Source organism: Paramisgurnus dabryanus, chromosome 18 (assembly GCF_030506205.2).
Source record: "Paramisgurnus dabryanus chromosome 18, PD_genome_1.1, whole genome shotgun sequence".
NCBI lineage: Eukaryota > Metazoa > Chordata > Actinopteri > Cypriniformes > Cobitidae > Paramisgurnus > Paramisgurnus dabryanus.
Window position 1 is genome coordinate 28,185,101 of NC_133354.1, and position 144,179 is coordinate 28,329,279.

General features: G+C 37.9%; 7 protein-coding genes and 1 long non-coding RNA gene across 11 annotated transcripts in view; 5 read left to right on the top strand and 3 right to left on the bottom strand.

The window, feature by feature from the left end:
• Positions 1-32,018: 32,018 nt before the first annotated feature.
• On the bottom strand, positions 32,019-34,062 carry LOC135776972 (uncharacterized). Its single transcript, XR_010544256.2, has 4 exons — positions 33,557-34,062; positions 33,143-33,290; positions 32,404-32,967; positions 32,019-32,189 (listed from the first exon to the last, which is right to left on the bottom strand). It is a non-coding gene; the product is annotated as an uncharacterized lncRNA (long non-coding RNA).
• A 10,954-nt stretch (positions 34,063-45,016) lies between these two features.
• Positions 45,017-53,181, top strand: irs4a (insulin receptor substrate 4a). The gene is made up of 2 exons (XM_065287544.2): positions 45,017-48,828; positions 51,014-53,181. Exons 1-2 carry the CDS (start codon positions 45,663-45,665, stop codon positions 51,016-51,018), a joined length of 3,171 nt encoding a protein of 1,056 aa, XP_065143616.1. The 5' UTR covers positions 45,017-45,662; the 3' UTR covers positions 51,019-53,181.
• Positions 53,182-54,224: 1,043 nt separating this feature from the next.
• atg4a (autophagy related 4A, cysteine peptidase) lies at positions 54,225-64,796 on the bottom strand. Its single transcript, XM_065287545.1, has 13 exons — positions 64,736-64,796; positions 63,897-64,001; positions 63,381-63,452; positions 63,150-63,248; positions 62,876-62,977; positions 62,143-62,215; positions 60,974-61,053; positions 60,660-60,871; positions 60,410-60,488; positions 58,690-58,835; positions 58,002-58,058; positions 56,173-56,284; positions 54,225-55,172 (listed from the first exon to the last, which is right to left on the bottom strand). The coding sequence occupies exons 1-13, from the start codon at positions 64,743-64,745 to the stop codon at positions 55,108-55,110; spliced, it is 1,212 nt and encodes a 403-aa protein (XP_065143617.1). The 5' UTR covers positions 64,746-64,796; the 3' UTR covers positions 54,225-55,107.
• A 94-nt stretch (positions 64,797-64,890) lies between these two features.
• ankrd46a (ankyrin repeat domain 46a) lies at positions 64,891-67,655 on the top strand. 2 transcript variants are annotated; one of them, XM_065287546.2, is made up of 5 exons: positions 64,906-65,032; positions 65,409-65,468; positions 66,125-66,449; positions 66,642-66,800; positions 67,061-67,655. In XM_065287546.2, exons 2-5 carry the CDS (start codon positions 65,429-65,431, stop codon positions 67,275-67,277), a joined length of 741 nt encoding a protein of 246 aa, XP_065143618.1. In that variant the 5' UTR covers positions 64,906-65,032; positions 65,409-65,428; the 3' UTR covers positions 67,278-67,655. The 2 variants fall into 2 exon arrangements, with proteins under 2 accessions (XP_065143619.1, XP_065143618.1); XM_065287547.1 differs by lacking the exon at positions 65,409-65,468 and having other exon boundaries at positions 64,891-65,032.
• Positions 67,656-68,192: 537 nt separating this feature from the next.
• On the top strand, positions 68,193-73,599 carry tmem185 (transmembrane protein 185). Its single transcript, XM_065287548.2, has 7 exons — positions 68,193-68,329; positions 68,754-68,930; positions 69,987-70,194; positions 70,282-70,365; positions 70,461-70,637; positions 71,784-71,907; positions 72,041-73,599. Exons 1-7 carry the CDS (start codon positions 68,292-68,294, stop codon positions 72,283-72,285), a joined length of 1,053 nt encoding a protein of 350 aa, XP_065143620.1. The 5' UTR covers positions 68,193-68,291; the 3' UTR covers positions 72,286-73,599.
• Positions 73,600-75,587: 1,988 nt separating this feature from the next.
• On the top strand, positions 75,588-104,332 carry stk26 (serine/threonine protein kinase 26). The gene is made up of 11 exons (XM_065287550.1): positions 75,588-76,017; positions 86,606-86,836; positions 88,842-88,898; positions 90,543-90,651; positions 91,362-91,519; positions 93,538-93,723; positions 93,842-93,987; positions 97,291-97,381; positions 97,477-97,539; positions 98,024-98,163; positions 102,614-104,332. The coding sequence occupies exons 1-11, from the start codon at positions 75,976-75,978 to the stop codon at positions 102,627-102,629; spliced, it is 1,239 nt and encodes a 412-aa protein (XP_065143622.1). The 5' UTR covers positions 75,588-75,975; the 3' UTR covers positions 102,630-104,332.
• A 3,624-nt stretch (positions 104,333-107,956) lies between these two features.
• On the top strand, positions 107,957-120,889 carry ccni2 (cyclin I family, member 2). 2 transcript variants are annotated; one of them, XM_065287553.1, is made up of 9 exons: positions 107,957-108,071; positions 108,215-108,287; positions 109,048-109,126; positions 109,320-109,470; positions 113,540-113,674; positions 113,770-113,844; positions 114,405-114,545; positions 119,566-119,796; positions 119,943-120,889. In XM_065287553.1, exons 3-9 carry the CDS (start codon positions 109,089-109,091, stop codon positions 120,276-120,278), a joined length of 1,107 nt encoding a protein of 368 aa, XP_065143625.1. In that variant the 5' UTR covers positions 107,957-108,071; positions 108,215-108,287; positions 109,048-109,088; the 3' UTR covers positions 120,279-120,889. The 2 variants fall into 2 exon arrangements, with proteins under 2 accessions (XP_065143625.1, XP_065143626.1); XM_065287554.1 differs by lacking the exon at positions 109,048-109,126.
• Positions 120,890-123,169: 2,280 nt separating this feature from the next.
• septin8a (septin 8a) overlaps positions 123,170-144,179 on the bottom strand; it is a 29,505-nt gene continuing 8,495 nt past the window's right edge. The window contains exons 2-11 of one of the 2 annotated variants that reach the window (XM_065287552.1): positions 141,400-141,514; positions 141,104-141,299; positions 139,868-140,054; positions 135,563-135,724; positions 133,890-133,986; positions 128,717-128,885; positions 126,124-126,256; positions 125,349-125,518; positions 124,195-124,224; positions 123,170-123,955 (exon numbers count right to left, since the gene is read on the bottom strand). In XM_065287552.1, coding sequence (XP_065143624.1) covers positions 124,221-124,224; positions 125,349-125,518; positions 126,124-126,256; positions 128,717-128,885; positions 133,890-133,986; positions 135,563-135,724; positions 139,868-140,054; positions 141,104-141,299; positions 141,400-141,514 — 1,233 coding nt within the window. In that variant the 3' untranslated portion in view covers positions 123,170-123,955; positions 124,195-124,220. The remainder of the gene's footprint in view (positions 123,956-124,194; positions 124,225-125,348; positions 125,519-126,123; positions 126,257-128,716; positions 128,886-133,889; positions 133,987-135,562; positions 135,725-139,867; positions 140,055-141,103; positions 141,300-141,399; positions 141,515-144,179) is intronic. The other variant, XM_065287551.1, reaches the window with a different exon arrangement.

A 144,179-nucleotide genomic window follows, 5' to 3' on the forward strand; every position in this document is an offset into this window, starting at 1 on the left:
CGCAGTCCGACGTATGACATCAGTAACATTACCATGCGTGATTAAAAAACAAACAGATAATTCCGCGCGACCGCACAACAGAAACCCGCCGATCGCCAGCCCGCCGATCCCGTGAAGCCAGCCACAACTCACATCACTGAGGCACTATGGTTTAAAAGGATGTCGTGATTTTCGGAAATACAGTCAGTCAGGTGCAAAATGTACAGCGCCGTCAAAAGTTCAATGGATTATCATCTCATATTTAAACATCAAATGTCAAGAGATACCAGAGAGCCATATGAGCATTACCATTACATCTTGACTGAGGTAAGAGGACGACACGACAGAGCTAAACACGCATGATAGCAAAACACTTAAAGCTGCTTAATGTTATGAAGCTTGAACTTTGACTGGACGTGTTTAAAAGTGCGCTGTTTTTGATGCACATCCACAAAGGGAGTTAAACTTTCTTTTTTTTTAGATAACTTAGTTGAAGTCTTGCATTTTATGCAGATAGATGCACGTTGTATATTTATGTTGTATAAAGGCTTAATATTATGCAGAGTGCGTCAAATAGAAAGGGCTTCGGTTTGTGTTTATTAACCCTTTAGTTTCACTTCATCACGCAGCTTTTCCTGTTAGAGGTTTCTGTTAAAAACATTTAATTCATTAATAATCTAGTATGTTTTCATTGTTCTGTCGTAGTTTCTTCAAAATTAAGTTTTATTTGAGTTTTTTAATCAAAATATTTTCATTTTCACCATGACGTGTACGCCCCGCCCCTTTGATTGCCCCGCCCCCAGTTAATCGAGTACTCATTCTTCAGACCTATGGATTAATCGAAATGAAAAAATGACATAAATGCACATCCCTACTATAAACCGCATTGGAGTATAAGCCGGATCATTCAAAAATGCATCTTAAGATGAAATAACATATATAAGTTACAGTAAACTATACGTCACGTTTATTTAGAAAAATTATTTCACAAAATCTAAGCTGAAGAACAGACATTTTATCTGGAAAGGCAAGTTATTCAAGTAAACAATAGCAGACAGAACAGCAGGCTGAATAGATGTCTGTACATTAAAAGTAATATTATCAGTTATTTAAACGATAAACCATAGCATACAGAACTTACCTGGAAGGTTGAATAGCCTAAATTAACCGAACAACCCAACTAGTGGGAAGTTCGCATTCTCGTTATTCCACATTACAGAATCCATTGAATTACAGAAGCAGCATATGGCGGACTCTTGCGGCTGTAGATGTCTCTTGCCTCATAAATGTCAAAATTAATTAATACTGACTTACAAAGGCGCACATGACTGTAAGACGAAGCACCAGTCAAGATATGAAAAAAAAAACGTGGCTTATAGACCGAAAAATACGGTATGCTTATAGGGCTGGCTGGGGATGGCAGGGGTCGGTTGCAATGTAAGTATCTGGATATTTGCCACGGAGCAAGGGCTTCGATTACCTCTCTCTTTTTTGACCATACATGTGTTTGCATCCCTGAACAAGACAGATTAAACTCCTTTTGCAAAAAAGCGAAAACTTTTTACATTAAAGGTAGGCCTTATAAGACACACATTTAAACAAACATTATCAATTTCTGTGATTAGCCTATTGATAAGCAATTGTATAAACCATTTTAGTAAGGATAAGGCCAGAGGTTTTAAGTCTTAAAGTTTGATGGAAATGGAATTATAGGCCTAACTCCCCAGGGTTTCCCGCAGCACTAAGCTGGGATACCCTACCACCTTATCTAGGTCGTCCAAAAAAAATCCACCAAACGCCACATGGCAATTTCCAATGCCAAGCCAATAGATCCTCTTTAAAACGGGACAGACCACAAGCCTATTGTGGTATGTATAATTTTCTGTTTTTCTCTCTCCATCTCTCTCACTAACACACACATGTTGGAATATGTGTAGACTAATAGACAATTTCGTAGATGCAATGTATTTTATACAGTACAAACTGTATATTCTCTTCCCCTAACCTACCCCAGTCCCTAACCCCAACCATCACAAAAACCGGTTGCCAGTCTTTAATCTATGAAAAACTAGCATTTTGTATGTTTTTTAGCTGTTCAGTTTATGGGGGTAAATTCCATTATACATTATTCTTGTCTCTTTAAACCACATATATTAATCACCCCCCCCCCCCCCCCCCCAACACTCTTAATATATTTTACTACATATTAGGTGACATCATATAATGTCTTATCTGATTTGTTTTAAATTTACTCTAGGTTAAACAGCCATTTGAGCTGTTATGAATGGACCTCATTGGGAAACTGACCTTAACTAATGACGGAAACAATACATTTGTGTCATCATCGATTACCTCACAAACTGGCCCCAAGCCTATCCTTTAAAAACAAAGTCTGCCAAAGAAGTTACAGACTGTTTAATCAAATTTCTGCAGCAGTTTGAAGCATTCAAAAGAATACTAACTGACCAGGGAAAAGAGTTTGTAAATAAGGCAAGTTTTAAATGTGAACATGACATGGCCATACAATAGTTAGCTGAACTGAAATGTATGCAAACTCCTCAACATGAAGCGTTCTTTATGTGCACTCTATCACCCACAAACAAATGGGCTTATGGAAGGGATGAATTCTACCATACAGAGGTATCACTGAAGGTTTAATTCATTTATTTATTTATGCCTGATGACTACTAAACAAGTAGTACTGCATACATATAAGGGCCCAAAAGGAGACTTCGCTAGACCACCATAGTCTTCAACACCAAGTCGCGCTTACAACACCTGCGCCATTGAATCAGACCACAAGATGTTAAGCGCCAAATTCAAAGAACAGCTCTGAGAACAGCAAGAAGCTCATCCATCACCAGGTGTACCTTTCAGAATGACAAGCTGAAAGACGCGAACATATAAGCAAATTTCAACCTGGAACTTCACAATCAATTCGCCGCTCTTCTTGACGAGTCGAGTCAAACCGAAAACACCCATGACCTAATACAGCAAAGAGCGGACACACTCAACACTGCGCTGGAAGCAGCGAGTGAAAAGGTCCTGGGCAAAAGACCGAAGTTAAAAAAATTGTCGCCAAATTTAAGTATCTTGGATCCTACATCATATTGACATAGAAAGACGTCAAAAATCATATCTCTCTTACATTGGTGGCCTTTACCAAGTTAAAGAAGCTTCTCACCGCTCCACCACCTAAGCCAATGATGGAATTCAGGACTCTGCTCTTTAATAATAATTATAATTAATAATAATTCATTACATTTATATAGCGCTTTTCTCAGTACTCAAAGCGCTTTACATATGAACGGGGGAATCTCCTCAACCACCACCAATGTGCAGCATCCACCTGGATGATGCGACGGCAGCCATATTGCGCCAGAACGCCCACCACACACCAGCTTATTAGTGGAGAGGAGATAGAGTGATTTACCCAATTAATATGAGGGATGATTAGTAGACCTGGCCAGTTTGGCCAGGATGCCGGGGCACACCCCTACTCTTTTTTGAAGGACATCCTGGGATTTTTAATGACAACAGAGAGTCAGGACCTCTGTTTCATCCGAAGGACGGTAATGCAACTTGTTTATCTGTGTTGCTTTATGGCTGTGAGACATGGTTTCTAATATTGATTCTACTATGGAAAAGGCATACGCGATCAGGTCAGTAAGAGTAAAATGAGCCCACACACATAATTAATATTTCACAAACAGCTAATAAGTTTAGTGTTTTACAGCCTTGTGCTAATGTTTTTGTGTCGTATTCTTGTGCACCTGTTGTCTGCGGTCTTAAATTTAATTGGCTGAAACCTCCAAGAACCCTGCAATAATATTGTGCACCACTATTAAATATCAGTGTTTCTGCTAGGATTTTGTGAAACTGTGGCGCTGGTTGATGTCACATGCTAATTAACGTGAACCCTGTCATAAGATAATATTTGTGCATGAATCTGCTTGTTTCTACATTAGAATGATAAATGAGACCCCCTATGTTTACAATTTCTATGTATTCTTATCCACAGGGAAAGAAGTCTAAATGGAATCAGACATGGTATGTTGGTGATTCTTTCATCATTTGAGGTTGTTGTGAGGGTGGTGATTAAAAATGTCTTCAAAACCAAAAACACAACACACTCTGGAAAAGAGTGAAAAGAGATCAGCAGAAATCAGATTTGTCTCAGATGAATCTCCTTTAGGAGATGAATTTCAGGTCAAACATAATGCAGTTGGTGGCCTTCTTAAATTCTTGGTGAGGAAAACCCAGAGCTCCCAAGAACCGCAAGAACATTGCTCGGTACTTGTGAAACTGTGAACTTTGACATAAAATCTGGGATGCAATACTTCTACTTTGGATGCAAAGAACAGCTGTCTAGGTATATGTACCCTGGAAGTGTTGTCACACACTTAGACTGTCTGGACATTTCTTTGACACTTCCATTATTGAAAAGTAGCAATCAGTCACTGTGGCCAGATTTGTGCAAAATCAATTTGGCTCCTTCCACAGTCTTTCCTCTTGCTCTTTGTTATGGTGTGTCTAAACCTACAAACCTTGGCTTTTTGACAGATGTAGTGCATGACCTCAAGGACATTTTACTAAATGGATTCGAATCTGACAATGGTCCTTTACGAGTTCATCTGCACTGCATTAGTTTTGATGCGCCTGCAAAAACACTTGTTAAATACACAAAAAAATATTAAGGCTACTTTGGTTGTGACAAGTGCACACAGAAAGGCTTTTGGGATGGCGGGCGTGTTATATACCCAGAGGTGACTAATCTTACTCTGAGAACAGACGTGAATTTCCGTGAGCAGTTTTTGCATGCTCCAAATAGACATGATTCAGCAGTTCCCTGCAGACTACATGCCTCAGTGCTGTCTTTGAGTAATGAGAAAACTCATTGTTTTTTGTTGCGTGGACAGCTTAGAACCAGGTTATCATCAGGCCAAGTGAGGGAGATCAGTGCCAGGCTTCTTAGTTTAAGACCATTCATGCAAGACCCTTTTGCTAGGAAGCCACACGGCCTACAAGAAATTGACCGGTGGAAAGCTACTGAACTGAGACAGTTTGCCCTGTTTTCAAATTTGTGTTAAAAGGTGTTCTTTCTGATGGACCCTATGAACATTTTATGCTGTTCAGAATGGCATTGGCTATTCTAGTATGCCCTCATCTTTACAGTATGTTTCTTTTGCAGCAGATCTTCTGGTTCGCTTTGTAGAGGAAGGTAGAAAGGTGTATGCATGGGGATGAGTACAATACATACAATGTGCCCTCTATGGTTCACCTTGCTTCTGATGCGCATGCGTACGGTGGTCTAGGTGAGTGTAGTGCTTTTTATTACCTGTCCTGCACCAGCTGAAGAGATTAGTACGCTCCGGTAGAAACCCTCTGTTGCAAATTGTAAAAAGTCTTGGTGCACTTGACAAGCATAGGGAGGAACTGCAGAACAAACCCACAGTTGTGGTGAAAGCATGATTAGCATAACGATAGAACATCCTTGAGTAGCATTTCATGCTGCCTTGTGACTCCAGGCTAATTTTAGTGTTTACAAGGCTCATGTGACGCACACCAGAATCAAAAAAAGGCCTCAGAAGCTATTGGTAAGAATTATGTAAAATGATGTACAGATTGTCCTTACAGTGCTCCATTCATTTTAAGTGGTTATCTCTGTAACACTTTACAATAAGGTTCATTAGTTTATGTATAACTAACATGAACAAACCATGAGCAATACATTTGTTACAGTCTTTACTAATCTTTGTTAATGTTAGTTAATACAAATAAAGCTTTTAATTGTTTGTTCATGTTAGTTCACAGTGCATTAAGTAACATTAACAAGATTTTAATAAAGTTGTATTCATTGTTGAAATTAAGTTAGATAAGCCCATACATACCTTTCTCATCTCCGTGCGTGCTGTAACTCTGTCTGACGCAACCACCGCTAGCTTAGCTTAGCACAAAGGCTAGAAGTGAATGGCTCCAGCTAGCAAACTGCTCCCAATAAGGGACAAAATAATGCAAACATTTTCCTATTTATGTGTTGTGATTTGTATAGTCACACCATGTACAACTAACAAGGTGATATGAGACACAGCCATCTTTTAACAGTATGAATACTGGGAACTATATTCTCAGAAGGCAAAGCACTGCTACTTGGGCAGAGTGATTTGCTTGCAGCACCCGAGAAGCCCCCTGGTGAGGAGCAGAGAGTTCGCTCAGAGTTGTGCAACTGTCAAGTCAGGATATTCGTTAAACAATAAATAATGTAACCAAACGGTGTCATATAGACCCAGAACATTTGGAATGTACATCATGTGTACCATAGGACCACTATGTGATAATTTTGTATTTTTTTACAAGTGCTGCTCACCATACACTGCAATTATGTGCACAAGAACATGCAGGACTTTTTTGAATCTCATGTTGTGGTCTGGAAAAGGAAGAAAGATATACGGCATTAAAGCAACACAGCAACAGGATTTAGTTTTGATTTGGGGTAAATTATCTCTTAAAGCTGTAGTCTACGATGTTGAAAATCGGTTGAGAAAGCCTGAGACGGTTAGTAAGTTTTAAAAAACTCATCCCGCCCCTCTGTGCTACCTGCTCCCTCCCACCGGGAAACGAACTGAACAACGTCACTCATTCAAGCTTTGATCACTGGTAGTAAACATCAGAACGTCTCGGTTACGTATGTAACCCTCGTTCCCTGAAGGAAGGGAACGGAGACGTCACGTCGTGACCGACGAATTGGGAACCGCTCCGCGGGTGACCTATCTACTTCGAGAAACTATAAAAACGCCAATGAACTTGGCATGCAGGTATTTGCATAATGCCGGCGCCGCCCCGCCAGGTGCGTATATAAGCCGCAGGTGCACAATACCAAATTAGCTATATTATTGCTGAGAAGCCGAGCAGCAGTGCCCGGCCTGAAAACAGCAATGGAACAGCAAACTGTGGCGACGGGACGTGACGTCTCCGTTCCCTTCCTTCAGGGAACGAGGGTTACATACGTAACCGAGACGTTCCCTTTCAGTCGGTCACTACGACGTCACGTCGTGACCGACGAATTGGGAATCCCTACCAAAACGCCACTGCAGCTGAACCCTTCCAGTGTCTGTAAAAGCCCTCCGCCCTCCACATAGGGGGCGGAACCTAAGGCGAAATGCAGAAGGCCGGTCACTACCTGTTCCTTAACCCACGATAGTGAAGCAGCGAACTGGGGAAGCGTCTAAACTGAGCGGAGCTAGAACACTGCGGAAGCCATCCCCTAAGAAGGTTGAATGGATGACATAAAAATATGAAACAACCGATAGGTTGCTCATAAAAGTCTCTGAACAAAACATAGTATGCAGAGAGATGCAGAGCAGGCTCTGCTAAGGAAAACGTGGAGGATTAGTACCCCACGGAGTATACACACAAATGAACCCCACGTAGGGGACAAATGTGGACGCCTAGCCTACACAGGTTTACAGAAAATACATCAGTGATAGGTTGACAGCGGATGCTCCGCAACACCAGCTATCAGGGCGGTGGAGGAGAGGCAAAAACAGTTTTTTAGACGTTTTTGCCCCGATGGCCTTCCATATTGGTGCAGATGTGCAGCACCAAAATAGAGGCTCCAAGCCGACACACGAGCCGACCCCCGGCATTCTTAACTAGTTAGTAGAAAGAACCCGAGTGGAAACCGGTTCGACACGAACACTATAGAATCTTGTGAACGTATTAGGTGTCGCCCAGCCTGCAGCTCTACAAATATCTGTTAGCGAGGAACCGCGAGCCAGTGCCCAAGATGATGCCACACTGCGTGTAGAGTGAGCACGTAAATTAAATGGACAAGGCACATTCTGCTTTTGATATGCAAGGGCTATAGTATCCACAATCCAATGGGACATCCTCTGCTTGGTGACAGCTTTTCCTTTCTGCTGACCACCGTAACAAACAAAGAGCTGATCTGAGGTCCTAAAACTTTGCGTCCTGTCTATATACACACGTAGTGCACGAACAGGGCATAACAAAGCCATGGCTGGGTCTGCCTCCTCCAAAGGCAGCGCTTGGAGGTTCACCACTTGATCTCTGAAAGGAGTGGTGGGAACTTTGGGCACAAAGCCGGGCCGGGGTCTCAGTGTTACGCTGGATGCAGCCGGCCCGAACTGAAGGCACGATTCGTCGACCGAAAATGCATGAATATCCCCTATCCTCTTAACAGAAGCCAAAGCAAGGAGAGTTAATGTTTTCATAGTAAGAAATTTAACACTCACACTATGCAGAGGCTCAAATGGAGCTTCCTGGAGTGATTTCAGCACCAAGGACAGGTCCCAAGGAGGAATAGAGGGAGGACGCGAAGGATTCAGTCTTCGAGCGCCTCTGAGAAATCTAATGACCAGGTCGTGCTGACCCACTGTTCTACCGTTTACGGGTGAATGGTGAGCTGATATCGCAGCGATATCGACTTTAATAGTGGATGGTGACAGCCTATTCTCCAAACGGCGCTGGAGATATAAAAGCACAACACTAATCGGGCATTCTCGGGGGTTTTCACTTTGGGAAGAACACCAGTCGACAAACAGGTTCCATTTAAGCGCGTAAGCCTGTCTCGTAGACGGCGCTCGCGCTGCAGCAATAGTGTTAGATACCTCTTGCGGTAAATCACTCAAATCCTCCGTGCCCCGTCCAGAGACCACACATGGAGGTTCCACAGGTCGGGGCGCGGGTGCCATAATGTGCCCTCTTGTTGAGAAAGAAGGTCCTTCCTCAGGGGAATCTTCCAAGGAGGGGCTGTCGCGAGGAGAGAGAGTTCTGGAAACCAACTCCTGGTTGTCCAATACGGTGCCACCAACAGCACGCTCTCCTCGTCCTCCCGGATTTTGCATAGGGTTTGCGCAATGAGGCTCACCGGAGGGAACGCGTATTTGCGCATGTTTCGCGGCCAGCTGTGTGCCAATGCATCCACGCCGAGCGAGTCGTCGGCTAGTGAATAGAACAGGCGACAATGGGTCGTCTCTGGGGAAGCAAACAGATCTATCTGCGCTTTGCCGAAACGTCTCCAAATCTGCTGAACCGCAATGGGGTGGAGTCGCCATTCGCCGGGACGCGCAGCCCGAGAGAGCGCATCCGCCTCTACATTGAGCGTGCCCGGGATGTAAATGGCACGAAGAGACCTCAAATTCTTCTGACTCCAAGTGAGGAGATGACGGGCGAGATGCGACAGGTGACGCGAGCGTAAACCGCCTTGACGATTGATGTACGCCACGGTCGCAGTGTTGTCTGTGCGAACTAATACATCTTTGCCCTGTAACTCGTTGCTGAAACGGACGAGCGCAAGATATACAGCCCACATTTCTCGGCAATTTATGTGCCAATGCAGCTGGGGTGCCGTCCAGACCCCCGAAGCCGCAAGCCCATCGTACGTGGCCCCCCACCCCGTGTCCGAAGCATCTGTGCATACTATTGCATGCCTGGAGACCTGTCTCAGAGGCACACCGGCTCGGAGAAACACACGGTCTGACCACGGAGTGAAAGTGCGACGACACGCAGGTGTAATGATAACACGGTGAATGCCGCGCAGCCACGCTCTCCTCGGGACTCGATCGTGAAGCCAATGCTGAAGCGGTCGCATATGGAGCAGTCCGAGCGGAGTTACAGCTGCGGCTGCTGCCATATGCCCCAAAAGCTTCTGAAATTGTTTCAGCGGGACCGCGCTCTTGCTCTTGAATGTATTCAGGCAAGTCAGAATCGACTGTACACGCGCTTCTGTTAGACGAGCTGTCAAATCGATCGAGTCCAGTTCCATACCGAGAAAAGAGATTCTCTGCACGGGGCAAAGCTTGCTCTTTTCCCAGTTGACCCGAAGACCCAAACGAGCGAGGTGTTTTAAAGTTAAATCTCTGTGATCGCACAGCGTCTGACGTGTTTGAGCTATTATTTGCCAATCGTCCAGATACGCGAGAATGCGCACACCTCTCTCTCTCAGGGGTTTTAAAGCCCCCTCCACTACTTTGGTGAATACACGGGGCGACAGAGAGAGCCCGAATGGGAGGACTTTGTACTGGTATGCTCGCCCCTCGAACGCAAAGCGGAGAAACGGCCTGTGCCGGGGGAGAATCGATACGTGGAAGTACGCGTCCTTCAGGTCGATAGATGCGAACCAATCGTTTGGACGAATGCATGGAAATATGCGTTTGGGCGTCAGCATCTTGAACGGCATTCTGTGAAGTGCACGGTTCAGCGAACGCAGGTCCAGGATCGGTCGCAAGCCGCCGCTTTTCTTGGGTACAATAAAGTAAGGGCTGTAAAACCCCGACCTCATCTCGGCTGGAGGGACCGGCTGGATCGCGTCTTTCGCCAATAAGACAGCGATCTCCGCACGGAGGACGTGCGCATCGGCAGCTCTCACCGTAGTGAAACGAACGCCGGAGAATTTGGGGGGACGCCGGGCAAATTGGATCGCATAGCCGAGACGAATCGTGCGTAAAAGCCAACGCGACGGGCTGGGAAGCTGTTTCCACGCCCCCAGACACCGTGCGAGGGGGACTAAAGGCACGATCGGTGTACCCGCGGCGGGCGCAACGGAGGTGATCGCCGGTGTGTGCGTAACGGCCGCACCGACAGCAGTGTTGTGTGTGATAACACTCACCTGAGTCCGTTGCTGGGTGGTTGAGTAAGGGAGGCTCTGCTGAAGACACCTCTCGCCACTCGATGCACCCTCTGGCGAAGGAGGAGGGAGACGATGGGTTATGAGCCCGTAGCTGTCTCCTACCGCCTGAGAAGTTGGAGAGCGCGGAGGGGTTATGAGCCCGCTCGTATCTCCGGCGCTCATCTGAAGACCTAGAGATGGAAGTGGAATTCGCTCTTTTTGTGAATTTGTGGGTGCCGACTGAAAAGTCGGCGGAACAGAAAAATGAAACAAAAGATTCCCCAACCGGCCCTCCTCCGGTGGGGGGAGTGGTGCCTTCACCATCTCCCGAAGAGCGATCCCCTCCATCTCTAGGTCGCCCGTCTCAGGGCCGCTTCGATCTCCTCTTTCCACCCTTCGGAGCGGGCGGGGCGGGCTGCTGACGACCGGTTCCTCGCTTCTTAGAAGAGCCCCGGGGAGGAACGGAGGCGGCCGCCGCAGGACGCCCTCGGCGAGGAGCAGGCTGAGGCGCCGACGTGGATGGGGCAGGCGCAGGACGCTTCCGACGTGGCATGATTTGAGCTATGGCCTCAGTCTGCTTCTTGGCCGCGGAGAATTGCTGCGCAAACTCCTCGACCGTCTCGCCGAACAGGCCGGTCTGGGAAACCGGAGCATTCAGGAGCCGGGTTTTATCAGCATCCTTCATGTCCGCCAGACACAGCCAGAGATGGCGTTCCTGGACTACCAGGGTAGACATCGCACGCCCGACGGCGCGTGCGGTGACCTTGGTCGCACGAAGCGCCAGATCAGTGGCCGCACGCAGTTCAGAGAACTCCGCCGAGTCGTGACCTCCCGCGTGCAGGTCCCTCAGAGCCTTAGCCTGATGAACCTGCAGCAATGCCATGGCATGCAGGGCAGAGGCTGCCTCCCCACAAGCTTTGTAAGCAGCACCGGTCAGCGCCGAAGACTGCTTACAAGCCCGTGAGGGGAGAGTAGGCTGGTCCCGCCAGGAGGAAGCGACACCGGCCGGACACAACTGCATCGCGACTGGCCGCTCCACTGACGGGATACCAGTATACCCCCTGGCATCTCCACCCTCGAGAGAGGTGAGGGGTGAAGGCTGAAACGGCCGGTTCCGGGCGGAAAACGGGGTTTTCCACGACCGCGTCAGCTCTTCATGTACCTCGGGGAAGAAGGGCACCGGGGGCGAGGACTGAGAAGCCCTGGCACCCCCGAAGTACCAATCATCGAGGCGGGACGGTTCAGGTGGGGGAGGTTCAGTCCACTCCAAGCCGACCGCCGCCGCCGCCCGAGCGAGCATGGCTGCCATCTCGGGGTCGAACGCAGGACCCGCAACCCGACCCGAAGGCGGGAGCGGATCTGGATCGACGTCCGAGGCTGACAACCCCCCCTCCGACGTTACGGTGGACATCGCGTCCGGTGGAGGCTCGACAGAGCGCGAGGACACCGTAGAACACGGGCCGCTCGTCTCCATCGGGACCTCCGCTGGCAACGGATCAGGGCGCTGGGAGCTGCTGGACGAACCAGCAGACCGACCCAGCACCGTTATACGGAGGTCATCCTTCGCAAGTTTGGTAGCTGCGCCCTTAGCAGCACCAGACTTGGAAGGCGGGTGCCGTTCCCGGAGAAACGACACCCGTCTCCGCAAATCCGCCATAGTCATGCCCTCACAAGTGGAGCATGAACTATCACGCAACGCTGCCTCTGCGTGCTGGAGCCCCAGACACGAAACACAGCGCTCGTGGCCATCCCGGGGAGCGATGAACACACCGCATCCAGAAACGGAACACGGGCGGAATGCCATCTTTAAAAAGACGCACCCGACCGTGACACGAATGAGTGACTGTCTTTAAAAAGACACAAAGCTCAAACGTGCTGCTCTTTTAGGGAAATCACTCTTTTTGTGCGAGCTGGTGAAACACACAGGGAGAGGCAAACGCACTCACTCAACTCAAGTCCTAAAAGAGACAGAGAGAGAGAGAGAGAGAGAAAAGGGTGGAGAAAACACTGCGAGCCTCCGCTGAGGTGTCTTTGCCCAACCAACTTCAGCAAGCTGAGATCTTTTTCCTCCAAGAACAGGGATCTACGAAGATCAGTATACGCTTCTCGAGAGCAGATGTCTGCCGGCTTCGAAGCAAAAAGCTAATTTGGTATTGTGCACCTGCGGCTTATATACGCACCTGGCGGGGCGGCGCCGGCATTATGCAAATACCTGCATGCCAAGTTCATTGGCGTTTTTATAGTTTCTCGAAGTAGATAGGTCACCCGCGGAGCGGTTCCCAATTCGTCGGTCACGACGTGACGTCGTAGTGACCGACTGAAAGGGAACAGAGATTTACCGAGCAGTAAACACATAAAGCCTTGAAGGAATGAACAATTACAATTATGATTCCATTTGACGTTATTTACATTCACAACAACGTTTGGCATACGTTTCCCCTCCTGAGCTTCAAGAAATGACTTTGTAAATATAATTACTTTGACCCGTGATACGCGATGCTAAACGGCTAACATTCCAATGCCGACCGGCAGCATGAGCATGTTGTTGCCAGACTGATAAAAAGATTTATGTAACACCACACACAATCTTTGTAAATATAATTACTTTGACCAGAGGTGTAAAAAGTACTCAAAAATTTTACTCAAGTGAAAGTACAAGTACTGAGTGTAAATTTTACTCAATTAAAAGTAAAAGTATCTGGCCAGAATTATACTTGAGTAAAAGTAAAAAGTACCACATTAAAATTGTACTTGAGTATTAAAAAAGTAAAAGTAACCGGAAGAAGGAAAACGAGAGATTCATGTTTAAGCTTTCTCTAAAAACATGTTGTGAATGAACCACATACAAGGTTTTATCCTTTACAACTGTTTGTATTTAATTATATTTCATTATCAAACTATAAGACTACATAATTTCCAACATGATCTCACAAAGTTCAGTGGTATGGTCACAGAAATTTTTTGCTAATTTATCTGTGTCATTGTCATGGATCTCCGCATTGTTCCGTGTTTGTACCACGGACTTTCTTTTTCGTGTCAGTTTCATGTATTGATTACTCAATTGTTTTTCCTATTTTTAAACCATTTCATTTTCGCGTGGGTCTGGGGTTAGATTTGGGCTTTGGGTTAGGATGTCACTTTAACTATTGGTTTATACTATTTTTTCCATACTTTTAAAACAATTGTCGCCTGACGTTAGGGTTAGAAGTTGGGTTTGGATGTCATTTTATGTTACAGAAAGTCGTTCTAACCCCAAACCAACGGGAAAATGGTAAGAAAATAGGAAAAACAATTGAGTAACCAATACGTGAAACTGACACGGAAAAGAAAGTCTGTGGTACAGACACAGAAAAATGCGTAGATCCGTGACAATGAATTTTAGTATGCAACATGCTACTCAAAATTGTAAAACCTCGAACTTAACTTAAATTTCAAGCTCTATCCAGCCTCTCACAGGAAGCCGATGCAGGATAAGGTGTATTAGACCTTTTTCACACTGTAAGTCCAAATCCCATTTTGGTGCATATCCCATAGGAATACAATCACATTTAGATGTCATGCCAGCGTGACGTCATTGCCATAGAAACAGTGCAGATAATCCGGAAAACGGCTACAGGATGCACAGATCGGATCTGAACAGTTGTGAAACACAATGTGGACAGTGAGTCAGTCAAATTAGATATGCACCAAAATTTGGACTGACAGTGTGGACAAGGTATAAGTCTTGATAGAGAGGCTGCAAACAGCAGGGAACGTGTCACACTTTGTGTTGTCGGTTTCAAAGAAGCAAAAAATCTTCATCATTAGATGAACTGTTGGCCAATTCCTCAGTGTGGTCCAAAGGCTCCAGAATAAATAACATTTCAATTAAACTGACCATCAGCGCAATTCAATTGGTTTGACAGAGCAAGCAAAAATAGATCTCTAAAAAATAAGTACTTTTTAACTGTAAATAAAATTGTAAGGAGTAAAAAGTACTTTTTTTCTTTAAAAAATGTAATTAAGTAAAAGTAAAAGTACTGATTTTTAATTGTACTCAAGTAAAGTAAAAATACCCAAAATTAATACTTAAGTACAGTAATCAAGTAAAATTACTCAAGTACTTTACACCTCTGACTTTGACCCGTGATACGTGATGCTAAACGGCTAACATTCCAATGCCGACCGGCAGCATGTTGTCAGACTGATAAAAATATATTTATGTAACCTCACACAATAAAAGTATAAATAGATGCGTACCTGTTCAACAAAAAGTCCGCCGTGTCCGCGTCGGTTTTCAGCCCCAAATCTCCCTGAAGCTTCCTCCAACGGTCAATTGCGGACCCTTTATTGATTCTACTTAGAGTCCAGCATTTTTCACACTTTTTTTACCTCTGCTCTTTCCTCTACAGACTTCCCTTTTCTTCTAACCTTTACTGTAGGGACAAGAAGCTTGCTGCTGTCGGTTAGTTTTTTTCCATTAGTGAGATGTTGCTGCTTCTCTAGCAAAAAAACACTGACACAAATTTCATGTCGCAGGCACGTGAGGGGCGGGGTGGTGTGCGATGGGCTGGAGACGCGATCGCGAGGTGGATTTTCAAGTGTACGGGGATTTGATGAGAGCGGTTAACCAATGTAAGCTGTCCGGCCGGACAGTTTACATTGGTCAATTTATCTGCCGCAGTACACCCAATAGACTGAATGGATTTTTTTAATTCTTTTTTCTCTTCATATTGTTAGGATTTTACTGTAGAACCATAACCAGCATCTAAACGAGTTTATTAATAATGAACAATCTTTGAAATCGTAGACCATAGCTTTAAATTAAGAATTGACTTGGTACCGATACCTGTATTTTGACATCATTAAACTGCATTACTTTGTGTGTGTATATATAGTGTAAATATATACTTGTATATATGTATCTCACCTGATCAAGGTTTGGAGCTGCCAACGGGGTTAGTCACTTTTGTGACAAGTGCAAATCACTTGTTTTCCTTAACTCCAAATCCTCAGCTGTTTTTACCTTTTGTTTGATTAAAGGTAGGGTAACCCATTTGATCCTGAAACATTTTTAGTTATGCTGGTTAAAAGTCTCCTCACATCCTGATAGCAATCACTGTGTTAAGTTGTTAAATTTATTTGTATAAATTTATGTCATCTGTGAAAGGCGTAGGACCGAAAAATGTTCAACCAATCATAGATTTCGGTCCGAACGGACGTTGCTTTTTTGTTTCATACGTAAGCGTAATTGGAATGCCCACCGCGCATCTAGTCCAAGCAGACACCATACGTCATCGGCGCGTTCACATGCGCTCATCTCCTGTCTGTAAACAGCAGGAATGGCAAACTTTTCTGCTGAATTGACAACCTGCACAGGAGCCACAAAACGAAATACATCTTTTATAACAACAACAGCAAAAACTGCCTGGATCAGCAAAGAACAAAAACCCAAATTAACATCGGCAACTTTACTGCTTTACCACGAGATGCAAACAGCTGCAGAAGACAAAGGGTCTGAAAGGGTCGTTGCACTGTTTATTTTGGTAAGGTAGGGACGCCATATGTTTGTATCAAGATGGATTCAGATATTATACTTTGATGAAACATTGTGATGCTTATGAAACTTCGTTCCTTTACGGATTAGCGTAACAATATAGTTACTACGTCTACATAACTGAAAGTGTGCTTTAACTAATTCTGATGTAAACCAGTTGTTTATTTGGTTATTCAGTTGGTTATTTTGGAAATGTTATTCACTTTGTACTGCAAAGTTTTCTCACTGGGGAATGAAACATGAGATGTGACTAGGGCTGGGCGGTATGACGGTATATTCCGTTACCGCGGAATAAAATGTCAGACGTAACAGATTTTTCTATTCCGTCTATTCCGCAGAATGCAAATATGTGGGCTTGGCTAACTCTGCCCTCCAGCATGTTAGACTGAGTGTGACGGAGAAACATGTAAAATAGTTCACTTATAAAAAATGAACGAGTTATTTGTGTAATTTTTATAATAAGTGCCAGTGAATCCACCGCGGGTCACGCAGCGAGACTCTTGTCTTGCTCGCTCTCGTGCTCTCTCTCTCTCTCTCGCGCTCTCTCTCTCTCGCGCGCTCTCTCTCTCGCGCTCTCTCTCTCTCCACATGCAGCAGCCGCCCGGCCTCTCGCGTGCAGAGGTCTCTCTAGGCAAGCGCAAGGAGCTGTGACGCGAAATAAAGAGTTCTTCTCGCACATAATGCTAATAGTTGTAAAGTTTTCTGAACTTTAAGCAAGCTAAGACAAAACTTGCGTTTATATCAGTGATGTGCGCTGCTGAAGCGACGTAGTTTGACACGCCATTTGCTTATACAAACATATTTGATCGGAAAGACAAGAGATGCAAGAAAGTAAAGGGCGTCAAGATCTTAAAACAAACTTTATGATCATCACATCATAGCACCTGTCACATTTATAGAGCTTCGTCTCTCATATAGGCTATACTGTAGGTTTTTGCATATATTTATATACCTGTTCATTTTACATATTGCATATGTTTAATGTAATGTATGCATAAATACAAAATACAATGAAGCATACTATAGCTTCAATAGTCTATGAAATTAATAACTCAATTAAAAACTAATCAAGACTTGTCTGTTGTTATCTTCTGGGCATTTTCACTTTAACATTATTAACTTTAAATTGCTCATATTTTAAAACTGTGGTGAGCATTTAGTTAAAAGCTATAGTGAGTGGTGTATTTCTGTAAATTTTTATTATCAAAAAACAATATAAACTGAAAAACATGTATACCGTCAAATATTCCGTTCCGTGAAATAAAATGACTCATTCCGTGGAATAGATTTTTGGTCATTCCGCCCACCCCTAGATGTGACCGTCTGATCTGTGCGTGTTCATGTGTTTTGAAAGAGGCATGACTTTGGATGGCGATTTGACTGAAGGGTGGGATCATGATTTCATTGCTAGGTGGCTACCGTTAGCATTTTTTAAAATGTGATACCCTACCTTTAAGTGATTAAGTTCCCCCAAGACAATACAGTTGATGTTGTTCCTTCCAACTGGCTTGAAACAACAAACAAGGTATTTTTTATAATTTTGTATAGAAAATTTGGTGATCAGCACATATTTATTGATGTCTGATTCAAATTACTTGATCAATTCATTTCTGATTGCAAATGTGAATAGTGTTTGTGTGAACAATTTTAACTAAATCCACATTCAGCTAATGCCTGTTGACATGAAGATCTTTGTTTAACAGGGTATATATTGCTATTGGCCTCGAAAAAACTACAGCCAAAGTAAAGTGCGGAGTCATTCCAGATCCTGCCATGTGTTCAAAGCATTTGGCACCTCTTGTTTATGCAGGTATTTATGATTAGAATTTTCTTACATTATCACTTACATGTTTAATACTAGAAATGCACCGATCGACCGTCCAAAGACTGAAAATTGGTAGACACCAGGGATGTAACGATACTTCGTTGTACGATATTTTGCGATACAAACAAAACAAAATGGCACGATTTGCATCGTAGCATGATGGGGATATTTTTACGATGTGACATTTTTATTTTATTTTATTCCTTGATCGGCCAACATGTGACCTACTCTGCCGAAGCGTCACGAGTGCTTCACTGCAGCCTCACAGCCATCGTGCGAAACACCTGCATCTGGAACCTAAGGTCAGCAACATGGCTTCGCAAGAACCAGAAATTGAAATAGAGGATGCCCCGTCATCTTTCAAATCCGACGTCTGGCAACATTTTGGCTTTCCTGTCTCTCGGGACGAGGACGGTAAAAAAAATCATAGACAAAACACAAACAGTTTGTAAACACTGCAAAAAAAGAATGGCATACACAACGTCAAACACTACGAATATGATGTGTCATTTAAAACAGCATCACAACAACAAGCTCCTGCAAACCCCAGCGAGAAAAAAAGCAAAAGAATGTCAAACATCTATTGAATGTAGTTTTGCTGCTACGTGGTCTCAGTCAAGTGCAAAAGCTACAGAAATAACCAGGTGTATCGGAGTTTTTATCGCGAAAGACCTGAGACCATTTTCTGTTGTCGAAAATGTTGGATTTCGCGAATTGGTAAGAGTTCTGGAACCCAGGTATAATATTCCGTCACGCCCGCACTTCAGTCAAACGGTAATTCCAGCCATGTACTGTGAAACAAAGCAAAATGTAATTGATCATTTGAAAAAGGCAGATAGTGTGGCAATAACAACTGACGGGTGGACTTCGAGGGCAGTTCAGAGCTACATTACAGTTACGGCTCATGTTATAACCACTGAATGGGAACTGAAAAGTTTTGTGCTTCAGACTCGGCCGCTTTTTGAATCACACACGGGAACAAACATAGCCAAAGTTTTAAAAGCGGCTATACAAGAGTGGGGGCTTGAAAGGGCTGATCGCGGAATTGCTGTTGTTACTGACAACGCGCGCAATATGGATGTGGCAGTGAGAGAAGCTAACATGAAAAGAGCTATCCTGCTAAACTTGACAAACAGATACACAGATGTACAGGATTATCTGATGGAGAGTACTGCACTAGGCCCCGGATTTCGGTCGCTGCCCCACCTACTCCCTGAACAACTTGAAGAGGTTTTCCACCGGCTGAAAAACAAAGCAAACCAATTACAGCAGGTATTTCAGCAAACTGAAGAGAGAGAGGGAGATGCTAGTGATGGAAATCCTACTGATGCAGAAGATCAAAGAAACACCACTGAGCAAGATCAACCACCTAGTAAAAAGACAGCACTGGAAGATCTGCTTGGTGCAACTTTTGCTAAACCAGCAATTGGACAATCAAAAAGTAGCATAGAAGTAGAGGTTGAGATGTACAAAAAAGACACTTCTATTCCCTCACTAGTTGTCCACTGAAATGGTGGAAAGAAAACGCTCAAATGTACCAACATCTTTTCCCTCTGGCCAAGGCTTACCTTACAGTTCCAGCCACTTCTGTTCCAAGCGAACATGTTTTTTTCTACAGCAGGGGATATTGTTAATGCTCAAAGATCCCAACTTCTCCCTGAAAATGTAGATATGCTGGTGTTTCTGCAAAAAACCTGCAAATAACCTGAACAAACCCTGAAACTGTCTATGTTTAACCTACAATACTTTAACAGAACAGATTTTTTTCTGCACTTTTATTAGTATAAGACATACTGTCTTAGGTTTATCTTATTTCTGTGCCTGAAGGGAATTAAAAAATCTTAATCTCAGTCCCTTAATTCTAATTTGTTAAATTTCACTTTTTCAGTGACAGACCTGCAGAAGGTTCAGTTAAGCCTTTGTTACAATTCTTTATTGTTGTATGTACAACAAAAAGTTACTAAAATTGTTCATATTTTTTATGAAAATAAACGTGTTATTTGAATTTCAGTTTAATTGTTTAAATGTGTCCAAAGTATCGAGATATGCATCGTATCGTGAGCCCAGCATCGAGATACAAATTGAACAGCGAGCTGAATGTATCGTTACACCCCTAGCAGACACCGTTCTCACGACATTCCGAATTCTAGGCGGTCCTTTTGTTGCCAGTTGCAATAACGCCACATCCACACTCGCAATGGAAGCAGCTCTTGACTCGTTATCCATCAGCTGCATTAAGTTGAGGACTCTGCTGGGGATGCGTTTCCAGAACAACGACATAACTACTATAGTACAATGTACGGTTGGGAGAAACTAACTAGCTTGTCACGACTGTTTCACAAAAACATAGACACTTTGCTGCACATCTGTCGTTTGAACCATGTTGATTCTACAATATACACTAGTCAACATTCGAAGTGGATCAAAACCATTCAAAAAAGTTTACATAAAACCAATCCCTAATACCCATTCTTGACTTGGGACAACTTTGATAAACTTTTTTGATCCACTTCAAATGTTGACTAGTATAGTTGATGATGTCAAGACAAGTAGGAGGTGGAGACTAATTGATCTGTTCAGATGGATTTAATTTTAGATTATTGCTGTAAACAATGTACATTTGCATCTAAATACTGCTTTTGTTTTAATTCTCTGTTGTTTAATTTTAAGTTATTTCATTCGTTAGCAAGTTTCCTTCTACGTCACTCATCCCAGGGATTCCCCAGGATCAAAAACATTGCTTTAATTCTATTTACAAATACTAACTAGGAACTATGCTTTTAACCACAGCTGACCAACTGATATTTGGACATCTAATATAATGCCAGTGACCCTGAGTTTGAGAGCACTTTACTGTAAGATTTTTTTTAAATAAAAGAAGACCATGTAAAGAAAAGTGGGTTTTTATTTATAGCCTATATGCTGTCAATTGTAGTACTTATGGCAAAAAATCAGTATCGGCAGGCCACACCTACAGAAAAATCAATGTGAACTTTTGAAATGCCATTGCGACCCTAATTTTTAATGGGTCGCAAATGTATCACTGATTCTTTTTGTACCTACTTTGTTTTAGGCAACATGCTATGATTTAGTATGAGCATTTATTAAAACAGAAATGTGTATTTTAAGAATACGTTTTATAACGTGATCTGAGCCTTCAATACATCCATCTCAAACAAGAGACCGGTGCCAGAATTTCTTTGACCCAGTACTTGTCATTCATGATAGACGGCAATACAGACGTCTCCACGAAAGAGTGTGAAATAGTTTATGCTCGAGTCATTGAAAAGGGAAGACCTTCCAACGTCCTCATTGGCCATTCTGAGGTTCAACATGCTCATGCAAAAGGTAATATTCATTACTTTCCTACTATCTATATCTTAGGTATTTATGCTGCAACCAAGGCAGCCTTTACTAGTCTATGGCCAGAATGTGTGGACTGGCTTGACAAGACAGTATCTATAGGGGCAGATGGTGCTGCTGTTAACCTGGGCCACAAAGGGGGTGTGATAGCCCTCTTACAAGCAGATGCTAGAGACTTTATCATCTCCTTTCACTGTATGCCTCACAGGTAGGCTCTAGTACAATTGTGTTGTACAAAATGATTATTAAATAATTTCCTTTGCGTTATTTTAGGTCTAACAACACCACATCTTTTTTGTTATTTTGACCAGTTGTCATTTTGTGCAAATAAATGCTCTGAATGTTATTTATTTTGACTTTGAGAAATGTTGTCAGAAGTTTATGGAACAAAACAAGATCGTTCATATTACCGAAACACATACCTATCAACAGTAAAAAAGAAAAACATTGCTTTTGCAGTGGTCTTTTAATTTTTTCAATAGCTGTATATATATTTTTGGTGCTGTTAATTACATATTTTCTTTTTTTTTATTAGGGTTAATCTTGTAATATTGCTTGTTTTTATATTATTATATCTATTAATTTATTATTTTATCATAAATTGTATTGCGAGGGTATAGCATATCACTGTAATATGTACAGATGGTGTAACTGGCATAGCGAAAGTACATTAAAACTTATTCTGACATTATATGCTATTCTGTCTACAGATTGGAGCTGGGGTTGCTAGCAGTACAGTGGGTGATCCCAATGATAGGTCAGGTGTATGGCCTGCTAAACTTGGTCTGGAAAACATACCATTTTAGCCCCAAATCTATGAGGGAACTCAGGGAGCTGGGAACAGACATCGGGGTCAATGTGAATACTCCAAGTGGAGTGAAGCGGACTTAGGTGGCTGCCCCATGTGTCCAGGGGCCTCATTTATAAAGCATGCGTACGCACAAAACGGGGCTGAAAACATGTGTACGCCACTTCCCATGCAAAGGTTGTGATCTATAAAGAAAAACTTGACGGCAGAATGTGCGCACCTGTAAGCAAACTCTGACCCATGCGTACGTACATTCTGTAGACAATTAATGGGAATTGGCGACACAGATGGAGAGAAAGTAAACTGAAATCAGATTGAAAAAAGAAAAAAGTATTGTTGCCACACATTTAATTTCACTCTATTTCATACATTACATCCACCTAATGACAATAAAATCTAGCAGTGTTATCTGCGCTTATACAGAGTGATAATTGTTTCATATACATCTTGTAAAATTCAATCTTAAATCAAAAATCATTTTAAATATTTTTTTTGGCGCTGTCTCACGGTCACAGAGTGCGTTTACATGCACAGAATAAGCGGATAACTATCAAAAATCTGCTTATTACAGAAAACGGTTTTCATCATGCGTTTACATGCCAATTAAAAAAAAAGCTTGGGCTGCTGTTTCTGTTTTCGTGTCTGCATTATCTTCGCATTCAACAAGATGTTCTTATTTTAACGGTACTACAGCATCTGCGTGAGTCGCGAACGCAGCATTTTGCGTTATTACATCAAGAACAAATCCAAAGGGTATGACATTCTGCCGTCCCCTTTAACGCGAACCCCTCGCTCATGCTGGATGCGCGTACTGGACATCTTACGCGTACGCAGTAAGGACTGGTGGGAGCGTGTGGTCTTGCTGGAGTTTACAGAAAATGAGTGGAGAGAAAATTTCCGCATGTCTCGCCAAGCGTTTGTCAAACTATGTGAAATAATGCAAGATGTCATGAACCCCGACGATGTCCAAATGCGTGCTCCTATACCTTTGCAGATGCGGGTAGCTATAGCTCTCTACAGACTTGCCAGTTGCGGAGAGTATAGGCTGGTAGGCAACCAGTTTGGTGTGCACAAGTCCACAGTAAAAAAAATTGTCTACATGTTCTGCAAGGGTTTGGTTCTTCATAAAATTGCTGAATTTATCAAAGCTCCAACATTGCAAGAAGCAGAGATAATTGCTCGGAGATTTGAGGAGAAATATCACATCCCTCATTGGATGCATCCATGGGACCCACATCCCTGTCTTGGCATCGAGTGACGGCTATCGTGATTTTGTAAATCGAAAGGGCTGGACTTCCTATGTTCTTCAGGGAGATGTCGATGACAATTGTTGGTAGGTGCACTTTAGTTTCACAATGACATCTATGGTACTACTACATGTATGTTTTGCTAGTTGTTAATATATTATCAGTGTTTCACAGTTGTGTAGTAAACAGTAAACAATTTGCTGCCCTAGGCAAGATTTCACCTGGTGCCCTTTAGAATAATAGAATCACAATTGTGTTCCAATCATTTTGTTCATAAACTTACACAGAAACAAACTGCATAGCTTTGTCTTGTATTTCTTCACTTTGAAATTATTTTGGAAACACACACAAAAACGCACACACACACACACACACACACACACACACACACACACACACACACACACACACACACACACACACACACAAAATCTATATATTATTATACCCGTTTTTGTGTGTGTTTTTATAACTTCCTACATCTGATGACCCAGATCATGCTGGTACTGCCTATGTCTGCTGCTGTCTGTGAGAGAGGTTGCTGTACTCAGAAACAGGGCTCAAGTGTGACCAATTTGGCACATGCACCCTAATTTCTCAATGGTGCGCCTTAAAAAAATATTAGTTGCTGTTCGACAGATTAAAAGTCTCTACAACCCTCTACAACACATTTGGTCCATGTCGTGGTATAACCCAATCAGAGATGGTGAAGGGCGAACCCCTCCCTTTGATTGGCCGTGGTCCAGATATTCCTGTACGTGTGTGTGTGTTTATAAATACACGTGACCAGCTGCAGTCAGAGAGAAGCGATTGGCCCGTCCGATAAACAGAGTGGATGTAGCCGCAGATGTCAAGCCCCGGTCCCGGACTTAGGTTATGAACCACATACAAGGAGTCCAAGCCAGAGCATAATTCTTATAAAGAAAAATGTCTTGAAACCAGCACCAGCTAAACCAGCGTTAGCACCAGCATCCCATGCTGGTCATACCAGCAAGACCAGCATGTGTTTTGGTGCTGGTATGCTGTTGACCACCAGCTATACCAGCATAGACCAGCAAAACACCCATGCTGGTCCATACTGGTTTGATGCTGGTTTTTGCAGCAGGGCATGCGAGACGACAGAACGTTATTATAATTATCTCTTTGTTAATCATCATATTTTCGGAAGTGAGTTTTTTCCCATACAGACATAAAACAAGAACATTTAGGGCAGTGGTTTTCAAACCCTGGAAATTAAAAACTGGGTCGCCAGAAAGATTTCAGAAAAATTTTACTAAAATAATTTATTCCATTTTATTATAAAAACAACAATAATAACAACATACTTGAATAAAAGCACAGTAAAAAATATCTTTTAAATAGACGAAACAAAAAAATACTCCACCACTGTGTCACATGACCCATGTGCGTGCGCAGCTTACTGTATTAAATTGCGCGCGGGGTCACAGCCATTTTCCCCCTTGAAATGATGCAAGGGGAAATAAAAACTGCTAAAAATAAATAAAAATGTGTTTGGTCTGATTTTAACAAATATATTTTTTTAAATGTATTTGATTGGTTTGTCGATAGTGAGCGCGCCACCGCTTGGTTGAGTTTGACGTGAGACTGACACGTTGTGGTTCTGCTGTTATCTTTGAACTATTTTCGCTGCTAAAACAACAAAAACAGTCAACATTTCGTCTAAAATGTAAGTGACTAAATATGAATTACTTGTTTAGTGAACTGTCATATGAAATCTGTAAATTTTCAACCGTGATGTGATGCTGCTTAACTGTATCATGTTATTAAAAACTCCACATTTTCACCGCAGTATGTTAAACCCACTTTGTTAACACAGTGTAAACTCACTTTGTGTTTGCTGTGCTTATTTGCTTAACTTAACGTTATTACATTATGCACTTTCGGTCGCTATTGATACTAAAGGATGCAGAATCATTATCGTGTTTTGGTGATTGTTATTGGCGTTTTAATCTTACTTGTCCCTGATAAGCGGACAAGTGTTGATGTAGAGCCCTGCAACGTGTTTTTAGACTGCTTTGGTAGGTACAGGCTAGGTCCAATCTTTACGACCCCTCCGTTGTATTGCGTGTGTCAGTTCCTCTTCGTTTTTTGTCCATTATCATAATTAATGATATTATGCATTGCAGTGAGGTTGATCTCATTTGTGCCCCTCTGAAAAAATGAAATGCCCGTCCGTGAATTTGTGTCTGGCGTCGGGTCTGCTCATTAGGTAAGTTATATGTACATACAGACGCGCGCGTGCACGTTTCACCGGTCTCACTCCATTCTGACGGCTTTCGGCCCCGCCCTGCTTCATGCTACTGTGAGAGTGTGTGGGGGGGGGGTAGAGTGTGGGTCGCATAATCTTTATTTTTTTTAATTAGGGTCGCTCCTAAAAAAGTTTGAAAACCACTGATTTAGGGGATTCACTCACGCATTTAATGCGATTGTCACTCCTGAAAGTGCCGTGTATACGAGGCTGATGAGACAAGTCTGACAATGTTCTGCTCTTATATTTCACATATAAAGAAAACATCTTAAAGGTGTTTTTTAACTTAATCTGCCATACTCATTTAATGAAATGTATATCAGTTCATGGTTTGTGTGTTTATAACAGAGAAAGACTAATGTCATTGAGACTTGAGATTAAATATACTGCTAAAGTATTGTAGATCTTGTAGTATTAATTTTCACATGCAGTTACACATTGTCGGTTAAAAAAAAGAAAGTGGCTGGTAAAAACATTGAGTGGATGGTAGATTTTAAAATCCACCAGTGGCCGGTGGACAAAAAAGTTAATTTCCATCCCTGACGCGCACACACACATTTAAGTTCTCATTGATTGTATGTTTCTTTTAAGCAACTTACATTTTGCTGTCAATTTATAATAATTTTCCACAAGTATTAACCTACATATTAAACTTTGTTACATTTTATATAATCTGTTAATGAGTTAAGTAAGAATGTTATTATTAATAAACAATGTTGAAAAAGAATATTGCATCACTGCTAAGGTCAAAATAAAATTGTATTGATCTAAACTAAACTTTGCAACGTTTTAAATAAATGTTCTCAGAAAGAACGTTGTGGGAACGTTATGCTATGCATAAAGTAACGTCCCAGCAACGTTAAGCAATTTTTACGGACATTTTTACGTTCTTAGAACATTATATTTTTAATGAAATTTAGGTGGCAAGAACGTTGTAGGAACGTTAAAATAACGTTCTAGCAAGTTAAGCAAACTGGATGTTTTCACATTTTTGAAATGTTCCAAATAACGTTCCCACAACCAAATATAGGGAATGTGGAGTTGACGTCACGCCGTGGGGCATTATGAGTAATCTGCCATATTTGCAGGATCGCCTCCTAGCCCGCTGTATTTGAGTTGGTGTGTTGGAGGTTGTTTTTGTATTTTCTGTCGAGATTTTAATAAACTTCGATATGTTTGGTCAGTACTGCTCGATGAAGAACTGCCACAGCAGGTCACACGATCGTTCAGGGAGGAAACTGAACAACGGAATATGGTTTTTCAGCTTTTATTGGGGGAAGCCGGTGGAGGAGCTGACGAAAAGACGCCGGATCGCGTGGTTTACCTGCCGCAATCAGGAGAAAAACTTTTACTTTTCAAAAAAAATCCCTGCATCAGGGAGAGTGTGTTCGCTGCATTTTCAGTCATTCAGTAATTTGTGATTAATTAAAGCAGAACCACTTAAATTGTCTTGTTTTTATGCTAACACTGTCAAACTAACTTGTAAATGTAAATTATGTAACGTTATTTATTCATTTCTGATCAACCTCACCACATGAGTTATAAAAATAAATCTTTAGACAATTTTGACGATTATAACAAATATTTTTTATTAAATGCAACTGCTCAAACCCACTGCTTGTGACTCTTTAAAATGACATAACGTTAGCTAAATATTTAGCATTTTGTTTGTTTTAATAACTTGGCCAAGAACAGAAATGCCATCTTATGAACATGTGTTGATTCATTGCATAGAATACAACGGATATTTTTTAATAGAATCATTAAGATACTTGGGTATTAATACATTGTAAGTAAATGGCATATTTCTTTTAGCTGGTTTGCCAACCGTCATAAAACTCCGAAAGAAGAATGTCATCTTACTATGAGCTTGAAGGGATTTATAGCTCTTAAACTCCTGCAAAGTGTATGCACTCAATCCAAAAACAAGGCAATAATAACAGATATGTGAGCGGAGGTTTCTTTCAAACTGCTCAATTTCTTCGGTTCTTCTTCAAGTTTAGCTACCTAGTTTTAGCTTAACACACCCACAATTAAATGGCATTGCGGTCGGCGGTGCCTCTAAACATGGCGCCCACGTCCCATAATGCAACACTGCGGTGACGTACATTAACATTCCCTATTAACATTAGGAAAACGATCTCGGAACATAAATTTGTTAGCTGTGTACGCAGCCACGTGCTTCTGGCCTACCTACTCATAGCATATAGAGCTATCGCTTAAATATACTTAAACTTTACTGAAGTATACCTAATAAAATAAACTATGTACAACGAATGCTTTATTAATAAAACATGTGTACAGAAATCATTTTTGAAGGATCACTGCCTTAATTAAACCCACAAGCCAACGTTGCATCTACTAGGGTAATAGGTTATCTAGAATCAATGCCAAAATATTGCATCAGATGACAATTAAAACTGTGATCAAATAAAATCTGAATCACTAACTATAACGTGAGATAAGATTAACGTTAAATGAGAAAAATAAACACTTCTTAACTCACCGTAAAGTACGTAATATGCTCTTCTTTTGATGACAAATCTGTCACCCTTTGTTGCTGATGCTGGATATTCATTTCTCAAATTGAAATCAACAATTTCTTTGGTCTATTTTCAAAGATTCTAACTAATCACGCACGTGCTTACCAAATAATGAGCATTAACTATAGACCCTTTGCAAACACGTGACCTAGACCACGTGACGACGCCATGCTGGACGGCAAAATCACTGACGCACTAGGTTGATTAGTAATAGACGAGCGGGATTTTTGATTAGTTTTAAACAGTTTAAATATATATTACACTAAAATACATGGCTTCTTATATTAAGGAAGTTGTTGTGCCGTTATCGGTCGAGGTAGGGCATTTCGTAGGTCCTCACAAAAAGCGTTATTTAGAGAAGTTAGAGATAGCGGGACTGGATACCGACCCTTACCTTCTTCCTCCTTCAATTTTCATGGACCTCATTAAATCGCCGAGTCTGCCCGACTTCAGCCCGCATGATTTGTACCACTATGAGGTAAACGGGATATCCCCATACACTGGTGCTGATCTTAAGGCTTTTAAAAGTCTGCAGAGCTGCCAACTTCTGAGTTCAGCTTGGAGTGAGATTTTTTTTTGGGGGGGGTGGGGGTTTGTGGTAATAATTTTTTATATAAGTCCTAACCATTTGCCAATTGATAATAGTGTGGATTTTAGCTATTTCTGTGTTAAATAGTTGGAAAAGACTGCGTTAAAATGGTTCACAATACAAATCGAATCATATTTTAGAAATTAAATTGAAATAAAAGCTTTTACTGAGTTTAAATGACTGAGATTAGTCTTTACTATTATTTTATACACTTCTATTATGCTTTCCTTCTGATAAAAGTGCCAAAAAAGTTCTTAAAATCTAATGAATAGGCTACTGGTCTCTGTAAAATGTATAACTGCAGATAACAGCAGCTTTGATTCAGTTTATCCACTGAGAAAGAAAAGCATAAAGTGATGATTTGTGATTGGTGATAGAGGGACTGTCACAATCAAATAAACCAAATGAGTAGTTTATATTAAACTAAAGCAACAGATAATGTGTAACGTTATATGTCAAGACCATATAATTATATTTCGTATATATTATTGTTTATAGATGTCAAATATCAATTGACTTTTTTCTCTTTTATTAAAACCTGTCACCGCAAACATCACGCAGGCTTGTACTGCTTGCAAACATGCACACGCGAGTGATGGTTGATTAAAATTGCTGTTTTCTGAGGGTATCTGCGTGCGTGGAATCCGGGCAGGTCTCTGCTTTATATCCAGACCTTGACGCTTTGTGTATTCGACTGGTGCGGCGCTGACTGATCGGCGTATGACATCAGAGTAACGCGAGAGCAAAGGTAAAGGCGGACCCTTTTGTAACATTTCGACTTGCTCTCGCGGTACTCTGATGTCCTCGCTGCCGAACTTCCTGCGCAGCGCCACATAAAGTGAAATGCTCTTTGACTCTTTGCAGCAAAGTACCAGCAACATGAGAAGTGGTGGCACGCAAAAGACAGTGAAGGTACGCTAAAATATAAAAGTGTCAGTACTGCGAGCACTGGTTTAGCTACTTACATCGTGAAAATGGATGTGTGGCGTGAGAGCGTGAGAATGGGGTCAATTGCGATGCGTGGGAGTTAGCAGCTATGATTAATGGTGTCACTGCAGCATTAAACAATAACATTCATGTAAAAATAACGTATTTATCCCACTTTTCTCTAATGGTAGGTGCATCATAGCAACACGAAATAACCATTTTATGACCCTAACGAACACAAACACGTACTTGTTCGGCTTGCCGTCCGTCTACAACATAGCACTTCCGCGGCCGTCATGGCGTCCATAATTCGCGCGAGTAGAGCGTGACGTCACGTTAATTATGGATGTGCTCCCTAGAGGCTGCCTTGGCATCTATATTAAGAAATATTAATGTGACGGCTGGTCAATAGAGGGCGATAGGGTGCTGCCCTCCCTTGGCCACACAAACACACACAATTAAAACATAAAAAATAAATTTCTCATAAATTATTAGGTTGTTAGCTGTTGTTACTGTCTGTCAGATTGTGTGACCTGCTGTATGTGTGCTACTGTTAACATTAGGTCAAAATGCATTTGTTGATATAACATGAGATAGACATCACCAGGGTGAATTTGGGTAACATTATTGTAATTCCCTGCTGATAAAAACAGCATCAAACCAGCATGGGAATTATGCTGGTTTAGCTGGTGCTCACCAGCATACCAGCACCAAAACACAACATATGCTGGTCTTGCTGGTATGCTGTTTTTTTCAGCAGGGTTCTGAATGAATTATTTCTCCAAGTAAGGTACTTAAAATATCAGATTTTTTGCTATCTTTATTATTGTTACATGTGTACTTAGTCTATATGTTTTTAATAGCCTATCATTTTATAAAAAGTACTATAAATGTTTTACAAAACCATCTATTTCTGTGAACTTTTATATTTGTATAATTTTTGACATATTATGTATCATATGCAAATGTTTTCATGAAACAAAATGCTTTTGCAGAATGCCCACATGCCAATTAAAGTATCTTTACCTCCATCTAATCGTTTGTCTCTTTTTCTATTATATTTACGCTATTTCATACAACTTAAGTAAGTTAAGTAAGTTATAAGTAGAAGTTAAAGAGCAACTTGTAAGTTAAACCACCCATTCACTCAAAGTACAGAAAAATACTGTAGGAAATAGATTTAAAAAAAAATATTTTTCAAAATGCACTAATTAGGCTTCTGGGGTCATTTTTGTAAGAAAATTTTAGACCCGCCTCTAAAAACCGCCAAACCGGAAGTGACATTACGAGAGGCGCACGATGGATCGCAATGACAGTTCTTCGGACGCCGAGGAACGAGTAAATGTTTATTCATACTCGTATGGCGAACTACAGCCATACAATTATGAGTTTGCTATGCAGCCAAGAGTGCAGGGACTGGTCAGGATTAAACAGAACGATCAGAGGAGACAAATTGAAGTGTTATGTGAGGAGAAAAGGACAGATGTCTGGGTGAGATCAGTGATCTGGCGAGATGTAATACTGTGCTCAGATCACAAGATTGTACAGATTATTATCATATATCATGCAATAGCAAAGATAGTATTGATACTTTACGTCTTTTTAATGCTTATAAGTTATGTTAATAACTTATATGACTAAATGTAAATGTTAATATCCATCCACACTTACGTTACGTGATACAGATGTTGCTCATCACCGCAGGAGAGGTGAGCTGTCTGAACCCATATGTGCTACAGGCCAGGCCAGTAGAAATGAGTATGTTTATGGCAGAGATTATTTATTAGTAATTTATTTAATATGCATGTATAAATGAACAGTAAACTAAAGATTTGAATGTTAAAACAATCTTAATAAATTTGTTTTAAAACAATCTTAATGAATTTGTTTTCATTACAAGTTGCCTATAGGTCATGAGTAAGTCACAATTTTTGCTGGCACTAGTCAATATTCAAATTAACAATATTAATAGTTTTCCCATCTCCAGACAATACCCCTAAATACAGCATAGGCAAGTTATCCGCTGGGCGTCTAAGGAACTCTGTGCAGGCGCCCTTACCTCCATTCGAGGACAGGTTCCAAAGGAAGGAGGACTTTATAAATGGTTTGAATAGCCCCATTTTGTGACAATCAATAAACAATAATCACAAATTGTCTTACCGTATAAAAACTGGTTTATGAAGTTTAGATCAGATATATACCAAGCAGATCTGCATTTGTAATTCGATTTAGTTTTATTTATGTAGCACCGAAAGAAAGATATACAATCTGACCCATTTAAAAACATTTAACAATTTTTCAGTATCTTTCCCATCATATGTGCGGGTATTATAATAATGTGTTAAATTGTGAATGCTGTGATTAATAGATCCCAACAGCCTCATCCTTGTTGATTCTCTGGATGAAACTGGAGAGGGGAGCAGGTGTAGTGGAAGACAGGACAGTGCTGCATTCTCGTAGAGCCTGTGGTGACCTGGAGTATTCCAGAACAGAATATTTAAATAGATTAAATTTATTTGTCCCTGTTAACAGTGTACACTAAAGTAATACAGTTCTGATAAAAAAATTATAGTCAAAGTGGTTTTGATGGTTTTGGTGATGAGTCAGTTTTATATTATTTTTTGAAAGCGACATACAATGCTATTGTTCAAACATTTACAATCTTTTAACAAAAAACAACCGCTTACCGCAAATCTCTCATTCTGCCACGCCTTCACGATGGTAGAAATTGTGTACATGGTGGAAGAAGGTGCTGACAAGATGCTCTGAAGCCCAAACAGCTTTAACATCTTGATGATCTGGGTCAGTGTCGGCCGGTGACTTTTTTCGAGGGCACACGTTGCGAAGCTGGTCACATGCATTGAGCTCGTCATGTGTGTTGCTTGTCATTTCAAAATATGTGTTCAGCGCGTCATGTAAACTTATGTGCATCACACGTGATGTCAAAATCTGCTGCACACGCATGTAAAGGGTTTATGATAAAAGATACGCTCACGTTTGCCTGATACTCACTTAATCTCCTGTGTAATCACAGTTTAGTGTCAAGTTAGTGTCTTGCGAGTATTTTGTGAACATGAGTGCTTCTTTTATCATAAACCTTTTCAACGCGTGTGCAGCAGGCACGTATTGTGACAAGAGGCATGATGCACATGGTTCACACACGTCACAACAAACACATATTTGGAATTCACGCCCCTCAGAAGAGAAGTCACTGGTCACAAAAAATGCTGATACATGCATGCTGCACAGACCTAAGAGATGTATATAAAAAGCAGAAAATTACTATACCATAGCATATAAAACAAAAAATACAGGTTATGGTACAACAGACATCAGCTGGCTTTAGCAAACAATGAACTTGCCAACAGCCCTGAATAAAAAGAAAAAACATTATTTTTGATTTTGATAGACATGAATAAGTCTTACTTGTGTGAACAGGATGCGATTCTTGCAGTGGTTTCTCATCAGATGAGTCTTTTTTGTTTTTTTCCTCCTCCATAACACATCACCAGGTTCATCCATGACAACAGAGGATGATTAATCATACTAAGCATCTTAATCTGTAGCTGGACAACTAGAATTAAAACAGATTCACCTTTATATAATTGTATAACAGCATGTCACTTCTTGGTTACATACATGAACACACCACATGACAAAAAAACGAATTACGAATTAGCTATGCAAACAAAGTAAATAAGATGTAACTCGATTTGATGGTTATACTATTTGCAAACTAAGGTTATCCGTTAGTTGATTTCCTTATTTATAAGAAACTTGAATGAAATCATTATGTTAAATGATTTGGTAGTTAGCAAATGTTAAAAAAACAAGACTTACTGTGCATAGTTCACGTTATCTTCGAGCTGCATCTCAGACGGACCGTGATCGATTCATGTTTTCTCGCGGCGGCAAAAACACAGGCCTCACGTGGTTCTTGCTTCGGCATCCAATGTTTAACTCCATCATATTGCCGGGATGATAATCCTCCGATCAAATGTGAACGCTATACACCACCGCGTTTTTCTGAAGCACATGCTGAAGTGAAGTCGCGTCTCTCGTCTCTTTCCTCGTGCTGCGCTAAACACACCCAGACACGGAAGATAGCGCGGTCTTTATTCTTCAAAAGAAACCTGTAGACTCATTGTCCTGACAGGCTGGAGTTTGTAAAACCTCCACTAACACAATTATTAACCATGACGATGCTAAATTGAAACTACGAAGAATCACATCAATTTGCGACTGCTTTTGCTTAATACAACCGCAGCACTGAGCCAATAGAGCCTGTCTGACGAACGCCTCTGACTACGTAATATGACGCGTTGTTAAAAAAAACAGGGAATTTGAGAGCGGTCTTAGAAAATTTATGCGCTTAGAGTATTGTAAATGTTTTTTGCTTTCGCATTTAATTTTCATATGGTACTTTCATACAAGGTTATATATTTATCTCACAAAAAATGTAACCTGCAAGTTGCACTTTAAGTTAGAAGTTACTTGCTGGATCTTCAGCTAAAAGTGGGACTTTCACCACGCACATTTAGGACCAAAAAATAACCAACATTCCTCATATTTTTTTGCTTTGCTGCAGGTCGGAGGTGTCCAGTGGTGAGGAAGCTTTCAGCCATATGCTACTTGCATAGCCCAGCTGATCCATCATTAAAGGAGTAGTCCACTTTAAAGATGGGGTCCATTGACTTTTTATAGTAGGAAAAAATACTATGGTAAGTCAATGGGCCCCATCTATAAAGTGGACTACTCCTTTAATTACAACATGAAAAATGTCATGACCAACCATTAAAGATATTGATGGGATTAAATGTTGAATGTGTCTATAACCTTCAGTGTATGTCTTCCTTTTCAAAGATCATCAATTAGTCACTTTTAAAGAGGTGCTATGCGACTAAAGTTACTAAAGTCGTTTTATTTTAAGACATGTTGGGTACAAATGAATGAGAAGGATAAATTTTAGACCTGCAAGCCCTCAGAGATCTATTCATTGACACACAAGATTACAGCACTAGCCTTGAGTACCCTATAGCTGTATTGCTCAATGAAGAGCAATGCATTAGCAATTCCAAAGGTTGTGGGTTTGACCCCAGAGAACACAGACTGATAAAAATGTATACCATGTAATGCATTGTAAGTTGATTTGGACCAAAATGTATGTCAAATATATAAATGTGAAATACTTTTAATAGATGTATACCACAATACAAATATGAATCTAGATTAATCAATACAAAATAAAAGGTTTTTTTTTGCATAATATATGTTTGTGATGTGTGTAAATATTATGTATATTTAAACACACACAGATACATTTATATACATTAAGAAATGTTTTATTTAAATATCTTTTTTATTTTTATATAATTTAGAATATATATATATAAAAAATATAAATATATATATATATATATTTATTTATTTATTTATAAACAAGTAAATGTTTCTTAAATAATTACATGAATGTGTGTTTATTTATATATACATAATATTACACACAGCACAAAGTCATATGTTATGCAGAAAATGACTTTTATTTTGTATTAGATTAATCTATGCCCAGCTCTAATATATATATATATATATATATATATATATATATATATATATATATATATATATATATATATATATATATATAATTTATTATTATTATTATTATATAATGCAGTAAAATCACTATGGGGCAGTTTCCTGTAAATGTCTTAAAGGTGGTTTGTGTACATTTAGCGGCATCTGGTGGTAATATTGGGCGACTTCATCCATGTAAGGTGACCCGCAGTATTTGTAGATTATAACGGCTCGTTCTTGAGGTAATAAAAAATGTAGTTCATTTCTGTCACGAGATCCTTCTTTATGTTTGCAGTGTTACTGTGATGCATATATGAATTATAATGTTAGGCTAGTAACGTAATAGTCGCATCTACTGGTATGTTAACATCAGGCACCCAGCACTGGCTGCTGTACTATTATCCACGTAACAACTCCTTGGTATTTTGACTTATAGACACCGCTACTAGCCTACAACATAAAGCACGATCTTTTCTTTCTTCCTCTCTTTTTTTTCAATTTTTTTTTTTTTTGAAGTTTATTTAATCTTTGAAATTCAGAAATTATACAAAAGGGCAAGTGCATATAACATCACATTTTTTCACATATCACATACCTTATAAAAAAAATCATAATACAAAAAAATAATAAAAAGGGCATCACAAACATATATTAAACTCATTTAAAAGAGAAACAGTTTTTCTAGCTTTTTTGTTCTTTACAAATTGTATAGATTCTAAATATACTTTAAAGGCTGTTTGAAAATGAACAAAATTGGGTTCAAGAGTTACTTCATTTAACCTGGTGAATATAGAATTTGCCTAAGAGCAAAAACAAGTCAATAAGGAACATTTTTCCTTTGGAAACGTCATATTCATTAAAATGCAGCACAACTGAAGATAAACTTACATTTAGATTGTAGTTCAATTTAACACTTAAAAATTGAGACATCTTGTACCAAAAGACAGATGAGCAGGGACATTCATAGAATAAGTGTACAATAGACTCTTTTTCACAACTACAAAAAGAACATTTGTTTTCAATGTCCAAATGAAAACGCTCCAAAGTTTCTTTCACAGGATATACTCTGTGAACAATTTTAAATGATACTTCTTTGGTCTTATTTGAAATACAATAACGATTAAGAACTCTCCAAAAGTTTTCCCACACACAAGAAGGAAACATATTTAACCAAACAAATTTTGAAGGAGGGGAAGAAATATTAATAAAAATAGATCTAATTGCTTGGTTACAGCACTTATCATTAATTAGATCAAATTTATCTAAAAACAAATGTTTGGAGACTTTACACACAACAGTGTTACACCAATCACTCTGATTTCGGAATAATGACAGTGTTTTAACGGATATAGAATTGACAATAATACAGTATTCTTTAACAGAAATAAGGCAATTAAATTTATGACACAGATCATTGATACTCAGGAATTTGACCATTAGCATCTAACAGTTAAGTAAGGGATAATGTAGAGGCAGCCGGTAGTTATTGGGAAATAAGCCCCGACAGTGTGATCAGCATAGATATGTATATAAAGGCTAGATGGCTCAAGGCGGAGTCAGCTGTGTCGTCACTTGGCGGCCATCTTAGGTCAGTGCTGCCATAGTGCTGCTCCCTGCTGCTGTGGACGGAAGGTGAGTGACAACTAAAATGCTCGTAACTCGCTGAATTCTTGACGGATTTACAAACGGTTTGGTTTTTTACAATCGTTATTAACGTGGCTATAATTCTGGATGCTTTAACATGTTTCATGAATTTTTTATTTATTTTAAGTATACGTATTCAGTGTCATAGGTACATCTTTGACGTTTATAACAAACCAATCCGTTTGAAAATCGGTAAAAAATTAAGCAAGTTATGGTCATTTAAAAGTACCTGCATCATTAAAACTCAATGCTACGAGTGAGCGAGCGCCCTGTCCTAAGATGGCCGCCAAAATGCGGACGTTCCACTCAATTGGCCATCAGCGCGGACGAGCCATCTAGCCTTTATATACATATCTATGGTGATCAGGACCCGACGCGAAGTGGAGGGTCTTGTATCACACTGAAGGGGCTTATTTCCCAATAACTACCGGCTGCCTCTATATTATCCCGCTTATTACACGGCTACTTGCCACATAAGAAAAAAACTGGACATGAATATGAATTTGAAACATTTTATTGGCATATTTGTTTTAAATTAACATTTTTATCCTTCCGCGAAACTTTGCACAGATGCATAAAATGATCGTAATACCTTATTAAGATCCTCTGCTTCATACTTGTCTGTCTCCATTTTTTTCTCTTTTAGCCAGTCTTTGAGAAGTTTTAATGCCCATTCTGTATTTTTTTGTGTGTTGGCTTCGTAGCTGTCATGCTCTATTTTGTCAAGTTCAGTCTCAGTAAGCTCTCTGTGTCTTGTCGTGGTTGTCGAGTGTTTGTCACAAGATGGCGCCAAACAGACAGTAATCTTTATTGATCTTTATTGGCGCGGAGCGATTTTACTCGTGCAAGTAGTCCGGCTATGCGTTATTATTTTGGAGCGGTTATTATTTGAAAAGAACGAACCTGCAAATGTCTCAACTGACCAATCAGAATCAAGCATTCCAGAGAGCTGTGTAATAAGCAACTAATAATATATTAGAATCAAACCACTGTCTAAAAAACAAAGATTTTCTCTGATGTGTAATATATTTATTATTCCAAATAAACAAAGAGTGAGGAGAAAAGTTATGTTTAAAGATTAAACACCATGTCAAAAGAACTTGCCTGTGAAAATTTGATAATTTAAGAGGTATTTTGTTTACATCAAAACTACATCTAAGAAAATAATTAATACCCCCAAGTTGATCAAATAAATAGTTTGGGAAGATATTTCATATACAACAATTATTTTTAATAAATCTTTTCAGCCAGTTTATTTTAAAAGTGCAATACAAAGTTGTGAAATCCACAACATTCAAACCTCCCTGATCCTGAGGATTGCATATTATACTTTTCTTTAAATAATGAGGTTTGTTTTTCCAAATAAAATCATATAACAATCTGTCAAACTCTTTAGGAAATGTTTTAGGTACAAATAAAGCTTGGGAGATATATGCTGACCTTGATAAACCTTCAGATTTAGACAATAAGACCCGACCATAAATGGACAGATCTCTTTGTAACTAGTTAAACTTTCTTTCTTTTGGTTCTTGTGAGTTTTATACCAATAAGGTATGTGACTGCCTCTTTAACAGGGATTCCTTCAATTTTTTCCATGTTAACACTTTTAAGTGGGAATATCTCACATTTGTTAACATTTAGGTTAAGACCAGATATTTTAGAGAAATTGTTTATGGAACAAATTGCTTTACTAACCTCAGCTGCATTTTTTAAAAATCGTGTAGTGTCATCAGCCACTGACATAAAAACGTTAATGCCTTGAAAGAAATTCATATATACATAACAAGAAAGAACCTGGCTGACAAGTAGAAAAAAAAAGGAGAGATAGGGCAGCCCTGTCTGAAAAAATCTATTAGAAGTCCCATGAGACATTTTAACAGAGCTGCTACAGTCTGTGTACAGGGTTGTAATTGCTTTCCTAAAAAAAGTTCCAAATTTAAAATATTATAAAGTTGCAAATATAAAATTGTGTTCCACTGTATCGAATGCCTTGTTAAAATCAAGAAATAGTATCAAGTTGTCATCATTAAGAAGGTGGCTGTAATCAATGAGATCAAGGATAAGATGAATATTGTTGCATATATGTCTCCCCTTCATGAAACCTGACTGTGAATGATCAATGAGAGAATCTAACCCTAATTTTAGTCTGTTGGCAAAAATAAGAGAAAATAATTTGGCATCAGTATTTAATAAAGTTATGGGTCTCCACCAGTGTTGGGAGTAACGCATTACAAAATATAATATATTACAGCAATATATTAGTTTTTGCTGTAACGCAGTAATATAACGCATTACTAATAAAATTTTGGTAATATTTTACTCGTTACAGTCTTAGTAACGAGCGCGTTACAACAATGCATTTCAAAAATAGACGTGTTATTTTTATTTTTTTATTTTTGACCAATGCGCGCGACCAGCATCCACACAGGAAAAAGCTGCGGGTAAAATAGTAATGGCTGCTCCCAAACAGCATACTTCCAAACTATATAGTAGGCGAAAAGCACTACTTCTCGTACTCTTTGCCTACTATATAGTATGGAAGTATGTGGTTTGGGACGCAGCCTATGTCTGTTTCCAGGTGCTGTATGCAGCATGTTCATTTTTACTTTAATTTTGTATTTGACGCGTTTCTTAAAGAGCCGAATCTGGGAAGTCCGCGCCTGTATAAGCATCGACTAAAGTGGTCGCAATCAGGTCCGGTAGCGCCGCATACGCAAAATTCTGTGAATGAGAGCACTAAGTAAAAGCAACAGAAAGTTTCTATCGGTCTCCTGTGCTGCTTGAACCTCAGAAGTAAAGAGACTTTTAGAAATCTTGCCAGTAAAATCCATTTCACCACACAAGCAATGACAAGGTAAGCTAACGTTGCTATGGTTACAGTCCATATACATAATAGATTGCTAGGCTATTCCTATGCTATCAGTTTTATTACAAACAGCAACCTAAACTACAACATAACATTAATGTAGACTTAAACATGGTTATTTAAATAGTACATTTAAACAACACTAGTTAAAGTTTTTACCAGCCTTTGTATGGGAGCCTATATTCATTGTTTGGCAAAAACAGTGTTCCTCTGTTTGTCTGTGTTTTATTAAGCAATTATATGTTAACCTACATGTAATCCTTATATTATACTGAAATGAGTTGTACTGCTTGAGGCCTAATCCTCCAATAGCACTTTTTGATAAGTTGTGTCAACCCAGTGCATGCCAGGTTTGTGCTGTGAATCTGAATTTAAAGTGAATTAAAGAATAGAAATGAAAAGAGGTTGCGTGTCTTGCCATGTTATTAGTCTATAGTTTGCATTACAGTGGGCTCTAGCTTTATTGTGTTTGGTATGTCTACCATCATTTACCAGACTTTTACCAGATCATTTGTCCATGTTTATGAATTTGACAGTCATTGTTACTGTTTTTTGCCATAAGTCTTTACTGTGCCTATTCAAAGCTCGAGGGCCAACACATAACTTCTAGATTTATAAGCATCAATAAACTACATTTTAACATTTTATAATGCCTAGTCATACTTCTGTTATTTTGATGAAAGTAACTCAAAGTAACGCAAAAGTAATGTAACTCATTACAGTTCAGAGTCAGTAATATTGTAATGTAACTAATTACTTTCAAATGACAGTAATTTGTAATATGTAATGTATTACACTTTGGAAGTAACTTGCCCAACACTGGTCTCCACCCATCTAAAGATAAGGTATCCTTAGTTGGTTTTGGTATTAAGGTAATTACCCCCTGTCTAAGAGATGGAGGTAAAGTTCCATTCTTTATGGATTCATTAAACATGGCTAAAATAAATGGGCAAAGGGCATCTCCAAAAGTTTTAAAAAATTAATTTGTAAGCCCATCATTGCCAAGAGATTTGTTGTCCTTGAGTTTCTTAATATTATCAAAGATTTCAGAAATACAAAGTTCTTTCTCACAAATTTTGCCAAATTCATCACTAACAAAGCTGACAGAATGCAGTTGCTTTAAAGAGGATTCCATTGAGGACAAATGTATTCCAGATGTACAATATAAAGATTGATAAAATTATGAAATATGTTTAGAAACTGTAGATAAATCCTCTGTAATAGTGCCGTTTATGCGTAATTTGTTAATTGACATCCTTTCACCATTTCTTTTTTCTAAGGCATAAAAATATCTAGTATTGTTTTCCCCATATTCAATCTTCTGGAGCGTATAAAAGCACCCTTTGCCTTATTCTTTCTGCCTCTCGGTTGTGCGGGCAAGCAGTGATGACGTCGCCGAGCAACCCATCTGACGACAAAAATATTAGCCCCCTTCCAAAATATGAACAAAAAAGCTGTGAAAATAAATCCACAATGTTTTTCATTTTGAACTTTAATAAAAAAAATCACACAAATATGAAAATTTAAACCAATCAATCAATCAATCAACTTTTATTTCTATAGCACATTTTGCCAACAAGAACAGTCTCCAAAGTGCTGTACAGTAGCAACAATAGACAATAGGAAGGCACACAAGTACAAAATCACAATCATTTAAAATAAATAAATAAAACAAAATAATAAAAGACACAGGACCACATAACTCACGCCGTGTTAAAAGCCAAGGAATAAAAGTGGGTCTTAAGACGAGACTTAAAACATTCCACTGTGGGGGCCGCACGGACCAGAGGAGGCAGAGCGTTCCACAGTCTGGGGCCAACTACAGAGAAGGCCCTGTCCCCCCTGGATTTAAGTCTGGACTTAGGAACCACGAGCTGGAACTGGCCATTTGACCTCAGTGAACGCGCCGGTGTATAAATTTGGATGAGGTCAGTGATGTATTGAGGGGCCAGTCCACTCAACGCTTTAAAAACAAACAATAAAATCTTAAAATCGATTCGGAATCGAACAGGAAGCCAGTGCAATGAAGCGAGGATGGGGGTGATGTGTTCGCGCTTTTTAGTTCCTGTTAAAAGTCTAGCCAACTTAGTCTAAACAACTTAAAGTGTGTGTGTTTGGGGGGGGCTATTATGAAATAAATGTTTTTTTAATACATACTGGACACAACCCCCCATCCAGTGAATTGTGAACACACGCACTGCAAGTCACAAACAAACACCCGGAGCAGTGGGCAGCTATCCCTGCAGCGCCCGTAGAGCAATTTGTGTGAAGGTGCTTTGCTCAAGGCAACGCTCAGGTTACAAGCCCGGCACAAACACTAGGCTACAACTGCCCTTAAATCATCTTAATGCTCAGAAAGGAGAATAATTTGAGACTTCAAAGACTTTCCAAGGATCACAGATGGTCAAAAGACTTTAAAAAAATAATAAAGGAAAACATCACCTCCATCACCAGAAGTTATTTAAAACAGTTTAAGAAATATTCTGCTTTTATGCAAAAATACACTGTATGTTCATTTGTCACACTGGAACTTTGAACAGGACTGTTTGCAGCAAGAACACAAGATGGCTTTGGGGCACACAAGGATTAAAAAGTGCCCCATGTCTACAGTTAAAAATACCTTCTTTGTTTTGAACCTAATTTTATATCAGAGGTCCTAAACATCTTGGAGAAATACCAATAGATCTGTTTCTGTTTTCCAACTAAAAAGTAAAAACCTGACTTACTCTGCTAGCAATTTAGTAATGGATCGTGGTTAAATCTTTCCTCAAGAAGAAAGATCAAAATACGCAAATACAAAAAATGTGTGGCCAACATGTATTTGAGAAAAAACAAGTATGATTTGCCCCCCCCCCCCCCCAAAACACACACACACACTTTTAAATATTTTTCATTAATGAAACATTTATAAAGGAGAAACAATTTGGATTTATTTTCCCAGCTTTCTTTGCTCATATTTACCAAGGGGGTCAACATTTTGGTCCACATCTGTATATCCTAAAATATATCAGTGACATAGTTTTGTCTCGGGATGCACACCAGTAATGTGTTTTGAAATGTATGTTTGTTTCAGAACGACTACTTGTCACAATATAACTAAAGCCTTGTCCTATTTTAATCTAAATAAAAACACAACCATAGACCATTCAGAATGAAGGACTGTATCTTACAGTTGTATAAAATCACATATTGCAATGTTCTGGGGTTTTAATCTTTGTCAAGCAAAACTACACAGTATTTAGTTGCACTGCATTGTCAAACATGCAGATGTTGCCGGTTCTTTTGTTTGTTAATTATTGTCATCAATGGTAAGTCATTATTTACAATTTCCTGAAATTGTACATACTGAATATTTGATTTAGTTACAGTCAATTAATTCCAATCAAACATTTTGATGTTTCATTTTTAAGTCTTAACGACAGTGGGAACTTATGGTCCAGCTAAAGAATAGTTGCAAATAACATTTAAATAAGAAAATATTTAAAAGTCTACAGTGTTTTGCAGTGATTATTGCAGTTTTTTGTATCAAAAGAATCACTTAAGTTATGGTTATAATCAGCGCTCTAATTGAGGGGGGCTGGGGGATCCGGGACCCCCAAAAGAAGTAAAAAAATAGATTTAGAGTGGTCCCTCAGCGTCAGATATTTTTATTTTAGTAAAAATAATAATGACAAATCTGATTAAATGCATGCAATGGATACGGTACATTTCATGAATTAATTATTTACAATAATTTGTATTACTTTTGTTTATAGGCTAGATGCCATGTCTCTTTAAAATGTAAAGCCCCGCCCCACATCAAGAAAAAGTTTCTTACTGACCTTTTTGAGAGGTCACTTTTTTTTCTCTCCCTATATTTTTCTCTGGCTTTTGCATTCCTTGCATAAATTGGAAACATTGGAAACAAAGTTACTAATTTTTCATTATTAACCGTCCTGCTTCTACAGGAGTAGAGATCTCGATGAAGATCAGCAAGAGCTTTTTAGTAATTATAAAGGTAGCACTCGTTGTGTGCTTATGCTTTCTAATATCCATTCAGAATTTGTATAAAACTTGTTTTTCATGCTGTTAGGATCAATGGTCACCCCAGTACACGTTGCAAAGTTTTGAGAATTACATCAGCATTTGTGCGGGATTCACTCTTGAAATTGCAATGATTAACATTGATAGCCATATGCATGGTTTGTTCCTGAATAAAGCAGCATTTTTACTGAAATGGTTAAATGGTCTGCTGACTGCTTACTCACTCATAACAGTGCTTTCCTGCCATCTACTGGACATAACTATGCAAGTACTGAAATCGTTAAAAAATCCCTACCAACACAAATACTTACCGCCTGTTTTGTCACAGTTTATATGTTTAATATCTAATAAACTAGTTTTATAGGCATTTATTCAAGTCTTTTGAAACAAACATTATTATCACAGTGTCACATCAATCATGCAGTTGTTTTTAGGGTAAACACCACATTGGAAAAATAAAGCAAAATCACTACTGTTTAAAAGTATTTGCTGCTCACTAAGCCTGCATTGATTTGATCCAAAATCAAATCAAATATAAAATATTATTACAATTTAAAATAATAATACAATAAAATAAAATGTATTTCTATGTGATTAAAGTAATGATACTGAAAACTCAGCTTAGATCTCACTGATAAATTACACTTTACTATATATTTACATTGATTCACATAGAAAACAGTAATATCTCACAATACTATTTTTATATGCTATTATTTTTCAACCGTTTATAATAAATAGTATATATTTATTCATATTATGAAAATAAAGCAAACATTTATTTCCATACAGAATTGCATTTTCTTGACAGATGAGGTCACCAAGTTTACTCCAGGACATTATAAAGACGTCCACGGGGTTAAAGTCTGGACTCATTTTATGTACTGTATACTTTTTGTAATTTTGTTTATGGCGAAATGTTGTCAATTCCGGCACTGGTTATAATCCTAACTTATCCAGTGCATTTTTACACCTTTTATACAGCCATACTGGAAAGATGTTTATGTATCATTTCCATAAAATGAGTCCAGACTTTAACCCCGTGGACGTCTTTATAATGTCCTGGAGTAAACTTGGTGACCTCATCTGTCAAGAAAATGCAATTCTGTATGGAAATAAATGTTTGCTTTATTTTCATTAGCATAATGACAAATGAATATGTAAAATAACTAATGTGAAAATAAATAAACAAACACTTGCATTTGCGCGAGAGAGATGTGCCTGTCAGTGTTTAAAATGCATTCTGTATCATCGCAATACTGTTGACTTCATCTAACACTGCATAAAACACACCCTGACGACTACGTTGTCATTTCATTATTCCATCTCTGCCTTCTGGCTTTTCATCCTTATTCTCATTACAAAGATATTTATTTTAGCAACACTGTCTGCACACGGAGGCAGACGACGGGTTTCCCCTCCAATCAGCAGACCGCGGCTGCTGTATCGACGGCTCGCATTGGTTCAGAGTCTTATCAATCACAGCCTTTTCCGCGTTTGGACCAATCGGAGGTGCCGACCGTTCCCGTTCACCCCGCGCCGTGCACTGACGTGCGTATCACGTGATGTTTTCGCTGGGCTGTAGTGATGTGTAGCCACCATGAGTGAAGCGGGGAAATAAAGATTTATAATGGCAGCGAGTGATGATGGAGGCTTTGCGAAGACGCAACGTTTCGTCGCGCTCGTCGTGCTGAATAATCACCGGGGCGATACATCGCAAGGCCGCGCGGATTACACGAGCCAGTGATTCTATCGGAGGTACGAACCCGCAGCCAACAAAATGGGCCGTGCATCTGTGTAAAGCGGCGGTAAAGTGACCTTTCATCGCATTGTCCCATGGAAGAACGGCCACATTTACCGAATCACGGCGTCATGTTGACACTGGAGGCGCAACCGCGTCGCACTGTCACCAAAACGACCGCGACCAACGGCGACATCTCTTGTGCTGCTGGGGAGCCTCCGTCCTCCTCCTCCTCAATCAATAACAGCGGCTCCCGTTTGCCCGTGCACTTAACGGCCTCCTCGCATTCTCAGCCACTGAGGAGGTACCATCCGCCTTACCACTTTAAAGTGCATCACCTGTTCCCGGATGAGAGCCCCCAGGATGCTGTATTGAGAAAAAACCTGCCCCCCCTCCAGTACAAAGTGCACGACTCTGCCTTCTGTCGTGTGCTTAGCTCTGATACCACTGCTGCTGCCCTGGCCGCCGCTGCCGTCTGCACCGGTGGCATAGACAGGGACATATGGAAGTGCGGATATCTCCGAAAACAGAAGCACGGCCACAAGAGGTTCTTCGTCCTGAGGGGCCCGAGCAACCTGGGGCCCAGTCGGTTGGAATACTATGACAGCGAGAAAAAATTTCGTAATGCGCTCAAAGCCGCCACCACCGGGGTTACTTGCCCCGCGAAGAGGGTCATTTACCTTTCCCAGTGTTTTACGGTTAATAAGAGGGCTGATGCTAAGAACAAATACCTCATTGCCCTTTATACTAAAGATGAATATTTTGCAGTGGTGGCAGAAAACGAGCAGGAGCAGGAGGATTGGTACTTGGCCCTCACTGAACTTATGACGGAGGGCAAAAAGGGGCAGCTGGACACCGATGAACTAGACGATGGATACGGGACAATTTCGCCAGGTACTATTTTTAAGGAGGTGTGGCAGGTCAACGTCAAGCCCAAAGGGTTGGGTCAGACCAGGAATCTAATGGGGGTGTACCGTCTGTGCCTTTCCGCCAAGACTATTCACCTGGTGAAGCTGAACTCTGAGACGCCCGCTGTGAACCTGCCGTTAATGAACATTCGCCGCTGCGGCCACTCGGAGAGCTTTTTCTTCATTGAAGTCGGACGCTCCTCTTCCATTGGCCCTGGTGAAATCTGGGTACAAGTCGAGGACTCTGTGGTGGCACAGAACATGCACGAGACAATTCTGGACACTATGAAGGCTCTGAAGGCCTTTCCTGACTTCAGGCCGCGAAGCAAAAGCCAGTCCTCCGGGTCGAACCCCATACCGTTCATCACCACTCGCCGGCATCTCGGCAACCTTCCTCCCAGCCAGACTGGGCTGCAGCGTCCCTCTAGGACGGATTCTGTGACTGGCACACCGCCGTCAGGGAAAACTAAAGGAGGGAGGGGCAAGCGTTATCGGACCTCCAGTGAGGGTGAAGGCACCCACGACCGGCCGCTCAGCTCCGGGACGGGCAGCCTGGTGCACCTAAACACCCCTGTTCTCAACGTGGGGCGGGAAGAAAGTGGAAGCTGCTGCGCCCACGCCTCGCCCGGTTCGATCCAGCACACCCGCTCCGCTTCACTTCCTGTATCTCACTTCCTGTCTGCCACCAGCCCCATCAGTGTGTCCAGCAGCAGTGGACATGGCTCCGCCTCTGACACGCACACCCGCCCCTCAAGCTCCTCCATTTGCGGCTCCCCGAGCGACGGAGGCTTCAACTCCTCGGATGAGTTCTGCCCCAGCCCGTGTGACTTCAGGTACTTTCATGCGAGCTGTACCACCCCCGAATCCCACGGCAACACCCCACCTATTAGAGAAGATTACCGGCTGGCAGAATACATGGCTATGGATTGGCATAAAGATGGGGCCAGAACCTTTGAAGAGGAGAGCAGTTACATGGAAAGAACTTTTCTTAAGCTAGCACATTCCTCCAAGCCAAAGCTGGGCGGCGGTTTAGGTGTCATGCAGCAAAAAGCAACGCAAACCTCATCTTCTTTAGATGAACCAAGCCCTGTAGAGTCAAAACGACATCAGGTTTGCTCGTGCTTGCTGAAGTCAGCCTATAAGTCTTACTCTGAATTACATCACCCAAACAAGCCTCCTTTGCTCAGCTCTGAGTGTCAGAAGAAACTGCCTAAAGACGATGGCTACATGCCTATGATGTACAGCATTGCTCCCTCTCTTAATACAGATTACATCCCTATGCAACCCAGAACGAACCACCCTGCCACCCTGGACTTTCACGCTTGTTCCTCACAGCAAGCAGACAGATACGGCTATATGATGATGCTCCCTGGTGACAGCCCCTCCAGCAGAGAACAGGCAGAGTATGATGACTACATGGACATGACTGTGCAAATGACCGCGGCGGAGGGCTTTTCCCAAGCCTCACCTGACAGTCAGAAATCCCACAGCTCTTATTTCTCCCTGCCACGTTCCTACAAAGCTCCTTCCCGAGAGAAGCGCGAAAAGACTGAATACGTTCCCATGTCCCCTGTTGAGCCCCCAAGCCCACCAAGTCCAGGAGAGTACATCCACATGAATTTTGGTGCCTCTCACACTGCAATCTCCCCACTCTCTGTGAACTCTCCCTCCACCCCACCACCCTCTCAGCCTTGCTACCAGATGTGCTGCTCCTCACCAGACCATGACTATTTAGGCCTAAACATAGACAGCCTTTTGAAAGACCGCCCTCCACGACACTCGCTCGTAGCTCCATGGAACCCCCCTAACTACGCCCGACCCTTAGGATGCTCTTACGGCCAGACGTCGACTAATTTCGATCCCGAAAAAAATCACACCGGTTGTGGAGATGCCAGCAGTCCCTCTAGAGCGATGCAGCACCTCCGTATCTCAGAACGGCTACCTGTCAGTCAAACTGAGCCCAAGATCATCAGAGCCGATCCGCAGGGCAGGAGACGACACAGTTCTGAGACTTTCATCCCCTCACCTGGTTCCTCTGCTAGCGGTTGCGGTGTCAGGCACACGGCCAATCAGAATCACCCCGAAACAAGCAGGTGGCAAAACTCCACCTCTTTTGACAGCATGTGGTCGCATTCAGACGCCTCTCCCGACTTTGCAAACTCTGCCACCGGAGGAACACGCCAGAACACCTCATCCAGCTACCTCAACTACATCGCTCTGGACTTGAGAGAAGTGCCCAGGGTCACACACGACACGCCCCCTCCACACCCAGCTCATAGTAACCTCCAGGAGAGCGAAGCCTATGCTGGTATAGACTTCTCCATGTCAGGAGGACATGCCACTGCCTCAAAAGGTTGGTTGTATTTATGTCTCCCATTATGCTACAAGATAAATGACAGCAACTAACCCCCTAAAAGCATCTGCATGTAACATTGACAAATTTGTCTGTGTCTGAATGAGACTGGAGACAGTTTAGTGTTGAGTAACTTTAACAGACTGCAATATGTAACGTAAAGCAAACAGTATTTTGTGTCACATTATTGTCCTTGTTTCACTGTTGTTTTAATGAAATGAGCCTTTTTTACAGAGACTTCGGCCGAGAACTGTCCGTTCCACATGACAGTTTAGAAATATACATTTTCTTTTGTTTTCAGAAACATTATTTTTGTTGAATATGATTTATGAAGTTTGTTTTGCACTGGGTAAATGAGCACTTCCTGTGCACAGAGGGACTGTGTAGACACGGAGATGTCATGTGCAAGTATGATATTAAAGAAACTCACATGCATGCTGCAAAAAATACTCTTGTCTTCACACCAGATTGCCTTTATGAGGCAGAGCTCACATGGTTTTACAGTCAAGTAAAACTTTACTTGAAAGTTGTAGCCCATCAAGATGTAATAAGTAAAAACTAAGTTGCTCTTCTCTGAATATTGACTTCATAGTCTGTTAAATGTGCATTGTTTTTTTGCTTTTGGTATCCTGTAAATGTTTCCACCTGAACACCTGTCCGTCCACATTTAACAACAGGCATGCTGCAATATTTTAAAGGGATAGTTCACCCAAAAATTACTCTCATGTTTTTACAAACCTGTATACATTTCTTTGTTCTGATGAACAGGAAAGAAGATATTTTGGGGAATGTTTGTAACTAAACCGTTCATGAGCCCCATTCAGTATTTTTATCCTACTATAGAAGTGAATGGGTCCCATGATCGGTTTGTGGGTAAATGATGACATAATGTTCATTTTAGGGTAAACTATCACTTTAAGCTCTTTTTTTGTTGTTGTTGATGAGGGTTCACTCAACCTTATGTTGTTTAAACCTGTATAAGTTTTTTTTATTATGTTAAGCACAAAATAAGATGTTTTGATAAGTAATGGTAAGCACACAGTTGATGGTATTAAATAGTATTTGTTTTTCCTCTTATTGAAGTCAATGGGTACTGTGTGTTAACCATCATTTACCAGAATATGTTGTTTTGTGTACAACAGGATAAAGAAACTCAGATTTAGGGTTAGTAAATGATGACAGAATTTTTATTTTTGGGGGACTATCCTTTTGAAAGGATAAAGCACACACATAATAACCTGGCTTTATAACAGCTGTGGTGACATTAGCACTATTTTCCTGTTGGTAATAAACAAATACAAGATAATACTCATCATGATCATCACCAACCCTGTCTTGTCTGCAGTGATTGATATAAAATTGCACTTTATTGAAGCCATGCAGCTGCTTTTTCTTCAAATTATTATGAATTACAATCGTCCAACATCCTCCAGTCCTTATGATAAATATATTATTTATTTATTTTGAAATGACAGATAAATATATATAATATAATTTTTTTTAAACTGGATGAGATATGATTTATCTAGCTCAGGGGTCTCCAACTTTTTTGTAGGAAGAGCTACCATAATGGATAAAACGATTTGGACAGTTTAATCAGTGTTTAAATGTAATAAATAAATATATTAAAATTTAAAAGAATGTGCTTTGGTGGGCAACCTGGTGCCATGTTGAAGACCACTGAGAACAAGAATCATAATAGGCAGGAATAGGTCTAAGATATGGTGTATTATAGCAAAAAAAATGTATCATAACCACCATGATGGGACACTTAACCCCTGGGTCCTAATTAAGCTCCACCCACCAAGGGTTTGGATTGGACGGTTGTAATACAGTACTACATATGACCCTGTGAAAACCCAGCTTACGTCTTTTATTTGTGATTTAATAAAATCATCTAGTTTAATACTGCAGAGTTAAAGAAATCAATTAGTGAAATCTAATTCGATGCTTCAAATCTCATCATTAGATTGTGAGACTTTAACTTATTTTCACACACACTGGTCACACATACAAAACACTTTGTTTGGATTGCACAATGATGGATTTCTGACAATATGGAAGGTTTTTAGTTTGTAAGGACAATTACGAAGTTAGGAAATTTGCATTAAATCAATTACCGAAAAATGTTATATACATATATCCAAACCAATAATATGTGTTATCTGTTTCCTCACTCTTTCAGATTGAGTGAGTCATATGCTGATGCCCTGGGGGAGTCGAGACGTTGAGAATCCGATGAACTCTGGAATGCTGAAGAGGAAGTCGCCACCTTCTCCTCAGACCTCCAACAACAAAAACTGAGAAACTGCACAACCTCTTATGCTCTGGATTTCCCACATAACTGCCTCAACAACCGGTTCATTTGTCCGTTTTGAAAGGAACGTTAATGTTTTTTGGTCTTGTTTACTAGAGCGGGTTCGCTAAATCCGAACTGTGAGCTCCAGACGTCTGGCACTTAATTTCGTGTGTGTACGGTATTTTTAATGCTCATCATAGCTCTTGCGTTACAGGTTTATGTTTCTCCACACAAAATCTAAAAGATTTGTGTAAATAGGAGGAGCTTGTATATTGAATATCATTTTGTATAATGAGCCAGATACTAAGTGGTACCTTCCCATAATCCCTCACTCCTCAAGACACTTGCCACACATCGCACTTAGTTGTATTGATTTTCTTATTTATATATAAAAGAAAATTCATATTTTTTCAGGGAGCATTGAGTTGCCTACACTTGCAGTGCACATACTGTAAAAGGGTTTCGTTTTGCCACACGGACCACTTCTGTGAAGACCACTTTGTTATATTTTTTTGTGTACATCTCAGTTGGTTTTTATATCACACGAAAAAACATCTAACGATACCGTTTGTGAATCTGAATTAGATCAATACAAAAGTCCGAGCATTTGCGAAGCTTAAAAAGAAGTAAAGACACTTTTTTTAAGAGCACTTTTTAGATGACGCAGTGTTTCTAAGTTACCTGGATGCTACCTCCTGTTCATGCCATTGAGAAAATACTTACGAAATCCTTGCCTGTATTAGTGTGCTATCAAGTATTGCCGACTTCGAGGTCAATTGAGATGCAAACTATTATTTCCATCACCGCCACAGACTTATGGTTTCTCTGTCCTTATTTAAAATGCAACCCAGCATTGTTTACATAGATTTGGAGTATCTTTAGGCCTTGATGTAGCCACTGGACAGACAAAAAAAAAAAGATGTTTACTATTTCTTAAGGTTAACTTATTTGCATTTCACTACTACTAGTCTTATAAACTGCCACATTACAGCAGGAAGCTGGTACTGTACTTCATGCTACTTCGCATTCCCCACATGGTACATCCTGTTGTTTTGTTTGTTAATTTATTGATTATTTATTTATTTAACTTTCGCAGTGACGTTCACTGTTCGCGGGACAGTTTGTATAGTGCATCGCTGGTGATCGCAATCGTATGAATATAGTACTTACTGTGAGGGGGAGTTCAATGTGTATATATATACAACTTCAAACCACCTGTTTTACCCTCAACTCTTGGGCGTTTTTTTTTTACCAAGAATTATTAGTCCCTTTTTTGCTTGTACCTGAAAGCTTTATATGAAGAGATGTCGGGTCGAGGTTGTGATTGAAAGCTGTGTAGTAAGATGTGTACGCTTTACAGTAGTAGTCCAGATGATGTTGGGACACGTCAGTGAATTTTTCCATTCGTTTTGGTAGCGGTCGCGTGGCCGCTCTCTTTCTTTGACTAGCTTTTGTGTCATGCTATCGTGTCATGATATATTGCGTTGCTTTAATGTAAGTAAAATGTGAAATGGAGAAAAACAGTAGTATACCGTTTCTTGGGAGTTTTTCTACACAATAACTACAGTGACAGCCTAGAAAAATAATCAAGCTTGTGTTTTTTGTACTAGGGGCTCTACTGAGGTTATAGTTTGGGGATACTGATTTTGTTTGGAATTGTGCCGAGTTGTTTGCCTTCTTTCGATGACTGAAAAGGAAGCGTTGGGAAAAAAATTTCAGACGTGCAGAGTCTGTGTTGACAATTTGCATTTCATTTGGTCAGTACACACTTTTGCTAAAAGTTTGTAATTGGGCTGAAATACGTTAATGACCACGACTGAAGTAAACCATTATCAGCGCCGTCTTCCTTTGTAAATATTGTAATTTTTGATATCCCATCTCTTGTCAACATGCTACACGGCAACTCCTTGGATTATTTTAAGGATGAGGCTGTTTGAGATTTTTTTGGGGGGTCAGTTCTACATTTTTATATTTTATTTTTGGTGTATATTTATCAGATTGGGTTTTGCTTGTAATAGAGCTATTGCAATAAAAAAGTGCCAAGGTATCCCTGACTGAGTTGTGTGCTTGTGGTTTATCATTTTCAGTGTGATGCAACACTGCTGTGGGCCTGTCAACGGGACTGGGGTGTAAGCATTGAGTGACCCCCTATAAAGCACAAAAATATAAATTTGGGCGAGCCCTTGGTTTTTATTAAAATATTACATGAATTTAAAATTCTCGTGCTACGCTGCCACAAAGCAATACTGTCCATTATTCGTCCCAATTTCGCAATAAACTAATCCAAAAGATTTCTGAAGTGAGCCTCACGCTGGATTGGTTAAGCGGCTTTAAAAAATGATCTAACTATTATTTCACACTAATTTGATGAGTAAAAATGATAAGGGTTCGAGTTAAGGGTAATTTGAAGTTTCTTTGACTAAAACATTGATCCAGGACCAACAAAAATTGTCTTTGTGAAATCAAGGCAACCCTACAATGAAGGGGGGGACTAGCTCCCCCATAATCTTTGACATAATTCGAACGCTGCCTGTTAAGACCAGTGTTGGAGGTAACGCATTACAAGTAACGTGCATTACGTAATAATATTACTTTTCTGAAGTAACGAGTAAAGTAACGCATTACTTTTTAAATGTACACATTAATATTTGAGTTACTTTTTAAAACAAGTAATGCAAGTTAGTTTTTTAGTTTAATTAATTCAATAAAAAACATGATGCACTGAATTAAACTGAACGTAGTCACATTATGCACTCTATGCGTACATGCCTGTGTGGGAACAGTTCAACCTTTTTGTGATAAAATATGCAATTTCTGAATGCAGAAATTTTCAGATCAAGCCTTAGCAAAGAAAAAGTAATGCAAAAGTAACTTAAAAGTAATTTAAGCGTTTCTTTCCATGAAAAGTAACTAAGTAACGCAATTTTATATTGTAATGCATTACTTTTAAAAGTAACTTTCCCCAACACTTGTTAAGACTACATTTCAATATTTTCTTAAAGCCTTGCATTTGAGTTGAGAGTCCTGTACTGGACAAAATCAAGATTTCCAATGTATACAAAATTGTATCGATATAATAGTAATAATGAATATCTAATAATAAAACATCCATTTTTAATTACGTAATACAATCCAAAACCAAAAACTATTAGTAACAATGACTTTGTATGCGACCGTCACATTTCCCAATACTAACAAACATTAAATAACTTTTATAATTTCATACATTTTTAGACAGTGAAGAATTAACCTGATACAAAGATATCATTATTATAAAGGGACAGTAGCTTTACAGTTTATCGTTTTAAAAAGTGATAAGACAAATCCAAGTCTTGCTAAATGTATTTAAATATCTTAATATGAAGCCATATTTACACAAGTGTGCAGGGGTGGGTAAATCATTAACCCATCTTAATAAGGAAAGGAAACATCACCTTTACCAGTCAGAAACAAAAACATAAATATGTCAAAGAGATAGGCACTTATGTAACCATTAAGGTTATTTCTTTCCTCGAATAACACTGAATAAAAGATGTCTGCATATTTGCCGTCTCCTGCAGTCAGGAGGTAGACTGTGTTGAGGTTGTAAAGATATCATCCTCATGCACCGTTCTGTAAAACATTACAATAAAGTTCATGCAAATTGAATTGACAGTCCTGATAGCTTTTTTTTTTGAAAATTAAAAACAAGTCTGAGCCTCCAAATGAGGCTAAATGTCACACAGGGTTGCTACAGGGATCCTTGGCTTGGTTGTCCTGCTAACCGCAGATCAACTTAAAACGGCACAGGCTCATTTATGATGACAGTAGATGTGTCAGTCTGGTACTGTCCTGGCTGTTGTTTGCTTTGTTTACTTGTACAGTGATCGTGTTGTGCTTGGTGTTGATCTGAGGCACTTGTGCAATGTAACGCAGAAGAACATCTCTGATGCCTCCTCAGCCAGGACTCTCATTGGTTGATCAGCTGAGTGAGATGGAGATCACACGTTTAGGATCTCAAACTCCTCCTCCGACTCAAAAAGCTTGTCTGGAGACTCAATGAACTCTAATGGAAACAAAGGTACGGACAATTATTATACTTCATACCACGGGTCTGTTGAATGCTTTATTCTGATTGGTTGAGTATTCCGTGGGTGTAGATTATTATTTAATAACCGCACACCTAACCTTTAAAATGTCTCTAAAATAGGCACCAGAGCAATCTTTTTGGTAACCGTGATATAAGCGGAATTATTTGAATTATTCGAAAATAATGCACACCCGCATCGTGCCGCAAAACCACCTTGGGTGTGCATTATTTTCTTATAATTCAACGGCCCGCCGTCAATTATTCCTCACTTAAAGCACAATAGTGAGTAAAGAAATGCAGGCAAGAATCCATTGGGATTTCACTGGATGCTGAGCATGTAAATTAGGGGTCTTCACGGGTCCACTTCGATCTGAAAAGCCAAGGTCCGACCTGAAAAGTTTCATGTGTTTCTCGGACACGGGTTGGGTGTAATAATATGGGCATAATTTAAAATGAATTTGTTTTGGCCGTAACCAAGAAAACCCAAACTATCTTGCGTATGTGCATCGAGTCCTTTTTCAACCCTCCCTCTGTTTGCCAAGAGCGCTATGTTAATTTACATTGAGACAGACCTGTCAATCAATTTTGAATGCACATTTTAGTGGTAATCTTGGTGTCGTCGTCAGAAAACAAAGGAAAATAAATTTAGCAGCGGACCAAATTGTTTAAGAGGCCACCGGGTCTGTCTGACTGGTGGGTGCCGGGATGCAGACTGCACACACGTTGGTGCTGTTTATTTGGGTCCAGTCCGGTAAAAAAAATTATTTTCATTGGTTCGTGTCGGACTCGCGGGTCTAATTTTCTTGGGTTTGTCTCAGGTCGGGTCTTTCTTTAAAAAAAAAAAATAATTTATGGACATCAGGCTCGGGTAAAAAGTGATTTGGGTTATTTCAGGTCGGGTACATACAGCAAGTTAACAGTGGGAAGAAATACTGTATAAAACACTCCTAGATTATTATTTAGTATGTTGCAGTACCTGCTCCTGTGGTCTGCACGTCTGGTTTGGTGGGGGGAACAAACGGAGGCCAATGAGATGGATGTTTCTCAACCAGCTCAAACATACGCAAGTTTCTCTTCTTGAGGAGCTCCTTAAATCACAGAAAAAAATCAGAGCGAGCACAAATATATTTGGCTAAGAAGTAAATATTAAGCCTGCTTTTAGGGCTACTAAGATTTTGGCATTGTAACCATTTTTAAATGTTATACACATAAAGCACAAGTTATACTTCTGCGTCAAATGTACGGCCTAGCCTACGCATAGACACATACCCTACGTCAAAGCTTGACACATACAAAATTTAACAATTGCTGCATCCGAAACCGCCTACTTCCCCACACTGGAAAAATTACTTCCTTTCTTAGTCTTGTTTTCAGTACAAACATTTTTTTTAAATAAATCCAGATGAGTAAATTAAGTGTTTAAAAGAAGATTTTTTTTCTTACCACATTGACATTTATTTTTTGCTAGTTTTAAGCACAAATTCAATTACATTTTTTTTTGTCTTAAAACTAATTTAATTGTCTTAATTTAAGATTTTTTTTTAGATATTTGTATTGAAAACAAGACAAAAATATTAAGTAAGAAAGTCATTTTTTGCATTGTACTATATATAGTAGGCGAAAAGCAGTAGGCAAGGAGTATGTCTGAATTCATAGTATTCGAAAAACAGAAGGCAAAAAGCCAGATTTTGAAGTGTGCAATCCATGGGACACTTTAACTATCCCGTGAGCCCCCTGGAGAGGAGTCACCCAATGAAGAAAATTAAGGAGAGGTTACAAAAACGTCAGAAAGCATTAACGCAGCTATATTCAAATGCAAAAAACAGCTGTTCCTTGTGGTTATTGCACTTGTTTAACAGCCTCAAAGTTAACGGCTCACTTGTTCTTATGATGATGATGCGTCACATTATGTATCAACATGGCGGATATAGTACGTCCGAAATTTCATTCACACTACCCATATTCATACTATATAGAAAGTACAGATTTAACAGTTGAAGAGTAAGTATTGTCAAAGTATGCAGTTTCTGATGTTTCAAATCTACACGGACCATAAGTGCTGTGATTGGTCTCCGCTTGCGATACGCATTTCCCCTTGCGACGGTAAAAACATAAACGACCAAGAGTTGAGGAGCGATATTTAACAACACGAGCCGCAACAAATCGCTGTCTATTTACCTTCATCACTGATGATGCTTCTGCAACAATGTACACAACAAGCTGCTTCCTCTTTGGTCGCCGTGATTTCACCAAGTAAGATGTGATCCTGGATCAACATCTGATTGGTTAATGAAAATGTTGATCCAGGACCAACAATGGTGTTGATCCAGGATCACATCCTACTTGGTGAAATCACGTTCACCTTCTTCTTCAACTTTTGCCTTGATACGGTAGGTTACAAAAGTGCCGTACCCACTGCCTACTAGCATGTCCACGCAAACAGTGACAGAAATATAAATAAAAATGGACGTGCAGCCTATGGCGTGGAGAATGGGTCTCCAACGTTGTTCCTGGAGGGCATCTGTCCTGTAATCTCCAACCCCACACCAACACACCTACCTCTAATTTTTAGGTATTCCTGAACTACTTGATTAGGGGGTTCAGGTGATTTTAATTGGGGTTGAAACTGAAATCTGCAGGACAGGTGCCCTCCCAAACAGGGTTGGAGACCCACAGCATAGAGGCTACGGTGTAGGTCCGATGCAGAAGTATAAATCAGCCTTAATGATCACATCTAGCCCAATCTCTCACTTCTTGACAATGTAAGCGTGTACAACTAACAGGAACAATATGTGACAGTCTTACCTGCTGAACCAGCTTACACCAGCTGTCAAAGTCCGCCTCAGTCCTGCAGAAAAAACCCTAGTGGCAAACAAACAGTTATTGTCATTTCCATTTTGACAAATAAAAACCTATGCTGCGTCCAAAACCGCCTACTTCATACTACGGTATAAGTACGCGAAAAGCAGCAGGCGAGGCGAGTAGTATGTCCGAATACATGGTATTCGAAAAACAGTACGCGAAAAGTACCCGGATGACCTACTACTTCCGGTTAGATTTTGCAGTGTGCATACGATGGACACTTCACTATCCCATGATGCCCCGGGAGAGGAGTTATCCAACGAAGAAGAAGAGGCATTCTGCAGTTTTCGCGCTGGAATGACATGACGTGATGACGACGTATGTCACGTGATGTAGCAACATGGCGGATGTAGTACGTCCGAATGTCATTCATACTATACAGTACCTACTGTTTTAACGGCAAGTAAGTAGGTACTTCATCTTATTCCGTACCTACTATACAGTATGCGGTTTCGGACGCAGCCCTAAACTACACCTATGCAAACACCTGCTATTGAAAACATTTGGCTAGAAAACATACTAGATATTGAAAAGAGGAGAAATTGAACTGAACAGCATCGTTACAAATGTTTAATTTCAGCAAATTTACGTGACCCTCAAAAGTGCCTTTTGACATTGTTTGAGCTCTCACCACTGCGACAGAAGGGTCCAGGTTTGTGATTTTCATGCGGTGTGGAGTCCTCTGACAGTGATAGCTCTGATCATCCACAACAATGTTGGATTCAGACTCCACGGCCTGCTGGGTGGTGTGAGGGTCCAGATAGATCAACTCATCATCTGTTCAGGACAAAGACACATATGATGAGCGAGCATAAGACAATCCTTTAAAACGAAATTACTCACATTTCCAGAATAACCAAACCATGTGGGCTAACTGCAAAACCACAGCCTGACACAGTTGATTCACTATTGAAATTTTATTACGAAGAATTCTGTAACTACAATGTCAAGATGTACATAAAGGCTGGATTTACACTTCAAATCTTGATACCCAATTCCGATTTGTTGCCTGTATCCGATTTATTTTTTTGACGACCTGCTTGCATCAACTTTTAAAAGCGACTTGTATCTGATATAACCATAAACACTTGGCAAAACAATTCAAGGTAGACATTAGGGTTGGGCAAAAAAAAAAAAAAAGATTTTTCGATTAATCGTTTTTTAAAACGTGGTTGATTAAAAATCGATTCTCAAAGAGCAGAATCGATTTTTTTTTCATATTTATTTCCGCAAACATTGAACGGAGGAATGGAAGCATTTTAGATTTCGCAAGCAAGACGTGTTGTGGCTTTTAATTTCTTTTTATTAATTACCCACTTGTAAACTGCTGTTCACTGTTCTTTTTTATTAATATAGTATTTGTATTAAATCTATATTCATTGAGTTGAATGGAGAATCGAGTATAAAAACTTACCTGAGAACCTGAATCGAAAATTTAATTGAGAATCGGAATCGAATCGATTTGATAGTTTTTGAATCGAAATCGAATCGATCTGGGACATCTGAATCGATACCCAGCCCTAGTAGACATACTGACCCAGAACAGCATAGACCCTGATAATGTCACAATATGCAATGGACACAAACAAATGATTCTACAAGAATATAAAGATTTATTTCTGTAACAACACATAAAACTTCAACATTACTACACTAAGCAGAGCCGTCGTCCTCCATTAAGCTGCTAAGAAAAGTTGTGTGATCGCAGGTGGTGTCATGTTAATTTTTTAATGACACCTCTCTTGACATGGAAATGTCCAATCTGTCTGCTTACATTGCGGACGCGAATGCATGTATCAGATTCATATCTGATTTATTTCCACATATGAATGAGGCCTGAAACCGATCAAAGAATATCGGAATATATGCGATTTTCCTGCTTAATTGTTTGTCGGTCATATCCCAATTGTGCCACATGAGGAAAAAAATCTGAATTCGAGTCACTTCAAACATGCAATGTAAATGGGGCCTTAGACATCTGGCAGACGCTTTTATCCAAAATGGCTTGAATTGTTGAATTTATTATGCATTTTCCTGGAAATTGAAGCCACAACCTTTGCATTACTAACACAATACTCTACTGATCAAAATACAGTACAGGAACATCTGGGGGTGGTTTATCTGACAGGGATTAGCTTAAGCCAGGACTAGGGTTTAGCTTAATTAGGAAAAATAACTAATTTTAACAAACAAAGGGCAGTGATGTATTTTAAGATATGTCAGTGCAAGCTGTATTCAGTTTGGAAAACTCTTACATTTATTTTAGTCTAGGACTAGTCTAATCCCTGTCCGGGAAACCGCCCCCTAAAATATATGAATGGATTCAAAAACGAATTAAAAAACCCACTCACCAATAAATCCAATAAAATAATAGGCCAGGTTGGGCTTTCCTCCTAAAACACCACATGATTGCGGCATTTTAAAACACTCCTAAAGAAAATACAAAACAAGAAATACTTAAAAGCAAATTAAAAAGTGTCTTATTAATATGTTGTTTGGACACAAAGTGGAATACTGATATCTTTAAAGAAGTGTTTCTTCAATCTAAATCATAACTGAATCCATCAAGATTACAAAAACAATTCTAAGTCTGTGTCGTACCTTGAGGGCCTGAATATAAACCGGGTTGATGTTGTTGATACCCATCCGGAGAGGAATCAACAGCAGCAGGGGCCTCCAGTCCAGGGGCCTTTTTGGCTGAATGGCTCTTCCCTGGCCCTCTGAACAGCTCTGGCCGGACACCGAGACCTCACCCTGGCTACAGGGACCGGCCCTGGACCTGCTTTCATAGCGTGGCTGATGACACTGTTTCTCTAGGTTTGGAAATACAGTAGGGGTGAGGCCACAGATATAAATGCTACGAAATAACTGAGCTCATATACAATTTAACTCTAATATAAAGAAAAAACACTTACTGATGTCCTCAATAACAACCGTATTGTCCATTGACACGTACACAGCCAAAGAATTCCAATCATCAAACAAAGCAAGTTTCCTGCCGACAAAAAGATATGAGGATTAAAGGGACAGTTGACCTAAAAATAAAAATGTTTATGAATCTGTTATGATTACTCCCATTACAAACCCATTTGACATTTTTAAGTAAATAAGACAGAACAGAAAAGTCTTTACTCTGCCGTATTGAATACTATGAGAGATAGTAAATAGATACTAGGGCTGTCAAGTTGAATAAATTACAAAACTACACTCTCAGAAAAAAGATACAAAAGTTGTCACTGGGACAGGTCCTAATATGTATCATTTTGGCACAGAAATGTACGTCTGAGGTACCAGTATATACATCTAAAGTACCAATATGCACCTTTTAGGTACAACAGTGTGCTTTTTGAAAAGGTAAAGTGACAACTTTTGTACCTTATATCTGAGTGTACAATACAAAAGTGTCATAAAATGATTTCTAGGTATTCTAAAGCAATATAATTGTTTTGTGTCCAACAGACCAAAATCTGAAATGTTATTATTGATGGTGAAATTTCCAAAATTTATGGCATAGCTCTCATAGCCTAGTCCACATCGACACAGGTATTTTTATAACCTGCGTTTTTCCGCCAAAAAACATCCCGTCCACACATGCCCGGTTTAAAAGAAATCCCAGTCCTCATGAAAAGCAAAAACACGCTATCAAGCACTTTCAAGAGCATGCCACGCCAACAGGCGGCAATATAACCTAAATAGCAAAGCCACCTTGGCCAATCAGATGCCTAACAAAAGTGACATCGCAAGGCAAAAAACCCAGTTTTACTGTCTACACAAAAAAAAACTGCAACCGGCGTTTTTTTTTAAATCGTCGCCCTGGCAGGGATTTTTAAAACATTTTCGGTTTCAGTGCCACTGTGTTTTCATGTGGACGAACGACTAAACCGCATAAAAAAGTCACAGTTATGAAATATCTGTGTCCGTGTGAACTAGGCCTCAGGTAATAGTTGTAGTTGTAAGTTATTTAAACCTCGTGCATAAAAAACACTTGAGAAAAAGTGAATGATTACAGAAATTATATTTTTAGGTGAACAAGGACAACTGATGATTATACAACAATTAAACAACACAGTATAATTATACTTACTTGAGCACTTGTGCCACGGTATTTGGACCGTACCATTCTCCAACAGACTTACCCTCTCCAACACCCATCTGAGCTACACAAACAGAACACGTCATTCACTTTTACTATTAATCCAGTGTGATGTACCAAGCACAACATTTTTACATCGGACCTGACTTTTAACGCAAACCCACAGTGTTCAGCGCAATCTTTAGGCTTTAAAACTAAAGCAAAAGCTCTACCCCGGTGGACTCTAACGTAATTTTAGTGTGAGTCAATTTAAACCCCTCATTTATCCCGCTCATCTTTAATGACTCGCCCATAGACCACCCCCTCATGACTGAAGCAGTTGAAATTGGACAAAAGAGACAGATTGTAAACATGAATGTGTCTATGTTATCCACTTGTGATCCGATCGACCAAAACGCATCTTAATACCAGGTGCAAACAGCCTCTTAGAGATACTTTATTATATTTATGCATTTGGCAGACGCTTTTATCCAAATTACAAGGTAAACATTTTACCAACGTGTGTTCCCAGAGTTCAAACCCATGACGTTTTGCACTGCTCCACCACTGAGCTATACAGCAGCAGTACTTTTATATAACTATATTATTCTTTATATAACAAATTTGGCTGTTTTACATTTTTCAGTCCTTTTGGTGATATCAAGATTTATTTAAACCAAAAAATTTATAAATCTGATATTTTAATGTGGCCTTAGACTTTTGAACTCCATTGTATTATCCTCACCCATCTGGTGGATGGAGTAGCAGCTATCCTTCTTGTCAAGAAAACAGCGCAAGATACGGTGATACTCTTTAGGCTGATGCTTTTCTGGATCCCATCGCCAATCTAGAACACAGAGTAAAGCACTTTTACAAAGCAGTTACACCAAACATGCACAATCCTATACAATCAAATGGCATCATTATATTCCAAGACTTTAGAATGATTTAATTTAAAACACTAATTGCTTTGGACCTTGGCTACTAAAAAAAAATTAATTTGGTAGATGTTCAATTACCACGTTCAAGGTGCCTACAGAGCAAAGCCTGTGCAAGAATCATCTGTCCGCATCGTAGCATGCAGCCCCAGCCTGTGTCTGATGAAGGACCTGTTCCTCCTGTAGACATCAAATGAAGTGCACACAGTGAGCTAATCAACAACCCATGAACAAGTCCTGGTTTTGTTTCATTTCAGATTCACCCCACTCTTGAACGGTAAAACAAACAAAAACTGGTCTAAGCAGACTTACCTATGGGCGAAAACTTTTTTCTGTATGTAAACCACAGTCTTGATCGCACGTCTGAGAGCAGCTCTGCTTTGTCTGGGATCATGAAGGGAAACTTTCATGAAAATTCATATCTTTTATCTATTTAATCTCAATTTTCCTTAAGTACATAATATAAATGTTTTAAAACGATGCTTTATTCTTGGTAACATGCGTACCAGTGGGACAATACACAGGCAAAATTGCTCAGTTTGTCAAACAATAAAGTGACATTTTAAAATGTTATACTTTTTTATACTAACAAGACAACTTTTTTGAAAAGTATAACTACATATTACTTTATCAAAATGACAATGCACTTTTATTTACAGCTGACCACAGCTTTACAACTTTGTAAAAAATACTTAAAAATACTTTGTTTTTAAACCTATAAAACACCAAACTATATTTTGATGTGAATAATGGGTTAATGAACATGTAGGTAGCTCACTTAGTTAACTCATCAATTGGCAAAATTGCATAAGATAAATGAATCCTTACTTGTTTTAGTATTGTAACACACTCCCAAAATCCATACCGGCTCATCCGATTCTGGCAAGTCTTCTAAATACTCGAACACGATATTATTCTCATACTTGGCTAGAACTGAAATCACATGTGACAACATCAACACCAAATGCATTAAATGCAGCTTTGTGACAATCCTGAAAAGTTAACATCATCATCACATCAGAAAAAAAGCACTAGTAGGTTGGTCGGCAGTGGTACAACAACACTGAAATCTCTTATAAAAATACTATGGCGATATCATGGTACCAGGTGATAGTGATTGCATAAGATATGTGGTACACTGATACATAACATATCATATTCATGACCATGACATGATATGATCCCCAGAAACATGATAATATCACTGTTACATATTCAATAAATTATGGTGTTAAAATAACACATGGACAAAACATATTATGACCATGGCACATGCCCTGTAATACCATGGTACATATCCAAGAAACCATGGTTTTACCACATTAACATAGTATAACCATGGTACATAGTGGTTGTTTTTGTCAGAGATGTAACCAGAACGCAGTAATAACTGTTGTGATCCGAAATAAACAACAGTAAACAAAACTGCTTTGGGCAGACCAGTGAACCCAGCTGATATAAAATGAAAGTAAGAGATTCAAAGGCCACTAGAGAACAATGAGAAAACTTAAAACTCAGTTACAAATGTTTCAGTTGTAGAGGCACATGCAGATCTTATTGAACCGCTGTCGGCGCTGTGATAACTTAAAACATCGCCTAAATATGATCGGCTTAATAAATCGTCAAACTGCTGATGTTTTTTCTATATTTGTCTATAAATTCCCTACCTGCCTCCATCCTGTACTGTCATCGGCGTTTAAAGTCAGCGATACAAATACAACGCATTGCATTGTGGGTAATGATGTCCTCGTCGTATTCGCCCTGGTACGGAAAATCAGCATGAAAACTACATGTACCAGCTTTGACGTTGAAACGCGGAAGTTGGACTTCATCAAAATATTGCACAGCATGATGGTCCCGTAGTCTTTTATCTTTTTTGCGTCGTACATTTGTTTTTGTCGAAGCTAAAAAAAGGGGGTCGGAAACGAAGTATTTTTAGCACACATTTGATCCGTCACACTGAGGTATTGATAAACACTCGTCTATCTCAGAAAGGATGGGATTAGATGGGATTATTGATTGCATTTGTAATGTGTTTTTCTTGTTGGTTTATTTCTAGCTTGGCTAACCGTTAGCTAGTATGACCACAGACAAAAATCTTATATTTTCGTTTCTTGAAAGTATCCGCTTATTTTTGATGATGACAAAATAGGTCTGCAGCGATTAATATTGCTGTGACGTAGTAAACCATATTTCATTATCTAATCTGAAAGTGTATTTGGTCCTGAGTTTTAGAAACAGTAACGTTATTCTGTTGTTTTCTACATTAAAATCGTAATCAGTCTTGATAGTATATCAAAGATTTGTTGAAATGTATGTGTCTATATGTTTTTATTGCAGAATAAAAAACAAGAGCAGACATGAACAGGGCAGACATTCATATCTCATCTATGATGCAACGTAATACAATTTTAAAAAGTACAAATAATAAAACCAAACAATAATAAATAAACATAGATTTACATACAAAATAGTATTAAAAGATAAATATATATCAAATCTTTAAATAAGCTTTATGTAGAATTTAGGGATGCATAACAATTAATCGCGATTAATCTTTAGCAGAACAAAAGTTTTTGTTTAGATCATATATGTATGTGAACTGTGTATAAAAAATTCGTATAGATAAATGCACACACATGCATGTATATATTTAAGAAATGTTTACATGTGTATATACATTTTTTGTATATTTCTGTATAATTTATATACTTAATATTTAAATATATTTTTTTTCTTAAAATTCTACATGCATGTGAGCATATTTATATATACATATTTATTATACAGAGTTCACACACATATGTGATGTCAACAAAAACTTTTATTCTGCCATTGATTAATCGCGATTAATCGTTATGCATCTCTAGTATAACTAAAAGGACACATTTTACAAATATTTCTTGTAATTTTCAATATTCAATGAATGTATAGGCCTTAACTATACATGATTTAGTAAAAATTTTAGCTGTGTTTTAGGTCAAATTCTGCATTTTTTGGTCTGTTATTGTGTCACATTTACTACCAAATTTGTAATCTTTATTTCTAAATTTCAGATAGCCCGTGCAAAATGTCCTACATCTTCATCAACGACTCTCTGCAGACCACCGTTCCTCTCCTGCAGGCCTGTATTGATGGTGATGTAGCTCACGCTAAACGTCTGCTCGAGTCGGGCTTTGACCCCAACACACGGGACTGCCGCGGACGGACCGGTCTGCACCTGGCCGCTGCTCGGGGAAACGTTGAGATCTGCCGTCTGCTGCATAAATTTGGTGCTGATCTGCTTGCCACCGACTCCCAGGGCAACACAGCACTGCATATGTGTGGACATGTCGATACCATTCAGTTTTTGGTGTCCAACGGCCTCAAGATTGATATCTGGTCAGTGTCTTTTTGCTCTTAAGCAAAAAGTAATGTTAGTGGGGGTATCATGGTCCTTCAATATTTACAATAGTTTTAAAATAATTGCTGTATTCAAATACAACAGAATTTATGTCACAACAATGCATAGATCAATCTTTTGGTATTTTCTGCTTTAAATAAAATGCAGCATTTTGTTTAAAATTTAAACAGTAATCACAACGGAGCAACTCCATTGGTGTTGGCCAAGAGACGTGGGGTAAAAAAGGATGCGCTCCGTCTGCTGGAGGGACTGGAGGAGCAGGAAGTGAAGGGCTTCAATCGTAGCATACATTCCAGTCTGGAGAAGATGCACATTGCTGAAAATGAAAGGTAAAATTTGTGCAATAGCAACCATTTAAAACAACGTCAAAATCAAATTGCAAACACCAAGATCAACAGGTATATGAAGAGGAAACCGTTACCTTTCTCAATGGCTATGTTCGGAAAAACTTACTACTATACTGATCTTACTATAAAACTAAGATTTCAATCATCTCTGTGTAAGAGCTTGTGGCTGTAAATCTGTTTTTGTAAGACACTATTTGATCCTCTAATGTCCTCACTCATTTCGTCTGTTGTATCTCATGCAGTGCCATGGAAAGTCACTCTCTTCTCAACCCACACTTACATCACAGCGATGGCATGCTGTCCAGCTTCCGAACCACATGGCAGGAGTTTGTGGAGGATCTTGGTTTCTGGAGAGTTCTCTTACTTCTCCTTGTTATCTGTCTGCTGTCACTTGGCATTGCGTATTATGTTAGTGGGGTCTTACCGTTCACATCCAATCAGCTGGAGCTTGTGCATTAAGTTAACATTTAACACATTTGAAACATTATAATAAACTTGATCTTTCCATAGCTGATGATTGTTTATACCGTTACCGATGTGTATAACCACACTTCTACATATTGTCCACATACGTTCTGTAATTCAACTGAAAAACCAATTCTGTATATTATTGTAAATAATCCTTTTAATGTGCCCAAGAAAGTCTTGCTTTAAAAGATTATTATATTGTGTTCTGTGTACTTGTGTTTTTTTTTTGTAGCAGCTCATTTCACCACTTTTTCAAATAATTCCTCTCTTGTTATGCCCTATTTTGTAATAATCTAAGAACACTAAGTAATGTAATTTATTGAATTTTCGCATTAAAAGTTATGTCTGTAAAAAGTGTCATGCAAATTTGATATGCTGTTTGTGTGCAGTTATTTTATTATTATTAATACTACTACTATTAATAAGAAGACATTTAACAAATTTATGTCAGTTTGGCCAAGGAAAGACCTCATTATACTAATGTTTAAATGGTCTCCTTTTACAAGTGTGTTGGTCTATTTATAACAACAAAAATGATAGATATTTAAGTATGTGATATTTGAATAAACGTGTAGGTTGCCTGCCAAAGCACTTTCTATTTAAAACCTCAATTTGAATATTTATTATTTTTTATATTAGCTTCTTTTGTGAATGTTAACATTTTAAACAATGATAAAACAAAACAACAAGTTAAATAAAATAAAAAAGTAAAACAAAAAGGTTTTGAGTAGCCTATATTAAAAAAGTAGTTTCCAGATCGTTTTATCCATTGTGGTAGCCTTGCTCACAAAAAGGTTGGAGACCCCTGATTTAAAGATTATTATTTTCATAAGCATAATATTGTTTTTCTAAAATAATGTGCGACTGTGCGCACAGCGCCATTCGGCGGAAGTTGAGGGATGGGAGTGTGACGTCACTGTGTTTGGTTGCGTCTGTACTGATGTGAGAGACAGTCAGTTAGCATGTCTTTCCATTTCAATTTAATAATGGTCTGAAGAGGAAATCATGAATCTCCGCGGTGTTTTTCAAGATTTCAACCCCAGGTAAGCTTCGACGCGTAAGGTGAACAATAAAACCCACATGCTTTGTTTTGATATGATGAACATTCACTTTGTTAGCTTAGCTGCTAATGTTCACTTTCCAGGCCTGTTGGATTTGTCTTGGCATAGTTTTAGCGTGATGTGACATTAAGCAGGAAATAAAAAGGTTTTAATATTTAAACCTTCAACACGACCTTTATACATTTAACACTTTATATCCTAAAGTACTACGATATAATCAAACACTGCACTGACTGCAGATACAAACATTTGCTGCTAAGATTCTCATACAAGCATTAGCAATGCCACTTTCCTTTAAGTCAAAGTTTAAGGCAAAACAATTTAAGTTTGATAAATCTGTCCATGTTTGTTTGAAAACTGTACATGTCTTTGGTTACAGTTGAACTGTATGTGTGTTATTTTGCAGCAAGTTCCTGATCTATGCATGCCTGCTGCTCTTCTCTGTGCTGCTGTCATTGAAGTTGGATGGCATCATCCAGTGGAGCTACTGGGCGGTGTTTGCGCCCATCTGGCTCTGGAAACTCATGGTCATCATTGGGGCTTCAGTGGGCACTGGGGTGTGGGCTCATAACCCACAATACAGGTCAGTGTGACGTCAGTCAGAATCATGTAACAGTCAACATGAAATCAGATTGAAATTTATTAAGGCAAGTACCACAACCCTACTGAAAAAAAATGTTTTAGCTGGCCTCCCATCTTGGTATTAGCTGGTGTAGCAAGCTGGTCTAGCTGGTCAGGCTGGAAGACCAGCTGACCCACCAGCTTTGCCAGGCTAGGAGGACCAGTTTAAACCAGCTAGGCTGACCATATGTGCCGTTCTTCAAAAGACACATCCTGGCCAGGATTTCGAGTGCGTCTTTCGGAAGTCGAATTTGTCAATCAAAGTTTTATTATTTCAGATTATTATTTCAGAAAAGCAACTGTTAATTTTAAGGTAAGATTAAAACTACGATTGTATGTATTATGTTTTTAACTGAAATTCTTGTTGACGTATGCGGTTGACAAATACGATTTCCGGAAGACGCACTCGAAATCCTGGCCAGTATTGTCAGCCTTAAACCAGCAACAGTCACCTTAAAGAGCTGGAGTAGATTAATTATGAGATTATAATGTAGATTTAATCAATAGATTATATGAGATAAACTGTATAATAACTTGAAATAATTTGAAAGATTTAGATTTAAATGCATTTGGCATTTGCGTTTATCAACAACAAAAAAATCATCATTAACTCAATAAAGGTCATGGGAAAAGCTGATGATAAAGTCAGACTTAAGTAAGAAGTTTTCCATTGGGTTACAAGAAGAAAGTCTCAAGAGTGAACTTGACCTCCACATCCTGTTCAGAAAGTCGTCCTGTCTGTGTTTTAGGAGGGGAGAGAGTCCTCCGCAATCCACTCCAGACACATTTTAAGATCGGAATGTTTCTCATATAAAATGCCCACATTTTATCTTTTGTACAATTTCTGCCAATAAAAAATATTTTAACATGTTTTTGAATTTGTTACATATGCAAATAGTCATATTGCAGAATTAAAATGCACATTTCTGTGGGACAGAGGGAGTTTGTGTTAAAGCACTCTCATTGTCCTGTGGTCAAGCGTATTGTATGACCCATTGTATGATGTTGTGGTCTTCAGGGCTGAAGGAGAGACCTGCGTGGAGTTCAAGGCCATGCTGATCGCCGTGGGCATCCACCTCCTCCTGCTCACCTTTGAGGTTCTGGTGTGTGCCCGCGTAGAACGGGGTTCACACTTTTGGCTTTTAGTCTTCATGCCGCTCTTTTTCGTCTCACCGGTTTCTGTTGCAGCTTGCGTGTGGGGATTCAGACACGACCGCTCACTAGAGGTATTCGCTAAGGAGATTTTTCCAATCAAATAATTCCATAAATTGATGTGTTAATCTTTTCATCCTCCTGATTTTTGTATTCGTCAGCTGGAGATTCTCTGCTCGGTCAATATTCTTCAGTTCATCTTTATTGCATTGCGACTGGATGAAATCATCAGATGGCCGTGGTTGGTAAGGACATCAGTTCAACTTTGATCAGAGTCACCTGCAGTTGATTCTTTTGTGATTCAAGCTCTGCACTTTTAACAGCATCATGTCTTTGCTAGGTGGTGTGCGTGCCGTTGTGGATTCTTATGTCCTTCTTGTGTCTGGTTGTGCTCTATTACATCGTCTGGTCTGTGCTCTTCCTGCGCTCCATGGATGTTATTCCCGAGCAACGGCGTACTCACATCACCATGGCGATCAGCTGGATGACCATTGTTGTTCCCCTGCTTACCTTTGAGGTTCGATTCCAACAACATTCGTTTTGATGATGTAATTTATGCACTTGTAGCATGTCTTTTGATTGTTATTATGTGAGTTTAGTTGTCACTAAAGGCCAAAGTATGGTCCACATACAGTGCATGTGACGCAATTTTCGCCATCAGAAGATTGCATGTGTGCTGTACACGTTGCGCACAGTTAGATTTTTGAAACTCTGCATACATTGTACGCATAGGTCGCACATGCACGTACAGGAGAATGTAGTATGTAGCCCAGGTGATGCATTGCATTTTGTCACAATGCGCATGCGTCGAACATCTGTGTACACATAAAAAAACTATACTTTGCCAGACTGTGCCTTCGATCGTGCGCATACGTTCGCGTACATGTAATAAAACAGACTATACTCTCGACTAAACCTGTATGAATATCCAAGCCGTTTTTTTAAATTTAATGTAAGTGAATTGCAACTTCAGACAGGGTTCCCACTGGTCCTTGAAAGTATGTGAATTTGGGGGGGAAATTCAAGGCCCTGGGAAGTTTTTGAAAATATACATACATAGATACAGGTCATTGAAAGTGCTTGAATCTATTTTAGTTTTCCCCTGTTATTATTCCCTGTGTAGTGTAGGATGGCATCATAAAAATTCTATACTTTTTGGGCACACAAGCTAAACTTTTAGCTTTAAATGCTTATATATTCTGTATGCGAATGTTGATTCATACCAAAATGGTTTTTTGCATAGTTGTGTTTGACACATGAAAACATCTCTTGTTACGTATGTAACTGTTGTTTCCTGAGAAGGGAACGAGACGTTGCGTCTTCCTTGGCCATACTTCCTGTGTCCCTGTAACGCCATCTTTGGCAATATTTCAGATAGCGATATACTTCCTGGCTCCCACGTCACCCTGTCTTTGTCGTTAAGCCTCACCATAGGTTGAATTTTATATACACATAGACGCACTTACCCCTGGAGGGTGACGCAGCGTGAGTTCCTTCGAAAGGGAACTGTAACAATGTATCTTAAAAGGTAACACGATGTAACATTGCTCTCACTTGAAAGGTGTCCCCACATTTAATCCTTGAAATGAGATGAAGATGAGTCAATGATGATAGCAATTTTATTCATGAATAAAACCTTCATCATTGTTTGTGTTGTTTTCAGATTCTTCTTGTGCATAAGCTGGATGGTCATTATAGTTCCAACTATGTTCCAGTGTTTGTGCCTCTCTGGGTGTCTTTGGTTACTCTAATGGTGACCACGTTCGGTCAGAAAGGAGGCAATCATTGTACGTAACATTTAACCTATGTTATTGCTGGGTCATTTAGTTACCCACCCTTCATAACTTAATGAAACCATATTTTCATATTTGACTTATTTTTTATGTTTAAACAATCACATCTGATTTCTCTATTTTTCAGGGTGGTTTGGAATTCGCAAGGACTTCTGCCAGTTCCTCCTTGAACTTTTCCCCTTCTTGAGGGAATACGGCAACATATCGTACGATTTGCACCATGAAGATTCCGACGTGTCCGAGGAAATGCCCATCCACGAAGCACCAAAAATCGCTCCAATGTTTCGTAAGAAGACGGGTGTGGTGATCACTCAAAGTCCTGGCAAATACTTTGTGCCACCGCCCAAACTGTGCATCGACATGCCAGACTAATGCTCAGACGTTTGTCATCGTTTGACTGTTTTCGAACAGTGAGGAAAACATAGCACTATGCACTGGGGTCCACAATAGGACGTACCCGTTGAGAAAAAGAAAAATTCAGACCTGCTACAAAGATGTTTCTTTTGAGCTCCACTTTGGTAAAGACTCTTCAGAAGACTCTTGCGTTTGAGCTAAGCTCAAATTAAGCGGATCCTAGCCATTTTATATTTGTAAACCATAGCCTCTTGTTGCATTTACGGTCAAATCCAACTGTATACGTGGGACCTATTGCCCTCAGGACTGGTTAAACTTTCAAGACAACTCCGTGAATGATCTTGTAAAGACAGTCTAACATGTAGATAAAAGAGGCAGGTGGATTTCTTTTTTGTTTGATTTTAAATCCATATATACTGTATCTGTCAGTCCTAACTATAATGTTTGCTCTTCCACTGCAGTATTTTTCTCTGTGTAATCCCAGCAGTTATGGCAGCCCCCATATTTACACTGTGATTGCTGCGTTTAGGATTACAGAAAGTTGTTAATATAAAATTATTTTAAATGCATTTGATATTGATTTATTAATTTGAAAAAGTTTTCATTTTTCAATAAGTCAAGGCTTTCCGAATCTGGACGTCTAACCATGCACAACAGAAGTACAATACAACAACTTTGTACAGTTTAATTAAACTGACTCCATATTGTTCAGTTTGTACGTAATTATACAGCTGTCTTTGTGTGAGATTATAACCACTTGACAGAACCTGTTATTACTACATATTCCCTGTAATTTTAGAAAAGCAAAACCATGAATTGAGTTGGCCTTTTACAGTCAACCGTAAGCACTGATTTGGACCAACTCATTTGGATGCATTTATAGTAAAATTACAATTTTACCCCCCCCCCTTTTTTTCAAAGATCTTTAATTGTTAATTTAACTATTGATCAGTTACAGTACATTTACCCTCCTACACCAAAAATAATACATCCAAAAGTTTGTTTCAGAATTTTGCGCAACTGTTATGTCAGAAAATGAGATGTTTCTTTGTGTTGGATCGTTTCTCTTTAGATGTCAGATACTTTGGTCGCTTTCTCAGCTGGTCTGATGAAACAGCCATAGAAATGTATCATTGTAGATATGGACCAATATCTCAGTTTTATGTTCTCCAATGTACTACACATTTAACACTCGTCGTCATTGTGTCCATTCCTTTGTAAAGGCAATGTAGCTTTCAACAGTGCCTGACATTAAAATCTCATTGTTTACCGTGCAAATGTTGCGTGAATTTGTCTATGTTTTACTTCATTTTTGGTCCTAATTAAAAATTATCACACTTATAATTTTTCACGTATTGCAGTGTTATTTAATCTTACATTTAGCTTTCTACTACAGGAAATGTACTTTTGGATTGTTAAAAAGGAATTTTGGCCTGTTGCCATTTGTTTTGCATTATAGGTCATTTATTAACCAATATACGCACGGCATAACAATATGATGACAACAGATTGCCTGCTGGTGGTCTGGACCAGATGTGAGAGAGTAACTGCTGATTTAAATATGCCACAAAGATAACTAATAACCTTGCCACCTCTAGAAAGGCTATGGTGGTTTTGTTGGCTGAATAAGTTTTATATCAAGGGCTATAAATGATAAACCACTGATTATTTGCATCTTTTGCCATTGCTGATTTTAAAACATCTGTCCAGTTTTGATATTTGTCACTTGCTCATGTCGAGTCATTAAAATAGACCACCGTTTTGATGATTTTCTAATTCTGCAAAGGCCAAAAACACATGCATTAACATCAGTGTTGGGTGTTACTAAGTAATTTGTTACGTAATTTAATTTTCCCCTAAAAAACGTAAAGTAAGGGATTATTCTTTTCCCCCCAGTAATTTAATTACTTCTGATGTAATTGAACTAAATACTGCGTATGGACTGTAGAACAATTATATATAATACAATAGTGGATTTAACACTAAATTTAAAGTCTAAAGGTTAAAATGCATGTTTTTTTGTATCCTTCTCACATTAAATACTTTGGTGAGTTAATAATAATGCTAACACTCAATTCTCACTATTAACTAATTGGTTATTGGCATTAATATTACTGAGATATTGGATGTTAATTAATACTTAAAAAGCACAAATAGATGCCTGAATCTGCAAAACCTTATTCTGCATCCTTAATCCTACCTAGTCCCTACCAAAACTTAAATTTAACAATTATTTTGCTACGTCTTAATAATCAATAATTATGAGTAAATTGAGGCAAAAGTAGTTAATAGTGAGAATTGGGCCTTAAAAAGTGCAACCAGAATAATTAATGTACTTTTATATGATTTATTCAAGCCATTTTAAGCATATCTTTGTATTATTTACTAAATAGGATTTATAAAGTAATTTAAGTAATTAAATACTTTTTGGAGAGGGTAATTTGTACAGTAATCTAATTACATGATTAAAGATGTAATTAGTAATTCATTACTTTTTTTAAGTAAATTTTTTTACCCAACACTGATTAACATATACTAGTTTATTGGTGCATCATCAAATAATTTCTATTGAATAAGGATTGGATCAATTTGAGTGACAAATTATATTTTGTATTTTTTTGTCAAGTATTTAATTATTTTACCCAGAGAAGAAAAGGATTGTGCAACAGACAAGGTAGTGTCTTTACACAGTTAATTAATGCAGTGGTTCTCAAACTAAGGGGGCCCCAGATTTATGACATTTTATAAAATACATTAATTTAATAAAATACATTAATTCTGTGTAATTAAACAAAAAAAAAACAAGGCTATATAACCAACTTTAGTTTTATGTTTATGAATGAACAGCACTACGTAGTATCATTTAATGTTTTGCTTTGTTTATTTTAAGTTTAAGAATTGTTTTGTCGTTCATTTTTATTGGGGGAGATAGAGTGCGCAAATGGATGCACTGTACAGCAAAAAAGTTCGAGAACCACTGCATTTTGCCTTTGCTATACTTAATGCCAGTGAATTGAGAAAAAAAACGTGTCGAATATCGGTGCATCTCTAATTATGTACGTTACGAATTAAAACAATTAATTTAAAATGTTTATATAATATCAAGACGTTTTTGTGAGACCTGTTGGCAGGGAATGTTGAAACTTTATCAGCACCTTCTGTCACCCAAAGCCTTCTCAGAATGTATGTACCATCAGTTAAATGTTTAGGAAAAGTACGCCGTAGCTGAGTTAAGATAGTGTAAATGTAATTAGATCTCTGATGGTGGCAGCAGCGGCATTGGTGACGCAATGTCTGTGTGCTCGCGGTCAGAGCGCGCGACTCCACCCAACGGCAGAAGCACAAAACAAGTTGACGAGCGCCGCGCGAGTCATGACGTTTGAGAGGATATCGTGAAGAACAAACTCTAGGCAAACTCTTGACAAAAGCATGTAACCAGCTCTCGACGAGCGATTAAACCATCTGGAATTAATAAAAGTAACTAAAAAGTCGATTTTAGGAAGGAGTCATGGTCGCGGAGTGTCGAGTGTGACGGAGTTTAAAGCTAACTGAGCGCAGCTAGCCCGGGAGTTTGGCGTCGCGAGCAGTTTCACGAACAGTGAAAATATAGTAATAAAGATAGTTTTAGTACAAAGTAGTGAAAGTTAAAGCTTTAGGTGTCTATCTGAAAGTTTATTTGCTGTGTAGTTGGTCTGTGGACGGTTGGAGATGGCTCAGTCGCCGGTAGCTGTTCAAGTTCCTGGAATGCAGGTGGGTTTGTGTGGAAAGGTAAAGCCAGGCCATCATCATAATGAATATTATCCCGCATTTATCATAATATACTCTATATCACATCTATATGTTCATTAGTGTGAGTTCTTAACAGTTTACTTTAAGTTTATAAATAGTTTTAAACACTGAAGTTGTCACGACATTGTTGTTTTTTAGACATGAACCATAGCATTTGTTTTGATCATGTTCTTTGATAATACCTTGGATTGCCATGTAAATTTGGTTGCATATAAATATGGCAAGCAGCCAGTACCGTTGTATTACAGCGTGATATATCACAGAACTATCACTACAGTACATTTATTGAACAGTTTTATCATTGGTCAGGTCGTTTACCATGCCTGGCTTTAACCTCCTCAGTCATTATGTGCATATACACTGTTTATGAATGAAACGCATATCAATGCATATTAAAAAACAATACACAACGATTACTAGAATTTTGTACATGCAATCTGATACCATTTTGAATGTTTATTTTAATATGTTTCCACATAAAATAATGGCATACTCTACCTGTTTCGTGCAACATGTTAAATTAACAGATTAATAAATTATAATAGTTTGTATAAATAGTTTATTAAAATGCAAATGCGTTTGTTGAAAATGTATTAATTCGTTTATATATATTTTAGAATACAAAATTAAGATATTTTATCAATAAAGTCGGGCATAGGCTTAATTGGTACTTTGACACCAGTTAAGCCCCTGTGTGTTCCAAATAAGACCACATTTAGGGTATTTTCAGACCCTGAGCCTTCATTTTGGAACCTGGTGTGTTTTCTCTCTTGGTTCAGTTCTTTAAGCATATGTGAACACAGTCTAAAATGATCTTGTTGGATCCGCACCAAAACCACTGCTCCGAGACCGATTAAATGAGGTGGTCTCGTCCCGATTGCAAACGAACTCTAGAGCGGTATTAGTGTAAATGCAATTCGACCCAACGGACCAATAAACAGGCCAACTTATATCTTTATTAACTATGAATTAGTGTTGGGTGATATGCCCCATTATGAGATCGTCCTATTGTCAGCCTGTTAGATCGCCGATACACAATAGTATCGGGGGCCGGGGCAATAGTTTCTCATTTATTTATTTATTTGTACATTTTTTACTCATTTATGACAAGCCACTTGATTGGTGGACCAAAAAGCTGATTTACTTTCAGGGGAACACTGTCATGACATCAACCTTTTTAAAACTGATGCCATTAATCCGAGTGCATCATTAAAGCGCAGGCGCTCTGAAATTTCCTGCGTGCCAGGGAGCGAGATCAACGCACTCGCTGGTTTTAAAACCCCTGCGTACCTAACAACCTCTCTAGTGCAAGGAAATGGCAGAGCTGCACAAATTACAAGCTCAGGTGCGAAGAAGAGTCACATTACAAGTTCATAATAATAACTATCAACATGAAAGGCCACTATCGGACATACGTCTGACTATCTTCGATACACAATAGTATCGTCTATCGAATTCGGCACAACCTACCTGATAGCTCTTTGGGGATGAATTCTGGTGAGCACGTCAACACCATTTAAAACCAAAGTGCACCTGTTTCTAATAAAATATCTTCTAATGGCTCTTCTCCGCAATAGGACGTTTTTCCGCCTAAGTTTTGATTCATGCTCAAAATAATGAAGTAATAAAACCACAGTTACCAAAAAGGCCACGCAATAATCCTGTAAAGCTACTGTCCGTCCATCCTGATAGAAAATTTGAGAGTAATTCTGGGGGAAAAAATATGTTTACTCGCACATGACTTGTATTTACAAAGTCTGGTTCATTTGGAAATATTGCCTTGTGAAGGCGAACAGATCCCAGATAAAATTGCAACATAGCCATTTAACCCCTGGTTTCGAAACAAAGGAATTAATTTACAGCTCTGAAAACACCCTAAGATTGTTTCACAAAATATAGAAAATATTAATTTTAAAATAAGTAAACATTCAATATATTTATTCAGTGACGGAAATATTTAAAAAAAATTATTTTACTAATGTTTGCGATAGAGCTCATCACCAGTACCAGTAACATTTATCAGGTCTCCCATCCCTGATGAGAATCAACTCTTGGCCTTTACTTTCTCAAAGACTGGCTACTTCAAACTGTTTTGCTAGCAAAAACAAAAAAATTTCTATGCCCCTATGGTAAAGGTGACATACCAGTACGATTTTTAGACATGTGCTGTAGTTTTTTCTCTCTTTTTTATTTTCTTGCAAATGATTAGAAGACATCTGTCAGGGATCCAGACTGCCCTCAAAATTTGAGTGTGCCACTGAATTTTACATCCAGTTGCACATGTGTGACCAGTACATTTGAAATGTTTTTGTGATGTGACACTGAATTTGAAACAGAACATTGTACTTTCTGCATCTATCATTAAAGTATTTAATAGTAATATAGTGGAAATTAGTAGAATATTAGTTGAATATTTGGTTAGCTTGTTGATTTATAGTGTGTGTCCCTAAATTTTCTGGTTGCGCCCCTAAAATTTACAGTTGGGGGGCAACTGTGCTCCTAGTGAAAAAAGTTAGTCTGGAGCACTGTCTGTTATATAGTCATGCTACACAATGTGTCATTTGTGGGCTATATCTATATATAGTTGTGAAATGTAAATTAAGATTTACAGAATTAGGATAATGACCGTCGTGTCCTCACCAACCGGCACAGCAAGTAAACTGTTGCCTACAATTCGTGTGTTTGTTGTAGTCCAAGAAAAGAGATTTAAATTAGAGTAGATAACTCGCGTCATCATTTACTTTGGGATTTGTATCTTTGCATATCGTTAACATGTACTAAAACACACTTGCACACCAGAGGAAATGTAAAATCGTGAATCGTATAATAGGTGCTCTTTAAATGGTTCCACAGTGAATAATTGTGAAAAAGACAGTTTTCTTTTTTCTTTTAAAAATATAAGATTTGTTTATACAGACATGCAATATACTGTGGATTAAGCATCATAGTAATAGTAATGTTTATTGTGCCCACATTAGGTTTCATTGTGCCCCATTTCTGGCAATCTACCACATCTTTAAAAAAGTTAATGAAAATAACCTGCTCTACAAAATAATTTGTCAAACTAATATTATGTCGGAGTCCACTGCTTGTTTAGCAAGTAAACATGCTGCACAGAGTTTTGTACGTGTGTATTTAAGAGCTTTTTCTGAATTTTCAGCAAAATTGATGAAATACAATCGCGCAACTTTCACACGCTTTCAAAACGAAACTACAGAGATTAGACACTTTAGTTTTATCAATGAAAGGCTAAAAATAGCGCTGTTCACCGTATGTTCACGCCAGAAGTAAAAAAAAGACGTAAAACTTGTGTTTAATACCTCAGATTAGATAAATGGGCAGAGAGAAGGCGGTCGCATGTGGCTGTTCGAACACATTCAACCACATATGCGTTCCGCAACTCCAAAGCGATCCGATCGAAAGTGGTTTCGACTACCTCTGGATGTGGTTGAAAGTGGTCGAACGTGGACGAGCTCAAAAAGTTTTGAACACCGTTTACACCTGGCATTAACGTCGTCCACTTGTGATCTGATCAAGGAAAACGCATGTTAATGCTAAGTGTAAACAGCCTCTAAGGCTTATGGTTTGACCGTGAGATTAGCTTTGTGCACACGCTAATAAACAAATCTTTTCATTTTAAAGGAAAATTATATAAAATTAAGTTCTACCCCAACAACAATACATTTATCTTTTATTTCACATAATATCAATGCATTTACAAAATTGCAGAAATGTGTTGATTTCTTAAGGGTCTCGAAACACCAAAGTTTTGGGGTGTCTTTGTTTGAGTTCTGCTGAGGCCGTGTACACATAAATGGGTCTAACTTAACTGACAGATGTGATTGGCATGCAACAAATATGTCATGGAAGTAATAGATCACTGGATTGCTTAAATTCATGAGCATAATAAAATAAGATTTTCTCTATTTATAATTTGACATTAAAGTTAAAAGTGGGCTTAAAAGGTATACTTACCCTAATCATTTTATTTTATAATGTCATTACATGACTAGTAAGTAATACTAAGAGCTAACATGCATAATTGTAAGTCCTTTATATATTCAAGTGCAGGTTTCTGTACAGTATGCTGAGTGTTTGGGATTAGTAGATTAATGAGGGGTATATGTTTGTGTTTACTGACCTGTATACACATGGCAAAGTTTGTGCAAACTGTTGTCTGGATCAATCTACACTGGACAGGTCTATATTTGGATATCTCTGTGCACCTGGTCAAATGATGGTGCAGATATTTATCTATGAGGCGGCACCTGCTCCCTAAAGGTGTGCCAGCATTCACTCCTGTTCCCTCTTTATAAAACATAATGAGTCTGCTCTTTGCTACCAATGACCTAGGACAGTGATGTAATCCATCTTTACTGTATTAGTGTTACAGCAAGAAATAGCCTAAACTGCAGCACAGGAAGTGTGACTGCTGCGGTTCTGTCTTATTGTGGCCACTGTCTCAGTTTTAGACTGGTTGATGTTCGGATACATGACTTTCTTCAAAGTAGACTGAGGTTTGAAAGGTCACCTGAACTCTAGCTGAGCATGTTGTCCTCTCTATAATTTCTTTACTATGACAACTATGTTGTTGCTGAGCTGTATTGTTAATCATTATGCATGACAATGTCTCAACGCTGGGATCCTTCACTTATTAACCTACCATTTGGGACATTTTTAATGTTTATTTTGTAAATTCAGCCGGGTTCAAAGTCCAAACTCCTCATTGAATAGGCCGTACAGTTGTTCATTCATAGAGGTGATGCTTCAAAAGCATTAGGAATGTTGGGCTGAAGTGTCTGGGTGTGGCCTGTGAAGAAGTGTTTCGTACACTAGTTTCCCATAGTTGACTCCTGAGTCAGCAAGACACAGGTACTGTACAGTGAAAGCTTAAAGGGATAGTTCACCCAAAAATGAAAATTCTGTCATCATTTACTTTCATGTTGTTACAAACCTGTTTAAATGTCTTTGTTCTGGTGAACACAAAGTAGGATATTTTGAGAAATGTTTGTAACCAAACCATTCGTGGACCCCACTTACTTCCGTAGTATTATTTTATCCTACTTTGAAAAGTGAATGGGGTCCACGAATGGTTTGGTTACAAACATTTTTCAAAATATCTTTGTGTTCACCAGAACAAAAACATTTATACAGGTTTGTAACAACATGAGAGTGAGTAAAATCATTTTTGAATGAACTATCCCTTTAAAGAGCATCTATTTTGTTGTTAAAAACAATGCTTTCCAGAAAATGTTCTTCTTTAAATATATAAACATACAATATATATATATGGGAAGGTTTCTTCAAAAATACCGAATTTTGAGCAAAAAGCTGAGATAATTGCATTTTTGTGAAGGACTTTTGATAGAGATCAGATGCAGAGCGATAATTAAAACATACACAGAGTTTAAACTGTTTGCCCTAAAGGGATACTTCCGGGTTTTATAAGTTGGGTAAGAACGCCACCTGGTGGATAATAGTGAAAATACGGATTGCCGGAAAAACTCATCATTGGCAGGGAAGCATTTTCTCTTAATTGACGAGTTTACTCGGAGCGGGGAAAGAGTTAACGCATACTAATACGCAGGGGCCAATCACACCAAACACGTTTATGGCAGTTGCAGGCGCCTTTTTTGAATAATATTCTATGGACAGGGAGCATTTGCGCGCTGTTTATGCGCGCCGAACGCCTTGCGGTTTTTGCAGCCAGCCGCAGCACACGCTTTTGAAGGAGCGCTGAGAGCGGAAAAGCGCCCAACATCATTTGCGTCTTTTTATTGTCCAATCGAATAAGGGGAGAGGTGGGTCTTTCGTTGTGTTGAAGGCAGTTTACAGTTGTTTGGATCAACCGGACTCCACTCACTTACTGTCTCCTGCGTGTCTCCAGCGAGCATCCTCTTTTTAAAGTTTCTGCTAATATGACAGTTTTAAAAAAGGCAATGCGTTGCGCCTTGCGTTTCCAAGCGTTTAAAGCGTGTTTGGTGTGATTAGCCCCTTACACACCAAAGGAAATGTAAAATTGGATAATTGAAGCCCTTTAAAGACCCTGCTGTAGTAACGTAATGCAAGGTGCTTGTGTCGTGTGGATTGTACCCATGTTATCCTTTAATAGTGCGGCTTTGTTGTTAGTTTATGGGTTTGAATAGCGCATCAGGAGGAAATTCACCCAGCTGAGTGGGTACATGGACGCCTCCCTTGTGATCTTGTTAACAAACAGCCTAGTCATTAATGCACTGATGCGTGTGTACCGTTTTTATCAGGATGAGACAGACCCACATGCTGTGAGGCATGATATAGCTTGTCACTGCTGCTCCAGCCAATCTGAATAAAGTGTATTTGTGATGCCCACTTGCTGTATTGCTCCCTTTTTAGCTGGAAAATAATTTTTTATTCGTTTTCATTGTTTTTTAAGGGTGCTCACATGGCGTTTAAATGTGGCTTATATTAGATGCTGATCTGAACAGGCAACAATAATACAGATTTGCATGCCCGTGAAGTGTAAATAAAGATTTGGAATTTATAAAATTAGTTGAATATTGTTTGTATCTGATTTAAATGTTTGTACTCTGATGGCTTCAGAAATGCTTGATGTTGTGCCCTACAACACTCTTTAAGTTCCTTGTCAATTTGTTTTGGATGTGTCCCACTATTTACTTTATTTTATAACCATTGCTTTTGTGTGTAAATTAAACAAAAGTGTCCCAATCCAAATTAGTCTATTACAATATAAGCAGTTCTTTGATAAATCTTTGCTGCTTTGTATTATTTTATATATTACGCTAGTGATTGTCTATGGCGCATCCAGTCACTCTCCCCTGACGCCTTTCCTCCCCTGTGTGCTTCCCTTCTTTTATCTTGATCTTGTGCCTTACAAAATGCTTGCAGAATGATTTGCAGGGTTAGGGTAAAGGCACTTCTCGACACAGACAAGATGTTGCAGGTCGAACTAGCAATGCAGCTTATCATATTGCAGGTGCCGTTCAAGTTGAAGTCCGAGATACTTCAGAATGACTTTTCTCGTACCAACGTAAGCCAATGACACCACATGCCCTCAATTTATTGGGGTTATTGCGGATACAACGAAAAGCGAACACATACAAACTTCAATCATTTATGATTGATGGAGACTCAGACGCGTCTTGTAGCAGTGCCACTTTATTTTTGAGCAGCTATATTGACAAAAGCAGTGCTCAATCTGTATGTGCTTGGTGAAACTATTAAAAAGAACGATAGTGAAATTTTACGTTTTATATTTGAAATAATGAGAGTAAAAGTGTTTACTTAATCATTATTTGTATCAGTAAAGTTAGTTGGACAATGGATTTTGGAAAAAGTAGAATACTATAGGTTTTAATGTTTTGAAAAGTTCAATATGTGCTAAGTAGGAGTATGATAAAGATGCTGAAAGAGATGTTTGTCCAAAATCAAGTCATTATCTGTGTTCATTTGTAATAAATATACAGCCAAAAAAATAAATAAATAAGAGACCTCTCCAGTTTTGCTTTTAATCATCATTTCTACATGTGTTGTGACTATTTCAGTCCAATGTCTGTTGAAATCCAACAAAAGCAAACCTCAGGAGTGACATATACAACAGCAATGTAAAAGACTGAGAGCATAATAGCACATAAAAGATGTGATTAAAAATCAGCGTTATTTCTTCAAATGTTAATTTTTGAACGTTTCCTGAAATACAGGTAAAACATTATTGTTATGTTGTTAAAAATACATATAAACGTATCTATTTAAAAAAAAATCCCCCATTTTTAATTTTCAGTACATATATGCAAATAAAAACAGTATTTTTCAACACACATTATTTTACTTATACTTACCAATACCAATAAATAGTACATTTAAAAAAAACTCAAAATAATGTCTGTTGCTGTTTTTATGTGATTAACACATTTGGATGTAGTTTTAGTGTTTCTTTCTTGCTCCAACTCACAACTTTGGTGCTACCAAGTCCCAGTGCCACTGCTGTCAAATGTTAGTCTAAGGTCCTGGAACAAATTATTCATTTGTTTTAACTGGTTTACTTATATTGTCAGATATTGGTGTGGAAAGTAATTTGCCAAAAGCTCAGCCGAAAGACTGTACAACTGAGTGTTTTCAGACCATCTGACACTTGAACAAGAAACTAAGTAAAAGGAATAATTGACTTAAGGCTTTTGTGCATTATCGAAAATAATGCACACCCAGACGGTGGCATTACCACCTTGGATGTGCATTATTTTCAATTAATTCAAAGGACCAGAGTTTATTTTTCCTCTTATACCACGTTACCACAGACATCTTTAAAGGTCCCGTTCTTCCTGTGTTTTGAAGCTTTGATTGTGTTTATGGTGCACAATATAACACGTGTTCATATTTCACGTGTAAAAACCCCCCAATATTTTTCACACAATTTAATTATCAGTATAGCACTGTTTTCACTGTCCTAAAAGAGGGCTGATGTCTTACTTGTTCTATGAAGTCCCTCCTTCAGAAATACGTATTGAGTTCTGATTGTGTGGTTTGTTTACTGTGCTGTGATTCGATAGCAGCTTAGCTTGGCAGAGCCGTTTTAGCCAAAGCTGATGACTGACGTATTCCTGTGGGTGGAGTTTAGTCAAAAACTCTTATATTGACATCATTCAACTGGGAAGTAGAGGGCTATAGTCCAAACCTGCCATTCGTTGTAGGCTTTGAAAGGGGAATTCTATTAAAGAAAATATATCGCTTGGGATTGAACTTTGAGCTTTATCACTTTGGTATTATTTATGCTCTAACAGCAACATTACACACTAACTAAAGTTTAAAAAATGTGATCAGGAAGAACCTGACCTTTTAAGATATATGTGAAATAAAGAAAACGGTTACAAACTGAAACTGGAATTGTTGGACCAGTGTTGTTTACATTTTACAAAATAGTACAATAAAAGAGATGTATGAATCTGCCACAGGTATTTGCCCAGCTGTGTTCATGGTTTCATAGATTTCCTCTATCAAAGTATTAGGATACATTTCAAGGCTCAAAATTACCTTTTTTTTTGTAGCACTGGTGCTCCCAACTTTAAAGAGTTAGTAGCACCAGCAAAAATTTAGGTGCACCCATCCAAAATTTTTAAAGCACCACCACTATAATAAATGTATATGTTAATAGATTTATTTTATTAAAAATAAAAACTCCACCACTTTGCTTTACACATTCTATGGCCAGCATTTGAAATTTGGTCTTCTATTTTAATTTTTTTTTTTTTTTTTTGCTGCATAGGTTCCTAAAATAATGCCCAAATGCTGTTTAAATGGTATAGCAGCAATAATAATTTAACAATAACAGCTAACATTATTATGATTACAATAGAAAATCTAGCAAACACGTAAAAAACTGATTAATTGTAACATTACAAAAGTGACCTAGAAGGCTAATATATATTTGAATTGATAACTGCATTACCAGGATGCTATTACTACTAAATAGGCAATGTTTTAAAAAATACAACAAAAACATACCATCAGCATTCAGGGCTCAAAATTAAAAAAATTGATTTGGTAGAACTGGTGCTCCCAACTTTAAAGAGTTAGGAGCACCAGCAAAAATGTAGGCGCACTCATCCAAAAATTATGAAGCATCACAACTACAATGTATATGTTAATAGATTTATTTTATTACAAATAAAACACCACCACTGGGCTTTACACATCCTATGGCCAGCATTTGAAATTTGGTCTTTTTTGCTGCATAGATTCCTAAAATAATACCCAAATGCTGTTTAAATAATATAGCAGCAATAATAATTTAACAAATACAGGTAACATAATTATGATTACAATTATGAGTGGTGTCAGTGAGACCAGCAGGGGGTGCTCACCCTGTGGTCTGTGTGGGTCCTAACACCTCAGTATAGTGATGGGGATACTATACTGTCAAAAAGCACCGTCCTTCGGATGAGACGTTAAACCGAGGTCCTGACTCTCTGTGGTCATTAAAAATCCCAGGATGTCCTTCGAAAAGAGTAGGGGTGTGCCCCGGCATCCTGGCCAAACTTGCCCATTGGCTTACTAATCATCCCTCATACTAATTGGCTATATCACTCGGTCTCCTCTCCACTAATAAGCTGGCGTGTGGTGAGGGTTCTGGCGCAATATGGCTGCCGTCGCATCATCCAGGTGGATGCTGCACATTGGTGGTGGTTGAGGAGATTCCCCCATTCATATGTAAAGTGCTTTGAGTACTAAGAAAAACTGCTATATAAATGTAAGGAATTATTATTATTAATACTGTGGACTGCTTTTTACATCTCTGATGTCCATCTCTTTTTGGACTGCCTGCTGCGCCATGACTGCGATTCTTAAGTTACTGACATTTGTGCAGATTGTCCGTGTGGTGGTTTTCTCATAGAAGTTTAGTGATTTACAAATTTACTTTGGATGTTCAGCTGTTTTAAGACTGCAAGCATTGAAGTATTCCAGTTCACCTGCAAACAAATTTAATTAATCTGCTTTCATAGTTTTTACCTTAAAAATATTCAAGTAAAACTTATTAAGTGAAACTTTTTAATTTCAGAACAGTCAAGTGGACCCTGAGGAGCTGTTCACTAAACTAGAGCGCATCGGGAAGGGCTCATTTGGTGAGGTGTTTAAAGGTATTGACCGCCGCACTCAGAACGTAGTGGCCATCAAGACCATTGATCTTGAGGAGGCAGAAGATGAAATCGAAGACATCCAACAGGAGATCACAGTTCTCAGCCAGTGCGACAGTCCACATGTTACCAAATACTACGGCTCATACCTGAAGGTACAGATTGACATATTGTTTCACAGTACACACTGTTGCCTTTGAATGGAAGTTAATACAAAGGAGTTAAATGGTAAATTCAGTCGTGAGTTTTCTTCCTTGTGAAGATTTAATTCCATTGTGATGACTTGCAGCCAAACCCTTTGTGCTATGTCACAATACCTGTATTTCTGGAAGGCTGCCATACAGAACATATGCTCATAGATTTTGTCTGGCCTTTTTCATTGTGTGTGTGTGTATATGTGTGTTGATGGTCAGTGTTTATTTGGGTTTTGTTTTATCACTCAGGTGAGAGATTATTTAAATGAGTCACTGTGTTGCAGAATAGATTGCAAGTTGCTGTTTTTACTTGAAGGACGAGGGGAGATTTATTAGCTTTTACAAGCGTGTAGATGTCTTGTTTTACTAGTAAATTCTTAAAGGGTTATGTAATAAACATGGAAAGTACAAGGGTTATGCTATTAGACATATATGTAAATGTCTTAATGTATACCTGGTATTTTTGTACAGCAGTTCTTAGAAAATTTTCGTGCTTGTGGGGCTCCAATGAACAATTATTTTCATAATTGGTCAATTAGATTTTTTTTTTCAGATAAAAACCTATTCAATTAGATTTTTCACTTATTTACGCTAAATAAAACCCCAAATAGTAGTATTCATATGTAGGAGTGTACTTTAAAAAGTTTAAAACCATGCATAGGAATGGTTTCCTAGACAGGGTTTAGATTAATTCAGGATTATGCCCTAGTGATATTAACATATTTAAAGGCACACCATGGAACTTTTTGGCCACTAGGGGGTGCTAGTCATGTATTTTTTTACGTCTAACGCCCCTAAAGGCCACAAGCGCCGCAGCACTGTCGCAAAGGAGTCTTTAGGTCACAAAGTGTGCCTTTCAGCATGTCATGTGTCATAAAATATAATTTCATGGGTTTTATTGTTTTCAAACGCCAAAAGATCGCATAGCTCACGTTTACAAGCCAGTTGTAACGGTGGTCGCTTGGTTAAAGTTTATATTTAAAAAATTGCCTTAAAGTGGAATCGAACTGTGTCGTAAGTCCACGAGGTTACCACAGCGCCACAGTGTCACGTGTACAAGTCTCAATGCACTCTCCAAGTAGCCTCCAGTAAAATTCACGTTAAAAAAAGTGTTTGGGCGCCAGACAGGACTTGTATATGCAAGCATTATAACATTACTTACTAGCATGACGGCCAAGTCAGCATCGGTCAGAAACCCCTCCTCCTTTTTGTTCATGACAGCACTCTCCTGTTTTCTCTTTCTGGCCTCCTCCGACAAAACCTTGGGTTTCTTTTTCTTAGTTGCTGCTTCAGCCATGACAAAAACATCAGGAAAATAAATAGTTGCGCTCTCACGTCCGAATTTGAGGAAGTGGAGGAAGTGACGTATGCCGTAAAGCAGATTTTTGTAGTTCTTTTTGTGCTTGGGTTACTACCCGAAACCCCAAGTTTAAAAGTACGAGTAAAAGCGATACAGACCCCATCAGGCTATGGTAGACATGTCATTTAACCTATTTTAAGTCGATGTACCATCACAAGGGTCTTGAAAGTATATTATGAAGGTTGAAAAACTATAAAGTGTCACTTTAAAATGTTTTACAAACAACCCTTACAAAAACATTACTGGTGTGCGTCTTGAGACAAAATAATGACACTGATATTTGTTAAGATATGTCATTACAAGTTGTTTTTAAATTAAATGCATTTTAGTCTGGGACCAGGATAAGCCTTGTTTGGGAAACCACCCCTTTTGAGTTTTACTAATATAATCTTTAATTTTATATATTTTAAGCCTTGAAAAAATATATCAGTTTTTAAACTGAAAGTCTTTAAATGTAAAAATATTAATTAACAAAATGTATGGAGTTGTCTCAATCTTCAAAGATGTGCTGGCTATGGATTTTTGTGTCAGTGCTAATTCTCTTGCACATACATAGTCTTGTCGTGACATAGCCCTGAATTATCTCACTTTCTGTTTTTCCTGTAGGGCAGTAAACTGTGGATCATAATGGAATATTTGGGAGGAGGTTCAGCTCTGGACCTGGTAAGTACTTGTACTTGATCAGTGAGTCTCCACGGCTTTAGACTGCAGTGGAGAATGAGCGCTAAATAGATTTTATTGATTAAATCAAATGTGTAGTTTACGTTGACTTGTTTGAAAGGAAATCGATTTTCTCTTTAACACTGCACTACCAGTACACCATCAGAACGCATTTTCAGTGCGTCTGGAAACATTATAACCCTAGAAAGATTTCTTATTTGAAACCGAAAATGTTTTTTTTCCCAAAATGCGATAAACGTCAGTCCTCCTTCTCTGCAGAATGCAATAAATCCGCTCAATAAATCACAGCGCAGCATAGAGTCCTAGTTTTCCTCATATACTTTGTATTTCATGATCAACAAACAAACAAAAACAAAATAATACTTTAATGGCATTTCTAAAACCTGTGGAGGTTTTCTGTGATGGGGAAGAAACATAAAAATCGAATAATCAAAATCGAATAATTTGCGCGAGAGGCACTCGGACAAAGGAATAAATGCTGGCTGTTGCTTGTTCTCACGCGACAGCAATAAGCTTATGAAAAACTTTCCATTATTTTACGCAAAGTCAACAAAAATTGAGCAGGACCAAAATATTTTACAGCTGATCGCTGTCAAAAAAGTAAAGCGACGACGTCCCGAGGATGACAGCAGCAATGACAGTGTTCTTAATATTACAAAGTAAGTGTTTTGATTAATGCCATTGTTTATTTTTTTTAAATTAGTGGATACCACTAGTCAACTAAATGAATATAACATGGCAAAGATGAATGCACATTTATACATTGATTCAATAGATTTATAGCATTTTGAAAAAAAACTTGTCATGGATTTATTGCATTTTGTGGAAAAAATAATCAGTTTTTATAATAAATCTTTGAAAATCAAATTATGGATTTGAATTTTTAATGTTATTATAACCTAAAGATGCTATGTGAAAGTTTGTAATAGAAAATGGTGGTTTTTATCTTGTCACTTTCTTGCTATAGAAAACACGTTTTTACCCAAATTAGTCAAAATGGCGTTTGGAACCAAACTCTTCATTTGATCCTTGGTTACATTTTTATATTTCAAAATATATGTATGCATTTTATATAAGCCTATATGCATCAATGCGTGTGCACAAACACACATTCTATAACAACCGCATTGGGTAATGAATAGTGCATATTGCTAAAGAGATTGTGCCCATATATACTGTGGATAAAAGTTTAAACTTGTTTTGAATAATTTCTTTGCAATTTGCAGATTGCTTTTTTTAGTAGGGGGAAAAATCGTAAATCGTATTTTTTTATTTTTTTGGGGGAAAAATCTGAGATTTTTATTTTAGGCCATATTGCCCAGCCCTAGATCGCAGTGTATCTAATACCCAATCTTCAAAACTTTACCTTTCCAGTAATGAAAGTCAATGTGTCAAAACAAAAGCACTATAAAAGTCACATAAGCGACTTGTCTGCAGTATAATTTAAGTCTTCCTAAGATATGAAATAGTTTTATGTGAGGGTCTTAATGAATACTGACTAAAAATTCACTCTTTTGACCTCAAAGGTATATTTTGTGTCAAGGGTTAAAAAATTTGAGAGATAAATGACAAATGTAAATATTTTGTGAACTCTTATTTAACTTGTTATATACATTTTTTTTTTAGCTGCGAGCTGGACCCTTTGATGAATGCCAGATAGCCACTATGCTAAAAGAAATACTGAAAGGTCTGGACTACCTGCATTCTGAGAAGAAAATCCACAGGGACATAAAAGGTGTGTGCGCAGTGTATTTGCCTCTGTGCGATGAATATTTGTGTCTGTGCAGGACAAGCGGGTGTGACTGTTTTGTTTTTCCACTGCCGTTTGTTTTTCCACTTGTTTAAACTGGGAAGGGTGAGGTGGTTTGTCTACAAAGACCAGCACTGATTTGTTGTATGCTTTAATTTATGTTCAGTGGGTTTTCTTAGCCTTTTATTTTACAATTAGAAATTATATTGAAAAACAAACAAAATACAAGAGTTTATAAAGTTTCTTTGACATGTTTTTATGCAATCAAATCAAAAGCTAAGGCTTTTACTAATACACTGTTTCAGTATTACAGTTTTGTCATTCATTTTAGTACAACGTAGTGTTTAAAGGTCTGCAATAGATAAAGAAGAAATGTTTATAGTTTTTAAGTAGGCAAATTACTCAACCATTAAATTCTTTTTAAAATCCCATCTGAAAAGCAAAAAAGAAAGTACACCTAATTTACAATTTTACATAAGGATTAATGTGAAATAATGTTGCAATGAATTGTTAATCATTAAAGAGCAACCGCTTTGGGGGTAAGCGGTATTTAAAAAACTGGTTTTGCTCATTTTAAAATATCAACTACATTTACAAACGTTTAACTCTTACCCCACCTGTAAAAGTTGAAATTCATCATGTCTTCAAGGATTATAATTCGAATCCTCCTCTCATACACTTTTACATGGTTACAGCTGCCAACGTGCTTTTGTCGGAGTCCGGTGAGGTGAAGCTAGCAGACTTCGGTGTTGCGGGGCAGCTGACAGACACGCAGATCAAAAGGGAGACATTTGTGGGTACACCGTTCTGGATGGCCCCAGAAGTCATCCAACAGTCCGCTTATGACTCAAAGGTAAATCAGTCTGTGCTAAATCTATTTACACCCTATCTCAACTAACACACCTCATACAGTCATCACATCAGCATACATTTTACTGAGGCTAAATGTTCTCCTTATTACGGTTACCACAGACATTACTCTGGTGGTTATTTTTAGAAAAGCCCCGTGGTATAAGTGTTTTTAAACAAGGCTGACTTTGATAGACATGTCAAGTCTTATAAAAACCTTATATTTGTTTCCATTGTTGTACATTGTGGCACATATAATGCTGTCTGTAAAATAAGCAGTCTGGTTTTGAACAAATCAAAAATGAATCCCAGGAGCACCATTTACCTTTTATCTTTTGTACTCCCTGTGGCACGTTACACTACCTTACACTTTGCAAGAAAGATTAAAAGTTAGCGGTGCTGTTAGTTTACCATTTGGTTTACCTTTAAATTTCCTTGTTTTGACTGAATAACGTTTGTAACTTAAATGAGGATTAATCCAATTTATACAGAAAAGACTATGCAGTATTATCTTTTCTGATTACTTTATTCAGTTTCTGTACTCTACCTGAAACCTGAAAACATGAACAGCACTTTTTATTTCATTTGTATGTTTGTTCTGTTGGATTTATTTGTCAGGGTTCCCATGGGTCCTTGAAATCCTTAAAAGTTTGTAAATCTGGGGGAAATAATTCAAGGCCCTGGGAAGTTTTTGAAAATGTACATGCATAGATGCAGGTCATTGAAAGTGCTTGAATCTATTTTATGCAAGAAGTTTTCTGGAAAAAAAATCCATATTATTCCCTGTGTAGTGTAGGATAATATCATAAAAATTCTAGACTTTTTAAGCACACATGCTAAACTGTTCCCTTTAAATGCTTATATCTTCTGTATGTGAATGTTGATTCATACCAAAATGCTTTTTTGCATAGTTGTGATTGACACATGAAAACGTCTTGGGTTACGTATGTAACTGTTGTTCACTGAGAAGGGAACGAGACGCTGCGTCTCCCTTGCCATACTTCCTGCGTCCCTGTAACGCCGTCTTTGGCAATATTTCAGATAGCGATATACTTCCTGGCTCCTGCCTCACCCTGTCTTTGTCGTTAAGCCTCACCATTGGTTGAATTTGATATACACATTCAGACGCACTTACCCCTTGTAAGGGAACCCTAAAGTGTCACCACAGTGACGCAGCGCGAGTTCCCTCGAAAGGGAAATGTAACAATGTATCTTAAAAGGTAACACGATGTAACCTTGCTCTCACTTAAAATGTGTCCCCATATTTAGTCCTTGAATTTGAGGGTATCGGACCTGGAAAGTCCTTGAAAGGTCCCTGAATTTGAAGCTATTGCTCATCATTTGATAATTTTTTATTTTTTGACCATTTACTTGGTCTTAAACAATATTTGACATTTATACGAGATAGGCTGGTAGTTATTTATAAAGGTTACATGGGTGAAAAACACTTTACTGGGTTAGCATTAATCATGATAATGCCAACCATTTAGTACATTCAACAGGGAAGTTTTTTAAAATAAAAATATAATGCAACATAAAATTAAAACTCACCTGCTTGAACCCACCTGAACAGTGTTTGTTGTCTTTGTTATTCCCTTAAGTCTAAGGTATTTCTGTAAAGTATTTATTTCTCGTTCACATGAATTTGTGGATTCAGAGCCACACCATTTCTACTCGCTGCATATTGTTGTCTCTATGAAAGTTCCTTATTGACTTCTTTTTTAGTTCTGACTTTGTACCAAAGTACCAGTAGAGATGTATGTGCTTTTTGAAAATTAAAAAATTGTATGGCATTACAAAGGCAAGGAGAGACTTGGTATGATATTTAAAATAAATGTGATCAGCTGATAGAAAGTCACACACCGCTGGGAAGGCATGAAGGCGAGTAAATAATGTAGAAGAATAGTAAAATAATAAAATTTTGGCTTAACTATTCCTTACTTTTTTTTGCTGTATTCACATACTGATCATGCTGAGCTCAGCACGGGTTTGGTCTTATGAACATGTTTATTTTGGTTCTAGGCTGATATTTGGTCTCTTGGGATTACTGCGATTGAGCTGGCCAAGGGTGAACCCCCCAACTCCGACATGCACCCCATGAAAGTTCTCTTCCATATCCCAAAGAACACACCACCCACCCTCAACGGAGACTTCTCCAAGATCTTTAAAGAGTTTGTGGACTCCTGTCTTAACAAGGACCCTACGTTTGTAAGCACAAATAAACATTTTTTCCTCTTTCTGTAGCAGAGAAATGGCAAAAAACATAATTGAATGTGATTGTAAAGCGATAAACTTATTAAAATGTTATATCATCTACATTTCTTAGAGGCCAACGGCAAAAGAACTCTTGAAGCACAAGTTCATCGGTAAACATGCCAAGAAGACATCCTACCTCACCGAGCTGATTGACAGGTTAAAGCGCTGGAAAGCTGAAGGCCACAGTGATGAAGAGTCCGACTCTGACTCTGACTCGTGAGATTTTATTATCATTTACCCCTTTCTATGCCTTTCTATGTTCTTCAGAACCAGAATGGAGAAGTTTTGAAAAATATCCTGCTAGTTCTTGTCCTTAATTTGCCAACTTACTTTGCCTTTATTATCAAGCTTCAGTAAGACGTAGACGCTTAATAAAATAGAATCCATTATTTAATAAAAATCCAGACCTTGATGGAGAGTTGTAAAAACAAGAACATATTCCTAAAAAAATTATTTGGGTTCTGAGGAGTAAGCAATCTTAAATGACCAGGTGGTATACTTTTAAGGAAAAATCTGTCCAATGCAGCACTGTTTACAAAAAAGAAAAAATAATAAAATGCATACATGATTTGGTCAAAAATAAAGGCGTTCAATCATTGAAACAGCAGATAAAACAACAGATTTTGAAATCAAGGAATAATTCACCAAAATATGAAAATTCTCACATAATTTAAAGGAGTAGTCCACTTTAAAGATGGGGTCCATTGACTTTTTATAGTAGGAAAAAAATACTGGGCCCCATCTATAAAGTGGACTACTCCTTTAAAGTTGAACACAAACAAAAAATTTTATTAAAAAGCTGTCATCTTATAGCGAAGCTCCAAAATGCACTAACAAATGACTCTTGTGGGTTAAAGCATTAGTCCATTTTCTTAAAAAAATCCAGATAATTTACTCACCACCATGTCATCCAAAATATTTATGTCTTTCTTTGTTCAGTCGAGAAGAAATAATGTTTTCTGAGGAAAACATAATTTTCAACATTTTCATTTTAATGGACTTTAATGGACCCCAACACGTAACAGTTTTAATGCAGTTTCGACTGAGTTTCATAGGACTCTAAATGATCCCAAACGAGGCAAAAGGGTCTTATCTAGTGAAACGATTGTAAGTTTTGACAAGAAAAATAAAAAAAAATGCACTTTTAAACCACAATTTCTTGTCTATATAAGAAAATAACAACAGCCATTTAATGGTTGGCATTTTAATATAAAATGTTTCTTTCTGTTTGAGGTGGAAAGTCATATATCTCACATATTGTCATATTTGGTTGAACTCTATGCTTTAACTTGATTTGTTGTTCAGCCCTATGTTCTATAAAAATACTTAGAATCGTTTACAACACATAATATCACTTCACAGTCTAGGACTTCATTATTTAGTTATCAGTTTTGAGCTCTGAGACATCTAAACATCAAAAGCTTCATGTTTGGCAAATGGCTGTCAATATTTAATGATACAGTTACTTTAATCACCCTCTTTTCACACCCTGATTCTCATAACTGAAATGTTGAATCTTTCTGAGAAGTCATTTGAATTGTTTTTATTGCCTGTTGTAAATTTGTAAAAAAGTCCTAACAATAGGCAATATCTCTTTACAGAGTATGGTCTTAGGTCAAAGAATATGTTGCGATGGGAAGTCTTAATTGTGTAGCTAAAAGTGTTGTTCAACCAAAAATGTTCAGCATTTGTCATTGGCCTCTTTCACACAGTAATTTTGGTAAATTATCATAAATTTACCAGAATTACATGACCAGTAGATACTAGGCCTGCTTGATTACGGCCAAAACAAAATTAATTATCACAATTACTGACTGGGGAAAAAACATGCATTTATTTAACCTTTGTATTAACCTCTTGGCCCAAACCATGAAAATACCTACTTTCACTAAAAGGGCTGTTTTTACTAAACCATTTAGAGTATAAGCATAACTGTGGTATCATTAGATAAAAGACACTTTGAGCTTCATTTTCCAGGTTTCAAAATTTTAAGCTAAAAATTTAAAAAGTTAGAGAGGCTGAAGTACATTGTAATACTTTTTTGCATAACATCTTTTTTAACACTAAAAATCTTAATGATAAATATGTGTGTGAAACCTAGAAATGCAATGATACCAAAGCCACAAGTCCAAAGAAGTTGTATTTCACGTTTAAAATCAATAGGCCCAAAAATGAGGTTCTTGCAAGAGATTTTGTAAGACTAGTGCCTTTTCTAAGTGCCGGTCAGCTCCAAAATAAAAGTCTTTTGTTTACATGCATACACGTTCATTCTTATTATTGTTTATCCTTATATAAGCGTATAAAATGCCGTTCCACACCAGGAAATAAAACGTCACACAAAGATCGTTGGATTCGTTATCTAATTGGCTATCAATATTTTCCATGAAGTCATTGGCGGAACGAGCGAGTATTTGACAGCGCTGTTTGGATATTATGTATTATACTCCCGCCTACTTTTAGAAACAATGTTTGACCGCGGGTTTGAACGCGAGTGTAATCTCATATACAAGTGTTAGGACGTAAATAGTCCTCAGATTGTATATTATATTTTATTACGAGACGTTTTTGCATGTTGTCATCTAGACTTCTGTAACATAATACTATATTTATGATGCTAGAGCATGTGTATCTCAAAACTGAGACCATACACTGATGCTAAACCCGTAGACTTTTTAAACGATGCATAATAATGTTAACATTATTCATGTTGGTAGATAGTAAGCTTTATAGATATTGTTAGTAGCGTAAAAAAAAAACTGACGTCTTTCCGCCCCCGAGCTAGTGCGCATTGAGAGGTTAAGTAAGTGTTACAATAGGCTTCATGTGTCAAAGCAGTATTGCCTTACAAACACATCGGTCCCGCAATGACATTCTGTCTTTTTACAGTACCAGTAAGATATGATATCATTCACACATCAGTACCAAAATACAGGTAAACTCGTTGTGAATACGGAAGTTACCTCTAAACTGCCACGCAGCGAGCCCAGTGTTGTATTTTTAAACAATGGCGGGTAATGACTTTATATCCACGGCCCGTATTTGGTTATTTTCACTTCTGTTGCAAACGCTGACAGACGTGCAGTTGCTTGTGACCAAACATTGCATTGGGGGTGACTTCAAATGGAACTGAACTGGGGAAGAGTCGCAACCTGCGTCTTGAACAGCCATAAAGTTTACACATAGCCTTCACAGAGAGTTGGGCAAATCGGCAAATAGTAATCTTTACCAGTAGAGTAATCTTCTACCAAAGAGACAGTATGTTTTTAAGTGGACTTTTTCTATGGAAGTTTCTCTCTCACACTTAAAGGCCAATTCACACTGATCCAAACGAAAATAAAAAAAGTTTGTTGGGTCAGTATAAAAAAACGCTGTAAATGAGAATGTTGGAGTTGGTTGTTGTTGGATCAGCGTGAATTGGTGTGTCTGTCTGCTGTTTGATCAAGTAATTGTCAACAATAAAGACTTGTGTTTCTATCCAGGGTCTAATAAATGACATGTTTATGGTTTTATGTATCATAGGGAGTCCAGCAGTAAGGACAGTGACTCATCTCCTCCATGGTCATTTACCACTGTTCGTAAGAAGCCAAACAAAGGGCAGTCCAATGGAATTGTGAGTTTTGTTTGACATTGTTTGTACAAACAGAGATTTATTGGCACTGTGTAAGCCCTAATCGGTTCCTGTGTATCTCACTCATCTTCCTTCAGGATCAAGATGTTACGAAGAAATCAGCCAGTTTAACCACAGTGATGGCTCCTGTGTTTTCTGAGGTAGAGCTTGTTTTTTTTAATGTCCAGATACAATATTACAAATATTACAACATCTTTTCAAAGGGTTTAAATGATACATTGATTTTCCTTGATCTTTTGAGATAAAGTGATTGATGCTACTGTACTGTTAAAATGTATAGGGTGGTAAAATGTCGTTTAATTTAAGGATGTGTCATTTTAAAAAACTTTGTCCTTTCGGTATGCACTGTTGGCATTTGTTAAAGGCACAGTAGATTATTACTTTGGGATAAAACAAAGTTATGATTTTGTTGAATCTTTGCACAGTTATGATTATGGCACACAAAAAAAATGATATTTTAAATCAATCCTGTGGAAAAGATATTACACTTATATTAGCTTTGTGCTAAATAGAAATGTTAATGTAATATTTATCTAGTGTTTCGGGGCCTTATATATGTGTTAATTTTATATTAAGTGGTCTATCAATATCAATATTTCATGTTTATGTATTGATTTATTAAAGCTGAAAGCAGAACACAGGGATGCAGACCGCCTGATAAAAGGAGTCATCGAGGAGCTGGAGAAGAGCCTGCATATGGCTGAAGACCTCTGCCCGGGAGTCACTGACAAAATGATCGGACACATCCTGGAGAGAGTGCAGAGGTCAGACACATAGGACACTTTACACATAAAAGCTAGACTTCAGTGTCCCATACCTTTTTTAAACCATAAGTGTTGTTATGAGAACTATTAGTTGTATAAACTATCATATTGACATAAATATTTAAAATATGTATATATGATATAAATATTTTAAATGTGCTTAATCAGATTAAACACCTTGCACAAGTTTTTCCCAATCCTTGTCCTCGAGTACCCCTTACCAGAAAGTTTTAGATGTCTCCTTATTTAAAACACCTGATTTAACTCATGAGCTTGTTAGTGAGACATGATAACCATTGAGGTACTTGGGGACCAGGATTGGGAAGCACTGCCTTAAAGGATTAGTCAATTTTCTTTAAAAAATCCAAATAATTTACTCACCACCATGTCATCCAAAATGTTGATGTCTTTCTTTGTTCCGTCAAAAATAAATTATGTTTTTGAGGAAAACATTCCAGGTTTTTCTCATTTTAATGGACCCCAACACTTAAACAGTTTAAAAGGACTCTAAAGGATCCCAAACGAGGCATAAGGGTCTTATCTAGCGAAACGATTTTAATTTTTGGCAAGAAAAAAAATGCACTTTTAATCCAGAACTTGTCTTCTTCCTCTGGCTATGTGACGAGCCAGCGCGACCCCACGTAATTACGTAGTGACGTAGAAAGGTCACGTGTTACATATATGAAACGCACATTTTCTGCCCATTTTAAACCATAGACTGTAAAAAAGATGGACGACGCCTGTTCGCTCTCTTCCATTAGTGAAAAGTGAAGCCGCCAGTGTCCCGATATGGCGCTGACATCTTGGGTCCTGAGTCTGCGCAGTAGCGATTTCGGGACCAGTCATGCGCAGTAGTGAGCAGGAAGTAAAGCCGCGAATTCAAGACCCTGCCCTCGCTCTCGCAGAATGCGCATATCACACGATATCACAGCTGTCAATCATGACGTGACACCACCGTTTTTGTATCATTAAATAACTAACTACACACAAACCTATTTTAAATACAAACATTTGAATGTACATCAGCGTGATAAAAACTACAATAAATGACAGAAACCTGCTTCGGAAAAAAGATAATTGAAGTGTAATTAAATTTTTTAGTTGGTCTCAAGTCCCATTGAATAACATGGGGAGGCGGGGTTTATGACCTATACTGGGACCAGTCACTGGGGGGCGATCGAGACGTTTTGGCTTCACTTTTCAGGGCTTGTGCGGCACGCTTGTTTTAAACAATAAACTGACACAAAGACATTTATTAGTCTCATTCCACATACAACAACGTCGAAACGGTCCTCTTTTTCCACACTTGTAAACACTGGGGCGTAGTTTCGCCTTCATTATCCTTGATTTCTTGACGTGATGATGTATTGCGTGAGGTCACGCTGGCACATCACAGGACCGGAGGAAGACGAGAAGTTGTGGTTTAAAAGTGCATATTTTTAATTGTTTCGCTAGATAAGACCCTTATGCCTTGTTTGAGATTGTTTACAGTGCTTTGAAACTGCAATTTGAAACTGCATTAAAACTGTTAAGTGTTGGGGTCCATTAAAGTCCATTAAAATGAGAAAAAAATCCTGGAATGTTTTCCTCAAAAAACATAATTTCTTCTCGACTGAACAAAGAAGGACATCAACATTTTGGATGACATGGTGGTGAGTAAATTATCTGGATTTTTTTAAGAAAAGTGACTAATCCTTTAAGCCCCAGGATACACTGCACGATTTTTGGCTTGCCCAGACGAAAGAAACAATCGTCGAGATTTCTGTGATCGTGGCTCTTCAACGGTGGTCCTATGTCGTAAAATGAGAGAGGTTTAAAGACGCACATTTTCCCGGTGTTACATCCAAAGCTATCCTATGATAGTTTTCTGACAATGTCAGAAATTCAGCATAATAAGACCTGTATACCTTGTTTACCACTAGTGCAAGGTGTTGACGTTGCGCTAACGTGTGACGCAGCCGTCGAAACCTCCGTCTCATCATAGTACAGTCTATGTCGCACAGTGTGATAAGGTGCTTATAGGAGTGCAAAAATCATGCCATGTATTCTGGGCTTTAGGCTATGTTTACATAGAACATACATTTAAACACAAACTTTGCTGTTACACGTGGCATCCACACTACTTGAGAGTTTTCGATCCTTGAAAATGGAGACGTTTGTCAATGCTCCTGTTTTAGTTTTAAAACCCTGGGGTTTGAGCTGCAGTGTAGACAGCCCTAAATGGACATGATTGATTTTATTATATGCATATACAACCTGTTGTGAAATGTAAATTTCCCATGTTTAGAAGTGTTCTGCTGTCTATGTGTTGGTGCAAATGTCTTGTGGGCAAAGACAGAGTGTGTATTACTAAGAAAAAACTAAATAAATGCACAGATGGAGTGACCAGAACGGCGTCTGAAAGCAGGGCACCATCTTTAATGTCACACAGGTGTGGCCGCCCACATTGGGTCTTCTGAATCATTGTGTATTTTTCCCTGATTCATTAAGCCCCTATCATAAGACACTTGCTCTATAAATGACAATGGCCAGCTGCGATGACGTAAATAGTAGTATAAAGACAGAATTGCGAAATTGGCTTTGCAGATGTTATTGTCCTATATATATTGTTTTATAAAACTGCAGCTCCCTACATGTGCAAGAGGTTAGCAGTCGACTTTTTTTTATCACTTCTATGCTCATGCCCGGTATGCATGAATGGTCATTTGACATGCATTTTTGGTTGTGTACAATGTGGACTGAGATCTTTTTGGTGGGGCTGCAAGATAAATTGCATGTGATTTTCATGCGCATCTCATCATTAAAGGGATAGTTCGGCTTGATTAACTCACCCCCAAGCAGTCAGAGATGCATAAGTTCCTCTTATTTCAGATGAACACATTTTCTTTTATCTTAGAAAATGTTTTAGACCTTTCGGTTAATCAAATGTAAAGTTACAGGGTCCACGTCTTCCAAGTTAAAAAAATGTGTATCTTTCGTTTACCAAATCTTTTCGTTTTCGTAAATCCAAATGGCTCCAGGGTAACGCTGCCATCTTATGCCGAGTTCAGACTGCATGATCTAGTCGGGTCACCTGTGGTTTCACACTGCGTGATTATCTGGGGTAGCGTTCAGTCGCTGCTGTTTCAGACTGCATGATGGATTGGCGACAGGGGTTTCCATACCGCATGACTTTACGGAATCGCCGATAACTTTGTCCCGGTCTGCAAACTACGTCTCACAACCAAACACACGCGAGAAGTGACACAAAGGAAACAATGCAAGGTCACACGTGCAAGACCGGAGTTCTCACGTGAGACTGGGATTATTATTAAAATGGTAGCTCGCAAGAAGCTTACCATACAAATTGCATGTTCGCTCACTTGCAGCAGAAAGAAGAAGAAATAAAGATTATGAAGGAGGAAATGTTTTAAGAGACTCCTCCCCGAACTTCCAGCTGCCCTGTATGTCGCTCTCTCATTGGCTGTAGGTTATTGTCAGTCAAAACACATTTCACACGCCATGATTTTGAATCGCCAACCGGTTCAGATATTTAGCATGCCAAATATCTCACTGGTGGCGATTCTCTCAGATCACGTCTTTGATTATTCACACTGTGTGATAGTCACTTGCGTGCACGAGCATCGATTTGCCTGTGATTTGGGGCATTTGTCTAAAATCAGGGCTAAAATTGTGCAGTCTGAACTCTGCATAAGTCGCGTCTGCATTCAAGATGAGAGCGTACGCAGTTTATGGAGGCTACTTTGCCGCTGCTCTGTGCCCCCGCCCTCCAAATTTGTCATACGTCACTAAGAAAAGTGCGTACACTACGCTAATACTCTCTCCTGAATACAGAGGAGTCTAAGATGGCGGCGCTACCAGAAGCTAGTTATTTTCATTTATAAAGTTTTAAATTTGGATATTTCTACAACAAAACCATTTGGATTACCCTCAGAAGACCTTTGTTTATCATTGTGAAGCTGTTTGGATTTATTTTGTGAAGGATGAATGAACATTTGTTGGAGGACATGGACCCCGTAACTTTACATTTGATTAACTGAAACATCTAAAACATTTTCTAAAATATCTGAAAATGTGTTTGTCTGATGGACATATGCATCTCAGACAGCTTTGTGGCTCAGTAAATCATGAGTTTAATATAATTTTTGTCCGAACTATCCCTTCTATACCCATTTATTATTGTAGGTGATACGTCTACGATAACGAATGCGAAATTGCCCCAATTGTCAGTGAGCTACGGCTTTGTGAAGTAAATGCCGCTCCATCTGAAAGCATACTTTTTTTGTTTTGAGTTAAACAGGCAATGAAATGCTGATATACACACAACATAACCACAAATGAGATGTCATTTTTCCTGTTGGGAGTCATTTTAAATGGCTTAATGTCAGATGTGTCAACTTGTACAGATGTTTTTACCGGTTCCTCTGATCTTCTGTATCTCTCTCCATAGGTTCTCTGTGAGTTAGTGCAGTGCCGCATGGGGTCACTCATAAGAAGACACCCAGGAGGAAGGACATTACAGGGCATCAGGTTTCCTAATGTCAGGCCCTCCTCATCACTGCACCTTATCACACTTAAACACACTCAAACACATGTACAGAGGAAGGAGGGCCTTGGAGTTGCACACTATCTTAAAACCAAAAGGTTTATGTCTCCCAAAGAATGACTATGCATAGTGTGCTTAAATGTATTTATATAATTTTGCCATGTGCTTTTAAATTTCTTCAGCTGGTGCCCAAGGATGTGTGTGTGTGTGTTGTGTTACTGTTATTTTACTTCATATTTTATTTTGAAAGACACAATGTTGTTACTGAATATGTAGATCTGCGCACAGCATTAGGCAAATCTATTGGCTATTCACACACACACACACACACACACACACACACACACACACACACACACACACACACACGTATATATATCTCAATCCATCACTTTTATTTTACCATTTAAACTTCAATCAGTAATATTTATGTGTGGGAGATTTAGTAAAGTTGTTTTGTTTGTCTTGGTTTGGGATTTCTTTATTATGCTCTACACACTGTTACCTGTAGCATCACATAACTGCTGTATTGGAGTGACAAGCATATCATATCGGTCAAAAACCAAATAGAAATACCTCAGTTTAGATGAAGCAATCATTTACAAGAAAACACAGCTTGTGCTTAGTTTAGATCAAGTTAAGTTTTATTTTAAACTGCTGGGAAATAAGAGGAGTTTTGCTGTGCAAAAGCTGCCTCCGCATCTGATTCGTAACAATGGGAATTATTTTTAATTGGCAAGGTCATTTGTTTGGTTATTTCTAGATCTTTTATATATAAATAAATATACATAAATGATACATTGCTGTTAGGATAAAATTATCAGCCTTTGTCGCTAAATATTTTGCCCTTCATTTCTCAGTCATGCCCACTTTTACAGTTTTATATACATACATGAATAGAGTTACTGTACTTTTGAAGGAAATATGCACTTGCACACACTTAGTAAATGTTTTTTTTTTTTTTTTTAAATCCAGAGCTGTTTTTCTTTACAGACATTCCATTTCCTTTGAGTAGATCTCAAGGGAGCTCAAGGTACCCCGGGGGCAAAATATCTACACACAAAAGCAATTGAGCAGCCCAAAATGATTTCAAGGTCACCGTAATATAGACGCACACAATTCAGGCACTATAAAAATGTTTTCTATGTTTTCTAGTTTCCTATGATGAGGGATTTTTTTGCCAAGCTGTAATGAAACATGTAAGTGTGCCATCACTGGTATGGTGGTGATTTCATACATGCTCCTGTTGGCTGGGAGAGATGATGCCAACGTTACATAACATCCCATTGTGCCTAAAATTCACTTCTATATGTATATGTGATGTCCTGATCTTCTCAAACAGCTTTAAAACAAATGTTTCACACACGTTGCCAGACTGCTGGAAGATTTTAGACCAATAAAGGTGTTTAGTTGAAGATTTTTATATTTCTTTATAGGTATGTAGATGCAGAAGCTAGGTTTTGTAAATTTCTTCATCAGAGCTTTTGTAAAGTAACGTTGCCGCACAGAATCTTTCAAGGCTGTATCATATATATATATATATGCTGTTTTTCTTTCTTGTTTGACTTCAACTGTTACAGATTAGTTTTTGTTTGGTGTGGCAAATAAAGATGTAAATTATGACCTCTGAATGCGACTTTACTTTTCCACCAATATCAAGTTTTAAATGCATTTTTTTAAATGTAGTTTATTTAATTACGGAAGGAGTGTGGTCATGCACAGTAATCCAATCAATCAGTATGAATGGGTTTCTATATATGGCCGCCCTGTGACCGTTTTGTTTCCCAATCACCTTACTCTCTGCTGGTACATCTATCCCAATTAAAGATGGGTTCAGGTTAATATTTCGAGCTCAGAGCCCTTCCCTTGGACAGCAGTATGCTTTCTCATTGTTACCCTATTGATTACATGTTAATGCAAACTTGTGAAAGTTAGACTTTGCACACTGTGGTCTATTTATAATTTCTACAATTTCGCTCTCCAGGATGTAAAATATAGTTCAGCAGTTAACTGCACCCATGTTAAAAGATGGTCCTCAACCCAGTCAGAAATCCTAAATGAATATACCGAAATTGCTGATGGAATTTCTTAGATATTTTGCAGCCAACAATCCTAAAGGATCAAAAAACAAAAGTAGTCATTATCCAGTAGGATGGCCCATTCTTAGGGATAGTTCACCCAAAAAGTTCAATTCTGTCATCATTTACTTAATTTCATGTTGTTATAAACCTGTATAAATGTCTTTGTTCTGATGAACAAGAATGAGGATATTTTGAGGATTATTTGTAACCAAACCATTCGTGTAAGCCCCAATCACTTCCATAGTAGGAAAAAGAATACTATGGAAGTAAATGGGGCTCGCAAATGGTTTGATTATGAACATTCCTCAAAATATCTTCGTGTTCATCAGAGCAAAGAAATGTATACAGGTTCATAACAACATGAAATTAAGTAAATGACAGAATTAAAATTTTTGGGTGAACTAGCAGTTAATGCATTAAATAATGCATTAGCTAACCTAAACTAACAATGAACAGCAGATATTGATTTAATAAGGTCAGTTAATATAGATACAGTTGTTTGTTAGTTCATTCTGCATTAACTTTGTTCTGTTAGCCATACAATGCAAAAAATGACTTTCTTACTTAGTATTTTTGTCTTGTTTTCAGTGGAAAATCTAAAAATTCTTAAATTAATGATTTTTCTTGATGAGCAAAATAACCTAAGAAAATAAGTAGTTTATAGACCAAAAATATACAATTTAAGTAAATTTAAGCTTAAGTCAAGCAAAAACATCTGCCAATGGGGTGAGGAAAAATATAAAAATAAGTTTTCTTTTTTCTTAAACACTTAATTTAAGCAAATTTCTCACCCCATTGGCAGATAATTTTGCTTGTTTTAAGCACAAATTCATATAGTTTTTGTCTAAAAACTAGACTTATTTTCTTGCGTCATTTTGCTCATCAAGAAAATACATCTAGATTTAAGAATTTTTTTATTTTTATACTGAAAACAAGACAGTTGTTTGTTAGTTCATTCTGCATTTACTTTGTTCTTTTAGTCATACACTGCAAAAAATGACTTACTTACTTAGTATTTTTGTCTTGTTTTTACTAGAAATATCAAAAAATTCTTAAATCATGATGTATTTCCTTGATAAGCAAAATGACCATAAGAAAATAAGTCTAGTTTTTAGATGAAAATATACAGTTTAAGTGAGTTTAGGCTTGAAACAAGCAAACATATCTGCCTATGAAGTGATACAATTTTGAATTACGCGTTTCGTTTTTTTACTTGTTTTAAGCACAAATTCACGATATATTTTTGTCAAAACCTAGACTTATTTTCTTAGGTGATTTTGCTGATCAAGAAAATACATCTTGATTATAGATTTTTTAGATATTTCTACTGAAAACAAGACAATAAATACTAAGTAAGAGAGTCATTTTTGCAGAGTGGGATTTAGGCACAGTCTACTCTTTGTTTACACGTTCATTATAATGGTTCACAGAGCAACCAGCAGGTCAGGTGAGGATCTCTGTTGTTTTAATCATTACAGTTCCTCCTGAGAATAATAGATCAATTGTGAACTCTTGCTGTAAAATCCCAGCTAAAGACATTTTATGTGATTACTGTTTTCTACATCCTAGATAATAATAATGCAAAGAACATTTTATTAAAATATAACCTTGATATCTATAACATTGACTGAGTAAGATCACAGATTTTGATGTTCTTAATCTCAGAAATAATGATGAGACTCTGTTTCACAGTCAGTATTTTAGACTGGCCATTAGATTTTCATAAAATCTGTGACACTGCCCATATAAATTCTGTTTTTAATTTTTTTATTATTATTTTGTCATGTTTTATTATTATTTTTTTAGTTGTGAAGGCTTAACTCAAAACCAACCAACTGCAGTTTGATTGATATTAATAGGAATGCACAATCAAAAAACTTTTGAACAATTTAAAAAACTTAGTTATCTCGAGTTATCTCGTTTTGGAACCAAACTCTATTATTTTGAATTCAGAAATGTTGACGTTGTATTTATCATCATTGAATTGCTGGTAAAGTTTGGACACATTTGACTAAATGGTTTCTTTTTAAATGCTACTGTAGGGCAACAATAAAATAATAAAGTAAATATTGTATCTATAGTATGACTGAATGCATGCAACATGACAATGCCTTTACTTATATCTGATGTCATAACATAATTTTCCCCCTGATGTTCCTCTGTCATGTTTTATTTTTTACTCCTCATGTGTACAGTTGTCAGTGACTCTTTCTACATTAAAATGATTAGCATTGTGGACTTGCTGCATCTCTTAATCATTACAGATGCATTCCTGCACGATTATATCCTCCTGAAAAATAACTTAGGCCTACTTCTGTCTGGTAGCTGCTGTCCTCAGTATTTTTGAATAAGCTCTCTGATGTTTTTCTCCTGAGATAGCTGGGATAGGCCAGTGTTTCCCAATCCTGTTTTAAATAAGGAGACATCTAGAACTTTCTGGAAGGGGGGTACTTGAGGATCAGGATTGGGAAACAGTGGGGTAGGCTATTCTCCAGCAACTCCAAAGAGGATACAGTGTGGGATGCATGAATGAATAGGAATAGAAGGGTTTCTGAGCCTTTGTGCGCCCCCTGGAGGAAACATTTGCTCCCACTTTTAGATAAATAGTAATTTTAAAAAACGTCCACTAGATGTCAGTAAACACACGGCAATGTAGAGAAACTGCAGTTTATCTGTGAAGTAAGGCATTATTTAATAAAAGTTCAATAAATAAATATATTAGTTATTATAATATTGAAATTAATAAGGGATCAGAGTTAATTTATTTAACACTCTGTTGTAAATATAAATACATATGTCAATAAAGTCAGTATTGTGGGGCCAATCCCAAAATATGATTAATAAAAACAGATTTTTTTTAGTAAAGGGACTGACTTTATTATAATTTTTTCTCTCACAAAGAGAAGTTTAATTTTTGATTTATAAGTCATTAGATATTAATATTTGTGTATTGTTTATCATGTTATGTCATCATGAAATCTGAGTAAGATAAACGGAGGCGTCTGGACTCAAACGCCTCCTCATTTCAACCATTTTATATAACAGGACCCGTATGTGCGACCCACTAACACATATCTGTACGTGCGTGACGAGTGTGTGGGCGGGACGAAAAAAAGGGAGATCAATGTGTGGGCGGGGTTTGGCATATGACGTCCTACAAAAAGGCGGGATCAAGAGCTTGGCGTTAAATGTGTGGGCGGAGTTGAGCGCTTTCAAAAACAGGACGATTGTGAGTAGCTGTTGAGGTTTTTACGCCGTTTCCCTCCACAAATCAAACAAAGGTGATTTTTAATGTATAATCATTGTTAGTTTGTATACATTGAACTGTTTTCTTCAGCAAAGTGTTTTGTATTTGGTGTCTAAAGCTGAATATTTTCTTAATCCTAATTTTATTTCTCTGTAAGCAATGCAGTTTGTTTTTCAGATATGGTGGAATTACGTTTTGCACAAAAATGCATTGAACTCCAATGACAGAAGCTGTGTCTCCTTTTTCAAAGGTAACGTTTCATGCTAAAACTTTTCATGTCTTTGTTTACAAGTCGATGCAATTGACCCGCCCATATAGCTCTGTGCAGTTAGTTTCAAGATGTGTAGCACAATAATGTTTTCTTCCTCCTGGTGCATGTTGTTGTTAATGCAGTTATAATATCATGCATCTTGCAAAACAACTAAATATAACCTTCCAGAAATAAATAAGACTGCATTGTTTGAATTCATTGCGCTTTGTGTAGGCCTGGGACAGTTTTAATGTTGCAGTAAATTAACCATTCAAATAAAAATGCTTATATGAACAAAATCCCAGTGACATACCAAATTTGCAATTATACCATATCTTCTATTTATTTTATATTATCATTCTTTCAATTTTTATGCTGTTTTTGTCTTGCATCTGTACTCTTTGTGCTAAAATGTATTTTTTTCTGAAGCCACTTTGTAACAATGGTCAAAGCACTGTAGAAATACATTTTAAATTAAATTGAATACCATTTGCATTCATTGGTCGGAACAATATAAATATTTTTTGCTGGTTAAGTGCATTAGGCCAGTGGTTCTCAAGTTGGTGGCCACAAGATTGTGCCAGGGGCCCCAGTTTTAAGACATTTATAAAATTCATGCATTTATCATACATGTTGTGCAATTAAAATAAGATTACTAACCAACAGCACTATATTGCATAATGAAATATATTTAGTTTAATTAAAGTCTTACAATGTTTTATGACATTTTATGACATCTTTGGGATGCACCGTAAACAAGGAGGGGGCCACGTGCTGAAAAATGACCACCAGACCCTGTCTATGAAAATGCATCTAATGATGAGATTTGAAGCATCAAAGTTAGTTTTTACATTGATTTCAATCTTTGACATGACCTTACCGATGCAATATTAAAGATATATCATGGTTATATTTTCACAAATAACTAGCTGGATTTCACAACTGTGCTCTTGTGGATTAAACCTCTATTGAACCTATCACAAGTTATTTTGAATAAAAGGAACTATTAAATAAATGAAGTTATTTTTAAAGGTGTTCCTTGCATTGGGAAAGAGTTTCCAAAATAGCCATGAAACCCCCTGGAGAAGAAGAAAATCAGCGTTTGGGGAAGTTGCTGTTAAACACCTTGGCGAGAGAAATGCGCCTGTGGAGGACACCGGTCTTAAAGCATGGATTCATTCAGGTAGGATAATATCTTTGTAAACAAACTTATTTTAACACTTGGTAAACTGCTTGTTTACCCAACAATACTTAAAAAACATGCAATTTTACTAACCACTTATTTATTGTTAAATATTACATCAGCTAAAAATATTTCAGGTCAATGATTTTTTTTCAAGGTTTTTGTGGCACTTAAGGGTGCAGTAAGCAAGATATAGTTTGAGTGTTTCTTTCTTTCCCAAACTCGCGTCTTTGCTACCAAATTAAGTACCAGTGGCCAACCCTCACAAATTTTAGTCTAGAGCCCTGTAGCTACACTACCCCGGTCAAAAGTTTTGAAGCACTCGACTGAAATGTTAAAGAGCACCTATTTTCAGATTCAAGATTTTAAATTTCCTTTGTGTGTGTATTAGTCCATGTTAACGATATGCAAAAGGTTCACACCCAAAAGTAAACGATGACGCGAGTTATCGACTCCAACGTAAATCTCTTTTCTTGGGCTACAACAACAAACACAAGGATTGTTGTAGGCAACAGTTTACGTCCTCAGGCTGTTAATGTGGACACGACGGTCATTATCATGGTTTTGCCTGCTTCTGACTCACAGCCCGTAAGTAGTCGATGTTTTCGATGTGTGACAAGATCTTGTGCAACGAGATCTTACAAGATGAATTATGTCACAAGATTTCTCGTGGAGGTGAAATGATGGCCGTTGCTCAAACAGAAGGCTGCATCCTTCGGGGGTCACATTTGTAAACCGCATACGTCATAAAGACGTCGATATTCATACTTAGTTAATCGTAAATTATTGTAATACTGGTATGCTTATGACGTGTACATGTAAACTCAGTTAACTTAAACCATGCTTGATGACGTATACAGCCTGCATATGCGACCTCCGGAGGCTGCAGCTTTCTAATAAAGAAACGGCCACTGATATCAGCATAAAGTTGAGTTTGTGGCAAAACCTTTTACAGTGTATGTGTTACATGGACAAATGTTAAAAACGTAAATGCATTTAAATATTGTTTGGCTAAAAGTAAGCGTTTTCTCAATAGTAACAAGCGGGTCCACTAGCGCCCTCTTGCAGGCATTTGTTATAACACGTAATGCAGGTTTTTATAAAATAGGCTACATACAACAAGGTTCATTAGTTTACATTAGTTAGCATGAACTAACAATAAACTGCACTTATACAGCATTTATTAATCTTTGTTAATGTTAATTTCAACAATTACTAATACTTTTAAAAAATCTTGTTAACCTTAGTTAATGCACCGTGAACTAACATGAACAAACAATTAAAAGCTTTATTTCTATTAACCAACATTAACAAAGCTTAATAAATACTGCAACAAGTGTATTGTGTGCTCATGGTTTGTTTATGTTAGTTAATACATTAACTAATGTTAACTAATGAACCTTATTGTAAAGTGTTACCGTAATGTTAAAGGTTATTGTTCACTTGGATGTATTTTATTACCAAAAAAGATCAAATCACTTTATTATCAATTAGCAAAATAATTGTTGGTGATAGATTAGTTAAAACATTTCAGAATAATGTGATTTCAGTTTCCTATTCATATATTTGATCATTGAGGATTCTTAAAAACTGTAAAAATCCTGTTTGCATTTCTGGATCAGATTCAGCTTGTATTGATTAGGTTGTAAAGACGTTATTAACTCCTGTCAGTGTATTGCATTTGGAGCTAATCTTCAATACACAGTAAGGAGGGTCACATTTCTGGCTGATGCAGAGCTATTTAGGCCAATCACAACGTACTGGTAAGCTGGTCAATCGGTGGACACTGTGCTTTTCAGATCAATGAGCTTTGTACAAAATCAACGTGTTGCAGGAAGGCAGGGCATAGAGTAGCAACAATACTGTACGGCAGGGTTGCCCAAATCTTACCCTGGAGGGCCAGAGCACTACAGAGTTAAGTTCCAACCCTAATCAAACTTACCCACCTCAGGGTTTCTCGCAGAAAATGTGTTAGTTAAGGTGGTAGGGTTGTGCCGGTGGGCGGGCCGGGGGCGTGGCAATCAAAGGGGCGTACGCGTCATGATGAAAATATTTTTATTTAAAACACCCAAATTAAACTCAATTTTGAAGAAACTATGACAGAAAATGAACACATACTAGATTATTAATTAAATAAATGTTTTATCAACAGGCTAGTTATCCTCCAGAAAGTGACGGACCATGCCTTTCTCTCATTTCGGCCATGTGGCGCGTGCCGGTGTGAAGCGCGTCCACGCTATTCTCTGAGATGCACTTGACAGCCTTTTGTGCAGCGAATTATTATTATTATTATTATTATTATTATTATTTTTTAGATGACCTAGTTAAGGTGGAAGGGTATCCCTGCTTAGGTGGGCCGCCCGAACTGAAAAGTGCTGCGGGAAACCCTGCACCTGTGATTTTCTAGTGATCATGAAAACCTTGACTAGCTTGTTCAGGTGTGTTTGATCAGGGTTGGAGCTAAACTCTGCAATGCTCTGGCCCTCCAGGGGAAGATTTGGGGAACCCTGCTGTACGTTATGTAAAAATAATGCGCTTTTTTAACCATAAACCATGCAAAAACACACAATAACGTTTTTAGCAATGTAATAGGTGCTCTTTAACTATGATCTTAAAAATAATTTAATCTAAAGGTGTTTGGTTAAATGCTTGAAATTACTTTTGTAGACAAATATACCTGTGCCTTATTAATTTCTTTTATTAGGAAAGTAAAATAATTTTTTAAATGTATGACTTTGACAATAAGAGCCCATAAATGTGAACTCCTTCAATATTCTTTAAAAATAATCCTAAAGTGGAACTTCAAGAAGCTTCTTGATAAAATGACATGAGTACGGTTTTGCAATTTCTAGGTGTAACTGCACTTCAGATGATAAAATATAATCATTTTGATTTATTTTGGATGCTTTTAGTCATCATTCCCACAGTTACAGTTGTGTAACGTGTTATGCCATAGTTTGGACATGTTTATTATTATTATTATTATTATTATTATTATGTGGGAAAACATATAAATAAAGAACGAGTGAGTGTTTCAAACTGGTAGTGTATATTAAGCACAGAGGCTATTTTGGGGATTTCCACCTGGATTTGGCCTACCCAATTTCAAAAGCTTCCCATACCCACATGCAGAGGTGTACATACAAAAGTTTGGTATAATTTTACAGAAAAACCTTTGAAATTACATAAAACACTGTTGAAAGTGCTTAACATGGCTGTATGTGTTGTCAGTCCTCTAATAAACACAAAAATTATAAAGGTGCAAATTCTATTTGAAAGTGTATAACTCTGGCCCTGGGTGCTCCAGCAACCTGCAGACAGTTTTGTTTGATTCCAACAAATGTCAGCTTTTTTTGTCTCTATCCTGATGTTTGCAAAAGTTAATCTATTCCAACTGAAGGGACAAATAAGACTCTTTTTGTATTCAATTTCTGCCTACACCCATCTGAAGTGTCCCCATAACCACATACAGTGGAATAAATGCAATATCTTTACATCATTTTACAAAAAACCTGTATGACAAACATGGGCAAGTCTTATATCAAATGAAAGCCCTCATTCCTAAGAATAAGGCTACATCATTATTTATTTTTTTAAAGGGCTTTTGTAAACCTACAGGGGAAACGTGAGCATAAGCTGCTCCACATAGCACAGATAGCCACAAATGCTACACCATCTTTTATCTTCGGTCCTACTCTAAAAAATGAGTCCATTCACAGCATTTTCTTTGATTAGCCTTATTCCTAGAAATGAGGGCTTTCATTTGATATAAGATTTGCCTATGTTTGTCATACTTGAAAAATATGAAATATAGTGTAAATTAAGTGTAAAAAACTTTCTTACAGTAAAATATGTAAAAGTGATGATGCATATCTGCAGAAAGTAGAGATTCTAAGCTTTCAAACAGTATCTCATATGTGGTACTGGGTCCATGACAGACAATTAAAAATTAAAGGAATATTTTATATTAAGTCATAATAAGTAAGTTTGGACCTGGTACAGGGTCCGCTGTGTAGAGGAGGTTGATACCTTGTGTACACCGGTTAACTCTAGTTTTTGTTGTCATCAGGGTTCAGATATTGGCCCATCGCAGTACCAGGAGGTGATCGTGTGGTTGCATGAAATGAGCACAGTTTTCCAGTTCAGCTCGGAGACGTTTGCTTTGGCTGTTTGTGTTGTTAATAGTCTGCTTGCAACAGTTAAGGTAAGTGCAAATAAAGCACTTTTACAATGTATAGTGCTGCCTGTACAACGTCTGTGATTGTGTTTCTTACAACTTCGGACTAAATTTCTTCACAGGCTCAGTTGAAATATCTCAAATGCATGGCCATCACCTCACTGATCCTTGCAGCAAAAATCCACGAGGAAGATGAGGTAAGATTTGCATCCGTAATTGGTTGTTATGTAAGAGATCATGTACAGGCAGCCGGTTGTTATTGCAAAAATAAACCCTGACAGTGTGATCAGTGTTATATTTCATGATAACAACAGGCTGCCTGTACATTATCCTGCTTATTACACGGCTATTTACCTCAATACCTTAATATTAAATATTGCTTTGAAATATTTTATTTGCTCATTTTTTATGAATGCAGACCTTCAGCGAGGAAAACACATTTTTGGTTTTAAGATCAGACGTTTAAATGTCACGAACATGCCATTCGGTTTAATCGTTAGTGTATATATAATATCATATGTTATTAAAATATATATTTATATTTAAGTTTTGTGTAATATTAAACCGTAACTGATTTGCGGCATCAGATTACTGTGTGTTATTAGTTTTGATCAGTTGTTATCTGGGAATATCAAACCTGCAAACGTCACGACTGACCAATCAGAATCAAGCATTCCAAGAGTGGTGTAATAATGACACCTCACATCTGTTTGAATCATTCCAGTGCTTTTATTCGTGTGTTTTTATTGGCTTACAGGTGATCGCATCGGTTAAACATCTGCTGGAGCAAAGCGGATGCAAATTCTCCACAGCAGAGATTCATCGCATGGAGCGAATCATTTTAAACAAACTGCATTGGGACCTTTACATCGCGACACCCATCGATTTCATTTACATCGTGAGTGACCTCTTCACTTTATTCAGACCAAAACATAATGGTACAAAAAACACAAGAAAACACATAACACTTTTTTTTTTTTTTGACGCAGCCATCGCAAACATTAGCAAAAAATTACTTTTGGTCCTTGACGTTGTGCATGTAAAAACTGGCGGCCGTAGGTGATACGAATCCTCATCACCGTTGGTCTTTAGGGCAATGAGTGCAGTGCATATTTGGCCAAGGCACTAATCTGTCTTTAACTTCAGCAGTAAAGCAGATAGATGACCCTGCTAAGACGAGAAGAAAACTCTCTTTAAAGCAAATAAATCCTTTTCGGGAATGATCAGCATTATCTTCCACCGAATCATAGATGGCACGAGTAATTTTAGTGCAGACATGGATAAAGAATTAAGGCCATGATCAAAACCATAACATTTGAATCTATGTTTCTTTGCTGCTTCTGTAAATGTGTTGGATGGCTAGTTTGGCACACCATAGAGACCCATAAAACAGCTATTAGAAATAAAGAACATTTAAATAAGACCCCATTAAAAAACCTCTGTGATCTTGGGAAAAAACCCTGATAAAAACATTTTCTAAGTTTTACCAATATGTAAATTGCTATAGCACATTCCCCTGCATGGTACAACTCACTTGACTTTGACTATTTTGCTTTTCCACTTCAATTTAGTACCACTTCAAAGTGCGTGGGCTTAAAGGTGCAGTGTGTAAATTTTAGCGGCATCTAGTGGTGATGTTGTGAATTGCAACCAACGGCTCAGTCCACTGCTCACCCCTCGCTTTTGAAACACACAGAGAAGCTACAGTAGCCATCACCGGACAAACACGTCATCGTTGGGGACAACTTAGTAAAAAAAAGTTTGTCCGTTAAGGGCTTCTGTAGAAACATGGTGGCACAAAATGGCGACTTCCATGTAAGGGGACCCTCGGTGTATGTAGATAAAAATGTCTCATTCTGAGGTAATAAACACACAATGGTTCATTATGAAAGGTCTTTATACATCCCTGATAATATAGTTTTGTATATTATTTTGCATTTCTGTCAAGAGATCCTTCTTAAAATTACACACTGCACCTTTAAATAGATTTATCTTTACAGTTGCATCACCTCTACTGCCGTGATCTAATCGCGATAAACAAGACCCAAACGCAGAGCAATGGAGCATATCGATGTTCTTGATTCTCATTAGCTACGTTTACATGCAACCAAATAATCTGTTTGTAATCGTATCTATGGCTCAATTGGATTAAAAAGCCTCAATGTAAATGCCTAATTGAGGTCGATCGTATGCAAATTTTAATCATGTTAAAGGGGTGGTGTAGTCCGATCTATCATCCAGTCATCAGGAGAAAAGTATGCATGTAAACACGTGAATCAAAGTATTTTATCAACATGCGCAGAACAATTGTGTTTAAGGGTCACACGATGTACATTCATAACATTGCAGAAAGCAATGAACGCTGCTGAAAGACATAAAATAGCATCATATCTGATAACCTCATAAGAACTTTCTCCAACTCAATTTGTACTTTTATCCAGAGATAAAGCGTGAACTCAATGAGAGATGCTGTGTTGCCAAGTCCTCTGCTTTTTTGCGGACTTCAGATGTGGGCTACTTTTTAAACCGTTTTAGCGAGTTGATTTTTTTTCTGCAGGTTAAAGATAAAAGGATTTAGCTGATTAGTTATTTGGTCATTGGGATGCTTTTGGGATAGTTTTGAATGTCCATTGGGCTGGTTTTGATGCGCAAATCTGGCAACCCTGCGGTTTAGTCAACACAGAGTTTTTCCTCCTGCGGTAAAAAAATCCCATCCACACGTGCTCCGTTTAAAAGAAATCTCTGCCTACATTAACACGCAAAAACATGTGATTACGCACTGTTGCCAGCAGGCGGTGATATAACCCTAATCGTAAAGCCACGTTGGCCAATTAGAAGCCTTAATCAGAAGCAAAAACCCTGTACTGTCTACACGACAACACTGCAACCGGCATTTCTGGAAAACCTCACCCTGGCAGGGTTTTCAAAAATGTTCGGTTTCAGTGACGTCATACTGCGTTTACATGTGGACGAATGGCCGAACGGTGTAAAAAAAGTCACGACAAGACCTGACTGTGCGCTTGCCCAGACGTTTGGTCTGGATTATATCAAATGTGCATGTCAACCAAAATTTTTATCCGATTGCAATGTTTAGGGTGCATGTAAACTGTATTGTTGCAACCTTCAATCGTATTGAATTAAGTCGGATTGACACAGTTTTGTGCATGTAAACATAACCAATAAGTTGGCTAAAAATACAAGAGAGTACTGGTTCAACAAAGCACCGATGATGACATCACTTGGTTTGCTCAACGGCACACAAGGGTAAGATAATCTTTGACGGTCGTAGTGATGATTCTCTCTGACCACACAGAAAATAAGGTACAAAAATTGTCACTGGAACGCTATCTTTTATAAAGGCCCTACCAGATATGTACCTTTGAGGTACCAGTATGGCACAAATGTGTAATTTTTGAAAAGGTACTGTCCCAGGGACAACTTTTGCACCTTTATATCTGTGGGTGCAGGTGGAAAATCCCCCAAAAATGAGCCGTACTATGAAGTGGAAAAGCACCATTACAAAACTTTTCAAGACTGTTGAAGTGGTGTATTGGTCTAAAATCTAAGAAAAGAGTTTGAAGAAAAGTCTATTTTCTTTGGATGTAGATGTTAAATGAAATTGTCTTGTGAGATTCACCCATATAGCCCGTATATGGATATTTACGTTTACCCTAGAGTAAATAAATAAATATAATTGCTTGCAAAATGAAAAAATATCTAACTGCATAGAAAAATAAATATCCTTAAAACTTCTCAAATAAATATCCACCATTTCCATTGATTTAAATATATTCCTGTTTAAGATACGCGTGACTCTCCTTTACGTTGAGACGTAATGTGAAGGCATGCCGGAAATTCTAAGGAAAAGTCACATTTCCACAAAACACAGAATGAACAACCAGTCACATCTTTTCTATTTATCAGCATGGCTTTTTTTGTTCCCAAGAGGTTAAATCTATAAAACATCAACATGAAATCAATATAAACCCCATGTACTTCATACACGTTTAGATTTCACTGGAAAGACTTCAAGGAAAATCAAGAACATCTTGTGCCTCTAAAGCAGGGGTGTCAAACTCATTTAAAGTTGAGGGCCAGATAGTAATAAGTCACGTGAGGGCCGCATAATTTTTTTTAAACCTTAGTGTGCTGATAATGTGTTTATATTAACTTAACAAGTTAACTAGAGAAATTATTCATACATCTTTCTTTATAATATATTTTTCATTAAGCAAAGACAATTCTAGATTCATTACAGTACCTAATACAGTTTGAAGTCACAAAACACAGGCGTTATGCTTTTAATTCGTGCTTCCTTACGTTTCTTTGACCACTGGATCAACACCAGTTTTGAGGCAGGTGCTACTTTTATTTTTAGACCTCTGGGTGTGAGTCAAGACCAGCCATGACATTTAATAGAAACCCTTTTTAAAACTAGAACCCAACAATAGATAACTCAAATTTGAATTTATTTCTTCCAAATCTCACCGTGCGCAGGGTTCCCTTGGGTACTTGAAATCCTTGGAAGTTTGTGAATCTGGGGAAAAAATTCAAGGCCCTGGGAAGTTTTTGAATATACATACATAGATACAGGTCAATGAAAGTGCTTGAATCTATTTTATGCGAGAAGTTTTCTGGAAAAAATCCATATTATTCCCTGTGTAGTGTAGGATAATATCATAAAAATTCTAGACTTTTTAAGCACTCGTGCTAAACTGTTCGCTTTAAATGCTTATATCTTCTATATTCGAATGTTGATTCATATACCAAAATGCATTTTTGCATAGTTGTGTTTGACACATGAAAACGTCTCGGGTTACGTATGTAACTGTTGTTCACTGAGAAGGGAACGAGACGCTGCGTCTCTCTTGCCATACTTCCTGTGTCCCTCAGTAACGCCGTCTTTGGCAATATTTCAGATAGCGATATACTTCCTGACTCCCGCCTCACCCTGTCTTTGTCGTTAAGCCTCACCATTGGTTGAATTTGATATACACATTCAGACGCACTTACCCCTGGAGGCGTCCCCAAAGTGTCACCGTAGTGACGCAGCGCGAGTTCCCTCGAAAGGAAACTGTAACAATGTATCTTAAAAGGTAACACGATGTAACCTTGCTCTCACTTGAAATGTGTCCCCACATTTAGTTCTTGAATTTGAGGGTATTGGACCTGGAAAGTCCTTGAATTTGAAGTTCACTAAGGTGTGGGAACCCCGCGTAAGCTGTTGCTTTTTTGGGAACTGACCTGCTGCAAAGAGCGATGCAGGCGGAAACGACATTTAGTCTGCGCTCTGCCTGTAAACCGTCCGTGTTTTGCCACCCTCCTATTGAAAATGAACTAGACGCTTGCGACTGCCGAGTCCCGCCTGAAATATGAATTTAATATTTAATAAACTATATAAATTATCACGCGGGCCGGATTGGACACCTTTGTGTGCCATGTTCAGCCCGCAGGCTGTTATGTTTGACACCCCTGCTCTAAAGCAACTTTCTTGTTCAGCTCGTCATCACACATTTAGTAATGTTAACCAATAGCCAAACCGTTTGAGAGGTAGGGCAGTCCTCCACAATCCACAGCATTCAGTACAAGATCCACAATTTTCATTAACCAATTTTCTCATTAGAATTGCAAAAGTACAATGGGTTGCAAATGCTGTTTCATGTTGACTCTGAGATTATCTGACAGCATCTGAGTAACCTCAAACCTCTTATGTTAAACTTCAAAACATGAAGACCAAAAACACGACAACATTCCAGTTTTTCATATCCCGCTCATGAACGTGTTAACACCGGAAACCATTTGTCATGGGAGTAAAAGTAATGCAGATCCACACCTTTGCAGTGAATGATTTGAGTTTTGTTTGTTTGTGTCGACAGTGTCGTCTCCATTGGTTCAGCTTTTGTTGATTTGACTTTCAGTTTCACGGGCTGTTGATGAGCAAGTATCCACACCTGATGTTCGTGAACTCTCAGAAGAGTCCTTGTCTCCAGGCTTCGTTGTGGACCAGACAGGTACAGCATTGTATGGCTTGCCACCAACTCTGGCAGTTCAAGGGCTCCATACTGGCTTTGGCCATCATCACTTTAGAGTTGGAGAGGTCGACACCCGATTGGTTCTCGGTTTTTACCGGCCTGCTGAGGAAAGCACAGGTATATGCATGAAGTACACATCCATGTCAGCAGCGCTAAACTCTGCTGGCCACTATTTATTCACCCTTGTGTTGTTTCAAACCGTTTGTAAAAACGTCTGTATGTAGATATAATTTCACTCACATTGATGTTTGGATTTGTTTTAGATTGAAAGCACAGAGTTCATTTGTTGTAAGGAGATGGTGGACGAGTACCTCACGGGTCTCGAGCTGTCGTTACCCACCAATGCAGTGTACATTTTGGACCCCACCAGCATGCTGATGTTTAGGGGATATGACATGCAGGATGAATACGGAGATGGGAACAGAAAGGCAGACGTCCACGAGGACCAAGAGATGGACGACTTCTGTGATGGATTCTGGTACCTTTATGATGAAGCCACATCAATGAAGGCAGAGAGACGTGGACCTGAAGATACGAGCGCGACTTTTCAAGAAAAAATCTCACCGTGTCCTCCTCTCCAGCCGCCTTCTAGTGAATAAGCTAACACTCATTTTTTGTATGTTGAAAGCGGATAAGTCGCTGAATAGCACTTTGATTTTTCTTTTATGAAACGGCACTTTAAGTTTTTTTTTATTTTATATGAAGTTACTTCCTTTTTGTATTTTGGTCTATTTTTTATTTTACGTATTGTATATATTATATGTATTATGTGTTTATCAGAAGTTTCATTATGGCATAATGCTTTAATGTTAATGGTGCTTTAACAAAAAATGGTTTGTTCAATTTATTTTATGTTGATGTTTTTGTTATTTGTGTGTCAGTTATAAAAAAAACGCTTTAGACATTTCATATCTTCCAAAGCAATATAACTGCCTTAAATTTAATGTGTAAGCTCAATGTGAAAGTGAAATGCCAGTCTATGCAGCTGTTATACTCCTTGTTTTAATAAAACTTTGTTTTCTTCCTGTTTTTTTTTTTTAAAAGGCAGCTACAGTTGACAAATTTACTGCTTTGAAATGAAGCAAATGTGACTTGTATTATTTTTCCCTAAACTGTTACAGAAGGGTTAAACTGAAAATGACTGTATTTCATTAAAAATTGCAGTTTTATTTTACTTTAATAAACATTAAATACAGCTTTTTGCACCTCACATTGTGTATTTGTTTACTTTATATTTCATTTTTAGTTACAGTAAGCTGTTCCTCAAACAAAACCATTGTTATGTCAATGTATTTCTATAATATAATCCCCCCCAATCATTTCTAGGTCATCCAGACTATGACACAGAAAAAAATTGATATTGCAAATATGTAACAATTGATTCCCAGGTGGAAAGTGCACCAAAAAACAACCATGTACTAAAATATACTCTTTTTACAGACTAATTTTGTACTTAGAGACAAAAAATTTGTATATGAATACTTAATATAAACTGATCTTTAGTGTGTTTAAATCAATAGTGTCTCAAAAAAAGTTCAGTATGCTTTGATGTTACAGTTTCTTAGTCGCTTTGGGGTATTTTTAAAATCATTTTTAAAGTTTGCTAAATAATGCATGCATTTCTCAGAACGATTCTTACAAACACACAACATGTCCTGCAAAGGCTTGTAAACTCTCAAAAGTAAATTTTTACTTCAGTGAACAAATCAGTCCCATCAAAATGACAAGTCTGTCTACGTGTCATTGTTCAAGTGTGCACAAGTCTGTGAAACCGGGGATAAATATACTTGGCGTTAGTGATGGGAGAAACGAAGCTTTTCGAAACTTCGAATCAATTGCTTCGCAAATTGATTTAGTTTTTCGAAGCGTTCGAAACACCACACTGGCGACACCTGCTGGTCAAAATAGTGTAAAAGCAGCAAGATCTGTCCAAACATTTTACACTTTTTACAAAATAATAGCAAGATTGTTTTAAAAATATGTTAAGAAAAATGTATTATTTATGTAAATAAGATTTAATTAAAACAGTATTCTGTGATTTTAGTTTTTTTTATGGCAAACAAATCATTAAAACGAACTCCCTTTTTATTATGCACATTTTTGTCATTAAATATGTCTATAAACAAAAAGTAGACAAAATGGTTGTGTTATTATTCAGAAGGATGAATGTTTTATGAAATTTTATAATAAAACTGACCCGAGTTCACCTACACCAGAGTCGTATAATAACAGAGTTACGAAACGCTGTGATCTCGCCGCCGCGCGGTCACGTGATTCATGTAACGTTCTACAGTTCCAAACCAAGCAGGGCTGTCAATCTGTTTGCATAGGTTTTCAGCTATTTTAGGTAAATATTAGCTTGTAATGGGAATTGATCACTATACTTACTGTGTTTATAACGTTTTTTTTACTAGGGAGTGATGGAAATACAGTAAATCAGTTAATAAAGATAAACAGTTAATTGTGACCCAAATATAACCGTGGTTATCTATATCAACTACAGCAACACAGTTTATCTTTTATTTTTGTAGCAAAATATGGCTATATAAATGGCTATCAATCTGCTAAAAACATAATTCCTACACTTTTAATATATTAAAATCACAAAAAAGATCGCAAACGCGGTTTTTTGTAACAGTCAAGCATAACAGAAACACACTAAATTCATATTTTAAATTCACATTAAATGTTAATATAATCATACATGATTTTCGAGGATACATCACTCGTATTACTTACCAAACACAATGAAACACATAGCAGCATTGTGAAGCAGTGTGACTTTCTTATAAGGCATTTAGCTTGTCGCTGTTGCCCCCTAGTGTTACTCGTAATATATAAAAAAAGATAAGTATAAAGTAGATGGCCACCAGTAATAAAATAATAAACCATTAAATCTATATTATTCACACATTATACACAACTCATTAAAATATAAAAATTTTACTAGTTATTATTAACGATAATCATTACCTACAGCAGAGTTCATAAAATATCACTGTTGACTATATTAATGAAATGTCCGAAAATGTAAAGAGAAACGGTAATTTCATCGATTTACCAGCAGGTGCCATTGAAATGAATGGGCTTCAGTGCTGCGTTTGGAACTATGCGTCACTACCGGTCACTACATGAAACGCTGTTACTTCCGCATTCCATTCTTACAACGGACGTCTATGTGAGTGTCGTAACTCTATTATTATACGACTCTGACCTACACTGGTCCCTAGTGGTGAATCGTCGAACGTTTCGAAACAGTTATGACGTAATGAAGCATCGTTTGTTAAAATCACGTGACTTTGGCCAGTTTGAAACAAGCTCCGAACCATTGATTCGAAACAAAAGATTCGTAAATGTTTCGAAGTGCTTCGATATCGCCCATCACTACTCGGCTGGTTTTGGTTTCATAAATGAAATAAATTCTCTCTGATGCTTGTGGATCAAAGATTATTTAAGGTATATCAGATGACACAAACCATGTTCCAACTGGTGAAGGAAATTAGAAAAGTGTTTATTTTTAATATCAGTAAATACAACCGTTTTCATACTCTTAAAGATGCTCGACTTGCAGTCATTTCCCCATATGCAAATTAGGACGTGCCAGAGGATACATCAATAGTTCAGATGTTTAAACCTCTACATTATGGCTTGAATGAACACTGTTCAGTCTTGTATGCTCTACAAGTAATACAAAAAATATATATTTTGCATATCTGTTATTATGACAATAAAGCTATTAATATATTGGTCCTGGATAACTATCAAAACAGTACCAAAAATACCATTAAGACCGTTTGTTTAAGCTACACCAAATGCATGCTTATTAAACCACATAGTATCATCACTGTACTGTGATACTGCATTTGGCTCAGATCTTAAATACTACTGTACATCATGGCAATAGAAACATGTGTTTAACATGTATGTCACAATATTGGCCCAACTATAACACAAATGGGTAGTACCAAAACAACGATGACCACAAACTGAATGTTTCAGTCTGGTTAAAAAAATAACACATACACAGTTAGAAAGTAACAAATCCTAAAAATGAGGGAGATTTAAAAAATAACCAAAAAAATGTAACCCGAATGAAGAAAACAAACAAATAACTGTGGCAACACAAGACGTAATTCAGTCCCCATAATGCATCTCTATGGCTTCCCATCAGGATCTTTGGTCCACAATGTCAAAAAAGGGTTTAAAAAGTATGCTGACTTTGCAATGATGGTGGAGGCCAAGTCCGTGGTCGGCCTGGAATGAGCTCATAAATTAACTGAAAGAAAATAGACACAAAACAAAATGAATGACAAAAAGAAAATGGAGTGGAAACATGCAAATAAACAAAAACAGACAAAAGTGTCCTTATGATGTGTGAAATAAACATGAAATAAAAGTCTGAATTGGTGTCAATTTTTTGACAACCGGAGCATATTAAAGCAGTTATGACTGGAATAACCTGCTTAGTGATATTTGGTTAATAATGTTGAGTTATCACATCCATACAATACATACTGCTGGTGCTGCTGTCAACAGTGGACTCATCTAAAAGATCAATTACAAAATGAATGCCTTGTAAATAGCATCAATAACCACAAGATGGAGCTAATGAGCTTTATTTACAATTACATGCAGCATGAGAAACTACATTTACCAATGCACGACTAAAGGTTTGTGCATGTATTCACTTAAATCCTTATACATATTGCCTATGTTAACGTACTGTATACATACTATATCATCTATAGCATACAAAATAAATGACTGATTAAAAAACAAGATTCTGTCTATCAAGACTTAATCCGTTGTTATCTTCTGGGCACTTGCCCATATTTTAAAACTCTGGTGTGCTTTTAGTAATTAGTGATTGGCAAATTTGTATACTCCAAAAACAACATAAACATAAAGATGAAAAACATATATAGGAGAAGAAAGCAGACAGGAAGTATTTTTGTCTATGACATATTTAGTTTAGTCGTATAACTCATAACAGATTAGACGATAGAGAAAAAATAATCCAAATGTATACCATTTTTATAAGTCCTGCTATTTACTTTTGACCACCAGATGGCGCTGGCCCTAAACTTTGCAGAAACATTTAGGCATGGTGCTAAAGAATCATACTCATAATAATACACTGCTGCCTTCGCAAAATACATGAGGTACAAAACGTGAAAATAATCGGCACATAAAATGGCCGACCATTTACTGCATAGCATTCAACTCAACATGGCCCAAGCACCACTTTTATATTTTGGGCTAAATGATAATAAAGTGGCACTGCGCTGATACTGTGCATATGCTCTCAAGACATAATTATGATGACATACACCAACTTTAATGTCAATATGCCAAAGTATTGTCTTGATAAATAACCTCAGGTCCTTTTTGGCAAGTTTTTTGATGTGCTATACAAGAACAGTTTGTTTGGCCCAACACCTTTTGATAACTTCTTGTTGTAAGTGCCTCTAAATGCTAAATGCAAAACTACATGCAAATCGCACAAAGGTAAGAGTAAATAAAAAGGCAGAAAATTTGGCCATTGTAAAGATGGGCGGATCAATCCTCAACTATCAACATCTGACACCGATGTTGTAATGAAATCTGATCCACCCATCTCTACATCACTGCATGCTATCAAAATGGGCTGTGGCAGATGAAGAACTCACTTTTTCTTGTCTTTATCCTTCTTCAGGGGCTGTGCGAGGGACAGAGTCTCAGCCGCCACCTTCCTCCTGTTAAAGGCGTTCATCTCCTCCTCCAGATCTCGTCGCTTCTCCTCCACCTTCCTCTTCTCTTCCTGATGCATGCGCTTCAGCTTCTCAAACTTCTCATGTAACTGAAGAATGAGAGAGACGAATGTTATTTGTGTGTTCCTGAGAGCTTGTTAAATGGAGGCGAGTGCCTCCACGTTTTAACCATGTCTGCTTCCTAAACTACTTCCTCAAGCAGGACACTTCATTATCTTTCTTTGTGTGCATTTTCAAAAACACATCTTGTGGCTATAACTATAAAGGAATGTTTCAGGTTTATTACAAAGTTGAGCACTATGAAGAGCATCTATGGCATGCTCTCTATTATCTCTGAAAATATTCAGGCTCCTCCGTGTAAAATGCCAAGAATTTGTTTACATTCACTTCACAAACAGCAGACATCAAGGAGGCAAGTTTACTGCTAAAATAAAACAGACACAAAAACGGCACACTTGTAACGCTTTAATGGAGCAAACTGTCCCGTGTCAAATAAATAATAAAACATTTACAACTAATAATCAATAATAGTAATATTAGTATAATAATAGGTGATAAAACCTTTAAAATCTTCCAGTAGTCATGCTCCATGATTTCCATTGTGAATGCAGTATAATAAATGTGTTATATTTATACACTGAGAAATGACTGGACACTATCGTGTTTCAAATGAAGCTGATTTTATTGATCGTACCTCTCTCTCCTTCTCCTTCAGTTCAGACTCAGTCTCTTTGACTTTGTTAACAAACATCTGTCTCATCTCCTCTTCCTTCCGCTGCAGATCTCCAAGAAATTCCTTCCTCTTGGCTTCATATGTCTCCTGAAGACTGTAAGATGACCGCAAAAAGAAAGATTACTTTGCTTTGGGATATATTTAAACATGAATACAAAGATAATCTGCAACAAAAACTGCTATTTTATATGCTTTTATATGAATGCTTCACACCCACTTCATTTGCATAAAGTTTAATTTTTCTCAACTTTGTCGAGTCCTTGGACAAGCAACGATAATTGTTGTTCATGCCAAGTTTCTCTTGAAATACATGAGATTGCATTGCTAGTCGCTGGCGGTGTGCACATAGTTTAATGATCAATCGAAAACTACTGTAGGTCCTGCATACACAAATTCACAATTTGACAAATTCATACACAACTCTTATAGTAGATGCCATTATAAAACATGACTTTAACCCTCATAAGCCCCTATCTTCCTGTATACGTAAGAGTTCCTTGGGGTAAAAATGATCCCAGAAATTAAAAGAGTGATTACAAAAAATATATACATTTTTAATGATACAAATAATATATCATTTTTTTGTTTACTTCCCATCTATACATTAATGCTGTGTCTTGGGAGATTTGAAGTAATTTTGTACCTGTTTACCACTTAATTCCTTTACACCATTAGCTTGCCTATAAAATATCACATTTTTATGAAAATTGCACATACATTATGATCTAAATTTTATTTAAATTGTTTTTAGATATTGATCTAGATGCTATGCATGTAATATGGTCATCTGGTGTTTAGAAAAAAAAAACAAAAGAATTACAGTTTAGGAAATAAATCATTTTGACCAGCAGATGCCCATTGAGACCCATTCATTTTACTGGATGTGGCCAACTGCTCAACATCACTACTTTAGTGAAACATTTTGTGAATTTATGTTTATATAAACATTAGGAAAAAACAGAAAAAACAGTAGAATTTTTTTAGTATTTGATGAATTTTAATATGTCTGTTTTAACAAAATGGCACAGAAATTTGACTGAATGTAAGTGTTGTGTGGGTCTGTGTGAATGTGTGTGTGCGTGCGCACGTGTGTGTGTGTGTGTGTGTGTGTGTGTGTGTGTACGGCCGGGTAATTATCACGTTGGGGGGACCAATTGTCCCCACAAAGATAGGAATACCAGTATTTTTGTGACCTTGTGGGGACATTTTGATGTCCCCATGAGGAAACAAGCTAATAAATCAAACAGAATGATGTTTCTTGAAAATCTAAGGTATCAGACAGTTTCCTGTGATGGTTGGGGTTAGGGAATGGGGCAGGTAAGGGGAATAGAATATACAGTTTGTACAGAATAAAATGCATTACGTCTATGGAATGTCCCCAAAAAACATGTAAACCAGAACGTGCGTGTGTGCATGTGTGTTTGTGTCTTTATGTGTGTGTAGGTTTTACTGTGTGTGTGTGTGTGTGTGTGTTTGTGTGCATGTGTGTGAGCATTACAGCCCACCATTTTACATCTTTGTTTTGCATCTGTGGCTGTTTTTTGCCAAATTCTGTAAAAATACTCTCTGTGGCAGTCATACCTTTGTGTGTTTGTGTGTGTGTGTCTGTTTGTGTTTGTGTGTGTGATTGAGCATGTCTTTTCTATAATGAATTTGTGCTCTAGGACCAGGCCTACTTTTGTGTTGACACTTTCAGATTTATTCTGGATGCATAGATTTTTTTTGACAAATAAAAAAAGGATTTTTTTTTGCATTTCCCATTCATTTCAATTAGGGTCATTTTTACCCCCAAAGGGCCTCTTTTGGTAAAAGCCCAGCTTTTTGGTATGAATCTTGACAGATGGAAAAGTCACAAAATCTTATTCCACTGAGATGAAGGGAACCATGTTTTTTACCAAAAGATTGACCCCAAGGGACTTATTAGGACACAAATCAGTTGCCATAGGTGCACAACAGACAAGCAGAAACTAAAACATTTCAGGGGCAAAGTATTTCTTCAAGCAGAAAGCACTTTACAGTTTTTCGTGAAGGTGGTTGTCGCTTCTGTAAATAACTCTGTATTTGTATACCTTGCCTAAATATCTTTGGCATAGTCACATTCTGACTCAATCTACCCCATGACACTTAAAGCTATTGTTTAGCGCACTGGGTTTTGAGACTTTGAGGTCTGACGTTTCAGGGATAGTTCACCCAACATTAATAATTTACTCACCCTCATGTTGTTACAAGCCTGCATAAATGTCTTTCTTTTGATGAACACAAAGGAAGATATTTTGAGGAATGTTTGTAACCAAATCAATCATGAGCCCCATTCACTCCTATAGTTCTTTTTCCTACAATGGAAGTGAATGGGGCTCATGATCGGTTTGATTTTAAACACTCCTCAAAATATCTTCCTTCTTGTTCATCAGTAAAAAATCATTTATACAGGTTTGTAACAACATGAGGGTGAGTAAATGATGAGAAAATATTCATTTTTTGATGAACTATCCCTTTAATAAAACCCAAGCGGGTCAGTTTGACATGCAGATAATAATATAGGGCTGTCACTCACCTGAAGGGCTGGCTGTCTGGATCGGTGTCTTTAAAGCCCATCTCCTCCAGTTTACAGCGTCTGTAGAGCTCATAGTGTCTGGCATGGGTCTGCTCTCTTAGGTCCTCCATGTTTACTCTGATCAACATCTCCCTCAACTTTACAAAGTCACAGTGACTCTCATTCTCCACTGCAACACACAAGTACAAGATCCACGTGTTCAAGATCCAAGAACACAGATACACACAGCCACGGTTATCCACTTTATAAATGTCACTGGTAACCAAATAAAGATGCACATTTGAATGTTGACCATAATAAAACACACATAGTATGACACTATGGCAGCATTTACACTGCATGGGTGAGATGACTCAATTCAGATTTTTTTCCTCATGTCTCACAAATAAAAGTGAAGTAAAAGTGACATGTTTGTCAAGTATGCAAGCACAAACACACAACCAGGACGGAAGCAGCTATCCTAGTGTCCAGAGAGCAATTAGGCTCAGGGCACCACAGTCACAGCCCACAGGCCACGAGACTCGAACTGGAAATTCTCAGGATCCAAGCCCAACTCTCTAACCATTAGGCTACAACTGCACAGTAGATCGGATATGATCCACAAATGTGTAAACAGGAAAACGCACACATGTTCTGATATTCTCAGATCAGTTTCAGGCCTCATACAGAAGTCTTCTCGGGTCCAAAAAAATATACCCGACCCAAAATAACCTGAAAAACTCGACCCGAGACAAACCCCCCAAAAAATTAGACCAAAGTCCTACCCGACAAAGTTGCAATTTTTTTACCCGACTAATCCCAAATGTAAAAGGCACCGACGTGTAAAATGTGCATTCAAAATTGACTAACAGTCTGGCTCAACGTAAATTAACTTACCGCCAGACATACGATGTCGCAAGCGCTCTTGGCAAACAGAGGAGGGGTTGGAAAAGGACTCGAGGCACACATTCGAGATAGTTTGGGTCTTCTCGGGTCAGTTCGGCAAAAATGCATTCATTGTAAACGACTCAAGACCTGATGCCGCTATTATTATATACATGACCCGTGTCCGAGGCACTCGTGAAACTTTTAGACCGGAACCCGCTCAGGTTTTGGGTCGGACTTTGGGGTTTTGCATCTAAGTGGACCTGTAACGTAACCAGACTGACAGGGGTGCTTCTCCTGAAAGCAACTACAGTTGCCAGTTCTGTCTTTACCAAAAGAGTTCAATGGAATTAATGACCACAGTTAGCTAACAATGCTTTTAGGAAACTCAACCCAGATCAGATATTCCTGTGTCATTAACTGTAATAATTACCTTCCGACACCATCTTGTACTTGCGCGATTCACCTATGGCAACCGATGCTCCCTACGCTCAAACTCTTGCGTGAATCGCTTGTGTCCAAGATGGCGTTGTTATCGGACGCTAGTTATTGTAGTTAATGAAGTTTAAAATATGGATATTTTTCTTACAATATTGCATAAATTACCTGTAAAATACCTTTATTAACCCTTTGGAGCCATGTGGATTATTTTTTGTTAACGATGGATGCACATTTTGGGCTTTAAAGTCAAAAGTTGTTTCCTGATCCCTGTTTCTATTGTTATAAGCTTGGGAAAGCAAGGACATTTAGTAAAAAAACTCCAAATGTGTTTGTCTGAAAGATGATGGACATCTCAAATTGCTTAAGGATGAGTAAATCATGGGGCAATTTTGATATTTGGCTTAAGTTTTATGTCTTGTTTATTATACAGCTTTATTTCTGTATCCTTGCATAATCACTTCGTTTGCATTCAATGCATATCTCATAATTTTCCTTCCTGTGTGGCCTTGAATTGTCTGGCAAATATATAGTGTGTGTATATATATATATATATATATATATATATATATATATATATATATATATATATATATATATATATATATATATATATATATATATATATATATATATATATCTTATAAAAGTCGCTTGTAAAAGATTATGTGAGCATTAAAAAAAAAGTTAGGCATCAAGACCTGCAATGTAAATGCAGCCTATGAGGCACCACACTTATAAATAACACAAAATGTATTATTTTTCTAAACAATACACCTTATGCAAAATGTGTCATTGCAAAATGAACTGAATTAGTACGCTAAGGTGTTGTTTGGTGGTTTACAACACCCTAACGCACAAAGATATTTTGGTCTCTACAAGTTCCTCCTTCAGCGTGAAACAAGTAACCTTTAAGCTAAGTAGGTGTTACAGTAATAGTGATGCTTGCTTTAGCGGTCTATTAAAGTTAGGTGTGAAATGGGAAGTTACTCTTGAGAACAGGCCAAACATTTGCAGGAAGTCAAGCAGTTATGAAAGGCTACTTAAGTTTACCCATCTGGATATAATAATGCTAGTGTCTTCATGAGAAGATCCTCCCCGGACTTTACTGTAATGCCAAAACATTTAATCGAGTCTCAGATCAGCGCCTACCAGATAAAGTTTCCTATGCAAGTAAGAAAAATGTCATGCAGAGCGAGCATCACCTTAGTTAAACCATCACGTTAGCCGAGTCCTGCTTTAGTACATTTGTGAACTTTCTCACGGTTAACCAAAAGCATTTCCTGTTGAGTGATATCAGTGAAAGAGAAGTTTACAAATAACCAACTTCATATGACATCGGTCAAGATGGACTTTACTGAGATAAATGTGAGGGGCGGAGTGGTTTTGTCAACGTCGATTGCTTAGAAAAGTGATTCTTATGGATTGCATGGAGTATTATGGGGTGGATGGTAGAAGAATTGTAACAAAACGCATTGCATAGTTCGTCTTGAATGGGCGTTTCGCTCGGATCGAATTCCACATTCGAGAGCCTGAGAGCAATTTACTGACTGTTGACTAAAAGACTCCCGGGAGCCACCGTCCCCAAAGACAAGAGCCAAAAATAGCAGAAAGAAAAGAAATACCAGCGTTTATCCATCTGTCATACTGTCAGGACACAACACTTTAGCAGATAGTGCTGTAACATTTACAAGAGCATTAGTGTTTTGAACTAACGCAGGCCTTAGCTAAAGTTCAAATGGCACTCAATTTGCCTCAATGTTTCTTTTTTAGGACCTCTTTTCTAACCCTTTAAGATTTATTACAATGTTATTTTGTTAGCATTCCACTCTTAAAGGAAAAGTGCACATTTTTATTAGCAAAACAGCTACTAGCGCAATTAGCAAACGATAAAAGTGTGCACTATTTTTAATTTGAATAAAATGAGATGCTATTCCATATCTCGTCCTCTTTTACCTCCCCAAAAAATACTTTTTTGTTTTGGTATAACAAATGTCTTCTGTGTAAGTTTTTGGTGTGTTTTATCATTTTTGTGCCACCAAAGGGATTGATGACGAATGTAATTTTATTACATAAACCTCATTAACTGTTAAATTTAAATTTCTGATTATGTTTTCGCAATGTCTTTATCAACAATACATAAATGGGTACATGCTTAACTGTGTAGTCATTGTGGTGTTTTTCATATGCATGTGTTTTGTAAATACATTCATTTCATTACGACATGAAGTTTCATTACAACATTAGGAGACTTACAGCTTTACTAAAAGCGTCTCTGTGAATGATGCAGTCTGAGTCTTTACTAAAGCCAAACGGCTAATTAGACTGAAAAACATTTGTGGTTAATGATGTGACCTTATCTGTGGCACATCTGTGAGAACACGGCATCATTAGACCCTGTCTATAGTGCTATTTATCACCGCTTTGATTGATGAGTTTCACATGAAAGTAAAACAACCCTCAACCAACATCCTCAGGGGGCTGAAGAGATGAAGAAAATGAAGAGTAGGATTTCAATAAAATTCCCAGTGTGGTTGACATATTTAGCTCATGATATTCACCAGTGACAGATTAACTCTGGATTACACCGCAACAATCTAAAATAAATATAAACACTCCTTAAGGGTTACTTGTGTCACTTCTAGGCCACAGCCGGCACAAGGAATTGCAAAAAAAATCATCCGAATGTTCTGACAATACAACTAACCATAGGTTGAGCTAAAAGGTTGACAAACTGCAATGTTTGAGAATCACCATAAAGTCACAGAGTTTCCAGCCTTTATTAATCTATGAATGCCTTTCTTACACAGTCATACTGTCAGATTTTCACACAGTTAAAACCATTTCTCAAAGCGCCAAAATAGTTTAAATATTTATATTAGGACAACATATTTCTATATGAGTATTATTACAGTGATCTCTGTGATGAAGCCAATATGGAAGTGATTTAAACTGCAATTCATCGACTGGCCGCTACAGGCTGGCTCCAAAAGGAAGTCAATTACCATAGACCACCATGTTAAAATGCCCAACTTTACAGCAGAAAATAATATGTTTACAGCCTGGTACAAAAAGTGTTTTTGGTCTATATATACCTAATTTTTCCCTTCTTGAAAACTATGACGGGGGTGAAATTTTTTTTGTAACTTATCCGTTTAAATTATATTAAACCTTAAAGTTCTGCATAATTAAGGGCGTGGCCACTTGAGTGACGGTTGAACGGCCACTGCTGTCACTAGAGTTGACCTAGGCGGGCGGGGTTTCAGCAAGCAGCCACCTCAGCTTCACCCATGTCCCGCCTCTTTACCCATGTTCGGATATCCGCGAGTGAAGCGCGGTGATGCGCAGCCAAGATGCCGACGGCAGGCACCGCCTACTTTAAGCTTCAAAAACGATCTTCAGAAGCCTATGGGTGACGTCACGGACACTACGTCCATCTTTTTACAGTTTATGGTATTAACAAACAAAAACATGTTTTTGAAAAGCACATCTTCAGAAGTTGTCCATGGATGACTCATTATTACCAATTTACAATGATATTTTTTTTAAAGTTATTTTTTGGGCCATTTTTGCCTTTATTTGATAGAAAGTAATTTCAGAGATGACAGGAAAGTATAGGGTGAAGAGAGGGGTATGGGATTGGCAAAGGACCTCGAGCCGGGATTCGAACTCAGGTCGCCAGAAGTGCGTCTGCACCATATGTTGGAGCACCGTCCACAACACCATCAGCTCCGACTTTAAAACGATATTTATTACTAAAATATTACTAGATTATTTACAGCAAATACCGTATTGAACTACAGTTGGCATTAGTGTAGTAAAACCATGATATATGTTTAATAAGAGATCATTCAGAATCTGTGACACTCACCTTGAACTACACCCCATGGGTACTGCCTGGCCCTCACTGTCTTATTGCCCACTTTCACCTCCTCCACACTGCCGACCACAGCAAACGGAAGATGGGCCTAAAATAAAGACCAAAAGGTTCAACACAACTTTAGTAACGTGATTTCCTGTTTCACAGCATTTTTACTAATACCCAAGAGCATCAATCTTGCTTTTACACAACTCACAATGTAAATTTTGATGATTTTTTATTGTGAGAAATGTTATAGAAACTTTTACTCAAAGTTTTTTTTTACAGTAAAGTCATTACTGAGGTAATCTTCCTTTGGTTTAAAGCACTGGCTCTTAAACTTTTCTGCGTGTGATAAATAAAAGTTTATTTAAAAAATAAAAAGCACATTGATACTTTTTGAATGAGGAGCATTCATAAAAATGCTTTGCACATGGCCCTGAAGGTGCCAAAGAGTGCATTGAAATTATATGTAAACATTTTCTCTGAAGTTTTCTCTGATATCTTGTATATGTCCATACAACCCTAGGATTTTCCTTTAGAATGAAATGGTCTATTATTACCTTATTTGAAAGGGTCATGAATAATAATGTTGAGCTCTGCTCTGATTGGCTGTTTTTTCAGAGCAGCTCCTTCAGTAGCTCCGTGTGTGTAAACAGTGGCCGGCTGCATAAAACTGTCTTAAAAGTTAGTCATGAAATTTTTTCTCCAAGACTGATCATAACTGTTTTAAGTATGTTACATAGAAAGGTAGATTGGTCTAATTTAAATCCAAATAATAAGACTGATTAGCCGTAACTAATTGCTAGTTAGTCAGAATCATTCTTAAGACGCAGTCTTAATGTCACGGCTATGTTTATGCAACCGATCTTATGTTTTAGTCTGTATCAGACAAAGATACAGGTTTTGAGGAATAATCAATTGTTTGGAGATTGTAAATGGACGTTTGAGAGTGGTAAATTTGTGTTTTTTTCTGTATGGACCGGCAAAACGTAACTGTAACGTCAATGGTAAAACTTTAGCCTAAATGCTAGCATATAGCATTAACTAGCATATAACGCTAACTCAGCAGTCACAACTTTGTTTTTATCATTGTAACAACACTGTAATTTATTTAATGTGTAATTTAATGTTGGGGCGTACATCTCGACTGTAACGTCACAGTCTGTGTTATGATATTGGTCTGTTTTCCTGCTGTCTTTTGCATGCACAAGGTTTACAAAAGGAGGAGGAAACAATCGAGTTTGAGCACCTTTAAAGTTCAGGACTACAGTTGCTCCTTATGGGGCTCAAACCAGCAAAATAATTTCTAGTTAAAAGCCATGAGTCACAAAGCCAAGCAACAAACAGGTATACAGTTGTATTTCTTGTCAGTTCAGGAATGGGATTAGTTAAGCAAGATCAAGTTTTTTTTAACTCTACCTTAACATATATTGAGACAAATATCAGTTAAGAAAAGGTCTGAAATAAGTTCTGATCTAATGGGATATAACGTGCTTGAAACAGATATTTTCTCTCTGGCTTGAAGCTTAACAAGGCAAAAAAAAACTAACTACAGACACCGAATGAAGAGAAGAAAACATAATAGTTTGGCCTACATAGTTTCTCCCGTCATTTAAGTGAGTAATGAAAGTTTGCTTTACACAAAGTGTTCATTATGAAATAACAAACAGCACATGACTTACATTCATAGAGGAGTTGATTTCTGTGACGGCCTCATCGTCTGTGGGAAACTGATAGATCTGAACACCATTGCTAACCAACTCGCTCATGATTTTGATCTTGAACTTGTGCAGCTCACTCTTGGAAATTGTGTCAGCTTTAGCAATAATAGGGATTATGTTCACCTAAAGAAGAGAAAAGTACATTTCACAATGTGTCATGTATGTTTTCAGTCTTATCCATTATCCTTCAGCAAGCTTACCAGATATGGAATGAATTAAATATGAGGTTTCAACACTCAAGAGGAATTATGGTTTAGATTCAACATGTAATTAAAGAGCTTGTGCTAAATAAAATGACACCAGTAATAAATTAAAAACTTAAATGACCTTAAAAGATCTTAAAGGAACACTACACATAAATAACATTTCCCAAGTGTTGTTTCAGACCCTACCGTAAAACAAATGAGACATTTTGAAGAATTTCATATAGATACACCAAACAAGAAGATAAAACAAAAAACAAACCTCATTATTTGTAATTTACCAGGTATTTAGGATTTTCATAAAACTATTTATAATTAGTCATGTCTGCACACAGCTGTCTTATGCCTTAACAAAACCGGGCGTCAACATTTCAGCTTTAAAACGGCATCCATCCATTATTAAAGTAATCCATACGATACGTTTGTGAGAAAAACATGATTCATATTTTAAAGCTTTTGGCAATACACATCTGTAATGAAAACAGACAATAACAACTCTAGATTCTAGGGATGAGACAATTACCGGTTTCATGATTAACCACGATAAAAAGTCCTATCGTTAAAAAATTTAATTATCATTACAACCGTGTTTGATTACCGTGATTTTGAAAACTCGAGGTAAATCCTGTCCAGCCAGAATCAGTTTGACGTAGGCGCGCACATGCAACATTTAAGGTATAATGTATTCTATTCATTCACGGTAAACTTATAAGACAGATTTTTTACCACAAAATTAATTTCAGGGACATGAAATATTAAATTGTGATTTTCAAAAAAAAAACTTGTTCAAACGTTTTCAGTGTGTGTATCAGTTCTTTTTAAACATTTCCATCTCATTTTAACAAAACCATGATAACATTGACAACCGTGATAACTTTGGTCACTATAATCATGATATAAAATTTTCATACTGTCCCATCCCTACTAGATTCATATATGGCGGCACGTGAAAGTAAATTGGTTCTCGCGTGTCTCAGGACTAGTTGTCATATGAGTTGTGATGAAACACAGTCATGAGCATGTTTACATTACATATGCGTCGTAACTAGGGATGTGCACGAATAGTCAAATATTCAATGTGCAATAATTATTTAATGCGTTTTCACTTCATCTTTACTGTCTTTTACAGATTTCAATGTAAAATATATTTGTATGCATTTCTAACCATTCTGGACATTCAAAACACTGAATAATTTAACTTTTTAGAGTTTTTACACCGCTGGGTTGTCTCTATTTAGACGTGCCCCGCATCACCGTATCATAATTTTGTAAGCTTCCTGTTACTGTAGTATTTTTAATTTAAACAATGCAGAGCTAAAGGTGAGACAGAGAGAATGAAACGGCACAGAGAGCGGCACATATTATACACTCTGTGGTTAGTTTGAGCCGGAGAGCTGCAGATGTAAACAGTAGTACAACATGCAGCCATATTACTTGCGAGGTGTTGTTTAATTAAGTTTCTTACTTTGTACAGTCAGCAATAAGGAATAAGTAAGTCAGCTTACATTATTTGTAAAATAATCCAGATATTATTATTAGATCCAGCTATTGTTGGTTCTGGAAAAATGTGGAGCGGTAAATGTAATTGTTTTTCTCAACAAAAACATGGCAAACTAAATAAACCAAATATATGACTTTGTTTTAAAGGGGACATATCAGAAAAATCTGACTTTTTCCATGTTTAAGTGCTATAATTGGTCCCCAGTGCTTCCATCAACCTAGAAAATGTTAAAAAAGATCAACCCAGTAACTTAGTTTTGGTAAACCATTCACTGCAAGCGTGTGAAAATAGGTCACTAAAATTTGGCTCCTCCTGTGATGTCAGAAGGGGATAATACCACACCTTAATCTGCACTATCCATCCACGGCATTGTCATTTAGTACAGAGATCAACTCATTTGCATTTTAACAAGGCACACCAAATAATTTCACATTTTTGCTCACACCTACAAAGTGACAATTTTTACATGATAATATAAATTATCTATATGGTATTTTGAGCTAAAACTTCACAAATGTTCTCTGAGGACACCAAAGATTTATTTGGCACCTTAAAAAAAGTGTTAAAGGAACAGTATGTAGGATTGTGGCCAAAACTGGTATTGCAATCACAAAATTTGTGGCTAAAACTGGTACTGCAATCACCCAACTGGTGGCCAATACACAAAATGACAACATAAACATCAGTTGAGGGCTGCAACTCCACTTTTTAAATGACAATATCCTGGCCAGAGCACTGTTGTCAGTGATATAAGTATTTGAAATGAAAATGATTTCTTAATGTCTAGTGACATATCAGGACCATTTGATGATTAATTGATATACATTTATTACATACTGTTCCTTTAAGAAATGTCCCCTTTAAACACAGTTTTTCTTTATTTTTCAACAAGAAATTAAATTTTTTTAAATTTAAAACACATATACAGAATATCATTTTAGCGTATTATAGATATTTCCTAATTATAAACTTGTGTGAAATTGTGCCAATAAAAAATGCGCAAAAAATGGTTTTTTTTACATAACAAATAATCAAACATTATTTTTTATGAGCTCAAAAATTCAAATATAACATTACTGAAAAATGCCTCAGTAGCCCTAACTATCGATTAAAGCTCAAAATATGAATTTTGTTTTTTTCACGATCATTGTCATTTTATCCCGCTGGGTTATATATGGATTACTTTAATGATGGATGAATGCACTATTAGACCTTCTTGATTCTGTTCATGCCAGTATGAAGCCAGGAGGAGCCAGGATATAATTTCATATAAATCTTTGGCTAAAGAAAGAAAGACATAAACATCTTGGATGACATGGGAGTGACCAAATAACCAGTATTTTTATTTTTGGGGTGAACTAATCCATACAAAAGATGGATTTCATCTGCACGTAGTTGAGCTTGTGTTTATAAACTGATGCTTCACTGGCTCTGCTACGTAAACATTAGACTGCAGAAACTCTCAAAAGATGTTTTTCTCAAATAAACAATTAATAACAATGGTCAAACAAAATGTACAAAGACCAATATTAGGCTGAGTCAGCCCTCTAAACATGTGAAGCTGTGGCTTAATAGAGATGTTTAATGTGCATGTGAGGTTGTGGGGTCTGAGGTCATATCATTATAACAAGTCTGTTTGACAGTCACTAAACCATCTGTGCCCTGTACGTCACCTGAAAAAAACAGACACCCACCTCTCTTCTCATTTACTCTATTACTATCTGATGAAATGAACGACTGATCCACTCTTTTTCCGCAGGCATACAAAGGGAAGCTACTGCCCACTGCCCTACATTTGGCCATATTAAAGATTATCAATATACTCATCATCAGTACAACATCTACATTCAGACACAAAGACGAAGATTCACAATACAGATGGACGTTTTTTCTGTTTGTTGCTACACTCATCCACAGACTATTCCAATGGGAGTTTAATACTTACTGTACACTGGCTGTACGTTAAGTATAGAGAGGAGTATAGTCCTATTACAATTGACTACAATCATCATTTCAGACTAGATTTAACAACACAAGGCACTTCAATAAATCAAACTACAATTTCCAAGACACCATTTAGAAAAGAGCCTTAATATCAGTATCAACATTATAAAAACTATATTGGATCATGCCAATATATTGTGACATCTGGCATGTTTAGGATGTCAATAATAATAATAATATTGTATGATATGATATTCCATTTCAATCATTTTGTACAGCATTTATTGTTTGGCATGGGATTTTCATCAAAGGCCAATAAATATAATGGCTTATGAGTAAATATGCAGTGTTTGGAAATTTAATCAAACTATATAATTTGATTAAAAAAACCCTCATCCAGCTCCAGCTCTCTCTTTTTTATTTCCTGTCAACTTTAAAAACGTCTAAAAAATGTAATGTAATCATAAAAGTAAAATATGAAAAATCGTGCACCCTTCTCTTATGAAATGGCTGACGCCCATCTTAGTCAACCACTGCATAAAACAATTACTGAATTTTCCAGCAAACAGATCACATTCATCCAAGATTTTCGATGAAACCACACAAATGTGCCTCTACCTTGCTGTCCAACTTCTTCATGGTGACTAAATCCAGAGATTTGAGCGAGTGTCCTGTGGGAGCGATGAAGTACAGACAGATGTGGATTCTGGTGTCGTGGTAGTTGAAGAGAGATCGTTTGATTTTCAACTCTTCCTGCAGGTAGTTCTCAAACTGTGTGTCAATGTAATCCACGATTGGCTTATAGCTTTGAGAAATTAAACGAACAAACAAACACACTGTCAGGGATTTTGATATGCTGGCAAAGAACTGATGAACTATATATAGTGCCTAACAAATTTATTACAGCACCTGCATATTTGTTTCAAACACCATCCAGCATCATGAAGTGCTTTAATGTGGACTTTATTCAACGTTTTATCTTTTTGAACAGAAGTGATGAATGTCAAATTGATTCACATTTTTCTACGCAAATTTAAGGGGGTACATTCGGAAGTCAGAAATTTATCAAGAGTTAAATTCAACCATTAAAACTTATTTTTTATTAATAGAATAGCAAGTAAATAACTGTAATAACTATAAACACACACAGCTGGATTAACCATTACAGTAATGTAAACAAATTATTTTGGTAATAATCACCAATACTGTTAGGGGGTGTGTACACCAAAGCATTTAAAAGTGGCTGAAAACGGCAGGCAGATGCCGACTGTAGGTGCTTGCCAGCTTTTCTCAGTTGAGCACTTTGGATGCCATGTAGGGTTGTTGCGGTGACAGAATTTCTGCACCGGTTAATAGTGCGTGACAAACCCGATCACCGGTTGGGAGGGAATTTTACTTTCACTTTTGAATTAAACACAACAGTTTAAATGCAGAGCTTGTGCAGAGTACATTGCATTAAATAGCGTATGAATCCACGTACAATGTGAGTGCAACAGCTGGTTTCAATATGCGCAGGTACTTCTGACGGAAATCCGCCAGTCCCAAGCAGAGTACCAGCTCTTTCTCAATTTAAAGCGGTGCTTGAATAAAGGGTTTATTATTATTCATAATGAAAAATGCACCGTGATTGGACGACAAAGTGAGAAGTGACATTGAAGAGCTAAGCGTTTCACCCAAAGTTGAAATCTCAGGAAAAACTGGGATATGTGTTTGAGAGTGAGAGAAAAGCCTCAGGGCTGTGTTTACAATGTATAACCTTTCTTGGTCTTTTGGGCATTTTCCCAGCATGCCTTTTACACTTGAGCTTTCATGACTTCCTCTAACTTCTGGACACGGGGACGTTTACATTCTTACCTTTCTTCTTTATTGATCTGGTCCCCAAAGCCCACAGTGTCAACGATAGTCAGCTTGAGGTGGACGTTGCTCTCCTGCAGGTCGTACGTTCTCGGCCGAAGGTAGACGCCGTTTTGGTAATGGCTGGCCTCCTCATTTTCAAACATTGTATTAAAAAGCGTGTTCATTAATGTGGATTTGCCGATGCCGGTCTCACCTAAACGAATGAGAGAAATTCTCAGGAGACGTTTCTACTACAAGGTCAGATTGTGCGACATGATGTGCAGGTTTAAAAAGCGAGGTTAACAGTTGCTTACCCACACAGAGGATGTTGAAACAGAAACCCTGAGTCACCGATTTACTGACCAGCTGATCAGGCAGACTGTCAAAACCAACATGACCGCCAAGGCTGAGGTTACGCTTTTCTTCATTCTAGAAAGGAATGAGTGAGATGTGCTTTATGAAAAGTATGCACAACAAAAAGCTCATAGAAATAATGCACAATTCATGACATGTTTTAAATATTTTTGAGAATTTAATTTGCATAATTCATTTTACAGATTGGGCATTACAGAAGTAGAAAAACGTTAAACTTAAACTAGCATTCCAAACAATGAGACACTTTAAACATTTCCAACAGTATGAAAGACAAATATCATCATTCAGAAGCAGACATATCTAAAAGGTTTTTAATCACATTAACAAGTGCCCTAAAACGGCATCCTAAGATCAACGCACTCCTCTTTTGCCTGGCTTCGTCTCGTTCCCCAATGCAGGCACATATTTGCCGGCTGATGTCACCAAGACGTGCTACTGAGCAAAGCAGCACTTCTGCAGGCGTAACACGCATCAGGCACAAAAGGAATCCTAGCTGAAAAACCTGCACCGGCCCCAGTGTTATTTCAAAGCAGAGGCACCAAAGGGGAGGTTACAGACGAAAAGTTGCAGACGAAACATTACACATGAGAGCCGGACATTGTGCTAGCTGAGGTGAAGGGGAAATGGCCTCTCAAAGTGTTTTTAGAAAACAGGCAGTCTGGAGGACGAAAAAAACTTGGGAAGGCCTCAACAATATCCTTATAGGGGCAGATAGCAAATGCCCCCGCCGCAAGGGCAGGCGAAACATTTCCCCTCAGGGGGCAGTAGATCAAGAGGAAATGGTGCACAGTTTGGAGCGCTGAACAATATTTTCTCAACCCGCCCTCAAAGTGACGACCCTAATTACATTACAAGAACACTGAGAGTTGTGTGTAAATCTGCGAACATGCCAGATGTCACTTTGAGAAACAATCGCCCCATAGGAACCTTATGAGAGACACGCCACAAATCAAGAGTACGATCATAAGCATAACTCTACAGGAAAATCTGACGATAGCCAATCGTCGGGGTCTGGCACAAAACAGATTGTTTGAGGCAGATGGGTACTCCGTGCTACGATGGAGGAGAGCCAAACTGGGACAATTCCATCTCCACCCCCTCCAAGCACCTATGTATGCCTGCTTTAGTAAACTCTCATTAGAGATGGAGATCGCAGGCACCCCATCTGATAAGGGTGAAGGAGGGGCGGATGTGAAGAATGCAGATGGTCCAGATTTGGTCTCAGCGTGGCATACGCGGCGCTGAACAAAAGCAGAATGGCCTTTATCTGTTCTCCTACTGGAGATCTTCATGCATGCACATGCACCGTCTGTCTGGCTGCCAATCCCCACAAACACGTCTTTTAAACGTAAAGACAATTAGGTGTAAAGTTTTGCATTTAACTTTTAAAATTACAAATGAGAGCACATATACTATACAGTTTTTACCTTTGACATATGAATAGCTCAGATGCAAAAGCTGCTAAACACCACGTCTGTCCAAAATAAAACAATGATTGTAACGGCACATACTATACGTTCATCAAATACTTTCACATCAAATCTGCATTATCTCGCCCTGAGGACATTCAGAAATTACCAGTTTTAGGCAGAATTCATTAAGAGTCTAATTAAAAATGCTAATTAACAAGAAATCATGCCAGGTGCATTTTGGGTTTTGCATCTGAGCTCTTCATATATTGCCTTATAAAATCTCATGTTTATGGGTTTACTGATGTATACACAGGATGTTGGCTCATCTTGAACCCCATGTATATTTATATAATAAAAACATCATCCCTGCCCAGAAACTAGGTATTGTGCAATAAATGAATTTAATGTTAAACAGGATAGTCTTGTTTGAAACCTTAAGCTTACATTAAGAAAAGCTCAATCTTACTTTAAATTTGAAGGAGTGGTTCACCTAAAATGTACTGGACTGATTGTTTGTTTAGATTTAAACTTAATGATTGTTTTACTTCCGTAAAACTTAGACATGACAAGTTTGAATGTATGCAAGCATGAATGAGATCCCAATGTAAGATAACAATTGCGTAATGCAAGTTAGGGTCATTAAAATGTAAATAATAAAATGAATGTAATTTTAATGCATAAGGAATACATATAATGAAGAAAAGCAAAATTATAAGTGATTGTTTCGTTTTATCACGTATGTGTGTGTACCATATTTTTCCACTGGCAGCACGACTAACATGGCAGGGGATCTCCGGGTTCAAAGTCAGATATTATATTTCATAAAAGTCTAGTCTAAAAATGGCATATCAACAAGTAAAAATCGAGAATCGAATCGAACCATGACACCCCTATTATTTATGATATTATAGCAACATTACACACTTACTAGGGTTAGTGACCTTCAACACTGACAAAACAAACTGATAAATGTTTATATGGATGGTATTTAAAGTAGGGATGCATAACGATTAATCGCGATTAATCTATTGCAGAATAAAAGTTTTTGTTTACATCATATGTGTGTGTGTGTGTGAACAGTGTATAATAATTATATATATATGCACACATGCATGTATAATTTTAAGAAAAAATAAATTTATATAGTAAGTATTTATATTGTAAATTGTGCATAAATATACAAATGTATATACGCATGTCTTAAATATATACATGCATGTGTGTGCAGTTATCTATACAAAGTTATTATACACAGTTTACACACATATATGATGTAAACAAAAACTTTTATTCTGCTATAGATTAAT

Excerpts from the sequence above, each read along its gene's own strand:
- irs4a (XM_065287544.2), top strand. The coding sequence starts at position 45,663 with ATGGAAGAACGGCCACATTTACCGAATCACGGCGTCATGTTGACACTG.
- atg4a (XM_065287545.1), bottom strand. Across the intron at positions 61,054-62,142 it reads ACCGTGGCACAAGTGCTCAA|GAAACTTGCTTTGTTTGATG; the intron begins GTAAGTATAATT and ends TTTTGTCGGCAG. Across the intron at positions 60,872-60,973 it reads GGTTGTTATTGAGGACATCA|AGAAACAGTGTCATCAGCCA; the intron begins GTAAGTGTTTTT and ends TTCCAAACCTAG.
- ankrd46a (XM_065287546.2), top strand. The coding sequence starts at position 65,429 with ATGAACAGGGCAGACATTCATATCTCATCTATGATGCAAC. Across the intron at positions 66,450-66,641 it reads GGCCTCAAGATTGATATCTG|TAATCACAACGGAGCAACTC; the intron begins GTCAGTGTCTTT and ends AAATTTAAACAG. Across the intron at positions 66,801-67,060 it reads CACATTGCTGAAAATGAAAG|TGCCATGGAAAGTCACTCTC; the intron begins GTAAAATTTGTG and ends TATCTCATGCAG.
- tmem185 (XM_065287548.2), top strand. The coding sequence starts at position 68,292 with ATGAATCTCCGCGGTGTTTTTCAAGATTTCAACCCCAG. Across the intron at positions 68,330-68,753 it reads TTTCAAGATTTCAACCCCAG|CAAGTTCCTGATCTATGCAT; the intron begins GTAAGCTTCGAC and ends GTTATTTTGCAG. Across the intron at positions 71,908-72,040 it reads TCAGAAAGGAGGCAATCATT|GGTGGTTTGGAATTCGCAAG; the intron begins GTACGTAACATT and ends TCTATTTTTCAG.
- stk26 (XM_065287550.1), top strand. The coding sequence starts at position 75,976 with ATGGCTCAGTCGCCGGTAGCTGTTCAAGTTCCTGGAATGCAG. Across the intron at positions 90,652-91,361 it reads AATCCACAGGGACATAAAAG|CTGCCAACGTGCTTTTGTCG; the intron begins GTGTGTGCGCAG and ends ACATGGTTACAG. Across the intron at positions 93,724-93,841 it reads TTAACAAGGACCCTACGTTT|AGGCCAACGGCAAAAGAACT; the intron begins GTAAGCACAAAT and ends TACATTTCTTAG.
- ccni2 (XM_065287553.1), top strand. The coding sequence starts at position 109,089 with ATGAAAATGCATCTAATGATGAGATTTGAAGCATCAAA. Across the intron at positions 109,127-109,319 it reads ATGAGATTTGAAGCATCAAA|GTGTTCCTTGCATTGGGAAA; the intron begins GTTAGTTTTTAC and ends TTATTTTTAAAG. Across the intron at positions 113,675-113,769 it reads GTCTGCTTGCAACAGTTAAG|GCTCAGTTGAAATATCTCAA; the intron begins GTAAGTGCAAAT and ends ATTTCTTCACAG.